At 42.7% G+C, this 144,179-nt stretch overlaps 1 protein-coding gene across 1 annotated transcript; it reads right to left on the bottom strand.

Annotated features, from left to right (window-relative positions):
- Window positions 1-32,967: 32,967 nt before the first annotated feature.
- Window positions 32,968-142,952, bottom strand: LOC124798827 (cytochrome P450 6k1-like). Its single transcript, XM_047262357.1, has 9 exons — window positions 142,733-142,952; window positions 131,685-131,804; window positions 125,304-125,542; window positions 99,797-100,062; window positions 77,005-77,136; window positions 50,765-50,774; window positions 48,381-48,600; window positions 42,118-42,369; window positions 32,968-33,140 (listed from the first exon to the last, which is right to left on the bottom strand). The coding sequence occupies exons 1-9, from the start codon at window positions 142,950-142,952 to the stop codon at window positions 32,968-32,970; spliced, it is 1,632 nt and encodes a 543-aa protein (XP_047118313.1).
- Window positions 142,953-144,179: the final 1,227 nt, after the last annotated feature.

Below are 144,179 nucleotides of genomic sequence, written 5' to 3'. Positions count from 1 at the left end.
AACTAATTTACCTTTTTTCATATATTTCAGCAAAATTGCCGCCCTGTACCACACTCATTTGCAGTCGCGCGTGGCAGCGCTAAGGCGAAAGTGAAATATCCACAACATTCCTAATAGTTCATAACGGTTCGAGATATCCAAATGAGGTTTTCGCGACTGATAACACACAAGGAGAAGAGTATTTTGCCATATGGTTAGTATGCAGTACTTTATTATCTACCGTGTTATTCCACTAACTACAGAGTTTTTCGATGAAAGAATGTAATTGTTAAGAGCCACCGATAGCTGATGAAAACAGAAATATTATGACTTTTAGAACAACAGAAGTGAAGACATTACACGTTTATTTTTGTACTACGGGTGAGCATCTCTTATAAGCTACTACTTTACTTTTCCTTAGTTCCTCACTTAATAAACTTCATAAACCACTGTTTCAGAATTCTCTTGCAGTTGTATCTGCACAACATGTTATTGAGGTTCAAGTGTGTAAAAACTGTTGTGTTTTGGCAAATTTTAACATGGCAACAAGAGAAAGTTACTTACTTATGTGTTCCATTGATCAGTCACACAGTAACCGTTGTGATATGGAATGTGTCAACTGAATAAGAAATGCACACATGAATGAAGGTTCTTTTTTTTTTTAAGCTCAACATTTCTGTTACCTACCCCATTCCCATAAATGATGCAAAATGCATTTATTATAACTATAGATAAATTTATTCCTGTTCAAGAATTCATCTATGTTAGAGAAGGAGTTTTCAAGGAGATATGATTTCACTGTACTTTTGAAACTATTACTGCTGTCAGTCAGACACTTTATTTCGTCTGATAACTTAATGAAAAGTTTTACAGCAGCATATTTTACCCCTTTCTGTGCCAAAGATTGGTTAAGTAGAGGATAGTGTAAGTCTCTTTTTCTTCTGGTATTATAATCACGAATGTCACTGTTGTTTTTAAAGTGGTCCATGTTGTCAAGAACAAATGTCATTACTGATTAAATGTACTGTGAGGCTGTTGTAACAATTCGTAACTTTTAAACAGGTGCTTACAAGATGTGCGACTATGAGCAACACACATTTTCAAACCACTTTCTTTTGAGCATTGAATACTTTTTGCCTAAGTTTTGAGCTACCCCGAAATATTATTCCTTTTGGCATCAGAGAGTGGAAGTATGCAAAGTATGTTATCTTGCTAATTTCTATATCCTCAAAATTATTGATTATTATGATTGCAAAAGTTCCTGAACCTAATCACTTTAGAAAATTCAAAATATGAATTTTGCAATTAAGATACTCATCTATATGTACAACCAAAAACTTAATATGCTCTACCTGGCTACTGACTTCTGTTAATGTGTTATATTTATTGAAAGAACTCTATTCCTTGCAGTAGAAATTTGGATGTACTTTGTTTTTTCAAAGTTCGGAGCAAGCCCATTCGCAGAAAACCAATCAATAACTTTTCCAAGGGCATTATTTTTATAATTTTCTACTGGAGTTTCGTTTCCTAGATTAATAATGATGCTTGTATCATCATCAAACAGTGTCAGTTTAGCTTCTTGTTTCAGATAAGAAGGGAGGTCATTCACATATACTAAGAACACAAGGAGACCCTTGATTGAACCCTGTGGAACACTTAATTTAATTTCACCCCTGTTAGATGAAGTGGGAAACTTCCTTAAATCACTTAAACCATATAAATAAAATTTCTACTTTCTGTACTGTAGATATGACTTAGACCACTCATATGCTGTTCCATTTATACTGTAGAATTGTAATTTCTGTAACATAATGCCGTGGTTCAAATAATCAAATGCTTTGGATAAGTCACAGAAAATTCCTATTGGTGAAAGACTATTTAAAAGCTCTATTATGTGAGCAGTGAAATTGTATATTGCTGTTTCAGTAGGACAGCATTTCTGAAATCCAAACTGTGATTTACTAAGTATCCCATTACTGTTGAGATGGCTAGCCATTCTTAAGTACATTACTTTCTCGACGATTTTTGAAATTGCTATTAGCAAGGATACTGGCCAGTAGTTATTGACATCTGTGGTGTCCCCTTTTTTTCTTTTGTAGGTTCGCCACTCATGATCCTTCTCCGAAAGTTACTAATGGTCAAAAAACCAAGCAAAAATAAATTGGTGTGTTTGTTGTGTTTTCAGTGGAATTGTTTTTAGATACTAACCAAAGAGAAGGTGACAGATCATTTTGAATGGTCACTGTTCAAGTGTTGGCGTGGAGCTCTCCACTAAATATTTACAAAAACAAAAACAAAAAAATTGAGCCTAGGTTTCAGTTTAGAATGGCACTTCCCCTCCAGTGCTTGGCATTTTCCCTGCAGCACCTGCCCATGATCCCCACCACTACTGCTCTCCCCATGCATGCTCTGCCAACTGCACATCCACTGGTCACATCACTCTGCATGGACTCTGGCCTTCTGCTGTGAAATGACATTACAGTGCAATGCAGAAAGAATTTAAAGATTTAGTTGACAATGAAAGAACAAAAATTACAACACTCGGCAGACTTGGTTCATAGTTCTGCACATCAAGAAGCACTTTCTGTAGGATTTGTAGGCATGGAGCACTTGAAGTAACTGGTGATAGAAACAGTTATATTTATGGAGATGCACGTATTGTTCCACTGTCAGCTGCAACAGGTTTCGACAGAAATAAACTAGGAGTACGAAAATTTCTTGTATTAGCACAAAGCACATAAGTACTGCCAATTTTACATTTGTTGTCGAGCAGTTTTCGAGATTGTTTACCTTTTCAGTTGAATGTGCCTCTATGCATACGCAGATGTACCTCATTGATCTGCAATCTAAATCCCATTTTGAAGACAAATCCTTTTAAGTTAAAATTGTCCAGGAAATCTCCACTTTTTCCTCAGGTAGAGCTTCCATGTTTCCATAATGAGGTTTCTAGAGTACTACAATATTTCGATCAAAGTGTGTGAACGGTCTTTTCTCAAATATGCAACTAAATAAGTCAATATTACATGGCAACCTAAGTGCGAAAATCTATGAAATTGTGTCTGTTTATTTGTAAGACGACGGTTTGCACCAAATAAAAACTGTGTTAGACGAGGGTTGTCCATAAAGTAAGTCCCAATCGGTTGCTAAATGGAAACCACAGGGAAAATCAGAAACATTTTATTTGCAAGAGTTAGCTACACTATCTAGATACTGCTCTACATAATCGCCACTCCGAATTAGACATTTGCAGGAGCGTTGTACCAAATTTCCAACACTGTCGTCATAGAAGGCAGCCACCTGTGCTTTTCGATAATTCTCTAAGCTGGTCTACAGCGCGTAGCCGGCGCCTAAGTGTAGTCATCATGTCCAGCGTTTCATGTGAACACAGATGATACTCAGGACGAGTCAATTAGGGCTGTGTTGTGGGTGATCAAACACTCCCCCTCGAAAAGGCTGCAGGAGCGTCTTGACTGCCCCTGTAGAGCGCGGCTGAGAATTCCCATGAAGAAGGAAGTGTGTGGCAGTTGTGTTAGGTGTGCTGCATTCATTAAGGCGAAGCCTCTCAGCGGGCCCTCCTATTTGCCGGGAGACATCGTTGTTCTATGCACCTTTACTCGCTCATAGTGCGCTCACAACAGAAAAGAGCGTCTTGATGCGACCGACAGTCATACTAGAGACACAACCCAACACATCTGTGCAAAGCTTCATCGGGTTTTCACTGTGGTGCCCATTTCGAAACCGATCGGAACTTACTTTCTGGACAACCCTCGTATCTTCAGTGCGTCAGAAATAATGAAATAATACTGAAAATTTGTTACATTTGTGATCAATGTTGTTGAGAAATATGAAATATGAAACCAAGTCACAAGCAATGCGACTACATTGCCATCTAAATACGGAAAATTCGCGGTTCCCCTCTCACCCCCCTCCACGGCGTCAAGATGGTGGAACTGTGCAGCCAGACGAAGTGCTACGGGATGTGAGCCAGGGGATGGCTCGTGAGGCGAAACCTTGGCCGCCCCTGGCCTAATGGATTCCACTTTACTTGCCCGGTTTGTCGCAACAAACGTTTACCACCTTCCTCTTTCAAAAGAGTATTGTTAGAATAGAACTGAAAAAATGTTGAAGTGTTATTTGTACACCGCTTTCAGTGTGACAATTGTTGTTGAAACAATGAAATTGTAAACAAACAATCCATCAAGTGAAATGGTACACACAGCAGTCTGGAACCGCGCGACCGTTACGGTCGCAGGTTCGAATCCCGCCTCGGGCATGGATGTGTGTGATGTCCTTAGGTTAGTTAGGTTTAAGTAGTTCTAAGTTCTAGGGGACTGATGACCTCAGCAGTTAAGTCCCATAGTGCTCAGAGCCATTTGAACCATTTGGTACAGACAGCAGTTGTGCAGTAAATACGAAGTTCACCCGTCACCAGGCTGTATTAAGCAGTACGTGTTTTTTAAATTTAGTCTAAGTCTGCCAGTAGCGAGTGTGAATGTTAGTAACCAAATGAGGTTAATCGGTATTGTGTCTTCACGCTTAGTAGACGTGGTATATTTACACCGCTCGTGTAGCACATGGTACGGCGCGCTGTTGCTGTAGGCCCCAAGGCACATCCCAGTTTATTTGGGGAGAAAAATTAAGTGTTAGCAGTTTTAATTGCAGAGAATAGCACTGTTTAGGATTATATGTGCATGATTGCGCAGTATTTCTGAAATACTGGAAATAATAGGAGATTGACATAAAATTGTGTGTATTTTGGAACGCTTGAAGCATGCATTCAGCGTAATTATATTTTACTAAACCACATTTTGCATACAGATCAAGTCCATAGTCGAATAATACGGTAGTTTGGCGTGTTAATTCAGAAACTTTAAAAAAAAATAATAGTATGGCTAATGCCCCCCGTCGGGCAGACCGTTCGCCGGGTGACGGTCTTTCAATCTGACGCCATTTCGGCGACCTGCAGTCGATGAGGATGATAGGATGATGATGAGGACAGCACAACAGCCAGTCCCTGGGAGGAGAAAATTCCCCCAGCCAGCTGGGAATCGAACCCGGACCCAGAGCGTTGACAATCCGTCACGCTGACCATTCAGCTACCAGGGGCGGACATTCGGAAACTAGTCACCATCTGGAATAAAAAATACGGAGTGAAGTTTTAACCAATGGAATTCGAAAAATGCCGTCTGTCACTCGCCTCAAAATTGCTGAAGAAAATCGACGAAGAAATAGACAGAATGAAAGAAGAAAATTTTGATTATTATTACAGCCTTCGGTGCGGAAGGACATGGGTTCAATGCCCGGCATCTCCTCAGATTTTTTTCCGAGAAGGGAAATTCCCCACTGCACTCCCTTCAGCTTTATTTGTGCAATGGCCCAGTGGAGAGCCAATCAAAAGCTGAACACAGATCAAGCACAAAACAGGAAGAAGTTGTACTGAACTGTGGATAAAATAAACAGTGAAAGATCCCAGAAGAAGAGGTGCAATACAATACCGAGGAGTATATAAGAGCAGCGGCTATTTGTTTAAGGGGCACGGTGTTGGAGTGCTAAGAAGGCGAAACATGTTCGAACCTCCCTTACGCCAAACTTTTTTTTTCACTGTATTCAAATTTGTATCCGTGTCATGGTGTAACGTTCGTTTGCAACAAAGAGGTGTAAGCAAGGGACCTATAACGAAAGTTAACTTTGCACAACTATTCTATTAGCAGCAGAAAGGAGGTGGTTTTCGAATGGGAAATGCAAACGTTTGATGACAAGGCGACTAGTCAATCGAATCCTCCACCGGCAATCAAGTCTGGTGTGTCATACACGGCGTTAGTGACAGTACGTGTGTCATATGATATGAGTCCCTTATCGACGCACCCAACTTGTACGCGTGGTGAAAGTGAGAGATGCCTCCTTGCCCGATTTAGGTGCTCGTATGAATGTGAATGTGATCACTCCCAACGAAATAACGAAAACTTAATATGTTAACAGAATCTTCCGTCGTTTCTTGGTAGAACAACATTATAATAAATGAAAAGCACCAGTTTGCATTTGTTCTACAATATATGATCTTTTGTAGAAGAAAAGCAAACTGCTGCTTTTCATTTATTGAAAACTTAATAGTTTGTCACATAAGCTGCAACAAATAAACGCAACAGTTTCACAGTCACACAGTTTCTCTGTGCTCTGTCAGAACATATGTTTTTAACGTTTTTGAAGTTTCGTTCCGTTTTGGAAGTTTTGACTCTTGAATTCCTTTGACTGTTGGTCTATAACCAATGTATAGTGTGACAACTGCCAAGACAACAAAAAGACAATAAACATTTCAATGACCGGACGGACAGTTCATTAAAAAAATAGAAATAAATGGCACGAGAGTGTTCTGTACACGGCTCGTCCGCTTTGTAGTTAGACACCGTGACAATTTAACCATGTTGCCGTCGTTTTTACACTGCACTCGATGTTGCACTTGTTAAGCTTGGACCATTCACTGTTTCTATTTTGCATTTTTTTTTACAGTTCAGTGCATCTTCCTGTTTTCATACCTGAACTGTGTTCCGTTTTTGAGGGGCTATCCACTGGGCCATCTTACCACTAAATCTGAGGGAGCTGCGATGGGGAATTTTTCTTTTGAGTTAGGATGTTCTGGATCGAGGTCCACTCACCCCAGTGAAATAAAGTGGGAAGAAGCAGTGGCATAATCGGACTCAGCTAATGGCAATGACGAACTTGTGCCGCAACATTATCGACACAGTTTATTCTGTCCACACTGTTAACAGAGCTCACTCAAAAATTCATTTGTTGATATATCCTCGTAGCAAATGTCGATGTCGCTCAGCGAAACAGTGTTACAACCAGAATACTCCCAAAGTCTGAAAGCTATTTGTCTGTCTTAAGGTCACTGATGATCTGCAATTCTTTTTTGTGTTCCTTTCACTAACTTTGAGGTCAGGTGCAAGCGTGTCTCCCCTATACAGAGTGTCCCAGCTATCTTGTCCACCCAAAATATCTCTGGAACAATAACAGCTATTGGAAAGAGGCTTTCACCGGTATCAATGTAGGGCTGGGGCCCATGAATGTACATATTTGGAAACATTCTAAAACGAAAGCATATGTGTTTTTTAACACAAACTTATGTTTTTTTAAATGGACCTCCTGTATTTTTTCTTCAGCAATCCATAGCATGACAAAGCACATACACAATGGCGTTGATTGTATCGCAATATTCCTATTACATCCCGAGATATTGAGACGCGAAGTTGACGCTTGAAACACCCGATATGCGCTGCTAGCGCACGTCCTGAAGCTCAGGCGTGAACCCCATGCTGCCCGTAATCGCGATGTGATTGACATTCGTTTCGGACCTCTTGATAAGTACGGAAGTGTGATTACACATGTCAATCACATCGCGCAGCATGGGGTTCACGCCTGAGTCTCAGGGCGTGCGCTAGCAGCGCATGTCGGCTGTTTCAAGCGTCAACTTCGCGTCTCAATATCTCGGGATGTAATGGGATATTGCGATGCAATCAACGGCATTGTGTATGTGCTTTGTCATGCTATGGATTGCTGAAGAAAAAATATAGGAGGTCCATTTAAAAAAACATAAGTTTGTGTTAAAAAACACATATGCTTTCGTTTTAGAATGTTTCCAAATATGTACACTCATGGGCCCCAGCCCTACATTGATACCGGTGAAAGTCGTTTTCCAATAGCTGTTATTGTTTCAGACATATTTTGGGTGGACAAGATAGCTGGGACACCCTGTATATCTGTCTACTTTGTTTCAACTCAATTCTGTAAAGGTTTCATGTGTGTTTTAATATTTAACCCCTTCATATTCACCAGTACTCTCATTATCTCAATCCAAATCTTGTAGTGTTAGGTTCCACCCATATACACAACGTGAACTGGCTTTACTCAGCCTGTGTGTCCCGCCAGTTCATTGAATACCTCAGAGCTGCGGAAGGCGTCGCGATATTCTGTTCTGACGAGAAATTTAAACTGTATAGGTTTATATTATAACACGGCGCATTCTGCTTGCTAACTGAGCTGTAAACGACACCGTTTGCAACGGTTCGCAGGTGTCACCTTGCGATAATTTGAGCGATGGCATGTCTGGAAAAGTGCATACCTTACTCTTCCAGCTTAATGAAAACAGGAGCAACATTCGGTCAGCTTTAGTGTTTACGGAGCCTAAGCATTCTGTGGTACAAAATTTTATTTCAGTTTTGTGATGGAGAGAGGTATAATTTGTAATCTGAAGCGAGAATAGGATTCCTCTGGTGTAGGTGGTGTGGGTTGAGAGGGCGATATCCAGGTTTTAAAAAAAATAATTATTATTTTATTAGGTAGAAACATTATTCCGATGCAAGAATTTACAGAGTGTTTATAAATCAATATCGGAATCTTAACGCTTTAAAATATTTATTACATTAAACTTACAGTTCTAAATGATATGTCAAATGAAAGAGAAACTCAAACAGTTTTGTTTGGCACCAGTACGCATGCGCAGGGCGCAATGTTTCCGCCGCAATCCGCTAGACAGCGGTAGTACCGAAGATGGCGGCTAGTGAACAGAACGCGTTTTGTGTTTTGCAGTTTACAAAGATAGAATGTGTAGTTACTGTGCAACGTGCGTTCCGGCTGAAGTTCGGTTGTAATCCTACAAGTGATAATAACATTCGTAGATGGTATCATCAGTTTGAAGATACCGGCTGCCTTTGTAAAGTTAAGAGCAAAGGACGACCAAGAGTTAGTGAAGAGACTGTAGCCCAAAGAAATCAATTCGGAAGGCTAGTCGTGTATTACAAGTTCCCGTGTCGACTGTTTGGAAAGTTTTCAGAAATTGCGTACAACTACATCCTTACCGTTTACAGTTATTACAGGCTCTAAAGCCGGCAGACCATGGATTACGTGCCAACTTCACAAACGAAATGTTGTTTCATAACGATGCCCTCTATCTCTTCTTCCTTGGCACTAACAGCTTCTACCCTTTAATGAGAGTCGGTCACTCTCCATTCTTTGTAGGTGTTCATCCCATCTGTTCCTTTAATCTAGTATTTTATCATTTAGACTAAAAAGTTTTAGTTTTCCTCTAATATCTTGATTTCTTAGTCTATCTTCTACTGTCCAACCTTTAACTCGTCTCAGGAGTTTAATTTCTTGCACCTGAATACATCTTTTTTCCCTTTTTGCTAATCATACATGTCTTGCTTCCATAGAGGAATGTGGGGACAGCAACTGTTTTGTAGAATTTAATTTGTTAAAGTTTCTGTTAATTGTTCCACCCGACTGAATTTACCTAAGCTTAATTTCTGTATCACTGCTGTAGGTATATGTCACCTCACATTGTAGGTAACTTAAGTGGTACAGTTTGAAACGTCCCCTTTGAACAATTATACATGACTGTGCTTAAACTGACACACAATAATTTTTTTGGCGCAACGCAATCTGACTTTTTACCTTAATATTATCATATATATATATATATATATATATATATATATATATATATATATATATATATATATATATATGTATGTATATATATATATATATATATATATATATATATATATATATATATAGAGCAGTTCATGACAAATTTCAAAACTCTGCCATCTCTCTCCCCACATCCACCACTGCTGGTGGCTCACCTCCAACTGCGCAACGCTACGCGCTGTTCACATCCAGCTGCCGCTGCCCAACACTACAATGGCAGACAACAATGCAAACTAGCCACAGACTGCACACAGCACAGCCAGTGATTTTTATACAAAGGTGGCGTTACCAATAAAAAAACCTAAACAGCCTACTTACACAGCCCCCATGCTCCCCACAAAAAATTTTACAAATTGTTTTGGGCAGTGGCCAATAATGATTTGATAAAATTTTTCATAATTACAATAACAAAGATATCAAATGCACACACTTATTGATACAATGTTGGTTAAAAGCTAAACTTTCTCACAGTCCATAAAGACAGTCCTAGTCGTTCATCACAGTAAAATAGCAGTGTTTTTCTCAAAGTCTGAGCAGTAAAAGAAAATGCACATGGAAGTAGTGGATTTACATGCAGTCTTGAAGAAGTAGTGTTGTCCTTCCAATGGAAAGACAGTGCTGACTCTTGACATGCTGACAGGTAATGGGCCACAACAGAGCAAACCCACAGCAGAGTCATTCGACGTTTTGAAGAATATTGGTACGTAGGTCGTCACAGAGCAGACCCACTGTAGTCCTGGTAGAGATTACGGTATTGGTGGGCCACCAGAGGTGCAGACCCACTGCAGTCCTTGTAGAAATAATGGTATTGCTGGGTCATCAAAGATGCAGACCCACTGCAGTCCTTGTAGAGATTATGGTACTGGTGTGGCATCGGAGGTGCAGACACACTGCAGTCCTTGTAGAAATAATGGTATTGGTGGCCCATCAAAGATGCAGACCCACTGTAGTCCACGTAGAGACGGCCAGCAGCCATCTGTTGCGACTGTGCAGGTGCACATTCACCATCGAAGAGTCTTGCCGAGAATATAGCAAGTCCATAAACCACCACTTGTGCACTCACAAATTTTTTCTTTAATTGTCTTTAGAACCAGCAATGCTGTTATGCAGTCCCTTTCTGAATTATTAACACATGTGCAAACACTAACAGTCTCTACTTCTCAGATATTGTCCATATACTATGACCAACAGAAACGTGTGCAGTGAAATGTAACTTAATTTGAAGAACTGGTGTCTATACAATTATAAATTTACAACATGAAAATACAATTACAAAGGTACAAAATACATCATTAAAGAACATAATAGTACAGATAACATTTGTAGTAATATGGGCTTTACAAAAGAATCGAAATAACATATACATCAGTGTTACAGGAATTATGATATAAGTTCATACATAAAAGATCAGAATAACTTTTGAAACATCAACTTCACACATGAGCATTAAAACAAAACTGAATTAATAATGTCTAACATCTTTACAAAGTAAATAACATATTATTAATACAAATTATATTTGAGGATAACAGTATTCCTCATCATAGTGAATGTACCTTAGTACTAAAAAAATTCCACAACATAAATCGTATTAGCTAAATACATAAAGACAGCAAGAACACAAATATACCAGAGTACACAAACACATAGCGGAATAACAGAAAGGGAAAGGACAGGGTTTGTTTTACTGCAGTATCTTGCAAACAAAACTTTCTTTGTTCTTGGAGATCTCCCTTTGTTCATCATTATTCCCAAAAAGTCCTATCTATACCTCTTTTCTGTATTCTAACCATATTTCTTTCAAAATAATTATGGCTCATTATACAACACTCATTTTGGCCCAAATCTTTTTCATATAACTTCTCAATGCATTTTTTCCCTATTCTCCATAATCAGTTTCTTATATAGTCTACCCCCTCTTAAGCTAACTTAAATCTACTGAGCTTATATGCTAAACTAAGGGACGAGGCAATGCAGCAGCACAAAACAAGTAACACAGACATCAATGACAAAAAGTTCAAACTGGCAAAGCAATTGCAATATTACAACTAATATAGGGCACTGTGCAGCAAACAAGAAAAATAAATGCGTAGTAAACTGGCTTAACAGCGTAATACAAAGTCAAATTCAGTAACACTATGCCTGGCAAACAGCACCAGAAAATGAAATAACTTATACCTAAACATGACAAAGCTCAAGCAGAAAAAATAGTACATTAAAAATGGCCATGTCTAATACCTACGTCACATCTTAACACTAGAGTGATGCATCACGAGAACTTACACTAGCAGATAAGTTACCAAATCGTAAAGAAATTATTTATGCAATTCCTGTGAAGGGAAATGTCTACTTACGTGCCCTCGTTTTTTTGAAAAAATTATTATTTACTCGATCTGTAGACAGAAAATATTTATATTAGTACATCTATAAAATTTTATTTTAACCAATGCTGCAGTGCCGCTAGAAACTAGATATTAAACAAAATGAGCAATCTCTCAACTAGAAAGACAATGGATGTAAAATGTTTCTCATCATTTCATTCGGCATTTTAGTAAATATCATAAATTAAGAGCTCCACAGTGTAATCATATGTTTTCAAGTTCGAGCGTGTCGTATTTGCGATGCTTTCTACAAAGGAATGTCAATAGCGAGGATAATGGCCTGCTTTTTTTTTGCACCTAATGGCTTTGGGCGCCCAAAACGCACTACGCCAAGGTCACTTACCTTTCTTGCTGAAATATTTACGACAGCAGTTTCCGCCACAGTGACAGTCTCATATAAAAATATTTCACAGGTCAAGAATTTGGGTTACAAATCTGTAGAAACAAAATCCTATAAATATAACAGCGTCCAAAAAATTTTCGCCAGCATTGTGATACATTCACGCATATACACACATTTCATAACTCTTAAAGTACGATTCTTGGTTTCCAACAACCTTTTACACAAACCAGAGTCCCTAACCACTACTCATTATTCCTTACCTTATTCGTCGACACTTCTTCAATATTTCATCATTACAGATACGTAGCATAATCAAATAACTCATATAGCATCAGCTTACTGATCATAAACATACCGCAACAGCATAATACACATCATCATCGTAATAATAACATCATAAAACCTCAGCCAAATCTCAAAATCGTCATAGCTTCCTCCAATAGTGTCAAAACCTAAAAAAATTCTCTGCTCATGTCAAAAGTGTCATCTGCCTCAAACACACTTTAAAAATCATGATCCCATACCAAATACATCATTCAAAGCTCTCATAGTATCACAATTGTTCCGAAAAATATGAGCATTTCACAAAGTACAGACAAAATTCAATTTCATAAGTGCGAAGTTATCCAACTGTGTAATTACATAAACATCTGTCGCTGATGTAGTAAAAAAAAATGTTTATCTCTCAGTTAAATGATCAGATAGCTGTGTAATTTGTGTGTTACAGAAATATGGTACCGATGTGTAAAGTTGTATAAGCAATTACCATATTAGCTAGGGCTCCTTGTGCTTGCCAAACACATGGTACACAAAGTAAGCGTGTACCCCCCTGAGGATTAATGAATAATACCCTCAGGTGTTACAGATTACAGCAATGGAATGAAATGTGTCACGGAAAACCTTTGTATCATTGTACTTCAAATATCTTAAAAAAATAAATGTTTTAAGTGCGAAATTAATCACTCAAATACGTGTACTGTAGCGCTAAACTGTGCGTCATGTTGTAAGATAATCTCTGTGGAAGTCTCGTGGTTATCGTCCTCCGAAAGCTAAGTTCTGCAGAAGTCAATGTACTTACCTCATCATAAACGAAAGTGAAATGTTTTGCGTATAGATACCGTCGTTATTACGTACCTTACCGTGATCAAGAAAGTACTATAATATAATGTATTGTTGTGCTACGAAAAAGGCTGTCTCATTGTAGCTATACCACAAAAGTTACTACTAAAACTTGTTTTACTTTCCAGAATAACACAGAAAAACTGTGCAGATATAAAACAGAAACACTGCAAAAGCAACATTGTATATTGTCACTCATTAGTAGCGTCATGATAAAATCGTGTAGCTGTCACATAAACTAACCTCTGTGTCATCTGGTATCTCACAGAAAGTACTTTAAATCCAGAATGTATTTTCAAGTAAACCAAAATGTTGCATTAGAATCTCATTAGCAGTACTGGTAAATGTTCTAAGTATGTGAGTCTTATAGTCGTTACGTAATCGTGCAACTAACAAGCAAGAATGCACACACACAATAACACTGGGTCATCCCTTCACAATAACAATGCATTCGTAATTTCTGTTTAAAAATGTTCCCTAGGTTCTTGATTGGATATTTAACTTCAAACATTGTTGCATGGTAACAGTTTCTAAGTCTGACAATGCATACTAGAAATGTGAAGTTAAGAGTTTTATGGCAAAGACAAAGTTAAAATGCAGATTATCTTTCAATAAACGGTTTTACATGTGAAATGTGGTGTAAACCTTTACTCTTCCTAGTGCACAGAGTTTCAACTTCAAAGCAATTATCATGTTGTATAAATCGGTAAAGAATGCTAAAATGTTTCTCAAGGCTAGCGTCTTATGTTATTTTTCTCGGAGCCAGCGGGCGCACGCGGCTGCCTGCTGTGCGAGTCATTGTCTGTCTCTTTGTTGGCGCGCGCCGTTATTGGGATTAGGAGACCTAACTTCTAGAAATTCACGTTGTCGAAAGTGCCCTGCTCTGTTTGAATCCCGCCAGTTCTGATGAAATTCAGGTCTGTCGTTATGATTATCTCGTCTGTCGTCATGTCGGTAGATTTCATAATTTCTTTCTTGTCGGTCATGTGGTGGAGAATTTCTTCCTGAATCGCAGCTGCGCGCTGAACTGTTGCGTCTGAAAGTATTCTGTCTCCCTTGATAAAAATAGTTCTGGTTACCATATTGTCTGTTTCTATGATTGTCTCTGTCATATTCATTACTACGGAAATGCGATCTTTCTCTGTAACTATTATTACTCTGCCAGTGGTTGTCATATGGGTGGTGTCTGTTTGGGTCACGATTTGCATTGTAAGAATAGCCTTGTCGTGTCCAGTTATTGTTTCTGTCGTCACGGAATTGTGACGTATGTGACCTGTAGTGATTATTTTCCTGTTTTCGCATCCGGCGACTGTCTGTGTCAATTTCTAATTCTTGTAAGAGTCCTTGAAAAGCTTCAATGTCGTCTTTGCAACGTCCTGCCAAAATAATATGTCGTAAATGTTCAGGCAATTTGATTAAGCAAATGCGGATGAGTGCTGAGGGGCTGTATGGGTTTGAAAGATACTGATTCTTATGCAACATGTCTTCAAAATATTTCATAAGACTGGAAAATTCAGATTGTTCGAAACGTTTCATCATTATGATGCTATGTTTTACTCGGTCATGTGTAGCTTGAGACCAATACGCTGAGAGGAAGGCATGATAAAATTCTCCTTCACTGTGACAATCGTGAATGACCGATCGCATTCTTATAGCTGGTTCATTCTCCAAGTAGCCACATATAAATTCTAATCTGTGTTCTAACGACCAGTTGGGAGAAAAACAATGAGAGAATTGATGGATCCACGCTTGTGGATGAATGTCATTGGCAGAATTCTTAAACGTTTTGAATTTACGTGTAGTAATTAAAAGCTTATAGTCAAAATCATCGTGTCGGCGAGTCGCATATCGGTCATTGTTAGGTCGTGTCGGCCGTTCCATCTCAAAATTCGGTGCACATTGCCAATTTCTTTCATAACTTCCGAAATGCCCTGTGTTATTATTTTGCGGCTTTTCCATATTTCTAAGTCCCTCTTCCCGTGTTGGAGCGCGAGTGTCCTCTGAAATACGTAATTCTTGTATTGCCTGTGTCAGCTGATCTTGTACTTCCCGGATTTCTCTTTGGTGTTGCGTATTAATTTGATTCAGATTTTGTTTCAGTTTCCTAATTTGTTCGCTCTCTTCTGTGACATTAAAGACTACCGGTTTTGTGTCATTCAGATTATCATCTACCTTCGTAGATAAATTATTTAGCTGATCCGAAAGTTCAACTACTTTCTCTGATAATGAACTAATTTCCTCCATGTGTCTTTCTGAACCAATTTTCAGAGTATCTACTGTGTCCTTTAAGTTTTCTTGAGTTTTTGCAAGTTGCGTAACCGAATCGGTAGATGCAACTGAGTCAATTTTAGCTTGCAGGGTCTCATGATTTTGATGAACAATAGTTTTCAATTCTTTTGTGGCTGCTTCGTGATTCTGTAATGCATTTTCATGCCGCGAAAAAATAGGTTGAAAATGCTCACAAATTTGTGTTTCTACGTCTTTACAGACTTTTTGACATTTCGAGTCAATGTTATGTAACTCAGTAGTTAAATCTTCATGTGTTTGTTCAAGTGTGGTGTCTAACTTTTGAAGATTTTGTTCCATTGTGTCTAACTTTTTAAGATTTTGTTCCACTGTGTCTAACTTTTTGAGATTTTGTTCCACTGTGTCTAACTGTTGCTGTGTTTGGCTCTGGTGTTGTTCCATTGTGTCTAACTTTTGAAGATTTTGTTCCATTGTGTCTAACTTTTGAAGATTTTGTTCCATTGTGTCTAATTTTTGTAGCCTTTGCCCATTTGTGCATTAACTGTAATAACAATGCACTGGTGTCTGAAACATGTTCCTCAGTGCTTTTCGGCAGTGAAGTTGCACCGGCAACATTCACATTTTGACAAGCAGAAAATGTTTCTTGACTCATTTGAGAAAACGGTGAGAACCCCAAAACCTGAGTCTACAGTATTTGCAATATTGTGTTCTGTCATTCCCGATTCCTGAGGCGAGCTGTTGCCGACCGATCGATCGATAATGCTTCCCTGTTCACTACCTGTTTCACTGTCTACACCATTATTTGACGCCCGCTCCATTTCCCTACGCACAGTTACCAAATTACTACTTTGAATGTCTGTTAATTCATTACACAGCGGTGCTGGTAAGCTACACTCGTCGTCACTATTATTTCTCAGTTTACTTTGGAGCCTAGTGTTACGTTTTTCACACGCCATTATTGTCACAATATTTCACACGATAACACAGAAAAGCACAATTTGAAGAACAAAAATAAGAGAACACATTAACATAGCACTGAAAATAATATCTCATTAATTGCAAGCGCAGCTGCGAAATACTTGGTGCAAATCTACATGCATGCCACAACTGTTTTACTGTACAAGAATGAAAAACTACAACTACAAAGGAGATTCTCTCTACAATTATGCACTAGCAATAAACAATAGCTACACTAATTACACAAGCTACAAGAAAAAAATCAGAAGATTCCAGTGAGGTATCCTGGCAGGGCCGCCATATGAAACGTCCCCTTTGAACAATTATACATGAATGTGCTTAAACTGACACACAATAATTTTTTTGGCGCAACACAATCTGACTTTCAATAATCCCTACAAAAGAATGGCCCCGACTAACATTGACCTATACGTTTCACAAATCACTTACCTCACAAAAATCTTGGTTACTCGAACTACTGCAATACAGCGAGCACCACTACTGCCAGCTAAATAAAAGATTCAAACTACGGAAGGCACTAACTACTGATAGGCATAGTTAGCAAATGAAAGATTTTAATAGAGAACAAACAATGTATTTACCTTAATATCATATATATATATATATATATATATATATTAGTTCATGACAAATTTCAAAACTCTGCCATCTCTCTCCCCACATCCACCACTGCTGGAGGCTCACCTCCAACTGTGCAACGCTACGCGCTGTTCACATCCAGCTGCCGCTGCCCAACACTACAATGGCAGTCAACAATGCAAACTAGCCACTGACTGCACACAGCACAGCCAGTGATTTTTATACAAAGGTGGCGTTACCAGTAAAAAAAACCTAAACAGCCTACTTACAAGTTGCTCTAAAATCTTCTGAAATAGCTCTATTTTGGCTCCAATATGATCTTTCCCATGAATGCCATTGTCTTAGTTTTTTCTGTTGAAGTCTCCGCATCAAATTTCGAACTTAATTGTTTCACTAAATAAATTCCATTCTGAAGATGCTCTTCTTTATCTGCTAGGACTAATGCATCGTCAGCATTTAGTAAGCTATTTAAACGAGTCTTCCTATCTAGGTATATACTTTTTTGAAATTGTTTCCTTTATATCCATTATTTCACGTATGTATATGGTAAACAAAGTTGGGGAGTTGTCGTACCCCGTTGTTGGTTGGTATCTCATTAGTCACTTGTATGTTGAGATCTAGTGTGATAGTCGTCTTCTGATGCAAACGTTTTATCGAATTTATTGGGTGTTTGGATACTACGATTCGTCATTATCCTCCGAAGTTTCTGTCTCTTAACGCAGTCAAAAACCTTTTTTTTTAATCGATAAAAGCAACGTGTCTTTCTTTATTATATTCTTTGCGTTTTTATGTTATTTGTTGTAAAATAAAAGCTGCATCTATCGTAGAGCGTCCTTTCCTAAAACCCATTTCTGCATCTTGCTGTATTACTTCCGTTATGTTTGTAAGTTTCATGTTTAAAATGTTAGCTTGTGTCATGTGCGCTGATTCCAGTAAACTTATTCCTCTGTAGTTACTTCGTATGCTTTTGTCTCCTTTTTTACGAAGTGATATCACTCTAGCCCTCTTCCAGCCTTTGGGAATACTCTTGCTCTTCCAACATTTGTTTAAGAGATGTAGCTGTCGTAGATGTAGCATCATCTAACTATAACAAATAGTCTGACCAAATTGTCAAAGCTATCGCCGGACCTGGCGCATAAGACCACTCTTCAACCGTATGCTGACTGTACCCTAAGCTGACTTCAGATGATGTCCCAATGAAATCTATGGTCCATACTACTAGCATCCAGGCCTGAATTTTGGAGTTAAAATTGCAGCAAAATGGGCCATAACTTTCATACCGTTTATTCTACTAAACCTGTGACTCAATTTTCACTACCCTCTCCCCGGCATTTCAGAGCACCCGTCTTGACGCCACCGCGACCAAGACGCCAGAGACTCCAATCCTCGCTGTCCACGACCGATCTGCAGACGCCATCCAACGCAACGCCCTCCATATTCTGCACATAGGAACGACTCGGGCTACGAAGACGGCCTCCTCTCTGCTGCCGGCCACCGCGGGAAGTTTCAAAATGTTCAAATGTGTGTGAAATCTTATGGGACTTAACTGCTAAGGTCATCAGTCCCTAAGCTTAGACACTACTTAACCTAAATTATCCTAAGGAAAAACACATACACCCATGCCCGAGGGAAGACTCGAACCTCCGCCGGGACCAGCCGCACAGTCCATAACTGCAGCGCCCTAGACCGCGCGGTGGGGGAAGTTTAAGTGCCGGCGCTCTTAGTAACGTTCCTAACGCCACATAAACTCCTTGTGAAGGGAGGATAATAAGTCTGCTTAAGTGAATGTGGGCTGCAGGACCACATGTGTGCAGGGTTCGGTTGTGCCGGTGTATCGTGCAGGCCGATGGCATCTCAGACAAGCAGCAGCAAAAGTGTGACTACACTCCTGCGTCTCGGTGGAGGCAGCGGCTATTTCCCCTCACAACGTGTAGCGAAATCAGCACACGGCGCTGCTGCAGCGGCGAGCTGATTCCCAGCAGGCCATAACGTTTGAACCAAGGAATGCTGGCTCCAGGGGCTAACACACAGCCGCTCGAGACGTTACTGAAGACTGCCGGGGTGCCGGGGATTCCAGGCTCCAGTGATGGATATCGCCCCTTCCAAGTGACAGCACGTGGTACCATGGCGCCCGCACCAGCATGGAAGGTTGAGCAACTGTACTGTCCCAATATCGCTTTGCTGCACTCTAGGGCAGGAGACTGGTCGTTATTGGAGTGAGCCAGGAGGTATCTTGGGGGTGGAGAAGCACCAAGTCGAAGAAGGATGGTATGGCAGTGGAGATCTGAACTTGTGGTGGCTGCGTGCTGTCTCATATCGGCCGGTGGCGTAGCGCAACCCAGTTTCCATAGTAGAAATGATTGGCGAATAAGTTAACAGCATCAAAAAGAAGATTTATTTGTATTTCTCCACGCGAATGAAGACTCATTAGAAATAATGCAGCAGGAATTAGAGCCATTTCATACCATACCACAGAAACTACACTCATGCTCATAAATTAAGGACAATTTCTGAATGTCGTACCACACAACGTGGCACTACACAAAACTGGCGCTAATAGCATAGGCACATAGGGAACACACACGACTCAGATCTGTAAGTCCACGGTATTGGTGATAAGTTGAAAAAACTGTCCCGAAACACATGTGCTACAAAACGCCACTGCTTCCTGCGTATGTATCCCGACATCAATATGGGATATGATCACCATGCACACGTGCACAGGCCGCACAACGGGTTGCCATACTCTGGATCCCACTGCTGGGGTATAGCCTCCCATTCTTGCACCAGTGCCTGTCGGAGCTCCTGAAGTGTCGTAGGGGTTTGAAGACGTGCAGCGATACGTCGACTGAGAGCATCCCAGACGTGCTCGATGGGGTTTAGGTCTGAAGAACAGGCAGGCCGCTCCATTCGCCTGATATCTTCTGTTTCAAGGTACTCCTCCACGATGGGAGCTCGATGGGACCATGCGTTATCATCCATCACAAGGATGGAGGGACCCACTGCACCCCTGAAAAGGCGGACATACTGGTGCAATACACCTGACCTGTTACAGTTCCTCTGTCAACGACATGCAGGGGGGTATGTGCACCGATCTCAATATCACCCCACATCACCAATCCACGGCCTCCATACTGATCGCTTTCAAGGACATTAAGGGGTTGTTATCTAATTCCTGGTTCACGCCAGATGAAAAACCGGCGAGAATCACTGTTCAGACTATACTTGGACTTATCCGTGAACATAACCTGCGACCACTGTTCCAAAGACCATGTACTGTGTTCTTGACACCAGGCTTTACGGGCTCTCCTGTGACCAGGGTTCAGTGGAATGCACCTTGCAGGTCTCAAGGCGAATAAACCATTTCTGTTCAGTCGTCTGTAGACTGTGTGTGTCTGGAGATAACTGTTCCAGTGGCTGCGGTAAGGTCCCGAGCAAGGCTTCCTGCAGTACTCCGTGGCCGTCTGCGGGCATTGATGGTGAGATATCGGTCTTCTTATGATGTACGCTGTGAACGTCCCGTACTGCAGCGTCTGGACACGTTTCCTGTCTGATGGGATCGTTGCCATAATCTTGAGATCGCACTTTGTGGTACATGGCGCGCCCATCCTACGACCTGCTGCATTTGACCAGCCTCCAGTCGCCCATGTATTCTACCCCTCATAACGCCATAAATATGTGTTCTTTGAGCCATTTTCAACACACAGTCACCATTAGCACGTCTGAAAACGCCGCTGTGGTAAGGACGAACGATGATGTCATAGCTATAACGCTCCAAGTGCATGTGGGCTGAGAGGCCGTCCTATGTTGCAGCAGCAGAGGGTGCTCGTAGTCCAGAGGCACTGAAGGTGTCGCTCAGTGGCTGCACACAATTGGGTCCGCCAGATCCCACGCAACTGCTGTTGGTGTCAAACTTACAATTCCACTGCCTACTGTAACGCCTATAGGGTGGTATCAATATGTGTGCCAAAGGTTTTGCTTCTTTGTCTTTAATTTTCGTTGCTCCCAGACTTCCATCATCCTTCGAGAGTGTTGTTCCTTTTCTTTCTGGGTCACTTTCTTCCTTTTGCAGACCTCTTTCTTTCCTCAAATCCTGCCTTTTGTGTTGCTCATCTACAAAGTATTCTGTTATCTATTACGTCCATTCTAAGTCCAGTTTCTTTCATATTGTTTCGGTGAACGATGAGAGTCTGGATCTGTAGCTGTTTAGCAAGTTGAAGATCTGCTTGGTTAGTCTCTTCTTCTCATTCGGTAATACATCCACAAAACTGTAATCTTCTGCTGTTCTTCGTTACATCAGTTACCTTTTCCATTTTCAAACAGAACTTTATGTTTGATCTTAATTTGTATTCAACATTATTATTACTGCTAGGTCCCAAAATTTTCCTCAGAATTGTTTTTCAACTTTTTCCAGCTTTTCTAGATCCCCAGGTCTTGTTTTTTTTCTGTTGCATATAGTGTTTTACGGCCTACAGTTGTCTGATAGTCTATGACATAGACTTTTTGTTATATATTTTTTTGTCATATGTGGAATGCTTTTTACATTTTGTATAGTCTGTTTTCCACGGCTATCTTTTCTTTTGTATTGCTTGTTATCCATTCTCCTATATATTTAAAACAGACTGTTTTGGATATTGTTTTGTTATGAATTTTAGTATTAGTAGTGTCATTGATATTTGGCATGAACTGTGTTCTTTCGAATGATACTTTTAGTCCTATTTTGTCTGCTTGTTCCTGTAATTGTGTGATTTGTTGTTTGACGCTGTCCACAGTATCAGTAATTAATGTCATGTCATCTGCAAAAGCTGCACAATCTAAGATGATTTTTCTGGATTTTTTCCTAGTTGAATACCTTTAGTATTGATGGACTTTTACCATTCTTTCACTACCTTGTCCAGTACTGGTGATAAACCATTTCCCTGTCTTACTCTTGATTTCATTAGAATAAGTTTTCATAGATCCCCATCAATTTTAATTTCGATGGTTGGCTCTGAGCACTCTGCGACTTAACTTCTGAGGTCATCAGTCGCCTAGAACTTAGAACTAATTAAACCTAACTAACCTAAGGACATCACACACGTCCATGCCCGAGGCAGGATTCGAACCTGCGACCGTAGCGGTCGCTCGGCTCCAGACTGTAGCGCCTAGAACCGCACGGCCACACCGGCCGGCTTAATTTCGATGTTGTGTTTATTAAAGTTCCTTTAAATATTTCTCTTGTTTTATTATCGTAGTCAAAAGTCCTTTATAATGCTGATTAGTCCTTCTCTATCCATCTACAATGCTTTACTAACCATCTACAAAAGTTATCATATATTTCAAGTTGCCGACACTCATCATTTCTGTTATGTTCTTTAGTATTGGCTCTCCACAAGACCTTTCCTTCCTAAATCCTTCCTGATACTCTCCTAGTTGAAACTTCCTGGCATATTAAAAATGTGTGCCGGTCCGAGACTCGAACTCGGGACCTATGCCTTTCGCGGGCAAGTGCTCTACCAACTGAGCTACCCAAGCACGACTAACACAGCTTTACTTCTGCCGGTACCTCGTCTCCTACCTTCCAAACTTTACAGAAGCTCTCCTGCGCACCTTGCAGAACTAGCACTCCTGAAAGAAACGATATTGCGGAGATATCGCTTAATCACAGCCTGGGGTATGTTTCCAGAATGAGACTTTCACTCTGCAGCGGAGTGTGCGCTGATATGAAACTTCCTGGCAGATTAAAACTGTGTGCCAGTCCGAGACTCGAACTCGGGACCTTTGCCTTTCGCGGGCAAGTGCTCTACCAACTGAGCTACCCAAGCACGACTCATGCCCCCTCCACACAGCTTTACTTCTCCCAGTACCTCGTCTCCTACCTTCCAAACTTTACAGAAGCTCTCCTGCGAAAAGGTCCCGAGTTCGAGTCTCGGCCCGGCGCACAGTTTTAATCTGCCAGGAAGTTTCATATCAGCGCACACTCCGCTGCAGAGTGAAAATCTCATTCCAGAAACTCTCCTAGTTGTTGGTTGAGTATTCCTTCAGTTCTCAGTAAAACCTCAACACATAATGTGAAAGTACAGTGACACGTTAAAAACTGAGCGCGTATTGGTGACTGTAGCAGGGAAAAGGGCGAGAGGGTTTTCATCACTGCTACAGGTCTCGTAAGACCTTAAATAGGCCTAGGTGGTCACAATGATGAAAACTGGTAAAGCCAGAGAACCTGGGGCCAAAGATCACACCGCTTGTAATGGCACAGAAGGTACACTGACCAGCTTATACCTGATGCTCTCCAGTGTTAACGTGCCATATCAGAATCCGGTCTGATAAGTGTTCGTCTGTCAACCAGCGTGAAGTACGCTATCTTATCTGCCATAAATCTATCAAAAACACACTGCAGCAGAGGAAGTCGAGCAATTAGTGGCCAGCGATAACGGCCCGGCACTCAGAGAAAGAATTGCACAGTCAACATGACTCTGACAAAGCTGCAGCTTCTCCGCATTTGATGTTTTTGTCTGAAACATTCTCCGTTACGTTTCATCTGAAATTATTTAAAATGGACAAATCTGACGATAGGAATGACGTTCGTATCACAAGAAGTGAGGCTGTACTTGATTTTCCTCGAATCCAAATGACGTGTAGTGTAAGACTTGTGCAATGTGCATTCCCAGGCAGATTACCATTCATCACAAACAACAGAAACTTACAGTTTGAAGTGAGCTTAAAAATTGTTTCACTTAGAAATTCAGTCCAAGCATCGTATATAAGAAATTCGAAACGCAACCACCGTCTGGTAAAATCATTTTGAACATCTTATGGAATGCCCATGGTCCGATTTTCTGTGATTGTTCGGAGAAGCAATAAACTATCAACAGCTTATACTACATATGCACGTTTGGAAACGATGTCAAACCTACGCTAAAGAGGAAATACCCGAAATAGCAGAGAAGAGCGTCCTTCTTCTACAAGACGACGCTGGAGCTGGAGGCTGTAGAAAAGTGGATTGGGAGGTCCTATCTCAAAGTCCTTACATCACTAATCTTGCCCCTTCAGATTTTTACGTTTGGTCCTGTGTAAGGACATTTGCATAGTATCAGCGGCAATGAAGAGTTCAAGAGAAGGATAAAACTGATTTCGAGATCAAGGTAAAGAATTGTTCACTGAGGGGATAAGAAAATTCGCAAGAAGATGATCCAAGTTCATAACGTCAGTGGGAATTGTAGCATTTCTTATCCAAAACTGGTGAGGGAGACTGCAGCAAAAATATGCAAACTGGTAGGATATTTCCAATCTGAGGAACGAATGAGTTGCGGATAACGAATCCATTCATGGAAAATAATTAATAAAAATTACTTATCTTTGCACAGTAAGGTCCAAAATAATATCCCCACTAAGTGTTTTGACTCTACGTTAGCTTACATTAAATTTATTAACTATTGACCTCTCGTGCTTCAGCGCTAGAACTCTGATGCCAACTGTTTCACATTATCATATCCATGAACTTTTGAGCTGAGTTGCGTTTATACTAGCTAATGTTTGAGTAATTGATGAACAAATGCTGTACGGTTAATATCCATAAGAACAAGGAAATTTTTTATTTGATATGACGAAGACTGGTAGGATCCATACATCAGTTATTTACAATAATTGGTGCTAGATGGAAGTTTCATAACACTTTACCAAATATCTGAGTTTGTCTTCCCACCACTTTTGTGTCAGCTATTGTTTGTTACCGAGAACTGTATGCATTTTATGAAGAATTGTGTGAATAATGATTCAGTAGGTATCCAGACAGGTTTTATATTTATTCTTGTGCTGTAACAGCATAAATAACAATAACTGTCTGTTTCCATAGTTACTTATACAAATATCTGGTTTTATAGATTACGGGAAAGAGAAAAGCCATTTTTCCTAGGAACCAAGGAATGATTTTGGGGCTCAAAGATGAAGGATTCTCGAATAGGCAAGTTACTAGGAAATTATCAATTGACCGTTGCTAGGAAATTATTAATTGACACCAAAACTATGGGAAATGTATTGAAGAGCCAAGTGGAAATTGGAAAGTCAAGTTCGAGATTCAAGTATGGTCGAAGGAAACATGCAGTCCCAGATTGTGCAGGGCAACCAAAATTATAGCATAGCAAGATATAAAACTGAGTTCAAAGCAGATTGCTTTTAAGATTGAACAGGAGTTCTGGATCTCGACTTCCCATCAAACAGTGTCAAGACGCCTTTCCGAGCTCAGTCTTTTGCGGACAAAACCTGCAGAGAAAGCCCAGCTAACAAAAAAGCATGTTGAAGGAAAAAAAGGTTTCTCGATATGTATCAACGGTGGACATCTGAGAACTGGAAGAGAATGATATTTTTCGATGAGAATAAATTTAGTTTGTATGACAACGACAGTGAACTGAAGCTGTGGATAGATCCAGGAGAGAAACTGAAGAAAGACTGTGCTGCAGAAAAGAAGAAGTTCAATAAAAGTGTAATCGTTTGGGGAGCAAAGTGTTCTAAAGGAGTGGGCAGAAATAGGGTTTGTGTAGGTTCATTTACAGGGCGAAAATACTGTGATATTCTTAAAAAGGAAGTATTAAATACTGCAAGGGACCATTTCAGTGGAGAAAACATTGGGCCATTCATTTTCCAGGACGACAATGCTCGTAGTCGCCGTGCCATAGTTGCCCAGGAGTGTTACGCAGATATTGGTATTGATCAGTTATGGTGGCTCTCAAATTCTATTAGTATGAGCCATACTGAGAATTTGTGGCCCATTGTGTCTAAGAAACTAAGTAATATTGGTACATCAGTAGAATAGAGTTAACTGAGAAAGTTTTTCACGTCTGGTAACACGAAATTGAACCTGATACAAGCGAAACATGATAGTCCGAGTTCAATGGAAGGATTTGAACCGCTGAAACGTAACTCTTGCAAGAACCTATTGAGTTTCTGGGAGTAAGACAAAGGATGAAGCTGTCGAAGAAGAAGTTCCGCTGCCAGAAGAACAAGATGGACAGTAAATGGAGTAAGGGTATGAGATGCGAGACGACCATTGTATCTTGATGATGTTATGACAATGGGCCATGAGAATATGGATAGTTGTGACGAGAGAAGCTAGAGGTACAACAACAGGGAGTATAACATATTGATGGCTAGTGTAACCTAATTAGTGTAATGCTGATTTTTTATATTTTTTATTTATGTGTGTGAGTTAATTTTATAAAAATCTGTTCTGTTCGTGAACAACTTTTGTTTCCTAGAGATAAAGAAGGTTGATATTTTTGTGCCAGAGAAGGATAAAAGATGATAATTACCAGAAGGGTGAATAAATCAGTACGAGAAGAGACAAATCAAGAAGAATAGGAGGAATATGATAGGAGAAGCACTGGCAATGATGAAAAATTGTTTATTTGTGTTTTGTAACATCGACATAATAAATTATAAGTTACTTGAGCCATGGTATTATATTGAAGACTTTACTTCGTGTAAGGTAGAGTACTAACTAGAACAGCATGATTTTATCTGCAGTAGATTCTTTACGAGAACTCAAAACCATTCAGAGTCGACACATTGGTGGTTTCCCTGTCATCGATATCGAAGCCATCAGATTACGTCGACATAGATGTTGAGATAACATTTCTAAACTAAAGTTGAGGCAAGAGTGAAATCAAGAGACAGTGTTGTTCTCATTTATAGTTGAGTAGACTTTGAAGTAATACAATAAGAAAGCAAACAGGATTTTTTTTCTCGATCGTTCAAGTAATAGTCTACTAAACGTTACTGTAAGGGTTAGTGTTTCAATAATATATTCTGACCATGGTAGTGTCATGTTCCCAGAAATTGAAAGTCGGTCGGTAGGGGGACGATAAGCAGCTGCAATAAGGATGAGGAACTCGTATGTTATGAAGTGTGTGAGTATGTGTGTGTGTGTGTGTGTGTGTGTGTGTGTGTGTGAGAGAGAGAGAGAGAGAGAGAGAGAGAGAGAGAGAGAGAGAGAGAGAGAGATAGAGATAGAGAGAGAGAGAGAGAGAGAAGAGCTATATGCCAGAGATGCGCCAAAAATGGAAATGACTGACGCCAAAGTAGCGTCAGAGTTTTTTTGACACGTTTACAATGTTCACCGGATTTGTGCTTTTTCTTCTTGTTCTTGTTGTTGCAGTGTTCGTATGCAGAATGAAGCTGACTTATGTGGTAATGAATTTGAGGGGCCCTGAGAGAGAAAATAACTCAATGTGAAGAATGTCATTACCACCGAAGGAATAATCCAGTTGAGGTACAGAAAGAAAAATGAAACGAGAGAAAATCATTGCACTGAAAACTGGTAGTACCTAACCCTAGGTATTGGCATTAAACTATTATTAGAATGGTAACTGGTGTAAATGTGAAGTAAGAGGACATCTGATAACTGCACTATTTAGATAAATTAATAGATGATAAGTGGTAATTTCATACAAGGTTTTGATGTTTATAGGTAGCAATTTTCTTCATCTGAATATTTGGACAATGTCAGATGGGATGGATTACTAAGAAAAAATTATCGAATTTTGCACATGCAAGTGAGAGGGAGATGGAGATCCACGTATCTCAACTAGTAACTGACCAATGTCTGACTGTATTTGTTCTTTGAGGTGGCACGAAGGAGAACGTTATAATCAGCAGGTAAAATAAGAGAGTATTAATACTTCCTCTCATTATTTACTCTTTCGTACTCAAAGAAGCAAGTGTAAAAATTTGATTTTCATTGTTTTATTTTATTTATTTATTTATTTATTTTTTATTAGTTGCAAGTTGAGTTATTAGACTTAGTCTGTGAGCAGAGTGGAGAGTTAGAGGATTTATTTTTTCTTGTAAGTGGTATGAAGTGTATCAAAGCAATTGATACTGCTGCATGACAGAATGAATATTGTTGCTTTAGGTGTAGATGTGTGTAGGAATGGAGTACGAATTTAAAATTATTTGTGTAGAAGTTCCTTACTTACAAGGCATTTGGTAAACTTTGACCAGAATTAATGGGTGCTGGTTAGTAATGAGAATTTTTTGTGTGGTTGTAAGGAAACTCTTTCGAGACTGAGAATAGCCCGAAATCCAGGATACGTAATTTTCTGTCCTGCTGTTTGTCTTGGTAGCGAATGCGGGGTCCTGGGTTGCGTACTGCTTATGCTGCTGTGTATTTTCCTCCCCATTTGCCCGCGCGTGTCGGCTGGCCGTGTATCTAGTTCGCTCGCGGCTTAATGTATAATTGGCCTTACGCACATAATGTAATAGAGTTGTATTGCTTAGCTGATTGCAAGGGGTTCATCACCATGCTGGAGCAAATTTACTCTCGATGTACTGCTCACTTGCTAGAACGACAATTCACAGGCGCTGCCTGAGACATAAAATATCTTTGCCCTGTTAAAAGAGAGCTGCAATAGAGTCGCAGGTCAGAGCAGTCTCTGCCGCAGTTGCAGTCGCTCGCTGCTACAGTGAAGTTGTAGCCTGTCGCTGGTACAGCGCAGTTTATAGTTAATTGTTGTTAAAAGCCACAGCACAGAACAAATTGTAAAATTATTATTCAGTTGAATAATAATTGTGATCAGCCGCAGAGCTAATACCATGGAATGAGATGATGATGAACAAATGATAATTGTTAACATAATGAAAAATCAACGGTGTAATTAAGTCAACCATCTATTGCAAGGTAAATTTTATTATTTTTATTGGCTTGTGCGTCGTTAAGTCACTTGTCTGAGATGTTAATATGAATTTGTTTCAATCTTTTCTTTTGTGATTCGTCAGCACCAGTTGACCCAGATTTGTAATATATTCAGTTTTGCCGTGTAGTGGATCGTAGATCTTTATAATTAATGCAAAAAAATTTCAGAATATAGTTGTTTTTACCAGTCAACTATAATAGTATAATTTCTCGTTAAGTCATTGCCAGTTCCGATCCAATCATTTATCTAAATTAAAATATTCCAGAATTTTTGTCAGATCGTGGTCACGTGCTCTTTAGTAATCAGACGATCAGCTGTGCAGCTGTGTCACTAGGTAAAGTCCTCAGACAAATGTTATCTTGTATTAGTAGATAGGCCAGCATTGCACTAAGCTGTGCCATGTATAAGCAGATATATAGACATCGTTATCCAGCGACACCATCACGGGGAAAGAATTTCTCACGTTATTTCCCACAGACAGGTTCAGATTGATTTCACAGGTCCATGGCGTAGCGTTGCTTACGTCAAAATTTATCAGTTTTTCATGAGTTGGGATTTATCACTTTTCATATGTCGAAACTTAATTATCCAAATTTCATTATTTTATATTATTTTATCTATAGGGCAACGGCCTTGCCGCTGTGGATACATCGGTTCCCGTGAGATCACCAAAGTTAAGCGCTGTCGGGCGTGGTCGGCACTTGGATGGGTGACCATCCAGGCCGCCATGCGCTGTTGCCATTTTTCGGGGTGCACTCAGCCTCGTGATGCCAATTGAGGAGCTACTTGGCCGAATAGTAGCGGCTCCGGTCAAGTATACCATCTTACGACCGGGAGAGCAGTGTGCTGACACCACGCCCCTCCTATCCGCATCCTCCACCGAGAATGACACGGCGGTCGGATGGTCCCGGTAGGCCACTCGTGGCCTGAAGACAGACTGCTTTTTTTTATTTAGATGAGAAGGTTACATGATGTTCATTAATAGGTTGATTAATTCTACAGGTGATGTGCGGTAATGAATTCTGTGTTTCTAGTTACTTAAGGCAGATGTCAGTGTGTTGTAGATACCCACTAGTTCTGGGGTTTTACTTGCCTGTTCGTGACCGTGGCTGCTCACGTCTGGAGGTCCATGCCGAGCCTGTATTGAAAACAGCTGAGTGGGCGGGCGTCCGCTTCTGGGTGCAGTTTGTTAAATCCCACGAGATTGCTTCGTCACATGAAATTTTATATCCTGCATTGTAGGGTGCCTGCCATTTAAGTAACGTGGTCGTGTGCCATGGTATCTGATTTGTTGTTGGCTGTACTCTGAATCACTTTGGTAATACCAATCACTGCAGTTACGAAAGACTACATTTTCTCGTTAAATTTTAGTAAATTGTTCTTCAGGTTGATCATAGTAAAGAGTAAATAAATTTTAACTCATTTCACTAAATGTGTAATAGGCCATAAGTGCCGTGGTTTATGAATGTTTAAATTTTGAAGTAACTTGCTCTCATCTGAATTGTAATTTTAAAGATGCAACTGTCCTTGGTGATTGCATGATTTGTGACTTGGTCCAGTCCTACCACCCCACAGCCTATTGTGCTGATCTTGTGTCGTTGTGTAAAAGGTTGAATTCCATGCTGTGCTGACACGTCAACTCGATCTTTCTCTTGCGTCATCCGTTACTATGTTTTGCTATGTTAGTCAATTTCTAAATTTTTACTGAGGGTTCACATTGACCAAGGTTGTAAATAAATTATCGGGCTTATTAAATGAACTGTTGAAAGATGAGCTAATGACCATGCGATACACCGCGCCTAAATATTAAGAGTAAATCTGTCAATATGTAAAAATTCGGCGAGATATGAACAGATAAACGAAAATTAAGATACAGGGGTAACCCTATACCCCAAATCTATAAAACCGTCCACATCTCGTCGTTAAACGAGCAAGCGTTCTCGATGAGACTCCATCGATGCCGCCACACTTACATGTGAGCAGTTTTCGTCATTAGTTTACATTGTTGCATACTCCATCTTTTCGACTTTGGTTCGGCCCTTGATAATGAACTCCTTAGAGTGACTGACTGTAATAGAGCAATGTGGTGTTTTTAGGTTTTCCGTGAAATGTGTGTGTGTGTGTGTGTGTGTGTGTGTGTGTGTATCAGTGCGCGCTCCGATGTATCGCTTCATTTAATTTCAATGCACTCTTTGTCCACAAGTTCGCGTTACGTTCAATATAAGCCTATATCAACTATGTTCCCACTGGCAAAGGCAAAAATTAAGTATATTTACTTGTACTTGTTTTTCTCTGATAAACATAAATTTTTCTTGCGTTGAATAAGTGCAGTAAGGAGGAGACATCTTAGGCATTACAAGACACAGTTAATAGGAAGTCCACTATCCGCAAGATTACATGATCCCAACCTCTCCTGCAAGTGTGCAAGGGGTGAATTATGTAGTCATCCTCACTGCATACGAATTATTGTCATATGCACGCCTACATATGCTTCAAAGATTATCCTCCTTTCCTACACCCAGTCATCCAATAGCCTCTTCACTCCCGCCTTAACTTCGGGATTACGTGGAAAAATTACATCGATGTAATAAACATTTTTTGTTGTACAGCTATTTGTCTGTTTAATAAACCATCTCTAATCTTTCACTTATATGTTTTTTATTTACGTTAGGGATTGAAAACCCATGAAGTCAAGATCGTACATGGAATCTTCTTTATTTGGATTGATTACTATTTTCGGCTAATGACCTCGTCGTCTTCAGATATCAAACATTCTTCATTAGTGTTGGTGTCATTACGGCTACACACATCGTTCAAATCTTTCTTAAAACGACAACCTCCATGAATGACATAATCAAAAACATCTTTTCGTCGTTCGTGGACAGTGTAATTGAAGGATGATCATAAAACAGACATTATGCTGTTAAACTTGGCAACTGAAACACTCAGTATTACATCAATTCGTAACAGAGATCACTGTTAGTTCTATTGATGTCCAGCGCGTTTTCGATTTAAAATTGCACACTGTATTAAAGGCATTTCAGGGAATGACCTAATAACCAATTATGAAAAGTTCCTTGTCTCTTTGATTAAGTCAAGCCCTAGAGGCGATAAAGCAGAGAACCGTTCTGGATGTATAAAGCGAATAAAAGATGGAGCTATTCAACACGTAAAGAGGACATGTCAGAATCATGAAGGTGGTAATAATGTGATGAAAACAATATTTTTTTGAACGACTAAAGATTGCAAACTAATTTACTGTTTGACATTCGTTTTCATATCAACATAATGTCAAGATCAATAACCTAACTGCCGGCAGGGATGGCCGAGCGGTTCTAGGCGCTACAGTCTGGAACCGCGCTGCTGCTACGGTCGCAGGCTCGAATCCTGCCTCGGGCATGGATGTGTGTGATGTCCTCAGGTTAGTTAGGTTTAAGTAGTTCTAAGAAATTAAGTCCCATAGTGCTCAGAGCCATTTGAACCAATAACCTAACTGAAAGTTCTTGTTTCTAGTTCAGCTTGTATCATAGATTTATCGAGTGCAAATTTTCGTTGCCTCTGGCGACTTACTACACGCAATCAAAAGATTATGGCTGCCCTTAAGAGACGGAGAAATAGTACGTTCAAACAAAAAGTCAGTCAGCAGCACTTAATATTTTAAACTGAACAAACGACGATGTTTATTACAATTAACTGCAGAAGTAATTGTGCACTCTGAAAGCTATTACAAAAAAGTAAAGGCGCCCTCATCTGAAAATTGGTCTGAACACCCCAGTGCTTTGCCAGGAGTGGTTACATTGGACATAGTTGCCCTTGCCTTTGTCCGACATTTGAACTGGCTTTCCCGTCAGCTATTAGGGAAGCTACTCTTTGACACCGAAGTTGAACCAAGGAAAGCTTTCATACTCTATCAACAATACGAATTAAAACGTACATCGCAAACGAATGTCTTACGTGATCGTTCGAACTCATACATATAAACGATGCAAATTTGAATTCTGAGATTGTTCTGATCCGAGTGTTATGTAAGGCATCACATTTCTTCTCAGAAAACAGAGAATCTTATTTATTGTAAAAGATGTTACAAGAAACACTGAATAACGTAAATATCTATATTATACTATGTTCAGTATTGAAAACGATGAGAAAATTTATATAAGCCACATAATGGTGGTTATAATCGCTACGCTTTGTTTCTCTTGCTCAGCCTCAACTGGATGCCGCCTGTTGGTGTGAGGACAAACGCCCTCGGCTCGAATGACAGATGGCGGACGGTCTTCTCGCACGGTTCGATGTTGTATTTTGAGAGTATATGTATGAGCCCCACTTTCGTCTGCAGTAGCCCAAATCTCATTCCTGAAACAAGAGAAATCTGTCATTTTCTAACAGTAACTTCTCACATTCTGTAACAATAATTGACGAAGTTGTCAATCATGAACTGTCGACTAGCGACGTTGTATAAATTTGAACATTTGCAAATACATGTTCATAGGAGTTTTTGCTTCATACGATTTTTTGCAGCAAAGCTAACTAGGTTAATAAAGTAAGCATTTATTTCAAAATATGCATATTCCTATGAATGTAAATTTTCTCTACATCCATGCCAAGTACGTATACTGCCTAGCAAAAAAAAAGTGAAACATCCAAGTAGATATGGTCGGTTGTCAATATAATATCAGTTTATAGTACAATTGTGGGATTGTTTAAGCACATTTCGATATCGTCATATTTTCTATATGATGACCAGTACTTCGATCAGTAGGAGGGCGTGCGATGGGAAGCCCGTTAGCTCCATCCATAGCCATCTTTTTATGGAGAAATTTGAAGACATGGCTTCGGACACGGCTACCGCTAAGAAAAGATCATTTCGTTGTTGTGTTGACAACACTTTTATTATTTGGCCCCACGGACGTGAGAAATTGGGAGAATTCTTAGAACAGTTATACTGCATTCACGACCTCGTTAGGTTTACAACGGAAGCAGAGATAGAGCAGTATTCGTCAGGCCACACACAGCCCGAATGAAGTATTGATGTGAGAAGTGATTCTGACTGAGCCGTATTTTACGAGGGTCACTCCAAAAGAAATGTACACTATTTTTGTAAAAATACAGTTTTCATTGTGCATCTGTGAAATTCTTACAGTGTGTAGATACGTCCTTCCCGCTTGTTTTCAAACTTAGTTCAACCTGTTCCCGTGAGTGGCGCCATCACAACATGTCTTCAAGATGGCTGCTACACTTGACGTTCGCCAGAGGGAACTTGCTGTCATAGAATTCCTGTGCTGTGAAAACGAGACAGTGGAAAACATCCACAAGAGGTTGAAAAAGGTGTGTGGAGATGCTGCTGTCGATCGCAGTACAGTTAGTCGGTGGGCAAGCAGGTTACGTGATGAAAGCGGGCACGGCAATATTGAGGATTTTGTTCGCAGCGGCAGGCCTCGTACTGCACACACTACAGACGATGTGCAGAGAGTTAACGACTGCTGACAGACGCATCAGATAGAACGAATTGTCACGCTACGTTGGGATAGGTGAAGGAAGTGTTTGCAGAATACTGAAAGGATTGGCGTTAAAAAAGGTCTGTGCCAGGTGGGTTCCCAGGATGTTGACAGTGGCTCACAAAGAAACAAGAAAAACGGTACGCAACGAACTTTTGGAACAGTACGAGAATGGTTGAGATGAATTTCTTGGCAGAATTGTGACAGGTGATGAAACATGGCTCCATCATTTTTCACCAGAGACGAAGAGGCAATCAACGGAGTGGCATCATGCAAATTCACCCAAGAACAAAAATGCAAGACCACACCTTCTGCTGGAAAAGTTATGGCTACGGTGTTTTTCGAAGGACTCTTGCTTGTGGACATCATGCCAAGTGGAACCACCATAAATTCTGATGCATATGTGACGACACTGAAGAAACTTCAAGATCGACTGAGTCGTGTTCGACCACATCGGCAAAAGCAGGATGTTTTGCTGTTGCACGACAATGCACGGCGACATGTCAGTCTAAAAACCATGGAAGCGATCACAAAACTCGGATGGGCAACACTGAAACACCCGCCTTACAGTCCTCACCTGGCTCCACGTGACTGTGATCTCTTTGGGAAACTGAAAGACACTCTTCGTGAAACAAGGTTTGATGATGATGACTCCCTTCTGCACGGTGATCAACAGTGGCTCCAACAGGTTGGTCCAGAATTTTACCGTGCAGGTATGCAGGCGCTGGTTCCAAGATGGGGTAAGGCAGTTGAGAGGAATGGACATTATGTGGAGAAATGAAAATATTGCTCCTATAGGATGTATCTACACACTGTAAAACTTAAAAAAATTAAGAATAAAAGATGGATTAAAAAAAATTGTGTGCATTTCTTTTGGAGTGGCCCTCGTATAATAACACGCTTCTAGCAACTAATGGCAGATTCCAAAAACATCGGTTAACGTTAAGAGCTTCTTAAGAGTGTATTTTTCTTGCTCACGACAAACAAAAATACTTACAGAGGCAGTACCGTTTTAAGAAATGCTTAATTTGAACTGACATTGGAGATTTCGGCCGTGATCTAAGTGAAGTTGCCACTTACGTCAGGGGCAGAGTTGCGCGGCCACTGCAGCGTTAATAGAAGTGAAAGGTGGAATATTTTATTGTTTGTCTTCCAATGGTGACAACTCACGAGCGTGTCCAACTAGCATCTTTCAGCTGCTATCGTATAAATGTCAGACTGTAGTAACATGAATGAGTGAATGCGCGTTGTAGGAACGGTCATCCTAAAATGTGACACATCTTTGTATTAAGTAATACGAAATCAAATAAAGACTCTCGTAATACAATGCAGTGAGTAAGAAAATGACATTCGAAACATTTAGTAAACATTTCTTATCGTGTCTCATAATGCAATTACTGTTATTAATTAATGTAACAGACCAATATATGAAGGGCTTATTTCAACAGTGGTACAAGTCCAGTTTTGTTCATTCTGAGATACAGAGTCCTCAAGTTAAATGAGCGCTGAACAATCTGCAGTTGAGATACCAGAAATATTCAAGTATATATACTATCTCAACTGCATATTTTTCAGAACTTATTTAACTTCAGGACTCTGTATCTCAGAATGAACAAAGATTGACTTGTACCACTATTGAAATAAGCCCTTCATATGTACGTTACCAATTAATTATAAGGTCGGCGCAACAGTCTGGAACCGAGCGACCGCCACGGTCGCAGGTTCGAATCCTGCCTCGGGCATGGATGTGTGTGATGTCCTTAGGTTAGTTAGGTTTAATTAGTTCTAAGTTCTAGGCGACTGATGACCCCAGAAGTTAAGTCGCATAGTGCTCAGAGCCATTTGTAAGGTCGGTTGAAGAAGACGTTTTAAAGCGGCAAGGACGGGAAAAGTGGCCATTGCATATCTTTTGTCCTGTACTGTGATGTTGCTTGCCTGGAAGTGGTGAGACTAGTGCTAATTTACAGTTATAAGCAAAAATATCATGACCTCTGCCTACGGCGACGTTGGAGGCCGTCTGGTGGCGTTCCGGGCAAGTGACGAGGTAACTAAACTATGTAAACGGAGCAGACACGGGGGATCACGCTAGCTAAGATATGGGATGAAAATCCTGAAATCTATTGAGATAAGCGACTTTATCAACGGCAGATTATTATTATGCAGAGGTTGTGAAAGAGTACCTCAACAACTCAGAAGCTGGTCGAATGTTCACGTGCAGCTGTCGTGAGCATCTACGGGAAGAGATAGAACAGTGAACCTACCACTAGGCGCTAAATGGTTGGACGCCCACGACTCATCACAGAATGTGTCCGGAGGCTTGTCTGTTCTGTAAAACAGGATAGATGGCGCTCTGTGGCACCTCTGTCGAAAGAGTACAATGTTGGTGCACGCACAAGTATTTCGGAGAACACTTTCATCGTACACTGTTGAACATGGAGCTCAGCAACAGACCAAGCCTACGTGTTGACATGTTAACCCAACGACATCTAATGCCACATACCTCCACAAAAGCAACCAATACGCTGTCGGATCCCTGATACGCACAATCCGTGATGGCTGAGTCACACAAGCCTCCCCACCAACGGCAAGGTCCATGGTTCATAGAAGGGAATACAAAAATAATAATAATAATAATAATAATAATACACTACTGGCCATTCAAATTGCTACACCACGAATATGACATGCTACAGACGCGAAATTTAACCGACAGGAAGAAGATGCTGTGATATGCAAATGATTAGCTTTTCAGAGCATTCACACAAGGTTGGCGCCGGTGGCAACACCTACGACGTGCTGACATGACGAAAGTTTCCAACCGATTTCTCATACACAAACAGCAGTTGACCGGCGTTGCCTCGTTCAAATGGTTCAAATGGCTCTGAGCACTATGGGACTTAACTTCTGTGGTCGTCAGTCCCCTAGAACTTAGAACTACTTTAACCTAACTAACCTAAGGACATCACACACATCCATGCCCGAAGCAGGATTCGAACCTTCGACCGTAGCGGTCACGCGGTTCCAGACTGAAGCGCCTTTAACCGCACGGCCACAACGGCCGGCCGTTGCCAGGTGGAACGTTGTTGTGATGCCTCGTGTAAGGAGGAGAAATGCGTACCATCACGTTACCGACTTTGATAAAGGTCGGATTGTAGCCTATCGCGATTGCGGCGTATCGTATCGCGACACTGCTGCTCGCGTTGGTCGAGATCCAATGACTATTAGCAGAATATGGAATCGGTGGGTTCAGGAGGGTAATACGGAACGCCGCTTGGACCCCAACGGGATCGTATCACTACCAGTCGAGATGACAGGCATCTTAGCCGCTTGGCTGTGACGGATCGTGCAGCCACGTCACGATCCCTAAGTCACAGATGGGGACGTTTGCAAGACATAAACCATCTGCACGAACAGTTCGACGACGTTTGCAGCAGCATGGACTATCAGCTCGGAGACTATGGCTGTGGTTACCCTTGACGCTGCATCACAGACAGGAGCGCTTGCGATGGTGTACTCAACGACGAACCTGGGTGCACGAATGGCAAAACGTCATTTTTTCGGATGAATCCAGGTTCTGCTTACAGCATCAAGATGCTCGCATCCGTATTTGGCGACATCGCGGTGAACGCACATTGGAAGCGTGTATTCGTCATCGCCATACTGGCTTATCACCCGTTGTGATGGTATGGGGTGCCATTGGTTACGCGTCTCGGTCACCTCGTGTTCGAATTGACGGCACTTTGAGCAGTGGACGTTGCATTTCAGATGTGTTACGACCCGTGGTTCTACCCTTCATTCGATACCTGCGAAACCGCATGTTGCAGGCACTGTACGGGCCTATCTGGATAAAGAAAATGTTCGACTGCTGCCGTGGCCAGTACATTCTCCAGATCTCTCACTAATTGAAAACGTCTGGTCAATGGTGGCCGAGCAACTGGCTCGTCACAATACGCCAGTCTCTACTCTTGATGAACTGTGGTATCGTGTTGAAGCTCCATGGGCAGGTGTACCTGCACACGCCATCCAAGCTCTGTTTGACTCAATTCCCAGGCGTATCAAGGCCGTTATTACGGCCAGAGGTGGTTGTTCTGGGTACGGAGTTCTCAGGATCTATGCACCTAAATTGCGTGAAAATGTAATCACATGTCAGTTCTAGTATTATATATTCGTCCAATGAATACCCGTTTATCACCTGCATTTCTTCTTGGTGTAGCAATTTTAATGGCCAGTAGTGTATTTCTTTCCAAAGACGAACAAACAAGCTATTAAGCAGATGGTCACAATGTTTTGTCTCCTCAGTGTTCATCACAATTGTTGTCAGTGAGGCGGACAGAGGAGGCTTGTTCTGTTACTTTTTACTAAAAACTTTTTATTTTTGAGTCGTTTCGTGTAGTGTAAGTCATTTATATTATTCTACTTACCTCACTTGTATGGAGAGATATAATTTTTGACAGGATAAATAATTAAACAACGTCTTTTCTGCTACAAATGTAGTACCTTGCTATTTACTTCAATTTGATAGTTTCTTCCGTGGATCACAAATGCCGACATGGCGTCCGATCGGAAAAACTGGCTACACTACTTGTTGGGAAAACTGGCCAAGGTGTTCGTCCCAATAAGTTTTAGTTACTCTCAAGAATAATACAACAGATAAAACTGACTCCTAAACGGTTTTGTTTACGAAGCCGTCATCCGCATTTCTATCCCTTTGTGTCAATTTTGAATTAATTAAGTTATATTATCTAACATCGTCACTGTTCTGTTGTAATTTGTCTAATATAAAAGCCCTTTCGAAAACGGTCCACTGCAGCCCTTGGTACTGTTTCAGATACTAGGAGGTGAAGATGCCTGTGAAAATGTGCCCGGAAATCAGATAAACAAGCATGGTATTGCAATATCATTGACCACGGCACCCGCTCAGCTATGGAAAATTGGTCAGCATTCAAGCTATCATAAAAATGCGTGTAGCTCCAATACATATTTTCTTTTTCATTGAAAAACATTTGAAGTGATACATTATTATTTGTAGATTCAAAATGTGTAAGTGGTAAGTTTCTATCAGTATCCATGGTTTGATGCAAATTTAATTTCTTTTCTAGTGGCCACTTCAATACCTGCCCCCCCCCCCCCCCCTCTCATCCTCATCCTCTTCCTATGCGGTCTAGGTGTCCCGTCGCTACAATGTCAATTTTGGCTCTCAAGCGAAAAAGTTTGAAGACCACTGAGACAGATGGTGTGTTGCCCTTGATTGACCTCCTCGCTCGCTGGAAAAACAATCAGCGCCTCATTCACAATGTCTATGGAAACCAACATGCACGGATCGATATCTGTGCGCTCTCAGCCACCACCAGCACATAAAGGTGGCGTTCTGAACACCCTCATTCATTGTGCTAATAAATTAGGAAGCAAAATTTTATAATTTTACTGTCTACAATAACGGAACGATCTTGAGGAACAAACCAGAGAGCATATTTCCACTTTTTCCATACTCTTTGTTTATTTATTGTCAGAATGGAGCTGAGCGCTTTCAGTTTTAGCCCAGGCCTTTACTTGGGAAATGTGGATAGCGAGAAGCGCTGAGCGCTGGAGATTAAATTATTCTCATTATCACCAAGAGTGTTTTTCTGCCTTTTTCTTATCCGATAAGGTCTGGAAAAAGGAAAAACTGGTTCTTATTTAATAGTTCTCCGAAATTATCTCTTAAAATGGAAAAGAAATATTTAGACGCAGATACTGGAGACTGAACACCTGAACTAATGGAACAGTTTCGGTCTGCTGATCTACGCAGTTCGCACAGATTATCACAAGGAGTTCAGAACTAAGGACACTTAGGGCCTGGGAGTGGAGTGTATTCAGTATCAAGGTACGAGAAATTCGTTTGTGCGCATTCCATCTTCTAATACATACGGGAAACGTGGAGTAAAAGAACTATGGAAATATGGAAATGAAGTCCCGTGCTTCTTGACAGAGCGCATGGGAACGATGCGGGAGACCTTCATCGAAGTATTAGGCAATCGCTTATGGAGGTGGTTTGCCGTTGCCTTCCTCCGACCGTAATGGGGATGAATGATGATGATGAACCTTGTCAACACGAGGAAAGTGAAAATCGAATCCGGGACCCCGTGCTAGGGAAGCGAGAACGCTACCGCGAGACCACGAGCGGAGGACAAAAGAACTACAGTTCACTAAAAGTTCATTTCCTGAAATAGTTGAGCTGAACTAGTTCGTTCATGAACTACACATCCCTAATTTTCAGCCTTCACAAAAAGTATATCATCAGCTGACATCCGCTGGACTATCTGAAGATAGATATGCAAAGAACGGACGTACATCAGAACAAATCCTAATTAAATTATCTACGGGAGTATGGGATTTTTTGATACGTGGTCAAGATAAGAGTCTACGGAAGAGGCCTTCACAGAAAACAAGCCCGCCTGAAAACTTCCAGTTGGCTGCCGCAGCTTGGGGATTGTGGCGCACCTTTTCAGAACTAGCACTTTCTTACGCTTTTTCCGCACTTTTTCCATACTTTTAAAAAATCGCGCTTTTCCAAAATTCGCAATTTTACCAGTTTTTAAGGCTTTTTTGCACCATTTTGGCAAATCACAGTTTTTCCAAATGCCGTAATAAACTAAATGACACGATCAAAAACGATTTTTTCTGTCAAACGTTTTCCAGCACACTTATAACGTAGTTTCTCAGATTTGTAAATGTTATATAAAATATGCATGAAAATCCAGTGGTCGTTAAGCTGACCCCTAAAATAAAACTATTTAGAACAATGTTCAACAGTGCAGAATCATTCTCACAATCTCTGAACTGATTACTGAGTTTGCAGACTCCTCTAAGGACTCACAGCACAGAAACCTACCCTCTCAATTAACAGAAGTGTTCCATTATTTCGTGGTGTTCCTCTATCACTTTATACACACCACAGCATAGAAACGTGACATTATTTCGTGGTGCGAAACCATTTCCCTCATTGTCTGAACTCATCACCGACTTTTCAGACTCCTCTAAGCCTCTATACACACCACAGCACGAAAATCTGCCCTCTGAATTCATACAGGTGTTCCATTGTCTCGAGGTGTTATGAAGTCTAGAGATGAGGGTGAGTTTACCAAATAGGCATGCCATCACCAGTTTACTTAAATAACACCAAAATTGTGAAATAACTAACTAATTCTTGCACCCCTTCATCACTCAAAATCATATTATAAATTAAAAGATACGGAAACCTGTCAGGGCCTAGAAAATGATTAATTGAAGAAATAATGTACAATAAGTGGTTAAAAACTTAAAAAATAGCGAAGTATTGGAAAATATTCTGTACAGACAAAGTTTGCAGACACAAATAATGAAATATTTACAATTAGTTCTCAAGAACGACGGAAATTTGAAAAGATTTCAAAGGGACGTACAGTAACTCTGTTACATCCATTGCACAAGAAAATTAACAAACAAGACGTTAATATCAAGAGATGAATATTTTCTTGTGCCTATAAAACATATTTTAAATTCTAATAACACTCAATCGTTGATGGACAATTTGTTGTGTATTGAGACGGATTCCTGAGCAATAGATCCTGCTCGAGATTGATCCTGAATTTGAAAGAAGAAGAGAAAAGGAGAAAGTGTACTCCTATAATTTACTGTGAACTATAGACACAAATAATGAATAGAATGAGATAGACGGAAATACCACAGCCTGTTGTATGGATAGGGTCCATTTTACACTTTTTCTGTTGGTGTAGAACATCGAAGTAGATTTGTTGTAGATTTAGAGTAAGGATACAAATTCTAACAGCGACGTTGCTGCCAGTTCCGTGACTCACCTATGCAGATGCGAGGCCCCTCTCCGAACGGCAGGTAGACGTAGGGGTGCCTCTGCGCCTTTTGCTCCTCAGAGAACCTCTCGGGGTCGAAGCGCTCCGGGTCCGGGAAGTACTCTGGGTCATGTTGCAGGCCGTACACGGGGATCAGTATTGGAGTCAATTTGTCCAGGACGACATCACTGTCGGGAATCTTGTACTCAACATTACTCTCCCTGTTAAGTGCGGCAACTGGTGGATATTTCCTCAGCGTCTCTGTAACACAAAATAATGGAACAAATTTTGCCCTGTTATTGAGAAGTTAGAGTTATAATTTTATTTCGTACTATCTTTATTAGCTGCAATCCTGTGAACTGTCTCTGATTTGACGTTCATACTATCTTTATTAGCTGCACTCCTGTGAACTGTCTCTGGTTTGACGGGTTGCTTTGAAGGATAGTGTTAACGAGGCCATCGGCTTAATGCTATTACCCTCTTAACTGTCTATCCCAAGATGGGATAGACTGTTTTGCCGAGAAACTGACTGTAAGCTTGTGTCCCCATCATGTGAATGGAGAAACTTTGACACCATTCTACTTCTAAAATTACAAGTAAAAACTAAATACTTGGTCTCATGTGCCACTGAATCATACCTACGTATTATCTCGAGATAACTCGGGCTCCCGATTTCGTCGCGTTCATGCGCCAGCATCCCGATTACACTCTTTGTAGTTCCTTCCGCTGCCGCTAGGTAGCACCAGCGACTAGTTGTAGTCGTTGTTGCTCCTTCTGCTTCCGCTAGTTGGCGTTTTTCGCGTATTGCTTCGGTGTACATCTGCTGGGTGTTGCATTTGAAGCCTTTTAGGAGAATGAAACTCAAGAGAATATACCTGGCTATCCTCGGATTTTGTCACATGCGTGGGACGGACGGCCCTGTATCGCGTGCATATTGTCGATGAGTGTGGAACACAACAACGTTTTTAAATGTCATTGGCTATACTACTGGACCCACTGTGACGATCCATTGCCTATTAAAAGTTTGTGGTAGATTCTGTTGTGTGACACATAGTTAACCCTTAACTACTGTCGATCGTCTCTAAGACCGCTACTAATTCTTGTGTCGAGATATTTCTCACACCCCTGCGAAGCCAAATGGACTCTTCCATGTACCCTCCTATTGGCTGTCAAGCTACACGTGCCAGCGTTCTTGCATTGTTGCTGTTCTTTGTTTCGTAATTATTAGCCTTGAGAGGTCTCACAGACGTACCATAGTGTTTGCGTGCCGCGTTTTTATTGCATGCTACTGTTTCTCCATGGCGGGGAAAGTTGGGCCTTCTGTGCAACGTGTGTTATGTGAGACAGATGTCTTCACTTGCAAGATGAGCCTCAGACACTGAAAGAAGAATTCGAAAATCGAAAAACGTGCACCTTTTGCCCTCCTCGTCTGAAGAGGAAAACAAGGTATCCATGTCAACAGCGTGGTGCTCCGATTTGTTTGGAGTGTTCCAGGAAGGTCTGCGTGAAGTGTTTACAGGTGGAAATTGACTAAAGTATGATTCAGTGGCACATGAGACCAAGTATTTAGTTTTTACTTGTAATTTTAGAAGTAGAACGGTGTCACAGTTTCTCCATTCATAGACTTACGGACTGAAATATTGGCTCTACATTGCAAAGTGAGTCGTAAACTGAAAGCTGACTTCGCACACAATTTATCGTAAGTCATGTGGGATTTTTCTACTTACTTATATTGCCAATTTGTAATATAATGCCTCTGATGAAAATCTATGTGTGAGTAGAGAGCTAACTATTTGCTGTTATTTTCGTAAGTCATAAAATAAAAATATTCTCCAGATTTCGCTTTGTTTTAATTGTCGAAGTGTTTAAAATACCACAGTGTTTAAGAAAAATCAAATTTCTACAAAAGCCACCTCTAAGAAGTGTAATGAATGACTGAAAGTCAAGAAACTATATATATTCATCAAAATTCTGGTTTGATATATAAAATAGAAAAATGCGGTCTGTGAGACCCCTCCATAGTAATTGTGTTCCTGTGAATGACCATAGTAGTTAAGGGTTAACGTGATGGTAACCAACCATGCATGAATAAATCCTTTGTCTTTCTGGAAGTGTAACGTTCTCCAATAGCGCGAGTAGTTCTCTGCCCAGAATTTGGTGATAACCCTCAACTGTTGTCCATACATTGATACTAAAGCGAACTTGGTGATGTGCGTTCATGATAGCTTTAAGATGTGCTTCTGTCCACGAATAGTAATTTTCATCCCATTCTTTGTGGCTCACGTCACAAAGATAAGTAACAAGCAAGCCACGAACTCGTGATTCTTCAGCGCTGTGTCTTGGAATCCGTTGGCATAGCTGTAATTAGGCATGGTGGAATTGTGGGATGAGACCTTTCTCAAGCTATATGTCGAGATGCCTTCTGGCCAGATCACCTACGATTTTCCAGATGTTCTGCGGTTCTTTTTCTTTGATGAGATTCATCACGTCTATTGGAAATCGCTGGAACAACTTGTTGAGTTTTTTTTTATATAAAAAAAAAGGTGGAGTGCGACATTGAGGATTTCGCCCATCATATATGAGATGTGCTTGTCGTTTAATGGCATTGCCTAGCTGTTCAGAATACCATATGTCTAGCATTTCCTTCGTGCAGTGATTGGACTCCATTTCGCTATTTGTATCGTTCACAAACCACGGAATGGCTAAGTCCTTTAGATGCCAGCACCACCTCCAAGCAATACGTGTGGATCCTGTGATGTCAGAGACTACTGTCATTGCTACGTCTCACAACAGCGCCACAATCAGAGGACTAAGTACAAACACAAACATAGCCAATACAGAAAGCCAAGAGGAAGACGACATACGCTGCTGAGTACTGACAGTCTTTTATAGAAGTAGAATGGCCGGTAGCTCAACAAGAATTTGTTGCTGGATATAAGTTTTTTCTTTTCAATTTTTGACCAATATTGTCTCCTGTACAAATACGGGAAAATTTTCATTTGACACGCTATATACTGAGGTCACAAAAGTCATGGGATACCGATACGCACATATGCAGATGGTGGTAGTGTCACGTACTCAGATACAAAAGGCCGGTGCATTGGCGTTGCTGTCACTTGTACTCTAGTGATTCATATGAAAAGGTTTGCGGTGTGATTACGGCCTCGCGACGGCATTAAGAGACTTTGAACGAGGAATGGCAGTTGGAGCTAGACACATGAGACATTCAGTTTCGGAAACAGTTAGGGAATTCAATATTCCGCAATCCACAACGTCAAGAATGTGCTGAGAATACCTTTTTCAGGCATTACCTCTCACCACGGACAACGCAGTGGCCGACGGCATTCACTTAACGACCGAGGGCAGCGGCGTTTCCGTAGACTTTCAGTGCTAACAGACAAGCAACACTGCGGGCAATAATCGCAGAAGTCTATGTGGGACGTACGAGAAACGTACCTGTTGAGACATGGCAACGAAACTTGGTGTTAATGTGCTATGGCAGCAGACGACCGCCACCCAGTGCCTTTACTAAAAGCACGACATCGACCTGCAGCGCCTCTGCTGGGTTTGTGACCATATCGGTTGGGCCCTAGACTGGAAAAAAGTGGGCACGGTCAGATGAGTCCCGACTACAGCTGGCAAGAGCCGATGGTGGCGTTCGTGTGTGGCGCAGATCCCATGCAACCATGGATCAAAGTTGGCAAAAAGGCATGTGCAGACTGGTGGTGGTTCAATAATGGCGTGGGCTGAGTTTAGATGGAATGGACTATGTCCTTTGGAGCAACTAAACCGGTCACTGGCTGGAAATGGTTATTTTAGGTACTTGGAGACCATTTGGAGCCATTCATGGACTTCAATTTTATGGATGACAATGGGCCAGGTCAACGGCCCCCAATTGGTGCCGGCCGCTGTGACAGAGCGGTTCTAGGCGCTTCAATCCGGAACCGCGCTGTTGCTACGGCCGCAGGTTCGAATCCTGCCTCGGACAAGGATAGGTGTGATGTCCTTAGGTTAGTTAGGTTTTGGATTGTTTGGGGGAAGAGACCAAACGGCGAGGTCATCGGTCTCATCGGATTAGGGAAGGATGGGGAAGGAAGTGGGCCGTGCCCTTTCAAAGGAACCATCCCGGCATTTGCCTGGAGCGATTTATGGAAATCACGGGAAACCTAAATCAGGATGGCCGGACGCGGGATTGGACCGTCGTCCTCCTGAATGCGAGTCCAGTGTGCTAACCACTGCGCCACCTCGCTCGGTTTAGTTAGGTTTAAGTAGTTCTAAGTGTAGGGGACTGATGACCTCAGATGTTAAGTCCCATAGTGCTTAGAGCCATTTGAACCATTCTGAACCCAATTGGTGGCGATTGGTTTGAAGAACATTCTGGACATTTTGGGCGAATGATTTGGCCACAAATATCGCCCATGAACACCATAGAACATTTCTGAGATATGACCAAGAGCTCATTTCGTGCACAAAATCCTGCGCCGCAACGCATCCGCAGTTACAGATGGCTGTAGAGGTAACATGACTCAGTATTTCTACAGGGAACTTCCAGCGTCTTGTTTGGTCCATGCCATGTCGAGGTGGTGCACCAGGCGGGCAGAAGGAGGTCCGACACAATATTAACAGGTATCCCATGACTTTTGGCACCTCAGTATATATGGACTAAACAGAACTTAGAGGCTGTAAGACGAAAATTGTGTAACAAATAATGAGTCGCTACGTTCTTAGTTTCTACAGCAAACTGACATGATTAGTTTCAGGTAGAAATGAAAAGGAATGTTCGGACACTGAGAATAGCTGGACATAAAGACAGAAGGTAACACTAAATACGTAATCGCTGCGTTCAATCGCGTGTTCACCTTTTCCTTTCTTTTCCTTCTCGAAACCAAATGAATAACACCCATCACTGTCGTTGTATTTCCTCTAGAGTCTGAAGTAGCAAACAGGAATAATATCCTTTCTAAATTACCAATTGCAACTGAGCACATCACTACTCTTAAAGCCGGCCGGTGTGGCCGAGCGGTTCTAGGCGCTTCAGTCTGGGCCCGTGCGACCGCTATGGTCGCAGGTTCGAATCCTGCCTCGGGCATGGATGTGTGTGATGTCCTTAGGTTAGTTAGGTTTAAATAGTTCTAAGTTCTAGGGGACTGATGACCTCAGATGTTAAGTCCCATAGTGCTCAGAGCCATTTTTGAACCACTCTTAAACTTTACACAATACAGTAAACCTGCTACTTACCACAAAGTGTACCAACAGTAAAAAAAATCCACATCCCAATATAATGTAAATATCCCTTGTGTGTTTACATTCCTAACTGTAACTCAACTGTAACAATGTAATAGTTGATATTTATTAATGTACATTTTTTCTAAAACAAAATGTAACCCCCAAAGAAAACATCGTTGTTGTACAACGAACAATTAGTGTCCAGTGCAACTGTTCACAAAAAATACAAAAAAAATTGTAATTTGGTAATAATGTGTATTCTAAACAATTCTAATTGTTGTCATACATGGTACTGACAAACCATAAAATGTGACTTATTATGTCAAGGAACAGTTTTACAGAACAAAAAGTCAAAAGACCCGTTTGACAATTCCAAAGACAATACCACAACTAGATCGTATGTAAGTGCGTTATCTTAGTTCAGAATGGTTCGTTCGTAAGAGCACAAGCTCCTTGTAAACAACAACCACTAGTTATCTCAAGATAGCCTAACAAGCCGAAAAGTAGTTCATACAAATAAAAATCAATAGAACAAAAAACCGTCTAACTGTTATTCAACCCTCAATATGGAATTGTTCTCTCAAGAGGCGACGGAAGAATCCATAAATAATATCCTTTTAGCAAGAAAGTAACCTGTAAGATCTCTCTCTTTCTTAGTTTTTATTCCGTCATCTGGATTCGTTAACATTTATGATTTGACAAATTTACGTAATTGTGAGCCCTCCCTTTCGCAAAGTCGTGAGCTAACCTAAGGGAGGAGACCTGCGAATCGTAAAGCTGCGTTCGTAACATTTTTTTTTTTCAAATTGTTTGACGTAGGGGATCTGTACAGTATCTGCAGAACGAGCGTGGAAAACAGCCTACAAACCGCAGTCAGGCTGTCCGGTGTAGCAAACCAACGGTTGTTATACCGTCGTGCGGATTGAATCCGGGTGTGAATCAGCGCCCTGTTGTACGAACAAATCAGGAAAGGAATCTGTGAGATGGTTTGCTTTAAAAGTGTTGGTATCAGAGTATTAATTTGCTGCTTACAAATTCGTACATACCTGCAACTACTTTGTCAAGGTACTGCATACTGTTGACCGCATCATAGGTTATTTGTCCATTGTTTTGTATGAGAACCGTATCGATTTCCTCCTGAAGACGTGTCTGGATACCCGGATGGTGGGCCAGTTCGTGCAGGGCGAAGCTCATAGTGGTTGATGACGTCTCGAATCCCGCGGCGAAGAACACAAACGCCTGGGCAGCGACGTCGTCGATCGATAACTCTGAAAAGAGTTGTCAAGTTTTACATTTTCACCATCACTGCTACAATTATTCTGTACCAAAATACGAAACGAGTTCAGTAAGTAGTGAATAATTTTTTGATCGGCCAATTCTGATTGAAAAATATACACTGCCGGAAAAAAGTAGTACACACTTTTAGAGGTTTCCAGTACACTCACGATTTATTGTTGCGACAGTTGATTACGTTTACTGGTGCATAGGACAAGAGGTTCTGAGGTAGCAGTTATCGACCTATGCTGAAATGCCCGTATTAGTATAAAGGTACCAGGAAAGCTTTGCAATATAACGTAACAAGTCGCATGAGGCTGATTGTTGCTGTGTTCTGAGGATACAGGGTGTCGCAAAAAGAATGACCCAATTTTTAATAGAATTATTTATTAGGAAGAAGGGCTTAACACCAACAAATTGCATACTAAATTACTCAGGAAGTGCAGACGTTTTTAAAAATCCATCATAAAAGTTCAATATGTCCTCAAATGGCTGCACGGACGACATCTAGCCAATAGCCAAATTCAGCCCAAACTGATCAGAAGGTGTCTTTTGTCACTGAAGCTACAGCAGCTGATATTCTGGTTTTTAGTTCATAAATGTCACGAGGTAAGGGCGTAACATGAACACATCGTTTAACATATCCCCACAGGAAAAAATCACATGGTGTTAAGTCAGGGGACCTAGGAGGCCAAGAGTGTAAAGCCTGGTCTCGCAGGTCCTATACGCCCCATCCAATGTTGAGGCCCGTTGGCATTGAGGAAACTGTGCACGTTGTTGTGCCAGTGCAGTGGTGCTCCATCTTGCCGATGGATGAAATTATCAGAGTCAGGTTGTGGGAAAACCAGTTCCGTAGCGGTTTCTTCCTCAAAAAAGTAGGGTCCATAAACCTTGCTTTACAAAACAGCATAAAACACATTCACTTTTGGTGAATCGCGTTCGTGTTCAATTGTTTCATGAGGATTTTAGAGCACCCATATATGCACATTATGACGGTGAACCTTACTGCTAATGTGGAAAGTTACCTCATCGCCGAATATCAAGTGTGATATAAAAGTGTCATCTTCCTTGTCCTCTAGAATAGCATGGCTAAAGTCCACTCGCTTCACTTAGTCAGTATCTCGAAGTGATTTTACCAGTTGTAACCGGTATGATTTTAGGGCTAAACGACGCCGTAACACACGCCACACTGCCATGCACGGTAACACAAGTTTTCAGCTAGCATGACGCGTAGACTTGAGGGGGCTCGTCAGATTTGTTCCATTGATTGTTCACGAACGCGTAGCTGGCCAGGACTTTTGCCTTTACAGAGGTACCCCGTTTCATCAAACTGTTTATACCACAGACGAATGTTCTTTGGAGATGGTGGTTTAGCACGAAATCGAATATGAAACGCCCGCTGAACTGCGATCACTGATTGAGTACGACTAAATTCAATAACACAATACGCCTTCTTTTGCGCGGACGCCATATTGCGCGAGACTGGCTGCACGCTTCAGGTCAGCGTTCGTAGCGACATCTAGCGGATTTTTTCTGAAACTGTAGACCATTCCGATTACATCTACCACTGTTTCAGTCACCTAGTGACATTTGTCTCAATTTTGTTGTTGTTATGGTCTTCAGTCCAGAGACTGGTTTGATGCAGCTCTCCATGCTACTCTATCCTGTGCAAGCTTCATCATCTCCCAGTACCACTGCAACCTACATCCTTCCGAATCTGTTTAGTGTATTCATCTCTTGGTCCTCCTCTACGATTTTTACCCTCCACACTGCCCTCCAATACCAAATTGGTGATCCCTTGATGCCTCAGAATATGCCCTACCAAACGATCCCTTCTTCTAGTCAAGTTGTGCCACAAATTTCTCTTCTCTGCAATTCTATTCAATACTTCCTCATTAGTTATGTGATCTACCCATCTAACCTTCAGCATTCTTCTGTAGCACCACATTTCGAAAGCTTCTACTCTCTTCTTGTCTAAACTATTTATCGTCCACATTTCACTTCCATACATGGCTACACTCCATACAAATACTTTCAGAAACGACTTCCTGACACTTAAATCTATACTCGATGTTAACGAATTTTTCTTCTTCAGAAACGCTTTCCTTTCCATTGCCAGTCTACATTTTATATCCTGTCTACTTCGACCATCATCAGTTATTTTGCTCCCCAAATAGTAAAACTCATTTACTACTTTAAGCAACTCATTTCCTAATCTAATTCCTGTAGCATCACCCGATTTAATTCGACTACATTCCATTATCCTTGTTTTGTTTTTGTTGATGTTCTTCTTATATCCTCCTTTCAAGGCACTGTCTATTCCGTTCAGCTGCACTTCCAGGTAGTCTGCTGTCTCTGCAAGAATTACGTCATTGGCGAACCTCAAACTTTTCATTTCTTCTTCATGGATCTTAATTCCTACTCTTAATTTATCTTTTGTTTCCTTTACTGTTCGCTCAATATACAGATTGAATAACATCGGGGATAGGCTACAACCATGTCTCACTCCCTTCCCAACCACTGCTGTAAAAATTTTAAATAGCCTTTCGCTCTCTGTATTTTACCCCAGCCACCTTCAGAATTTGAAAGAGAGTATTTCAGTCAACATTATCAAAAGTTTTCTCTAAGTCTACAAATGCTAGAAACGTAGGTTTGCCTTTCCGCAATATTATTACAGGTTAAAATCGGGTCATTCTTTTTGGGATACCCTGTACTTCATACTTGGATTGTAGCTGCTGCGCCAATTCTGTTGGCGCAGTCGTTCACTAGCAGGATTAGTTAGAAGCGCTTGTTATGACATCGTGCTCACGAAGAGAGATTCGGGCAGTTTTACGGTACAACTTAGCGCTTGGTTTAAACATAGACCACTGCTTTGAAGAAATAACTCTTGGACTTAGTTATGTGTGTCCATACCGTACTACTATATTCAGGCGGTACAGAGATTTCCAGAGAGGAAATTTCACTCTGGAGGACGCTGAGAGGACAGGACGGCTACGATCATCAGTTACAGAGGGAAACATTCATGCTCTGAGGCAATGCTAGACGAAGGCAGGCGAGTGACCTATAAGCAGATAGAGGATACCTTAGTGCTAAGTGCACCACAATTCGTTCGATTCTGCCTGAACATTTGCAAGTAAAGAAACCTGGTTTGTCTGTGGCTGCCACATAGACTGCCGGAAAAACAGATGACACAGCGTGTGACCTCGTGCCAGGAGGTGTTAAAGAAGTTTCCTAAGGGACAATCTTAGTATGTGAATAACATCGTGGCAGGTGACGAGAGTTGACTGTGCTATTATGACGTGCCGACTAAGACTCAATACAAAGTTTGGGTCTTTGAAGATGATGACACACCCCTGGCTCTCAGAAAATCCCGATCAGAAAAGAAGAAAATGATAGCTGGTTTTTTCTTCTTATTTTTTTTCTTTTTTTTCAAGTCGAGTGGAATAGTGGAGCGTGTTGTTTTGGACAAACAGAAGACAGTCACAGCTAAGTGGTACACTGAACAGTGCCTGCCAAAAGTCATCCATTCTTTGAAGAGCTTTCGACCGAAGTCAAGAATAAAGACTTGGTTCTTTCGTCATGACAACGCTCCAGTTCACTGCACCAAAGCTTGCACCGAATATATACGGGGTACGTGACCGAAACTTCTTGAGCACCCTCCTTACAATCCAGACTTTGCTCTATGTGACTTTGGACTGTTCCCACATGTGAAAATGAAGGTGAAAGGAGAGCAGTTTTCAAGTGATGAGGACCTCCTGAGAGCTTAGGAAACGAGTGTGCGATACTTCCTACAGAAACTTGGGAGAACTGGTTAAGGGCTGGTTTTAGAGTATCGAGAGGTGTATTCAATGTGCCGAAAATTACTTCGAAAAAATTAAATAAATAAAGCTGTACTCAAAACTTTCCTAGTACCGTACCCTTCGTACGTAGTGTAGCCACCACAGGCGGCAAGCAGAAGCTGACTCTGGCATCGAGTCCATCGTACAGATGGCGAATACTGTCCTGGGATACGTTATCCCACGTCTGCCCAACCTGTTCACATAGTTCTGTAAGAGTTGCTGGCTGACGAGTTGCACGAGTCACTTCTCGTACCATCATATTCCGCACTTGCTCGATTGGAATGATGCTGGCCAGGGAAGTTGGTGCATGTCTTGCAGAGCACATTGATTTTCACGGACAGAGTGTGAGTGAGCATTATCCTGCAGGAAGAACACATCACCTTCCTGCTGCAAGAATGGCGAAAGAATAGGTCCAACATTATGCACATACCCTCCAGAAACACCAAAGGTGAACGACAGTTGTAACGTATTGCACCCTAGACCATAAGGCCCGGGGTGGAGCCAGGGTGTCTTGATCAAACGTACTCTACAAGACAGTGCACACCAGGTGTATGTTGTATGCTCAGACGGCCAATGTTGTGTGCTCAGACGACCATCTCTTGCGAGCAGGTAGAATTTACATTCGTTGCTGGAGACCATGGTGCACAATTTAATCTTCCAAGCGATCCTCTGAAGGCACCACTCGAGCTGTGCATTCGATGCTGTGGCGTGACTGGAATACAGACAAGAGGTGTGTGTGCCAGTAGTCCCACTAGTAATAATCGGTTAGCGATAGTTCGTAGATACGTCTGGAATCACTAGCCCTCTTATCTGTGCTGTGGTAGCTGTACGATCGGCACTCGTGGAAAAAAGGAGAGCTTCTGTCAAGTTTGGAAGGCAGGAGATGAGGTGCTGCCGGAAGTAAAGGAAGAGCAGGGTTCTGAGTCATGCTGGGGTAGCTCAGATGGTACAGCAGTTGCCTGCGAAAGGCAAAGGTCGCGAGTTCGAGTCTCGGTCCAGCAAACAGTTTTAATCTTCCAGGAAGTTTCACGTCATACACAATAGCTGGGCTGTGATTCGCTAGCTAATTTTTTGATGGGGTTTGGACCATGAAGCTATACTTTGACATTTGGACTTTGTCCCCTGGTGACATGACGTATTGTATTTGAGTGTGGGTGATTAACTTTGGTCGCAAGCGGCGTTTGTTTTGCACACACTGTGTCACGGAGCCTGGACATGCACGTTTCCAGCGAGGGTTGGCGGGTGGGTGTGTCACCGGCACTCAAAAGCGGTATGGGTGACGGGCGGAGCGGCTGGTCGAGTCATGTGCTCCAGTGAAGTTCGAACAAAATGGACGTGACGTCAATTCCACCGTCCACGCGCAAACTATGGTACTTACAGAGGAGTACACTGCATCAGATTAAAGAGCTAGGATGGTTGTGATCGAAGCAGACAAAATGAATTAAAATTTGTGCTGCAGCGGGGACTCGAACCCAGGTCTTCTTGCTTGCTAGGCAGAAATACTAAGCATTACACTGCCGCAGCACGGTGGTCAACATTCCTCACGAGCTACATAAGCTGAGTGTCCTCCGCAACACAAACTTCAATTGACTATTGCAGGGCTCTCCGATATTGGCAAGCACCCCAGCACTGGACGAAATGGGTCGTCCTTGTACCATGGGTGAGCTTATAGATCTTATAATTAAATGTTTCCCCGAGACATTTAAGTCTCTTTTTTACTATCTACGATTGGGGAGGGCACTTGGCTTAGGTAGTTTAAGTACCGAAGTAGACAATTGTGCTGTGGTAGTGTAATGGTTAGCATTTCTGCCTCGCAACAAATCCGACGCGGGTTTGAGTCCCGGCTGCTGCACAAATTTTAATTCATTTCGTCTGCTTCGATCATTATCATAGATAATAAAAAGAAACTTAAATGCCTCAGGCAAACATTTAATTATAGGGTGGTTGTAGTGTATTACATACCCCTACTATGCAAGATTATAGTGCCACGATCGGAAAACGGAGTAAAGCTTCCTATGCAATCATACGAATTTACTTTTAAAAGGTAATGAAGCAAGTTGCTCAATGGATAATGTCTTATTAGATCTAAATTTATCAGATATAGGCTCACCTTTAAAAGTTAAGTCACGCAGGAAAACACCACCTTAAGACAGCACATTTTAGATAAGGGACACATCTAACTATTAAATTAAAATGTACGCTTATAAAAGATACTATTTATTTCCCTTAGTGGGCATTCGAGTGGGGAAACCTCTCAAAAGATAGTGATGGACCCAAAGGTAGAGAACAATTATATTTAATTCCTATCCCAGTACCAATTTTACGATCGCGTAATAAATATTGCTAGTGGTCAAGCGAAGATCATCAAAAAGCGCTAATGAAAACTTGCGAAGTTCATTTTGCAAATCAAACAACTAAGTGTGGTTATCATTTACCAAAACGACTAATTCCACAAAGTTAAAAAATACTGCGCTCCCTAAACTATTCCACGGAACAGCATTGTTGGTCGAATCACGCGAAATAAACTTCCCAGCATTCGGCTGCGTGCGCGCTGACCGTGAACGGCGATCGACAGCATACTGGCCCCATCTTTGCGTGTGCAGCCTGCGAAGACGTCAGCAGGGCCATCGTTCCTGGATGCAGGAAGCAGTGTGTGTCTCTCTCAAAGTTTGGAAAAAAAGCTCCAAGTCATCTACCAACGACAGTAAAGATTCCGAGATACGTCGAATTTCTAGCCAAATTTTGCTGAGATTGCGACCTACACCGCAATGAAATTTCCAGATTTCGAAGAGCGGCAGAGGAGAGAGACGGGGACAAGAGCAGAAGTTAATCATCTTTCTAGCCACATTCCAGAGCAGCCGCTGAGACTCTGTGTCTTGCGGTTCCTGTGGGAAACTTCCAACCACCACTTTCATTGAGTAAAGGAAACAATTTTCCACATACGCTTAGCGTCTCTGCACGAACACTTTCAAGCCGCCCAGCGCGTTACCTCTCATCACGTCAACATGGCAAGCCCCAAGTCGCGGGCAGCGCGGGGGTGGAGGCTGCGTCACCCCTGAAGATCACTTAAAGCTACACGTTTATCGCTGTGGAAAAGGCCGAATGTTTGCGCCCCTCAACCGTCTCTCTCTGCTAGGCTGCTGTGCCGAACAAACGGAGAAATGCGGCTTGTAACTGACGAAGTGAACAGCTAATTCAGTTTCAGGCCTGATATACGGAATATGCGAAATTACATAAATATTTAGCAAACAGTAATATGAATTACAGAAAGAACATATCAGTTGCCCATTCATCATGTTAGCTGACCAGGGGAGTACTATTAGAGCATAAAAATATGAATAAAATATGTAGAGTGTCACCTTACACTCAGTGCACCAGATACATCATCATGATTTATCCAACTAAATCTCAAAACTTTTATAACATTTATCGAACAAAAGAAATCAAAGTGTAGTGCTCATTAATACACATCGACTGAACTACTCATACGCAATGTAACATTAATAATTAACCTGTGAGTTACTTTTTTATTGAAAAATCAGCATATAATTTAATACAAGACACATACACAATTAGCAAGGCAATATGCATTGCAAAGTTGGCACGTAATGCATGGTCTGCGGCTTTAGAGCCCGTAATAACTGTAAAAGTTAAGGGATTAGTTGAGCGCGTTTTCTTAAAACTTTCCAAACAGTCGACACGGGAACTTATAGTTCACCACTAGCTTTCCGGACTGATTTCTTTGGGCTACGAGTGAATAGCTCTCTCACTCGCTCAACAGTCTCTCTTGGTCGTCCTGTGCTCTTCCCTTTACAGCCGGTATCTTCAAATTGGTGATACCAACTACGAATGTTACCACTTGGACGATCACAACCGAACTTCAGCCGGAACGCACGTTGCGCAGTAACTGCAGATTCGGTATTTGCAAACTACAAACTAGTCGCCATCTTCGCTACTACCGCTGTCTAGCGGATTGCGGCGGAAACATTCCGCGCTGCACGTGCACACTGGTGCCAAACGAAACTGTTTGAGTTGCTCTTTCATTTGACATACACCGTGTTTAGTTTGTAATATTCATAAATTTCATTATGGTTCTTAGTAGTTTATTAATTTGCGTAGTTTCGCCAATAACTTAAAAAGTATTAAAGTGACATGTAATATTAGTAATTTTCGCCTCACAAACATTGATATACGCTCAATAGTAAACGCCTGATGGCCTAAAGTTATCGAACAATTGTAAAGTAAAAGAAATGAACCATCGCATAGCATCGACAGAAACTATTATTCTTTATCTTTACCGTTCTTGCGCGGTGCCAGTAAATCTCTATGTACATGTATCGATTAATGGTGTAAAAAAGAATTCTGTTGTTTCAAGACAAATGAGGCTTTTGGCGCCTCACCTTTTACTGTTTGTATTCCATGAGAGGCGGACGCGGACTTGCTGTGTTCCACAACTGTATTTTATATTTGATGTGAAAATATTGAGTGAATATGCTAATTGTTATTTTTTCCAATCACAAAAGATGTAGTTTCTTGTAACTGATATCGAACAGACAGAATCAAGAGGACATTTTGACTGTTATGTATAAAGTATTTAACCGCAATGGTCATCTATTGTAATTTAATATGAAAAGGTACGTAGCATTAAAAAAACGTGTGTTAAAGATAAGTGTGCTTATTTTCGTAAATTAACCTTGATGAGTCCATCTCCTTATTTACTTAACTGTTAATTATTTTGTGTTACTTCATCATCAGAAATTACGATCACGCTGATGGGCCGAACGCAGCATGAGGCAGAAGGAACATTATCGTTTTCCTATTATTTCTGAACCAACTTTTTTTTTAATTGTGTAGTGTTGCATTTCTTTTAAAGTCTATAAATCTTCTGGTCCCTTAGTGTTGATCCGGGTATGACTACATCGCGACTATAAAAATGCACAGAAATGATAATGTTTCTTCCGAGCGATCTCAAATATATATATATCAATATGCTGCTCTTATTCAGGTATTTAATGATCAACGTATGTTATTATAATAGCGTAATAAATCCCTGATTCTGTTGCCAAGTGGCCCACCAAAATATTCACTTTTTCGACATTAAAAAAAAAAGTAACAATTCTTTTTATATTTTGTCCCCCAAGAGCAACGCTACACTTGGCGCCCGAACAGGGACTTGATCAAAAAATCATTTCATGTATGTGTTTAAAAAATTTTCTTTGCTTGTTCTAATAACTGTTTCATTTTTTCATGTGGATGCAATTCAACCGAGAAAGAGAAGTGGGAAAACCTTTTAATTAATTCAGAAGAACGATTGATGAAATTACCAAAAAACGCGAGTATCCAGCTGTATCATTATCAAGACAGCCATAGTAAGTCAAATTTTTATACGCAGTAGCCAAGCTTTCGTAGTGACGTAGCATCTTTCGAGTTGATCAGAACGTAAACCTGTCTTTCCTTGCCTTGAAACAGCTTTATTTCAATTTGTCCATAGTCCATTCCTATGTAGTTAAATTCAGTGAAAGTGTACCATTGTTGTCAGTGCATAAAAAAAATTACGATATGGCGGATAACTACGCTCAAAACTGGTAAAACGTGTGATATTTCATTTGTTTGTAATTAGTAGGAACCATCTTGTCTTCTTGGCGTAAATGAACGTCAGTTGTTACCCAGAGTTAAAATTTTATCTTAGGTCCCAGTAAGCCATAGCACTACGTCACAGACAAACGACTGACGGCAGTGACAAACAATATCTGTAGCATTTTGACGTTTGACAAATAATTCATGAACATGGCTGACGGTAAACAGCGGACACAAACAAAACCAGACGACAGCGGTGATGCGAATGGACCTCACTATCCATTACGATCACGCGCGATAGGTACACGAGCGGAGGCAGAAGCAGCCTCGACCGAAGTTTTAGAAGCTGGTCCTAGTGTGCAAACTATTCCCGCTTTTGAAAAAAATGACTTGGCTGCAATGATCGAAGCAATAATGGAACGCAAGTTTGAAAGTCAAAGACAGAGAGAGGCGCAAAGACAGGAACGTGAAAAGCAGGAAAAATTAGATGAAAAGGCCCGCGAAGAAAAAGAGAAGGCCGAAAGACGGCATAATAAAAATCAGGTCCTTCCAAATCTGTGCAACTCAGTAAAAGAAGACATAAATTCAGTAAAAACAGAAATAAATTCGGTAAAAACAGACATAAATTCAGTAAAAACAGATCTGCAAACGGAGATAAATGACCTAAATACACGGTTAAATTCGGTAAAGGCCGAACTAAAGGCAGACATAACAGCTGATTTAAATACCCTGTTGGGTAATGTCCAAAGCCAAATCAGCAGTCAGATCACGATCATGAGGCTAGAAATTGACACACAAGTAGAGTCAAAAATAGAGGATATTTCAAAACGGTTAGATGAAAAAATCGAAGCAGCCAAGGGGGAGATAAATTCAAAAGTGATAGAATATCAAAAACAAGCTGCGACCTTAAAAGAAGATTATACTGCAATCTCTGATGAGGTCAAAGGAGTTAAAACCGCAGTAGACACGATCGAGAATGTTGTTGATGATCTTTCGAAACAGATTGAGACTCTTAATGTAGAGGACCAAATAAAGAATACTGTTAAGGCACATGCTGAAGCATTGTCTGATCACTACCAAGAGTGGATTAAAAACAAAGACGGATTCATAGAAAACAAGGTCAAGAACGAACTCAGGGAAACTGTCAAAAACATGACCTTCGAAATATTGGCAGCCCCTGGAAAAACAGGAGACACGGTGATGTCAGAATTAGGCCAGATAAGACGAACGTTAGCTCAAGATTTACCTGAATGGCGTCAACAGATAGTTGATGAAATTCGTACACTAAAATGTCAAGTTGAAAATTCCCCACCTCCCGTGTCAGGAAACTGGAATAATTCACCACGAAGTAATGAACAACAGCAGGTACATTACCGTTCACTATTTGATAACGCTCAAACTCATAGTTCTATAGAAGCACAAGTTAACCAGACTACCAGCCCATCCATTTTTGTCAGTTTGATGCAGGAGGAAAGCGTGATCAAACATCGTATTTTTCCGACCTTTCACCCACAGAAAAGAGAAATTCATCCTATAGTGTTCCTCCGAAATTTTTCAGGAATTTTCCCGAGTAGCTGGAGTGACCGCCAGCGAATTCAATTTGTTAGTGGATTTATCGTAGGCGATGCTGCCTTATGGGGAACCGAAATGGTCGACTCTTGTAAAAGTTACAAAGAGTTTGAACAGATGTTTTTAGCTAAGTTCTGGAGTTCTGGTGTGCAGCAGCGCCTGAGAAAAGAGGTTTACAACGCCGAAGTGTTTAACAGTAGGCGCGGTAGTTTGAGAAGATATTTTGAAAAGTATTTAGCGAAAATCAAGTTCTGGGATTCGCCGATCACTGCCAAAGACGTTATTATGATTCTAAAAACTAAGCTACCGATTGCGATCAGAGAAAAGTTAGTAAACGTGTCTGAGGACGATACGGACACTTTCCTATCTGTGTTAGACTCGTTAGATCTGATTTACGAGGACGCTAGAGTTGATGTTGGCAACGCCCACTTCAGTGCAGGCGGCCAGCACAATACAGAATACGTAGGCAACAATGGTGGCCGAGCGAAAGCGCGTCACAGCGACAACCAGTACCAACCCCACAACGGTTTCAAAAATAAACACACTACGTACTCCAACAGCAAATACAAAAATAAGTACAATAACGGCCAGAGATACAATCCAATATATAATTCGTCACCACCTCAGTACGAAAATGCACATTATAACACACAGCCCCAGCAATATGGAAACACGCAACCGATCAACGGTAATTATCAAAACGATCAGTCTTACGATTCAAATCGTCAGTGGAAAAGAAATAAATGGCATAATCAAGGTGGAGACCAATGTACACCTTTCAGTAACGGTTACAATCAACACAAGCCACAGCAAAATACCTTTCAGCCACAAAATATACACTTCACGCAACAAGCGAACGGACCTTCGGGAACTCTGAAGCCTAAACGCCCGCATAATACGCAAATTTATTATGCGCAAGCGAATACGCCAGGACAACAAGATCCGTTTCCAACCGAGTTCATACTACAAAACCAACACCAGTTCCAGACGGAAGAAACATTAAGAAATATAAATCAGCAGGAAAGTAAGCGTCGAGCGGAAAATTAAAAGCAGCACCTTTGAGCCTCCTAGAGGATGCTGCAGGTTTGAATGGGGGCACCCTGTCCCTTAGTCCACACGAAATTAAAGCAATTAGGTATGACAAAGAGACAAACTTACGGGATGATCTAGTAGCAGACACTGAGACGAAAGACAATGATGACGTATGGGACGAACAAGTTCAAGCTTCCATAAGAGTATCAATTGCCAACATACCTGTAACAGCTATTGTAGATACAGGAGCTAATATAAATGTCTTATCTTTATGTTTATTTAAGCAAATATCCTCTGTATGCAAAGTTTTATCACTTCCAATTCAAGGTTGCACCATATCGGGAGCAATTGGTCCACTAACACAACGTGTAAATCTTCAGACTCAGCTTCAAATCCAGATAGAGTCTATTTCAGTAACGTGCATTTTTCTTATTGTTAAAAACCTATCAGTGCCATGTATCCTGAGTATGGAATTCTTGAGGCAGACGAAAGCTAAAATTGACATCGAGTGTGGAATCTGTACTCTAGTAGCGAGCCAGCAACAAGTAACTGTAAATTTGTTAAGAAGTAAGGTGAAGACAAACATTGGGGTGCTTCAAACAGCAGTACGGCCATGGACTAAAAGACAACAGTACAGTCAGACAGAAGACATGACAGATCTTGAAAGTGTTAATGACGATGAGTATAAAGACCTAATTCCCGGTCAGAATGAATTATACGGTAAAGCTAGTGAGTCCATTGAATTATCCAAACAACAGAAGAATGAGCTTTACAATTTGTTAACAGATTACGTTCAAGTATTTTCTAAGAAACCTGGACTAATAAAAGGCTTTGAATATCGAATGGATGTCCTGCCCCATTCAACCTACTGTAGAACAAGCTATTCCATTCCATATGCGAGACGCGAAGCTGTCAAGTGTGAGATCAAGAAAATGTTACGCTGGAATGTGATAGAAGTATCTCATTCACCTTATTCGAGTCCTTTATTGTCTGTGCTAAAATCAGATGGTAGCGTAAGGCTAGTCCTAGATGCAAGATTAATCAATAAAATTATAGTACCCATAAGAACGAGACCAGAGGCTCTTGAAGAGCATCTGCAGAAGTTTCATGGAGTTAAGTATTTGAGTACCCTTGATTTGAAAAGCAGTTACTGGCAAGTAAAACTTGCGCAGGAGTCTAGGAAGTACACTGCGCTTATATTTGCAGGTAGATCTTACCATTTCAAAGTTGTACCGTTTGGACTAAATGTGAGTTCCGGAATTTTTATTTCTGCCCTTGACTATGTACTAGGTCCTGAACTTTTAGATGAGGTAACAGTCTATGTGGATGACGTTCTTGTAGCATCGAAAAATTGGGAAGATCATGTGGCCCTTCTGCAAAAGATATTTCAACGATTCAGAGAGTATGGTGTTACAGCAAATCTTAAGAAATCCAAGTTTGGAAAAAGTGAAATTAAATTTTTAGGGCACATCATCACCCCTGAAGGAATTAAACCCGGCCCGGAAAAATTATCTGCTATAAAAAACTTTCCAACCCCTGTTACAAAAAGGCAACTGAGAGGATTTATCGGTCTTACGTCATTTTTCAGACGTTTTGTTCCCAATCAGGTATTGAACAATCCCGCTCTTCACAACCTTTTAAAAAAGAATTCACATTGGAATTGGACGCCGGAATGCCAAGACGGATTTAAGAAAATTAAAGACAGTCTGGTTAACAGTAACATTCTCCATCATCCTCAGATGGATAAGGAATTTTGTATTACTGCAGACGCTTCCTTTGTGGGTATCGGCGCTTGTCTTTTCCAGATTCAATTAGTAAATGGACACGAGCAAATCCAAGTGATTAGCTTTGCGAGTCGAGTGTTATCAGAGTGTGAGAAGTCTTATTCGGTTACGGAGTTGGAGGCACTTGCCGTAATATGGGCTTTTAGGCGATTTAACTATTATATCTATGGAAGAAAAATTAAAGTCTATTCAGACCATCAAGCCTTATCATTCCTCCTTACATGCAAGTTGCAACACCCTCGTCTTACTCGATGGTGCTTATTCCTGCAGGAATATGACTTTGACATTGTATACATAAAAGGTAAAGATAATGTTATAGCAGACGCACTTTCTCGCTCACCTGAGGGCTTACTAGAAACCAGCGAACTGGTGGAACAAATGTCTAATTATAAAGTCTTGTTAATGAAAGATCCAATTCACAGAAAGTATTTTCTTCAGTTATGTAGGCAGATTCAGATTCTTCAAAATACAGATCCAAAATGGAAAAAGGTTATACAAATTCTTCACGAAAATCCAGCCCACAAGTTGTCCGAGTTTTATAAAGTTCATAACCAAGTGCTATTTCATAAGACGTCTGAGTCATCTGAGAGGTGGTGTGTTTGCATCCCTCGAAATTTCATTGAACATCTTCTGTGGTACACTCACATTTCATGGGGTCACTACGGACCAGAAAAATGTAAAAGGAAAATCTCGACTTACTGTTATGTTCCGAATCTACACCAGAGAATTCATAAATTATTGAGAAACTGTGTCATCTGTCAAAAGGCAAAATCCTTAAACATTTCCACTTCAATTCCACTAAATCCAATAGTTGCTGAAAGGCCAAACCAGCTTCTTAGTATTGATTTAGCAGGTCCACTACCCACCGGTAGGGGAGGCGCTAAATACTTAGTAGCAATCCTGGACAATTTTTCTAAGCACATAAGACTGTACGCAGTAAAATCTTCTTATGCAAATCCAATAATTCGTCGCATTGAAAATGATTATTTCCCACGATTCGGGGTTCCAGAATCAATTTTGTCTGATAATGCTTCAAATTTCACATCACGCCCGTGGCGTGCATTTCTTGCTCGCCATGGAATCAAACAAATTTTGATATCCCTGTTTCGACCGCAATCGAATCCGACAGAAAGAATCTTCAAAGAATTTAACAGATTTATAAGGACGTACATTTCGAATAAGCAATCTAAGTGGGTAGACTTCGTAACACCATTCGAACAGATTGTAAACCACCTTCCTCATCTGTCGACCGGATTCACGCCACATGAGTTAATGTCAAGATCAAAAGAGAGGAATGAATGGATAGACCCCCTTCCAAAGTTACAAGACAACGAATTGGACCTAGACGCAAAAATCAGGCAAGCTCTCATATCATTGACAACGTATGCTAACCTCCGATAAAAGGCATTTGATAAGAAGATAAACAGAGTTATAGATTTCAAAGAAGGAGAAAAGGTATTAGTCAGGACTCACTTTAAACCATCCCTGTTGTTAAAGAAGAATCGTAAGTGGCAACACATTTATGAAGGTCCCTTTGTGATAATGAGGAAACCACACATTGGTAGCTATTTGTTATCTGACCCTGCCACGAATAAAATCAAAGGATTGTTCCACCATCAAGATTTAAGAAAATTTTATAACGCCAGGAATTAAGTTAATTTAAGCTGTAAGAAAATTCTAAGGTATTGGAGATCAGGATTAACCAATGAGTAACAAGAACGGAACTGAACTGACTACGGACGTTAACCGGTGCTGAAAGGAAACCTTGTGTATTAAAACAACGCGTCTGGAAAATAAAATACAGAATAAGTTGCAGACAAGTATTTACATGAATAATCTTTATGTAAACAGGAGGACATGTCCTAGAGGCGATTTTCAATTTTAGTTATAAGTTAGTATGTAAGGAAAATGATGTACTCGAGAGGTATTAATTAGCCCCGAGGTACTAAAATGAGGAAAGAGGAAGGAGTGAATAATGCACTTCCCTCGCTAAATAGTAATTTGAGAATGAGCAGGAAGGAGCGAATAATGCACTTCTCTCACTAAATAGTAATATGAAAATGATGATTATATGTGCTTAGTATTAGTAAGTGAAATTTAATCGAGGACAAATTAATTACCTGTTTTAAAAGGAAATACTTAAACGTCCAGACAAAAGAGGAAAGTTGTGAGAAAGATTCGATTCCATGAGGTTATTCCCTATTTTCAAATGTGACGTAAATAAGGCACCACCTGTTAGCGTAAAACAGTCGGTAGATTTAACTTGTAAATTCCAGCACAGTGCTGTGCCAGCGATAAAATAACATCTCTTTGAAGTGAACAGATACCTAGGATTAAGCATGAACAGATTGATGACGCAGTGCAATTGTTCTAAAAAGGCCTGACGTTAACCTTAAGTAAAAGCGTGATGGAATAAAAAGGAAGTTTATTGTATAACGCAAAGTAAGATGAGTCCAGACTATAAACAAGCTGAGTCAAAGAAGATATGAGTAACATGGTTTATTATGCCAACTTCACGGTACTATTGAGCATTAGCGATACTGCAAATTCACAAGCTAGCAGCACATATAATAAGGATCTCGCCCAAGCTTCACAGGTAGCGACAGCAGCAAAAAACAACACTCTAGTGAGAGGCTTATATATACAAATGATAATTAATACCCAAATGCGTAATGCATAAACTTGACTTAGTCTAAGAAATGAGCAAAGAGTAGTAAGCAAGCTGCAGCAAGATACATATTAGATATACATGCTTGAAGTGATAGATTTTATTTTAAGTGTGCACTGCAATATTTATTGTTTTCTCTGTGATTATGTGATTATTGAATCCCTTTCCTAAGTGCAAATCCTTTAAGATCCTTGATCCTATCCACTCCTCAGGATCAACTTGTAAAGATGCACGTGTGCTTAGGAAGTGAGGCACTACATATAAAAATGTGTAGGTTCGCGACGCGCATATTGCTTTTGTAATGCGCAAGGTAAATTAAATTTTCGACCTGGTAGAGGAGTAATTTAAATTCTGTCGACGATCAGCGAGTAGACCCGCTTTTCCCACCTTTCTTTTTTCGACTGTTTGTATTTCTACACGAAACTCAGAGGCGGAATTGCTATTTTCAAATCTGTCCTCGAACTTTCTTTAAGTACAAGCACATACGAGAAAAACTTTTGACATAAATGAAGCTCCCCTCACAAGTCACTAAATAAGACGAGCACTAAAAAAAAATGTATTGGTCCTACAAAATGAATAAGCAAGCGTGATAAAGATTACTATGAATGAAATTAATTTGTAAAGGAGATTGGAATGGATTTGGTCAAAGAAAAAGTACTTATATAAAAAAAAGACTAATTAAGAAACAATTGCTTTGATTCAAAGTGGTCAATTAGATTATTTATCGATTTAAATGAACTCTTGTAAATATTAGTAAGTAAATCAACTTGTAAACACCGTGTGATGTTATGACGCGAGAATTTCTTTTAATACACCGTTCACGCAGACGCTCACCGCAGTGCAAGTGAAGTTTTAAAGTTCGACGATTGTCAGTGGCAGTATTATACTGCACCATATGTGTGAACAATTTCGTTGATGTGTGCAGTGTGTAATAATCAGTGTCATTCCACACATGCAGTTGCAGCGGTAGCTTACCTGTGAATCCGTAACTGGATAGTGGACAGGAAGTGATGTGAGGCAGTTTCGGTGGCAGAAGCTCCCTCCAGCAATCTAAAAAAGCACAAAGCCACGATCCGCCGAACAAAAGCGACGCATGGCACCTCAAGCGCGAAATCAACGCTCTGCAAGAAAGCTCCGGTCACGTGCGCGCGCACAGACTGAATTTCAAGATTGCTCGCAACAGTGGAGGCGGACAGCCACCACGTGACGAAATAATGTAAACGTTCAACCGACAACACAGTTGCTGTGCGCTACATTCTGTAGAAAAAACATTCACACCCAGTACTGAAAACATTTTGTATGTATCATAAACCTTCCGAGAGACTCTAAGATAGAGAAGTTAACGTAATTATTATAATGACTGATTGTACACAGAGACAAGTCACAAGGTCACCTCTGAACACTGTTGAAATGTAAACTTTAACGAAAGGTCACGATACGAATGAAAATAAGCACACGAAAATACGTCAAAGGATCCGATCCTTCCTATATCCCATCCCACATGTATATAAAATTAGTTTTGTAAGCTATTCTAATATAAGATATTTTATCTGTTTCATATGGGAAATAATTCGGAGAGCCACACTCGAGCCCTGAAGGTGAAAGATATGGACTTCCTTGTCGAAGCCATCACCAGTGGCCGCTCTGCAATCCAAGTCTATCATAAATAGTGTATGTGCGACGAAAATAAATGTATAATTAAGTGCGACGACGGACAAGGCAATCAATCGACAAGACGATGACAATATAATGAATACTGTCAAAACAGAAAGTTGTGTACCAGTTGTGATAGTCAAATTACTTTTGCAACGATGAAAAATGAAGTGTGACTCTATTTCCTTATAAATTTTGTAAATATGTGTACTTATAGCCTTAATTTTAAGAATCATCAAGATAGACTGAATCCATACAAACACTGATAGAAACACAGAACAAATTCACAATGATCCACCGTCAGTAATTACGAATTGAAACGTTAATTCTTTTATTATGGAATGAATATGAAATGAAACTTTTAATAACCTGTATGTTACACTCGAAAATTACAAATATTCCAATGGGCATGAGGATGAAAGTAATACCTTCGGTATTCCTTCCCTCCTCATGGGAGGCAGTGTAATATTAGTAATTTTCGCCTCACAAACATTGATATACGCTCAATAGTAAACGCCTGATGGCCTAAAGTTATCGAACAATTGTAAAGTAAAAGAAATGAACCATCGCATAGCATCGACAGAAACTATTATTCTTTATCTTTACCGTTCTTGCGCGGTGCCAGTAAATCTCTATGTACATGTATTGATTAATGGTGTAAAAAAGAATTCTGTTGTTTCAAGACAAATGAGGCTTTTGGCGCCTCACCTTTTACTGTTTGTATTCCATGAGAGGCGGACGCGGACTTGCTGTGTTCCACAACTGTATTTTATATTTGATGTGAAAATATTGAGTGAATATGCTAATTGTTATTTTTTCCAATCACAAAAGATGTAGTTTCTTGTAACTGATATCGAACAGACAGAATCAAGAGGACATTTTGACTGTTATGTATAAAGTATTTAACCACAATGGTCATCTATTGTAATTTAATATGAAAAGGTACGTAGCATTAAAAAAACGTGTGTTAAAGATAAGTGTGCTTATTTTCGTAAATTAACCTTGATGAGTCCATCTCCTTATTTACTTAACTGTTAATTATTTTGTGTTACTTCATCATCAGAAATTACGATCACGCTGATGGGCCGAACGCAGCATGAGGCAGAAGGAACATTATCGTTTTCCTATTATTTCTGAACCAACTTTTTTTTTAATTGTGTAGTGTTGCATTTCTTTTAAAGTCTATAAATCTTCTGGTCCCTTAGTGTTGATCCGGGTATGACTACATCGCGACTATAAAAATGCACAGAAATGATAATGTTTCTTCCGAGCGATCTCAAATATATATATATCAATATGCTGCTCTTATTCAGGTATTTAATGATCAACGTATGTTATTATAATAGCGTAATAAATCCCTGATTCTGTTGCCAAGTGGCCCACCAAAATATTCACTTTTTCGACATTAAAAAAAAAAGTAACAATTCTTTTTATATTTTGTCCCCCAAGAGCAACGCTACAGACAGAAATTCTAACTTTGGAAATAGGAAGAGCAGGGGATTCTTGTAAGAAAGTTATGTCGTATTCATGTTTATTCTAATAACTGGCTGCACAGAAATCGTGAACTGATTTGTAGTCCAGCAGCAAAACTTTGCATTTGTTTAACATCAAATACTGGATGGACTACTGCATGTAACATTAAATGTGACGCATCATTCCCGTTTATTTTAGCCCTCAGCTACTGACAGATTCAGATTTTTTAATGTCATTTATGTACAAAAAGTTATAAATCAGGCTGGTGATCAGAAGATCTCGTTAAGTGACCTTAACGCAGTGTGTTTCTGTGGAAGTGAGGGCAGAAGCCTTAAAATAGAAGCGACTATCCTCCCCTTTCACGCTGTTTGGATCGAATTTGAAGAGGCAATATCTACCATAGTCTGAGCAGTGGTTCAGCTACACGTTTCCAGTCATGGAAATTTTTTGCGTAGCTGCATGAGTTTATTGGCTCTGAGCACTATGGGACTCAACTTGAATGAGTTTATTGAAAGTTACAATGCGAATATCAAAACGCTGATTTATTTTCGATGGCTATTCGGTAGAACTTGTAATTTTTCCTGTGAAGTTAATCTAGACCCTGAATTATTTGCACTGAGTCTGATTTTAATCCATTTCGCCAGTAAGGACTTAGTGTGTAGTTTAGCTTTTGTTCGCTAACCACTATACTGGGGGCTGGAATTAATTACAGTTCACTTAATCATGGAATAGCTGATCACCAGCCTTCGGATTACTGTGTGAATTTGCAGACAATAAATTTTATTAATTAAACATAAGCAATTATAATTGGGGTACGTTATTTAAGACTGAATGCACCTAGGTTCAACCTAGAAATTATTGGTTTACCTGATTAATACACAAGAAACAAGTTTGTTATTTTATTTTATTGAAAAAGTTTGCTAAGTTCGAGTATGACTCGCGGAGTGAGGGTTCCGAGCAGCTTAATTCAACCAATTTGATAATACCCTCTTCATAAAAACTTGCAGCCTGCTCCGAGAACCAAGAATTCACTGCCGTTTTCACGTCGTTCTCATCATTGTAATGGTTGCCACTGAGGTGTCGTTTGAGGTGGCGGAACAGGTGGTAATCGCTCGGCGCAAGATCAGGACTGTAGGGTGGATGGTCTAAAACTTCCCACCCAAAACTGCCCAGTAAATCGCAGGTCTCACCTCCAGTGTGAGACCTTGCATTGTCATGGAGAAGGACAATTCTCTTTGTCAGCATGCCACGTCTTTTGTTTTGAATCGCTCAGCATAGCTTTCTCAGGGTTTGGCAGCATGCAGTGCATTGATAGTGGTTCCTCGTTGCATGAAGTTGACCAACAAAACCATGCCTATTCCAAAACACTGATGCCATGATTTTGCGCTGGGACAGAGTCTCCAGTTACAATCTGACTCAAAAATCAATCACCTTCTTCGTGATAACGTGTCAAGAAATTCATCGCAAACTCAAATCTTTGGTTTCTGTGGCCCTCTGTTTGGAGTTTTGGGACCCACTGGGAGCACACTTTCCTAAACTTACGTTGTTCAGAAACAGTGTTGTAAAACACTGATCCCGACACGTCAGGAAATTCGTTTGAGAGACCTGTTATTGTGATCCGCCTCTTCTCACGAATCCTCGCTTCATCTGAAGCCACCAAATCGTCTGTAATCAAAGAAGAGCGACCGGAGCGGTCGTCATCATAGACGTTGTCACGGCCATCTTTGAATTCACGTACCCACGTCCGCACTTTGCATCCACTCATGACAGTATCATCGTACACTTCGCAAATCTGTCGATGAATTTCTGCAGCAGACAGGTTCGTTGCTGACAAAAACCGTATCACTGAGCGAACCTCACATGCGGCGGCGAGTTGATAGTCTTAAACATTTTGAAAGCACAGAACAGATCCATACAGGTTAGCTACAGAACTGAATCTGAGCACAGTTGATCCCGAGGCATGCCGGTACACGTCGGCCGGAGTGGCCGAGCGGTTCTGGGCGCTACAGTCTGGAACCGCGCGACCATTACGGTCGCAGGTTCGAATCCTGCCTCGGGCATGGATGTATGTGATGTCCCTAGGTTAGTTAGGTTTAAGTAGTTCTAAGTTCTAGGGGACTGATTACCTCAGAAGTTAAGTCCCATAGTGCTCAGAGCCATTTGAACCAGACATGCCGGTACATGCCGCACGCACTCATTGCGCTATGAGCACGAACATCAAAAAAACGGGCCTTACTTAAAAAAACGCCTCGTACTTACTAAAACATGACTACAACTTACATTTCATATTTGCGTGCAGTAATGTTCGTCTATTGCGCATTTGACGGATGATGAGTGCAATGTATACTCTGGTGGCAAATATACACTCCTGGAAATTGAAATAAGAACACCGTGAATTCATTGTCCCAGGAAGGGGAAACTTTATTGACACATTCCTGGGGTCAGATACATCACATGATCACACTGACAGAACCACAGGCACATAGACACAGGCAACAGAGCATGCACAATGTCGGCACTAGTACGGTGTATATCCACCTTTCGCAGCAATGCAGGCTGCTATTCTCCCATGGAGACGATCGTAGAGATGCTGGATGTAGTCCTGTGGAACGGCTTGCCATGCCATTTCCACCTGGCGCCTCAGTTGGACCAGCGTTCGTGCTGGACGTGCAGACCGTGTGAGACGACGCTTCATCCAGTCCCAAACATGCTCAATGGGGGACAGATCCGGAGATCTTGCTGGCCAGGGTAGTTGACTTACACCTTCTAGAACACGTTGGGTGGCACGGGATACATGCGGACGTGCATTGTCCTGTTGGAACAGCAAGTTCCCTTGCCGGTCTAGGAATGGTAGAACGATGGGTTCGATGACGGTTTGGATGTACCGTGCACTATTCAGTGTCCACTCGACGATCACCAGTGGTGTACGGCCAGTGTAGGAGATCGCTCCCCACACCATGATGCCGGGTGTTGGCCCTGTGTGCCTCGGTCGTATGCAGTCCTGATTGTGGCGCTCACCTGCACGGCGCCAAACACGCATACGACCATCATTGGCACCAAGGCAGAAGCGACTCTCATCGCTGAAGACGACACGTCTCCATTCGTCCCTCCATTCACGCCTGTCGCGACACCACTGGAGGCGGGCTGCACGATGTTGGGGCGTGGGCGGAAGACGGCCTAACGGTGTGCGGGACCGTAGCCCAGCTTCATGGAGACGGTTGCGAATGGTCCTCGCCGATACCCCAGGAGCAACAGTGTCCCTAATTTGCTGGGAAGTGGCGGTGCGGTCCCCTACGGCACTGCGTAGGATCCTACGGTCTTGGCGTGCATCCGTGCGTCGCTGCGGTCCGGTCCCAGGTCGACGGGCACGTGCACCTTCCGCCGACCACTGGCGACAACATCGATGTACTGTGGAGACCTCACGCCCCACGTGTTGAGCAATTCGGCGGTACGTCCACCCTGCCTCCCGCATGCCCACTATACGCCCTCGCTCAAAGTCCGTCAACTGCACATACGGTTCACGTCCACGCTGTCGCGGCATGCTACCAGTGTTAAAGACTGCGATGGAGCTCCGTATGCCACGGCAAACTGGCTGACACTGACGGCGGCGGTGCACAAATGCTGCGCAGCTAGCGCCATTCGACGGCCAACACCGCGGTTCCTGGTGTGTCCGCTGTGCCGTGCGTGTGATCATTGCTTGTACAGCCCTCTCGCAGTGTCCGGAGCAAGTATGGTGGGTCTGACACACCGGTGTCAATGTGTTCTTTTTTCCATTTCCAGGAGTGTATTTTTGATCTGATGTAATTGCAAATTAACAATTTTCAGATTATTCCCTTTACATGTTCTGTGAAACCTCGGTTTTCGCCAAATTTCATGATACTACGTCAATGGCAATTACTCTACAGGAATTAATGAGATAGTTTGCAGGTATCAGAATATGTGTCATAAATGGCCGTAACTTTTGTTTGCGTCGACTTAGAAGTTCAACTTGTACTTCCAAGCGACCATAGACCATAGACAGACAGACGAACAGACAGAGAGTAGAATACGATTTTCACTCTGCAGCGGAGTGTGCACTGATATGAAACTTCCTGGCAGATTAAAACCGTGTGCCATACGGAGACCCGAACTCGGGGCCTTTGCCTTTCGCGGGCAAGTGCTCTGATAATCTGAGCTACGCAAGCACCTCACAGCTTCACTTCTACCGGTACCTCGTCTCCTACCTTCCAAACTTTACAGAAGCTCTCGGGGCGTGAGTCGTGCTTGAGTAGCTTAGATGGTAGAGCACTTGAACGCAAAAGGCAAAGGTCCCGATTTCGAGTCTCGGTCCGGCACACAATCTTAATCTGCCAGGAAGTTTCAGATGGAGAGCAAGTTGAGAAATGACATACATAATTACAAATTTACAGTTTTCGTGTTTTTCCCATGGTTGTAAAGTGAAACTTTGTTTTTTTGCCATATTTTATGATTCTAGGCCAATGGGAAGTACAGGTTTTGATGGGTGAGTTAGCGTGTATTAAAATCTGTGACATGAATGGCCGCTTCTTTTAACTGCATTGACTTAGAAGGTTGAACTTTTTGCTCTGGCAAGAGACCATAGACTCCAGTTTGTGACATAAATTTCATCTTCAAACATCTATACGCTCCTGAGAACGGAAGACAGATGGACAACAAAGCGATCCTATAATGGTTCCGTTTTTACAGATTGAGGCATGGGATCCTAAAAAGCGCTCAATATCAGGCGAAGACTATCATCCCCATAATAGGCAATGAGGAGGAACTTGACTAACTTCTGTCACAGGCCTTGCCTTCCTTTCTCCCCCTCCCCCCCCTCCCCCACCCTCCGCCCTCCGCCCGACCCCCCCTTCTGTAGCAGGTGTTACGGATTCTTGTCGACCCAGCCCTTCAGAAGACACTCTTCTTTGCCTTTTCCAGTGGTATTTGACAACCCAGTTATCGGCTCTCACTAAAACACACACATCAAAAAAGTTTTACGTCACCCCGGTTTCCACAACTCCTGACGATAGACGTTGACTGTGGATATTGTATGACACAGTCCCTTTAACTGTTCAGAGATGTCACTAAACCTGCCAAAGATGTAAACAACCCTGTAAGAGTAGCGACTTTTACACGGAGCGGGTCCGACAGCCGATCTGTTCCAGTCATTCCACCAGGGGGAAGGTACACGGATCGTGTTGCCTGAAGTTCAAACATGCCTAGACGGCCAATGCCGCGGTTCGATCGCATCCGCGTTGTTACTTTGTGCCAGGAAGGGCTCTCAACAAGGGAAGTGTCCCGGTTTCTCGGAGTGAACCAAAGCGGACATGGAGGAGATACAGAGAGACAGGAACTGTCGCTGACATGCCTCGCTCACGCCGCCCAAGGGCTACTACTGCAGTGGATGACCGCTATCTACGGATTATGGTTCGGAGGAACCCTGACAGCAACGCCACCATGATGAATAATGTTTTCATGCAGCAACAGGACGTCGTGTTACTTCAAAGGCTGCATAATGAGCAACTTCACTCCCGAAGTCCATGGCGGAGTCCATCTTTGCAACCACGACACCATGCAGCGTGGTACAGATGGGTCCAACAACATGCCGAATGGCCTGCTCAGGATTGGCATCACGTTCTCTTCACCGATGAGTGTCGCATATTCCTTCAACCAGACAATCGTCGGAGACATGTTTGGAGGCAACCTGGTCATGCTGAACGCCTCAGACACACTGTCCAGCGAGTGCAGCAAGGTGGACACTTCCTGCTGTTTTGGGGTGGCATTATGTAGGGCCAACGTACGCCGCTGGTGATCATGGAAGGCGCCGTAATGGCTGTACCATACATGTATGCCGTCCTTCCACCGATAGTGCAACCGTATCGGCAGCATATTGGCGGGGCATTCGTCCTCATGGACTACAATTCGCGACCCCATCGTGCACATCTTGTGAATGACTCCCTTCAGGATAAAGACATCGCTCGACTAGAGTGGCCAGAATGTTCTCCAGATGTGAACCCTATCGAACATGCCTAGGATAGACTGAAAAGGGCTGTTTTTGAACGATGTGACTCACCAACCACTCTGAAGGATGTACGCCGAATCGCCGTTGAGGAGCGTGACAATCTGGACCAACAGTGCCTTGATGAACTTGTGGATAGTATGCCACGAGGAATACAGGCATGCATCAGTGCAAGAGGACGTGCTACTGGGTATTAGAGGTACCGTTGTGTACAGCAATCTGGACCACCATTTCTGAAGGTCTGACTGTATGATGGTACTACATGCAATGTGTTGTTATCATGAGCAATAAAAATTGGCGGAAATGATGTTTATGTTGATATCTATTCCAATTTTCTGTACAGGTTTCGGAACCGAGGTGTCGCAAAACTTCTTTTGATGTGTGTATATCCTTGGCTCACCAGTTCTTCAAGGCTATAGCCGGTTCATAAACCATTGACATTCTCACTATTATGATAGCAGCCAAAGCACTCCGTATTAACACTTGGTATATTCTTTGCATATTTCCCGTTTTCTTACATTGAATATTTAGCAATCTCCATCAATATATTCTTACGATGGTGGTTGAACGTCAATGAAAATTATTTCAGTGTTATAGAAAACTTTCCGATTGTCCTTAGGGTTGATTCATTTTTTATTCTCCTGGTCTCACGTGAAAATGAGCCGTAAACTCAGCACATGACATTTATCAAGAGTGCAAAAGTTGGCTACGTTATTATACCAATTCACTGGAGAAAGCTGTATTACCGACAGGAAATTACAGTTACCAAAAGATAATGCCCCCATTCACATCCCTGACGTTCTAGGTTAATTTAAGGAGGACAAGGATGAGCTAATGAGCCTTCCTGTTCACCTGATCTGGATGTTATTTAACCACCAGTGTCTGTATTCGAAAAAAAAAGTTGTTGGGGCCTCTTACCATCCTCCAGTATCAAACGAGGAGTTCTTTCTTGACAAGGAATACAATAAAACTACATGGACCAACATTAAGGATTTATGCACGTCAACCCTCATCAGAATTCAGCCTGTTTTCGGTAGCTCAGATACTCTTAAACGTGTTAGGGGTGCGTTCACGATATTGAACGTGACTACTCCAGACGTGAAGTACACTCCTGGAAATTGAAATAAGAACACCGTGAATTCATTGTCCCAGGAAAGGGAAACTTTATTGACACATTCCTGGGGTCAGATACATCACATGATCACACTGACAGAACCACAGGCACATAGACACAGGCAACAGAGCATGCACAATGTCGGCACTAGTACAGTGTATATCCACCTTTCGCAGCAATGCAGGCTGCTATTCTCCCATGGAGACGATCGTAGAGATGCTGGATGTAGTCTTGTGGAACGGCTTGCCATGCCATTTCCACCTGGCGCCTCAGTTGGACCAGCGTTCGTGCTGGACGTGCAGACCGCGTGAGACGATGCTTCATCCAGTCCCAAACATGCTCAATGGGGGACAGATCCGGAGATCTTGCTGGCTAGGGTAGTTGACTTACACCTTCTAGAGCACGTTGGGTGGCACGGGATACATGCGGACGTGCGTTGTCCTGTTGGAACAGCAAGTTCCCTTGCCGGTCTAGGAATGGTAGAACGATGGGTTCGATGACGGTTTGGATGTACCGTGCACTATTCAGTGTCCCCTCGACGATCACCAGTGGTGTACGGCCAGTGTAGGAGATCGCTCCCCACACCATGATGCCGGGTGTTGGCCCTGTGTGCCTCGGTCGTATGCAGTCCTGATTGTGGCGCTCACCTGCACGGCGCCAAACACGCATACGACCATCATTGGCACCAAGGCAGAAACGACTCTCATCGCTGAAGACGACACGTCTCCATTCGTCCCTCCATTCACGCCTGTCGCGACACCACTGGAGGCGGGCTGCACGATGTTGGGGCGTGGGCGGAAGACGGCCTAACGGTGTGCGGGACCGTAGCCCAGCTTCATAGAGACGGTTGCGAATGGTCCTCGCCGATACCCCAGGAGCAACAGTGTCCCTAATTTGCTGGGAAGTGGCGGTGCGGTCCCCTACGGCACTGCGTAGGATCCTACGGTCTTGGCGTGCATCCGTGCGTCGCTGCGGTCCGGTCCCAGGTCGACGGGCACGTGCACCTTCCGCCGACCACTGGCGACAACATCGATGTACTGTGGAGACCTCACGCCCCACGTGTTGAGCAATTCGGCGGTACGTCCACCCTGCCTCCCGCATGCCCACTATACACCCTCGCTCAAAGTCCGTCAACTGCACATACGGTTCACGTCCACGCTGTCGCGGCATGCTATCAGTGTTAAAGACTGCGATGGAGCTCCGTATGCCACGGCAAACTGGCTGACACTGACGGCGGCGGTGCACAAATGCTGCGCAGCTAGCGCCATTCGACGGCCAACACCGCGGTTCCTGGTGTGTCCGCTGTGCCGTGCGTGTGATCATTGCTTGTACAGCCCTCTCGCAGTGTCCGGAGCAAGTATGGTGGGTCTGACACACCGGTGTCAATGTGTTCTTTTTTCCATTTCCAGGAGTGTATTTGCGTTGAAAATTGTTGTGTTGAACAGATTATCTATGTTACTTCTGTGCTCATTTTACCTTACATCCACCGCCTCCAGTCACCACTTCGTCGTCTAGACGTTAAACGGTGATTTTTATTTTTTTTCTTATATTACACCCGTACAGAGTAACGGTTCAGTATTGACATTAAAGAGAGCAGCCTGGAAAACTCACTCCACGTGTCGTCCTCGTCCCCCTCCCTGCGCTCCCTCTGCTTGTCACTGTCTACACACCCCTTGTTCTTCAGCTGGATCAGCAGGTGCATGAAGTCGTTCCGCGTCACGTTGTTCTCCTCCCTGTACGCAACTGTGTCGCTCACCATCTTGCGGAAGTACTTCGAGACTTCACTTTCACCCATGAATACCCTGTACGAAAAATAAACAAATACTTGTTACATCTTACCATTTACCTCAGTACGTAGTAGAAAGGTAAGCAAAAAAAAGTAAACAGGAAACGACGAATAAGCAATGCTTTGATTTTTTTTTGTCAAGAAGTCTCTTTTTCACCGTAAATTGTATAAGTCATATTGAAACATAAACGACAAGAGGTCTATGAAGCTGAAATTTTTCATTTGCTTTTCTGCCACTACGCTGTTATTGCCAATGTTAGCAAGTTGCACATGATTTTCTGTAATCCTTTATTTGAGGAATCTTGGAAGATCCCTTCCATTCGTTGAAGCGACTAGTTATAATAAATGAAAAAAATAAAAAAGCTTTTTACTTACACAAGTGCTTAGTACTAACTTTTCCTCAAGACATTTAAGCCTCATCTTTATCTACGATAATGCTGGAAGCTGAAGAAATGAATTAAAATCTGTGCCACAGCCGGGACTGGAACGTAGGCCTCCACGCTTATTAGGCAGAAAAGCTGACAATTACACCATGCAGCTTCCAGCATTAGCGTACAGAAAGATGAGACTTAAATGCCTCGGGGAAAATTTAATTATAAGATCTAGTCGATCATCTGTGGTACAGAACTTCGCCATTACGTCAAACGCTGGGGTACTATTTCAATGCCGGAGAGCCTTGGCAATAGTGACAATTTAGGGGGAAAATAAGCCGAAGATATGAATTGAGGTTTGTGTTGGGGAGGACATTTGACTTGGGTACCTAACGTGATATCATGATTTTAGTAACTGTAGTCATCATAGACAGTGTTCCTCTAGCTAATACACTAGCAAAATACACTAGCTATGGTGTAGCGATAGCGTTACAGTTTGTGATAATATGCATCAGAGAGGTCCTGGGTTCGATTCCATGTTCTCCTTATTCCAACATTCCACATAACACCGTCACACTATGTTTTTTTTTTTCATTTTTTCCTTCCCTCGAAAAACTTACCCCCAAGCTATGCACTGCACAATACTAATACCTGTTCCTCTTTCTGAGCTCATTATCTCTTTATAGAGGGATGCTGATTCAGTTTTTCAGGATAGCAAATTGGAAGTTGCGGTACAGAAAATGGCCTAGAGATCACCAGTGTATGAGTGTTTGTGTGTGTAGTGAGTGAAGTGTTATGAAACAATGTGAGTGCAGCGTGTGCAGTGACTGATAGTGACATATGAGTGGACAGCGTGGCATTACATTATTTAATAAGTTATTTGTAAAAAAAGTATTGTATACTAGGAGTAAATCTAATGATTGTCTCTAACTAGAAGTCTGTAAATGGATGTGAATACGAATTAGCTTATTTTAAATTGGCCGCGCGGGATTAGCCGAGCGGTCTCAGTCGCTGCAGTCATGGGCTGTGCAGCTGGTCCCGGCGGAGGTTCGAGTCCTCCCTCGGGCATGTGTGTGTGTGTGTGTGTGTGTGTTTGTCCTTAAGATAATTTAGGTTATGTAGTGTGTAGGCTAAGGGGCTGATGACCTCAGCAGTTAAGTCCCATACGATTTCATACACATTTGAACATTTTTTTAAATTGGTCTAAACTTGTAAATATTTTGGCATGTCCTACATACTTGTAAAAATAGATCTATGGATGAATAAAGCTACTACTACTAATGTACTTACTTGCAGCGTTTGCTATAGTCGACACACGCCACACCATACAGAAGGTCACATGACTAAGTGTCCGATACCACATGTCTGGGAACCAGACAGACATTACGCTTAAGAGCAAGGAAACCAGTATAATAGTGACCCTCGTCTGTGTCGCATCATCTTCGTCAGTTACTCAGTCCGTCTGTGATTTTACCGATTTTGTAGCGTGTCACGTTACTCTCACCGTCAAAGTAATCGTGTCATTTACAAACACAAAAGAAAGTCCAGATAAATTACAGTCAAGGAGAGGAATATAATATTTGAAGCAGTGGCAGCCAATGGTAATAATATACACCATGAAAATACAATAGACTATATTGAAGAGCCGGCCGCGGTGGTCTGGCAGTTCTAGGCGCGCAGTCCGGAACCGCGCGACTGCTACGGTCGCAGGTTCGAATCCTGCCTCGGGCATGGATGTGTGTGATGTCCTTAGGTTTGTTAGGTTTAAGTTGTTCTAAGTTCTAGGGGACTGATGACCACAGATGTTAAGTCCCATAGTGCTCAGAACCATTTGATCCATTTATATTGAAGAATACGAATACGCTGAAGAAGACTTGTCTCATTGTGAGAAACTTATGGATGACCAAGAATCTGATAGTGACGAAGAGTTGTTACGAAGAGCGGAAGTCAGTCATCTGCTTATCTGCGAAGCCCGTCGAAGAGGAATGAGTGGGGTGATATACGAAGGATTCTCTTCTTCTGATGGTTCGCTGGAGACATATCGTGACGGGATTCATATCGATTATATCCGACCGCAAATCATGATGTATACAGTCAAGACCTTACCTCCTGCGTACACATTTTACATTCAATCGACTTGATGTGCTATTGAAACTTCCTGGCAGATTAAAACTGTGTGCCCGACCGAGACTCCAAGTCGGGACCTTTGCCTTTCGCGGGCAAGCGCTCTACCATCTGAGCTACCGAAGCACGACTCACGCCCGGTACTCACAGCTTTACTTCTGCCAGTATCTCGTCTCCTACCTTCCAAACTTTACAGAAGCTCTCCTGCGAACCGTGCAGAACTAGCACTCCTGAAAGAAAGGATATTGCGGAGACATGGCTTAGCCACAGCCTGGGGGATATTTCATTCTGGATTCTGATGTGCTATTCTTCCGACAGTTCATGGCGGTGCTGAAGATCACAGTGTCCTTAACGACTATCAGTTCACACCATCGTCGATGGATTTAATTTCGTTGCTGATGTGCATCCGAAACAATCAGCTCTGTTCTCCAGTCTTCGCAGGTTTTGCTCGGTACTGCTGGACGTACCTGGATATGATGACTTCATGCCAGAGAGCTTTCAAACACCGCCCGCACGTACTTTTGATGTTCAAACGCAGTGTGACTCGGAGACCTGGTTCATGCAGGCATTCGTGGAGGGCTCCTACTGTGATGGGCAACTTTATGGTCACGTTCATCCTGGTAATCTTTTGTTAAGAGCTACCAACAACCCATTTTTGAACCCGCTGACTGAACATGCTCATGACTGTCAAGTGCAGCGTAAATGTCGATGGCAAATATTGTACGCATATTTTTAATGTACAAGTAAAGTTCTTACATGCAGAGCAAAACTTTGCTGCAACTGCGATCGAAATCTGCGCTAGTTCCATTTTGACCACAGCCTGCCAGCCCCATTGCAACTTAGAAGCTGTAAGGTGCCACTGGTACCTAGCCGCCGCATTGACTGAAGAAGATGTGTAGAGGCGTGGTTGACGACATACAGAAGTTTGGATCTGGCTGTGAGTCGTCCATGGATAGCCAGATCAGTTCTGCAGCTGATGGTTGTCCTTATTCGCAACTGCTAATTCATTCCGTGTATGAAGAAGATGTGGGTTAGTTTGGGTCTTCCCTTGATGAGGGACCATGCCGAGTGAATGCAGACTTCCTCTTACAATCTGTCGGGCGAGACACCGGATTACCGCTTCCACGGTTGTACACAGTACCACCTTCCTGACTGTACCCTCTGTTGCCGATCTAGGCCCTTTGGTTTCGCCTTTACAACACCCACCGCCATTTTTTTTTTTTGAGTCATCAGTCTTCTGACTGGTTTGATACGGCCCTCCACGAGCTGCTCTCCTGCGCCAACCTCTCCATTTCAGAGTAGTACTTGCAACCCGCATCCTCAATTATTTTATGTATGTATTCCAATCTCTGTCTTCCTCTACAGCTCCTTCTAGTACCATTGGAAGTTATTCGGCGAAGTCTTAACAGACGTCCTACCCATCTTTTTGCAAGTGTTTCGCATATATTCCTTTCCTCGCCGATTTTCCGGAGAACCTCCTCATTCCTTAGCTTATCAGTCCAACTATATATCAATATTCTTCTATAGCATCACATCTTAAATGCCCCGATTCCCTTCTTTTCCGGTTTTACCACAGTCCATGTTTCACTACCATACAATGCTGTGCACCAGAAAACATACTCAAAAACTTCTTTCTTAAATTAAGGCGAATGCTTGGTTCAAATGGCTCTAAGCACTATGGGACTTAACATCTGAGGTCATCAGTCCCCTGGACTTGGAACTACTTAAACCTAACTAACCTAAGGACATCACACACAGCCATACCCGAGGCAGGATTTGAACCTGCGACCGTAGCAGCAGCGCTATTTCGGACTCAAGCACCTAGAACCGCTCGGCCACAGCGGCCGGCCGAATATGCTTGATACTAGCAGAATTCTCTTGGCCAGGAATGCCCTGTTTGCCAGTGCTAGTCTGGTTTTTATGTCCTCCTTGCTCTGCCTGTCATGGGTTATTTTGCTATCTAGGTAGCAAAATGCCGTAACTTCGTCTACTTCGCCATCACCAATCTTGACGTTAAGTTCCTCGCTGTTATCATTTCTGCTACTTCTCATTACTTTCAGGTTTCTTCGACTTACTCTCAATCCATATCCTGTACCCATTGCACTCTCCATTCCATTCGCCAGATCCTGTAATACTTCATTACTTTCACTGAGGATATCAATATAACCAGCGAAGATTATCATTGATATCCTTTCACCTTGAATTTTAGTTCTACTCTTGAATCTTTCTTGTATTTCCACCACTGCTTCTTCGATGTATAGTTTGAACAGCAGGGGCGAAGAAAGACTACATTCCTGGTTTACAGCCTTTTTAGTTGGATATTATCCGTCTTTTCCCATAGATTACCTCTGTCTTTCTCAGAATTTCGAACGTCTTGCACTATTTGATACTGGCGAACTTTTTCCCCAAGTCGACAGATCCTGTGAACGTCGCTACATTTTTGTTTAGTCTTGCTTCCATTATTAACTGCAACATCAGAACTGCCTCTCTAGTGCCTTTACCTTTCCTACAGAATTTCGAACGTCTTGCACTATTTGATACTGGCGAACTTTTTCCCCAAGTCGACAGATCCTGTGAACGTCGCTACATTTTTGTTTAGTCTTGCTTCCATTATTAACTGCAACATCAGAACTGCCTCTCTAGTGCCTTTACCTTTCCTACAGGTAAACTAATAGTCATCTATGACGCGCTGTCGACACTCGCCTAAGGGTACGTCCCTCTTCGAGAATGCTCAGGTGGATACTAGACTAGGCGATCAAGGAACATCTGGAGAGGCACCGCCTTCCTTTCAAGCTCAGCTCGGGCAGTGACAGACACAGGGCAGTGCCCGGCTGTCGACTGCAGTTCTGAAGACACTCGTAATTTTCAACACTTTACGTAGTAAACAAATGTTATTCCAGGTACTGCCGTTTCACTGACACTGTGAGTCGTAAGACAGTCAATGCTCCCCTGCTCCTGATCTCGGTCTCTTACAGCAGTAGCGTCAGCACCTCACCTGCTCAACTTCCACACCCACCAAAGACCTAACCCGACCGGTGAACTCTACAGTTCTATTCGATCAAGTTCCATATATGTTGTGTCGTTCAGGTACACTTGGGAGGCACTTTCCAGTGCCACATAAAAGACATAGGATCACATTTTTTTAAAGAACGTCAGTGTCGTAATTCGACAATTGTAGAAGTTAAAAAGTATATGCCTGTTTCAAAAAATTCAAAACATAATGTAGCTAAAACTACTCCACCATATACATTGATGGCAAAAAATCGCAGCACCAAAAAATAATTACTGCAGAGTAATGAAATTTCTGGAATACCTTTGTCTAGATAAAATGTTTAAGTGATTAACATCGCAAGATAACAGGTCAATGGAAGAGCCAGATAAGCCGTTGCAGATGTGACATGCTGGTACATTAATAACCGGCGTAGCTGACAGAATGTTGAATGCAAGCTTGCGAAAGTGTACAAGTGCCGGATGTCAGTTTGTGGGATGGAGTTCCATGGCTGTTGCACTTGTTCTCTCGATATAGGGACGGTTTATGCTGTTTGTGGATGACACTGGAGTTGTCCAGTGATGGCCCGTATATACTCGACTGCAGACATATGTGGTGATTGTGCAGGCAAAGGCAACATGTCGAAACACTGTAGAGCATGTTAGGTTACAAAAGCAGTATATGGAACAGCGTTAACTTACTGGAAAACAACTCTTGTATGCTGTTTATCAATGGCAACACAACAGGTCGAATCACCAGACTGATGTGCAAATTTGCAGTCAGAAAGCGTGGGGTGACTACGAGAGTGCTCATGCTGTCATATGACATCGTACCCCCGACCATAACTCCAGGCGTAGATCCAGTGTGTCTAGCACGCATACAGGTTGGTTGCAGGCCCTCAGCTTGCACGCTTCTGACCAAGACACGGTTGCCATCACTGGCACCGAGGCAGAACCAGATTTCATCAGAAAACACAATAGACCTTCAGCCTGCCTTCCACTGAGCTCTCGCTTGACACCATTGTAGTCGCAAACGGCGGTGGTTCGGGGTCAGTGTAATGCACGCTCGGCTCGGAGCTGTCCTTGAAGTAAGCGATTTGTAACACTTCGTTGTCTCATTGTGATACCAGCTGCAGCTCAGATTGCCGTTTCAGATGCGGTACGATGCGCCAGAACGACACACCGAACAAGATGATCTCCCTCCTTGGCAGTGCCACGTGGCCGTCCGGAGATCGATCTTCTTGTGATTGTATATTCTCGTGACCACTGCTGCCAGCAATCATGTACAGTGGCTACATTCCTGCCAAGTCTCTCTGCAGTGCCGCAGAAGGAACCTCCAGCTTCTCGTATTACACGACCTCGTTCAAACTCAGTGAGGTGTAGATAGTGGCGTCTTTGTCGCCTTAAAGGCATTCTCCACTATCGTCAGCCCACCGCGTCCACCGTGAAAGGTCCAGCCCCAATGGCAACTCACGACCGTTACAGCGTATATTTACAGGAAATCTGATTTGAATCCTGTTATCCACTCTTATGCGACTGGCCCGAAATCTGAATAGACATCATCATTCAGATGCAGAACCTCGCCTACCTACTTTGGTTCATGCCGTACAACTCCTTGTGCTACGATTTTCTTTTCGGCACTGGATTTACTCATTATACATATATTTTTGGCGGCTGTCTTAGCTGCTTCATTGAATTGCATATTAATATTTTAGACATGTGAACTTTTCTAGACTCAATTTAATGTAAAATAATTACGATCTTCGCTAGCAGACAGGGCGCATGCTGCCATAAACCCTTTCTGGGGCCCGATAATTAGTCCATGGCAGTTGCCATCCAGAGCGCCTTCGGGTTGAAGTTAAATTTATTGCCTCTTGCTGATAATATTAGGGAGTGCCATTTACACAGGTAGTCCCTCACTCAGAGGGAATGTCGAGTTACAAATAAAGCCAGTGGATCTATGGCCGGATGTTTAATGGCGATTGATTTGCTCGGCGCAATGTCTACGAAAAGGGCTGGTCATGTGGACTTGCACCGCCAGCCTCATCCAGTCATGGTGTACAGCTTCTGTTTTCTCCTGACACATATGCCTTGTTGATCTGTAGGCCTGACATGTATAACCGCTACCTCACAGATCCCTTGAAAAAATGTAGCAGATGTAATCTGTGTGCTCTGCACTCATTTTCTGTCCATGAGGAAACAATACTTTTTGTTTCTCAGGAGACAAACCAGTGTCATACGGTTTTCGGATCTTTCCTGTATGATCAGAACTCGACATAATAAATAAATGTTGTGTGGCTAGGGCCCCCCGTTGGGTAGACCGTTCGCCCGGTGCAAGTCTTTCGATTTGACGCCACTTCAGTGACTTGTCCGTCGATGGGTATGAAATGATGATGATTAGGACAACACAACACGCAGTCCCTGAGCGGAGAAGAATCTCCATCCCAGCAGGGAATCGAACGCGGGCCCTTAGGATTGACATTCTGTCGCGCTGACCACTCAGCTACCGGGGCTGGACACTCAACATAATTCCGAGAATCGAAAAAGAAAGCTCACACAACCACACTGTCTTACTATCGTGTGCTATTTCTATTGGAGACCAGATTAAGTTGCGCCGAAAATAATCTGCAATGAACAATGATGTTGTTAAATAAAATTAGTAATGTATTCAGAGGCTCATTATAGGAAGAGCTTGCTCCTAATGCAAGAGCTCTGATTATAATGTCAAACAGATACTAAATTCAGAGATTATTGTAGCACCATAGAATATGTCTGGGTGTTCAGATATACACAGCATGAGAAAAAAATGAAGCGCCCAAAAGACATGGACGGATGTCAGTATAACTTCGTACATGCACACACCAGCAGTGCCAGGTGGAATGGCTACCGGTGTGCATTAGTGTCGTTCGTGCATAGCTTTGCTGCCAGGCCTTGTAGGGTATGTGAGGGCGTGACGGCGTCAGAAGTCGCGTGATCACAATGAAGGGCACGGATATGTCGCACATTCATGTGAGACAACGTTATCATCACCAGACAGAGTTTTAAAGAGGAATAATTGCGAATCTCTGTTTAGCTGGCAGGTCGAATCGTGCAAAATCCTTGTTTGTACGGTTTCGGATGTAACAAATGCCTCATGTTGGACTGTATGGCATCTGAGGTCGTTCTTACTCGTCGATAAGCTTCAGGTCGACCACTTCTGACCATCACAATGAAGGACTGTGTACCCAGCACGCCGTTATCCCTATACATCTGCGCCTATGTTCTGAGAACGAGTAATGGACTCCCTACGACGTTCTGTATCATCCTGAAACATTGGACAGATACTAGCGGCAGCCGTACTAGGGAGATACCGTTCCACGTGCAAGCTGCTACAACATCGCAACACAAACGGCTATGTTTCGAGTGGTGCGTTGATTGGGAAGGATGGGCTGCTGATGAGTGGCATCGCATTGAGTTCAGCGACGATTAGCGGTTCTGCGCTACCGCACCTGATAAATAGCGAGTATGGCGGAAAAGGTATTGGAGAGGCACAGCGGTGTTAATTCTGGCGTCATAATAAGGGGAGCCATCGAGTAACACTTCGGGTCACGGACAGTAATGACGAAGGCACTGTGGCGGCATAACGGTACCTCACGGACATCCTGCATTTTCATGTGGTATCTACACTCATGCTCATAAATTAAGGATAATTGCAGAATGTGGTGCCACACAACGTGGCACTACACAAAACTGGCGCTAATAGCATAGGCACATAGGGAACACACACGACACAGATCTGTAAGTCCACGGTATTGGTGATAAGTTGAGAAAACCGTCCCGTGTGCTATAAAACGCCACTGTTTGCTGCGTATGTATCCCGACATCAATATGGGATATGATCACGATGCACACGTACACAGGCCGCACAACGGGGTGGCATACTCTGGATCAGGTGGTCGAGCAGCACCAGTGGCTGACGGAGCTCCTGAAGTGTCCTAGGGGTTTGAAGACGTGCAGCGATACGTCGACCGAGAGCATCCCAGAGGTGCTCGATGGGGTTTAGGTCTGGAGAACAGGCAGGTCACTACATTCGCCTAATATCTTCTGTTTCAAGGTACTTCTTCACGATGGGAGCTCGGTAGGGCCGTGCGTTATCATCCATCAGGAGGAGGGTGGGGTCCATTGCATCTCCGAGAAGGCGAACATATTGGTGCAAAATGACGTCCCGATACACCTGACCTGTTACAGTTCCTCCGTCAAAGACACGCAGGGGTGTACGTGCACCAATCATAATCCCACCCCACACCATCAAACCATGACCTCCATACAGGTTCCTTTCAAGGACATTAAGGAGTTGGTATCTGGTTCCTGGTTCACGCCAGATGAAAACCCGACGAGAATCACTGTTCAGACTTTACCTGGACTCGTCTGTGAGCATAACCAGAGACCACTGTTCCAATGACCATGTACTGTGTTCTTGACACCAAGCTTTACGGGCTCTCCTGTGATCAGGGGTCAGTGGAATGCACCTTGCAAATCTCCGGGCGAATAAACCATGTCTCCTCAGTCGTCTGTAGACTATGTGTCTGGAGACAACTGTTCCAGTGGCTGCGATAAGGCCCCGAGCAAGGCTACCTGCAGTACTCGGTGGCCGTCTGCAGACATTGATGGTTAGATATCGGTCTTCTTATGGTGTTGTATACTGTGGACGTCCCGTACTGTAGCGCCTGGACACGCTTCCTGTTGCTGGAATTGTTGCCATAATCTTGAGATCACACTTTGTGGTACACGGAGGGCCCTTGCTACGACCTGCTGTGTTTGACCGCCATCCAGTCGCCCTAATATTGTACCCCTCATAACGTCATCAATATGTGTTCTTTGAGCCATTTTCAACACACAGTCATCATTAGCACGCCTGAAAACGTCTGCACACTTACTCGCTGCACCGTACTCTGACAGGCAACAACACACCTCTTCGTATGTGGGCTGCTGCCAGAGCCACCGTGCGACGAACGCACGGTCATACCCCGAGGTGATTTAAACCCACAAACCGCACACCAGAGCGTTGTTGCACCATGTATGATTATCCTTAATTTGTGAGCATGAGTGTATAATGCGACAGAATCGTGGCGCCATTTTTCAGCAGGACAATGCTTGTCCACACATGGCACCTATCTCCCTGAACAGTGTGCGTGATGTTGAGGCACTCCCGTAGACAGCAAGATTCCGAGGTCTGTCTCCAACAGAACGTATGTGGTACAATCTCGGACGTCAACTCCATGCCAATGCCAGTATCCAGGATGTGAAAGACGGGTCAGAACATTTGTGGGTTCATTTTACATCAGGAGAAAATACAACACTTTACGACACCATTCCCAATCGAATCAGAGTGTGCATTCAGGTCAGAGGGGGGTTCAACGTTATGCCGATAAGTGGGCTCATACCGCCAAGTTCTTTGTATGTTTGACTCGCTTTTGTAATCGCTGAGATAACATCAGATAACCTCTCAACCCACGACGGACTTAGGGAAAGCAGGAAAAGGTGTGGACGGGGCCTAATCAGTTACCGTTGGTTGCACAGTAAACACATACACTTTATTTAAGAAAATACTTTTTTAAAAACAATCATTTTAGAATAAAATGACTGTAACACAAGCTACACTGACGGCTGAAGACCTTAATTAAGAAAGAATTCAAATTATTTGTCGGCTGAAGGCCACGAGCAATATTTCAGAACAATTAACAAAATGGCTCTGAGCACTATGGGACTCAACTGCTGTGGTCATAAGTCCCCTAGAACTTAGAACTACTTAAACCTAACTAACCTAAGGATATCACACACATCCATGGCCGAGGCAGGATTCGAACCTGCGACCGTAGCGGTCGTGCGGTTCCAGACTGTAGCGCCTTTAACCGCTCGGCCACTCCGGCCGGCAGAACAGTTAACAGCTGAAGGCCTGAATTACAAATGAGGAAGGCAATTACACGTTCAAAATACCAAAATAATTTTTAAAACAACCAAATAAAAAAAATTAACTGTAACACGAGCTACACCGACGGCTGAAGGCCTTATTTACAAGAATTCAAATTGTTTGTCGGCTGAAGGCCGCAAGAAATAGGAATAATTTAAACAAAATATTATTTTTTAAACAATTGACACAATCAGACCAAAGAAAGAAGGGAGTGATCCACAGACAGTGCTCCAAGGATCGACCTGGGAAAGTCCCTCAAACGTAAGTAAGCTGAGACAGGCAGCCCAGGATGGTAACTCAAACCAGTTACAGTTTAAACGCAAGACCAACACTCTCGCAAAATCTACCTAACGTCCGATGTCCAATACAACGATGGAATCACCCGTGCCAGGCAGACGGTCGGGGTACACTCTCGACATCGTAAAACGACGAACATTATACAAGAGAACATGTTCAGACACAAGAGTAATCCGAGGTAATCACAACAAGCTGCTTCCGCGAATCCAGTACGCAGACAGCGTTAAAATGACTGCTAATTCAAAACCACACTAGATACACACGGATCCGTGAAAACAGTACCACAAACAACTCAAACAATATTAAAATCAGTCACTGAGGAGCAACAGGACGAATTACAAACACAGAGGGGCCAGAAACGGTCGAAAAAAAAACGGTCGGAAAACCAAATACACGTCGTCCGCTGAGATGAACGACCGAACGACCACCCAACGGTCGTTCCCGCTCAAGTCAGCCACGGAAAGGTCCCAGTATGAATCATCGACTGACAACTTATAGCCATGAGGTCACTTCAACGGACGGGCACACACACACAAGTGAAAGTTTCACTACTCGAATGTAACAATCCATTCAACTTAAACTCGCTGAATCCGGACCTCGACGTGGTCGTGTGCTCTCGCGACCACATCCTTCCATCGGGCAGTGCATATACCGCCAGCTCGCTCGGCGAGTACTGGCGCTGTCGGACCTCACTGCTGCTCCGTCCCCACTGAACTGCCGACACACTCCGGCCCGGAAATACTAGAGGTCGCTCCAAAGATAGTACCACAGTACTCGCTACCGATAAACGCCGCTGCTGCCACTCACGGACAGACAAAGCGAGCAAACGTAGTGGCGCCAGTGAACACACTAAGAAAACGAGAGGTCACAATCCGAATACACGACGCCAACCTGTCAACAGCACAAACGTGAGCTGGAGCACGGCTCAATTTCCTCTTTCCGTTCTGGATGCTTCACATTTTCCGTCGGGCAGTTCATGCACCGACGGAACAAATATCGCAGTGATGAAATATAATTAAGTGGAGTAATGAAATTTCGGGAACACAGTTTTCTAGGTAATATATTTAATTGGTAACATTGCAAGATCACAGCTTAATGTCAGTGGGAATTTGAAATGTTAAATCATGGTACATTAAGGGGAGGTTTACTACCTTTGACCCGAAGAAAGCATGTTCTTTTAAGAATTGTTTTGTCGGGATGTTTTATAGATATCAATTTCAAATTTTGTCGGAATGTTTATTCACATTTCCTCTAGAAACTGGAATTTTTTCGACCGGAAATGTCGAAGGACAAAGGCGGAAGTACCGTCGGAACGAAACAAAATTTCGATGTAGACCTCCACGCGTGGTATGTAACAGGACAGCCGGCTGGTCTGAAATCAAAATTGAGTTGACGTCAGCGAAGTGTGTAAGATTCTTTAGGAGCTGTACCTCGCTTAAGTTATTTGGACTATAGGAAACAAATTGGCAGCCATTTGAAAAAAAAGGGTTTTTTCATCGATTTTGCGACTTCGTCGGCCAAGTAAAAGTATTTATAGCTGATGGATCGGAATAAAAGTGGTACAACTCCTAGACAATTTAGTTAGTTTCGCTGGAAACAAAGAATCATGCCAATCGGTTCAGTAGATTTGTAGTTACCATACCGTGCGATAAAAAAAAGTCATTTCGAGAAAAACGCGTTTGAAGTTTTGACTACATATAAATGCAATATTATGCAACGTACGTTCAATCTGCTATTACGGGTCCATAAACTAGTCCTTCCTCTTCCTTATAGAGGGCGTTCTGCTCGATGTGATCCACCCTGCGCTGCTCCAGAGCCGCTCGTACGGCCGGTGTCAAGCGGTTTTCGGCCGCTTGAATACGGTGGTAGTCCGAATGCTTGGCGAACTGCGTCGAATAGAGACCCAGGTTGCCGTCCATCGTTGTCATGGTCTTCAGAATTGCTGAATACCGTTCGTTGACGCTGCTCACTGCCAGAAAAGTCGCAATCTCCACAGTCTTCGCACCAGAACGCAAATGCTTGGGCGCTAACTTCCAAACACACGCGTACAAACTTTCATTTGAATTTTGTTTGTTTCCTCCCAAGCACTGGTACAATAACTCGTCATCCGAAAGAAAAAAAAAACTGGCGCGTGAAAATGGCCGATTTCAGGCAGGTGCATTTTTTTGTTCAACCGCGAATAACAAACATTTCCGTTCCATATTCGGAAAAACCGTTTCAGGGGTGGTTTCTAAACACTGTTACGGATCCAAAAATGAAATTTAAAAAAAATCGAGTTTTCGAACCAAAAGATAGTAAACCGCTCTTTAATAACCGGCGTAACCACCATAATGTTGAAAGTAAGCATGCAAATGTGCATGCATTGTGTTGTACAGGTGCCGAATGGTAGTTTGTGGAGTTCCATGCCTGTAGCACTTGATTGGTCAATAAATGGAGGTTTAATGCTTTTTGCGAATGACGCTGTTCATTCGATGATGTCGCATACATGTTCGGCTGGCGACAGATCTGGTAATTGGGCAGGCCAAGGCAACGTGTCGACACTCTGTAGAGCATGTTGTGTTACAACAGCGGTAGCAAGCATTATCCCACTGGAAATCACCCTCTGGAATGCTGTTCATGAATGGCAGCACAGCTGGTCGAAATCACCATGCTGACGTACAACTCTGCAGTCAGGGTGCGTGGTATAACCACGACAGTGCTTCTGCTGTCATACGAAATCACACCCCAGACCGTTATCCTAGTGTAGGTCAGGAGTGCCTAGCACCCAGACAGGTTGGTTGGAGGCCCTCAACTGGCCTCCTTCTAACCAACACACGACCATCATTGAAACCGAGGCAGAACCAGTCTTCCACAGAAAACAAAGCAGACCTCGACCCCGCCCTGCTCTCGCTTGACACCACTGAAGTCGCCAATGGCGGCGGTATGCGGTCATTGGAACACACGCTACAGGTGGCCGGCTCGGAACTCTCCTTGAAGTAACCGATATGCAAACATTTAGTTGTGTTACTGTGGAGCCAATTACTTCTCTGCTGCATAAGCAGTACGGTGCGCTAGAGACATACGCCGAACACGACGGGCTTCCCTCTCGGCAGCACCACGCATCCGTCTGGAGCCCGATCTTATGGCGACCGTATATTCTCGTGATCACCGCTGTCAGATGTCATGCAAAGTGGCTGCGTTCCTCCCAAGCCTTCCTGCAGTGTCGCAGGAGGAACATCCAGCTTTTCACAGCCCCACTGCATGACCTCTTTCGAACTCAGTGAGGTGTTCATAATGGCGTCTTTGTCACTTCATCAACATCACTTCCCCCACCCTCAGCTCAAACTCAAAGGTAACTAACGCTCGCGACAGTTGCAGCATGTACACTACTGGCCATTAAAATTGCTACACCACGAAGACGACGTGCTACAGACGCGAAATTTAACCGACATGAGGAAGATGCTGTGATATGCAAATGAATAGCTTTTCTGAGCATTCACACAAGGTTGGCGCCGGTGGCGACACCTACAACGTGCTGACACGAGGAAAGTTTCCAACCAATTTCTCATACACAAACAGCAATTGACCGGCGTTGCCTGGTGAAACGTTGTTGTGATGCCTTGTGTAAGGAGGAGAAATGCGTAACATCACGTTTCCGACTTTCATAAAGGTCGGATTGTAGCCTATCGCGATTGCGGTTTATCGTATCGCGACATTGCTGCTCGCGGTGGTCGAGATCCAATGACTGTTAGCAGAATATGGAATCGGTGGGTTCAGGAGGGTAATACGGAACGCCGTGCTGGATCCCAACGGGTTCGTAGCAGTCGAGATGGCAGCCATCTTATACGCTTGGCTGTAGGATCGTGCAGTCACGTCTCGATCCCTGTGTCAACAGATGGGGACGTTTGCAAGACACCAACCACCTGCACGAACAGTTCGACGACGTTTGCAGCAGCATGGAGTATCAGCTCGGAGACCATGACTGCGGCTACCCTTGACGCTGCATCACAGACAGGAGCGCCTGCGATGGTGTACTCAACGACGAACCCGTGTGCACCAATGGCAAAACGCTATTTTTTCGGATGAATCCAGGTTCTGTTTACAGCATCATGATGGTCGCATCCGTGTTTGGCGTCATTGCGGTGAATGCACATTGGTATAGTATTCGTCATCGCCATACTGGCGTATCACCCGGCGCGATGGTATGGGGTGCCATTGGTTACACGTCTCGGTCACCTCTTGTTCACACTGACGGCACTTTGAACAGTGGACGTTACATTTCAGATGTGTTACGACCCGTGGCTCTACCCTTCATTCGGTCCCTGCGAAACCCTACATTTCAGCAGGATAATGCACGACCGCATATTGCAGGTCCTGTACGGGCCTTTCTGGTTACAGAAAATGTTCGACTGCTGCCCTGGCCAGCACATTCTCCAGATCTCTCACCAATTGAAGACGTCTGGTCAATGGTGGCCGAGCAACTGGCTCGTCACAATACGCCAGTCACTCTTGATGAACTGTGGTATCGTGTTGAAGCTACATGGGCAGCGGTACCTGTACACGCCATCCAAGCTCTGTTTGACTCAATGCCCAGGGGTATCAAGGCCGTTATTACGGCCGGAGGCTGTTGTTCTGGGTACTGAGTTCTCAGGATATATGCACCCAAATTGCGTGAAAATGTAATCACATGTCAGTTCTAGTATAATATATTTGTCCAATGAATACCCGTGTATCACCTACATTTCTTCTTTGTGTAGCAATTTTAATGGCCAGTAGTGTACTTAAAGCAAATCTGATTTGCTCGCTAACGGTGGCGTTACTAGCGCCACTCCCTTGCGGCAGGCCCGAAATCTAAATAGTCATAATGGTCCAGATGTAGAACTTTCGTTAATGTCACACGACTTCTTCTTGGGGTTCCAATTTTTTTCCGTCAGTGTATTTTACCAGGCGAAGTCGTTGCCTTTCATATTTTTATTTATTGCCATATTTTCGTCATCCAGCATGGAGGGGCAAGTCGACAGGGAGAAAGGGCCACCTTGGCGAGCATAGTGCCCTGCAGCCTTGACCTGAAGCTTCGAGGAGGCTTGATAAAAGCTGCGAAGAGAAATAGTGACTAGTTTCTCGGCCACTACGTCGCTTCGGAAGAACGAGTAATCCATGTGTCCGGAAATTAGTGCCACCTTTCTCTGCGTCATCCGAAAGTTCGCTCCTATTAGTACCATATTTTCAGATTTAGTTTTAATTACTTTGAAAAAAACATAGAACAGAAACTATTGTGGACGGTCAAAAGGTACAGGGAGGCTACTGACAGTGGGAGAATGAATCATAATGGTCACGTGTCCAGGAATTGCGCGTGTAAGTCGATGTACTCATACCAAGTCAGTATGCTACATTTCTATTTCCTGATGGAATCCACTAAATCCGCGTGGCGTGGAGTCGGTAAGTGTAATTCGGTATTTTATAGCCACAGCCAGTTTGTCTGCTCACGACTCCATCCAAGTGCAGGTGTACTTCATCTGTGAGCCACATGCAGTTGACATCAAATCCTTCATTACCGATCATTGTGAGAATCCGATTCGCTATGTCAGCCCTCTGACGTACAGCTCCTCCTGGTACGGCCTGGTGGTTTTGTATTCTGGATCAGTAGTTTCTGCGAACCGGAACGCTTGAAACCAATCCCTGCTGCTGTTCTTCTGACGGATTTCATTGGATTTTGCTTAATAATTACAGAAACCGTGGCGACATTTTAAAGAGTAACAACAGTTTGCATGGGGCCAACATTCCTCTCTAGATCATCAGCCACTCTGCCTGTCCGTTGGAACATGGCGAATAGCTTGCGAATTGTTTTCGCATCGGGTTCTTTTGAAACATTATATCGTATTCGAAGACTGTACCTTGTTCTCGTTGGATGTAATGCATCATCTTTATTCCACAATATGGGTTTTATTCTTTTAAATTTTTTCATGAAAGTAAAAAATGTCATCGAAGAGGGAATACATTATGTTACCCGTAAGGAAAAAAGAACATGCAATAATAAAACTAACAAGAAGGTGTTGATTTTCTTAGTCTTTGGTTACGGCTTAAACTAATTCTTGCTCCCAGGAATTTACTTTCAATCGTATGCTAGAACTGGCTCCAAGTCATGCAGTCGTAGTTGGAAAGCAGAGAACTTCTCGACTCGAAACCGTGTTATTGCTAAACGTTAATGCAAAAGTGTTAGTTCGCATGATAATTATAATAATCACAATCGGACTTCGTTAAAAACATAGGCTAGAAGTTCGACTTAAGAATATTGAAATGGGAAGACGATAGCAAACTTGTGGCGCATGAACATCACGTAATCGAACTGACTACTTGCAACCAATTTACAGGCCAAAAGTTTTACGAGAAGCTTCATTAATACTGGAATGCAGGGTTATCCATTGTACTACAAAATAAAGATGAAATAACCCGAATAACGTTATTGTTTCACAACAGAATTCAAGATACAGGAATAACTTAACTTTAGAGCAGCAAGGCTCAACAAGGAAGGAATATCAGTGTAACAATTAACTATTAGTGTAACCAAAAGGAAAGGATCGAAAATGCCTCGCACAGACAACTGAGATACAAAGCCGAAGTTCACCTTCAGAGACGTAATCTTATATCAAAATATCAAGTTCAGTCCGGGTGGCTGCCTGAAATAGAATGTTTTGCTACAAGGACTGTTTTCTAACCTGTGGTATTCCAGTACAAAAATCTCTTTGTTCAATGACAAACATGATTTAAACCGCTTCCATCGGTACACTAAGTTCCCTTCACATTTCAGGTGTGGAACTGGTCGTTCTGAGTTGCGACGCACTGTTCATAGGCACTACGTATTGCAATTAGAGAGTCACCTGTTACAAGCTTCTCGAATTACTTCGAAACTTCTGTTAAGTTACTTACAGCTTTCGCCATAAACATACCGATTGCTGCCTATTTGATTTGGAAATCAGGGACTCATTCGCTGGGCACCCTATAAATAGTATCGGTTGTTACTACGGCGAAGAACCAAAGAAACTGTTACACCTACCTAACATCATGTAGGGACCCGCGAGCACGCAGAAGTGCCGCAAGACGACGTGGCATGGACTCGAATAATGTCGTGAAGTAGTGCTGGAGGGAACTGACACCATGAATCCTGAGAGGCTGTCCATAAGTCCGTAAGAGTACGAGGGGGTGGAGATCTCTTCCAAGCAGAACGTTAGAGAGCATATCCCAGATATGCTCTGTAATGTTTACGTCTGGGGATTTTGGTGGTCAGCGGAATACTCAGAACAGTGTTTCTGAAGCCACTCTGTAACAATAATGGACGTGTGGGTTGTTGCGTTGTCTTGCTAGAATTGCCCAAGTCCGTCGGAATGGACAATGGACATGAATAGATGCAAGTGATCAGACAGGATGCTTACGTACGCAACACCTGTCAGAGTCGTATCTAGACCTATCAGGCGTCCCATACCACTCCAACTGCACACGAACCACACCATTACTGAGCCTCCACCAGTCTGAACAGTCCCCTGCTGACATTCAGGGTCCATGGATTAGTGAGGTTGTCTCCATACCCATGCGTGTCCGTCCTGTCGATACAATTTGAAACTAGTCTCATCCGACCAGGCAACATGTTTCCAGTCATCAACAGTCCAATGTCGATGTTGACGGTCCCAGGCGAGGCGTAAAGCTTTGTGTCGTGTAGTCATCGAGGGTACAAGAATGGGCCTTCGGCTCCGAAAGCCCATATCGATGATGTTTCGTTGAACGGTTCGCACGCTGACACTTGTTGATGGCTGAGCATTGAAATCTGCAGCAATTTGCGGAAGGGTTGCACTTCTGTCACACTGAACGATTCTCTCCAATCGTCGTTGGTCCCGTTCTTGCAGGATCTTTTTCCGACCGCAGCGGTGTCGGAGATTTGATGTTTTGCCGGATTCCTGATACGGTTCACTCGTGAAATGGTCGTACGGGAACATCCCCACTTCATCGCTACCTCGGAGATGCTGAGTCCCATCGCTGGTGCGACGAGTATAACACCACGTCCAGACTCATTTAAATGTTGATAACCTGCCATTGTAGGAGCAGTAATTGATATAACTTGTTGTCTTTTATAGGCGTTGCTGACTGCAGCGTTGTCCGTTTACACATCTCTGGATCGGAAAACGCATGCCTGTATCAGTTTCTATGGCGCTTCAGTGTAATTAAAGTGCAGTTGGAGGTCCAGAATGGGCTGTAACTATTATCATATGACAGCGAAACTTGGTAGGTACGCTAATGCGTTAATGTGGAAAAAATTAGTTCCGATTTTGGTCAACATCTCGCACTGTACGTTGTTTGTATGACGGTTCTACACCCACGCTGTCGTTTAACAAGCCGTATCGTGGCTGAACTGTATGGCTATTGGTAACAGATACCGTGATCTGTCGGTGAAACTGTTTTATGTGGACAGCAGCAATTATAGTGGAAATGAGAGTTTGGCGTCATTGGCCGGGAGGCCCAGTACGGGCCGGTCCGGCCGCCTTGGTGCAGGTCTCATTACATTCGACGCTACATTGGGTGGGGAGATGAAATGGTGATGAAGACAACACAACACCCAGTCCGTGAGCGGATAAAATCTCCGACCCAGCCGGGAATCGAACACGGGCCCCTTAGGACGGCAGTTCGTCACCCCGACCATTCAGCTGTCGGGGCGGACAGTAATTATAGTGCTGGATTGAGAAAGTATTGCCGACTGAAAGGTGTGGGGAGCCGATTCTATTAAATGGTTTAAGGAAGATGATACTGATATTTGAAAACACAGGTGAGCTTCGTGTTACACTTGGGAGAGGAAGTCGTCCTATCCCAGTGGAAGATGCTGACCAAGTTGCTGTTACTGTAACTGATCACGCAGTACGTGCGCTGGGTAGTGCTTCTGCTGGGGAAGTCTCACGAGAGATGTTCATCCCCCGGTCAGCAGTACGGAAAGTTTTGTGGTCTATTTTGAACCGGTAGCCGCAAAGGATCAGACGGTGCAGCAACTGAAACATCATGATCCGGAGCAACATTCTAAATTTGCTCTTCGGTTTCTGGCACGGATCGAAGATGATAACACGTGGCCGGGCAATATTCTATGGAGTGGCGAGGCACATTTTACACTACGTGGCGAAGTGCACGCAGAGGACTGCCTGATTTGGGGTACTGCTAAACCGCGCGTTCCCCGCGAAGAGGCACTGCACTCGCCATGTGTGACTGTGTAGTATGGATTCACAAGAACTTTTACTGCCGGTGCGTTCTTCTTTTAGGCGAACACACCCAGACGGCCTGTCAGGTGTACAGTGACGTCTGCACGTTATCGAGACGTCCTTGTACAGCATGCGATTCCTGCTTCGGAAGAGCCCAACTGTGTAGGAAATCACTGTTTTCATGAGATGGGACAACACCTCATGTCGTTCTACCAGTGTAAGATCTGCTTAATGCAACCTTTCACGAACGTGTTATCTCCAGAAGTTTTCTAGATGCATGACGTGCAAGGTCGCCTGATGAGAAATCCAGTATTCGGAACACGTTGCTCAGATCCACCAGAACTGTTGGAAACATGTCATTTTATGTATGTGACATTTCGTCGACGTCTGCAGTTCTAATATTGAACAAATTATGTAAGCGATGGTTAATAATGAAATAACAACGTTATGCCTTTCTCACAAGGGAACCTCCCCATCGCACCCCCCTCAGATTTATTTATAAGTTGGCACAGTTGATAGGCCTTGAAAAACTGAACACAGATCAATCGAGAAAACAGGAAGAAGTTGTGTGGAACTATGAAAAAAATAAGCAAAATATACAAACTGAGTAGTCCATGCGCAAGATAAGCAACACCAAGAATATAAGACCTCAGGAGCGCCGTGGTCCCGTGGTTAGCGTGAGCAGCTGCGGAGCGAGAGGTCCTTGGTTCAAGTCTTCCCTCGAGTGAAAAGTTCAATTTTTTATTTTCAGACATTTATTATCCGTCCGTCCGTCCGATGCGAGGTAACTGCCTCGTAGTATGGAGACGCTACACCTAAACAAACATCGAAACACACGACGTCAGTCGACTACAGCGCACGGAACAGAGAGTATTCCTGCTAACGAGGCTCCCTGGCTGGCAGTTGACTGTTCGCTACTTTGGACGAGAGTGCATTAAATACGTGAGATGTATTCCGTGGGCAATATGGTATAAACTTATTACAGTGAACAGATACGTCAATGAACGAACGGATAGATCATAACTTTGTGAAAATAAAGAAAGTAAACTTTTCACTCGAGGGAAGACTTGAACCAAGGACCTCTCGGTGCGCAGCTGCTCATGCTAACCACGGAACTACGGCGCTGCTGAGCTCAGACTCTCCTTGATGTTGCCTATCTTGCGCATGGACTACTCAGTTTGTATATTTTGCTTATTTTTTTTCATAGTTCCACACAACTTCTTCCTGTTTTCTCGATTGATCTGTGTTCAGTTTTTCAAGGGCTATCCACTGTACCAACTGATAACTAAATCTGAGGGGGGGTGCGATGGGGAGGTTCCCTTGTCAGTGTTTGACCTTTTCTGCCTGCACCTTGTTCCCAGTCCATTACATATGGAAAAATTTATATTCATCTTTCTTGCATCCACAGCGCCATATTTGCACCTGATGGCCAAAATTGGAACTTTTTTTTTTCAGCGTAAATCAGTTCTGCAGTGGAATACCTACCAAGGTTCGCTTCCGTACAATAATTGCAGCCGACACTAGACCTCTGTGAATAGCTGCACTTTAATTATAATCACCCAGTACCTTTAGTAGTGGCTGGTTGCTGTTTTTACTTTATTGGAAGAATTACCTCGTATTTTTGCACAATCGCGCTCTCATAGTATCGATTTTCGACACAGTAACACTGTTATTCTGTGTGCCTGTAAACGGCACAAGGAAAAGAGACTGCACCTGAACGTGCACTTTACATACCACCGTAACGGCTTCACCAGTTCGGGATTAATAGTGCGTAAGACTTCGTAGATCGTCCGCGTCATGTTGTTCTCGAAGATCCTCCGTCCCCACTGGCGGAAGTCGGCGTCTGGGTTGCGCTGGCAGTTGACCTCAATGCCGAAGACTACGGATGCGATGATGTCCGTGGTGTAGCGGGCCCCCACCTCGCGCATCTCCATCACCTCCCCTCGTGAAGCCGGCTCCTCCAGCACGTCTGACAGCTCTCGACCGCAGTCCAAGATAGTCTGGAACGACAGTGGACAAATTCCGTGCAGAATACGGTGCCTGGTGCGCACTGACCAATTTTCGTCCGAAGCGCTGGGCGAGTTCATTCGTTTGTTTGGAAGGTTCAAAATGGTTCAAATGGCTCTGATCACAATGAGACTCAACATTTGAGGTCACCAGTCCCCTAGAACTTAGAACTACTTAAACCTAGCTAACCTAAGGACACCACACACATCCATGCCCGAGGCAGGATTCGAATCTCCGACCGTACCAGTCACGCGGTTCCGGACTGAAGCGCCTAGAACCGCTTGGCCACACTGGCCGGCTGTTTGGAAGGGGCGACCGACATTTACTGTCCGCTTTCAGCTGGTTGGGATGGTAGAATGAAGGTGCCCGTACTACAGTCCTTCTCAAAGGATTTTCCGGAAACTATCCAGTAAATAAATTCATTTCTGCATTACTTATAGCTTTATACGTCAGCTTCATGGTAACGTGCCTATCATTTCGTTTGTAATCATCGTTACTGTGATATCTGCATTTAAGTAAGACACTCCACAAAATTCGAAAAAGTTTGTAATGAAAAATGGGCAATTTTGCTAACATATTGGATTTTTCTTTAGACTTGGGTAGAGGTCTGTACTTGTTCTCAAAACGGTTTGAGATATCGAAACGAGATTTTGGTAAATGATACCATGCAAAGAGGGGAGTATTTTGTCATAAGGTTACTATGTGAACCTTCATTATCTACCTGCAGACGTTTTCAGTGAAAGAATGTAATTTTCAAGGGCCATCGATAACTGATCAATCAACAAATAGTGTGGATTTTGGAATAATATAAGTGAGACATTAGACCTTTATTTTTGTTCCAAGGATGTATTTTTTCATAATCTATTGGTCTTACATGTCTTCAGTTTCTCACTTAATAAATCGCTTTTTCAGAAATCTCTCGCAACTGCGATTGCACAACGTATTAATGAGGTGATGTTGTGTGAACTCCACTGTGTTTTGGTAAAAGAAGCAAACTGTAACATGGCAACAACAGAAATGTAGGTTGTACACAAAATTCGACACCCATAACGCTTCTTTGAATTTTACAAATGGTTAACAAGTCTGATGCAAATAAATCGATGCTTTTGTTTCATTTTCTGTGCAATTCGTTCTGGAGAGGAATTACAGTAGAGGTGATAGCAGATTTTTTGGGTGGTCACCACCCAAATATGGACGTGAAAATGCTCCACTGAATGTTTACGAAAACTGTGAGCATAGGCCTCAGTTTAGACGGCATTTCCCCTCCAACGCTCAGCATCTCCCCTACAGCACTTGCCCTCAACCTCCACCACTACTGCTCTCCGCACACTTGCCCTGTCGACTGTGCATCTACTGGCCATATTATTATGCATGCACTCTACCTAAGGAATTCACTGTGTTCAATACAAAATTATATGGGGTCTTGAGGGCACTGGAGTAGATGAGCTGTGCTAAGGCTGTTAAATTTCTCGTGTGCTTTGAGTTCCTGAGAGCCTATCACTTTCTGCAACTCTTCCACACAAATGATATTCACAGAAACATGCTATTGTACTGAGACCGTGCAATGTAGGAGTACTTTTTCCTGCCACAATAAATCATATAATAGGCTACCACACAAGATTAAGGGGGGACGTTGATGAAATTGACCAAAAATGTCAATTTTCGATTTAAATTTTATTTGTTAGTACAGCTCATGGACAATAAGTTCCCAAAGTTTCAATGTTGAAATAGCATACGAAGTGCCTCAAAATTAATTAAAAGTGTGACGCGGCCTCCCTGCCACTCCAAGCTCAGAGGGATAACAACCACAACATTCATGAGGAGAGACTTCCAAATTGTATCCTGGATCTTGTCAAGCCCGATCCTGCACTTCTCAAAAAGTGTGTTCATGGCAAAACCCAAAATCCAAATGAGTCTCTAAATACACTCATATGGAAACGATGCCTTAAAAACACTTTTGCATCTGCTACAGTTGTCAGAATTGCAACTTATGATGCAGTTATTGTATTTAATGATGGGAATGTTGGGAGGATGAAGGTATTAGAATCAATGGGCTTCAAGATAGGAAATTTTAGTCAAGACATCCTGAGAAAAATAGATTTACAGTGCGTCTCTGCAGCTGAAAAGTCAGTTGAAGACCTGGTAAAGGAAAGAAGACAGACAACAACAAACCAGAAAAGAAGCTTTGAAGGGAAAGACGACCCATAGTACAGATGTGGTGCCTTCTGAAGAAGTGAAATAAGGAAAAAAGTTAGGTTGAGTTTTAAATTGCGTTTCCTGGAAAGTTTCCTTAGATTCTATGAATGCTAGAATTCTGAAATTTTGTACACATATTTCTGTAAACCTAATAAACGTTGTCTCAAGAGAAAATTTTGAAATTCTTATTGTAAGCTGAGATATGGGGCAAAGTGCTTGGAATTTTGCATGAATTTAAATTTGTACTTGTGGAATCATAATTAAAAAATTATGAAAATTATCCTATTTGACCTATCCCAAAAACCTCATGAGTGAAGCTTACAACATATAAAGAGATGAAACAGAGAAATTTTTGTAGAAATCTCTTGAATGCTTTCTGAGAAAAAGGAACATACATTGTTTTTTTGAAAATAAAACTTCAAATTTCATTCAAAAATGTTGAATATATATAATCAAAGGATTTTATATGTAAATGTGTTACTTTCATGTAAAGCGTGGTACAAACGTTCATTGACATATCTCCAAAACTGTGGATCTGGTGCGTTTCTGAAATAGTGTGTGTTTTCATCAACGTCCCCCCTTAAAGCCAAAAAGACAAATATTCCAACCTGAGCAGTTCCAATATAAAGTCCAGTCCGCGCCCAGTACAATATGTGGATCAGACTGGAGGAAGCTTCAAAAACAGATCTAAGGAATGTTTAGGTACAGCACCCCACAGAAATCTCACATTAAGGACACAGGGTATGTTGTTGACAACATAGATGATAATAAAGTAATACTTCATAAACTAAACAAAGGCCACAAAATGATCTGTTTTCAAGAACTGGAAATTATTACTAATGGAATAATCCTAATGGGACAGAAATCGGTTGATGTGATGCACATGTACAAACTAATGATTATAATTTCAGAATAAAAAATCAAATGGCTCTAAGCACAATGGGACTTAATATCTGAGGCCATCAGTCCCGTAGACTCAGAACTACTTACACCTAACTAACCTAAGGACATCACACACATCTATGCCCAAGGCAGGATTCGAACCTGCGACCGCAGCAGCAGCGCGGTTCCGGACTGAAGCGCTTAGAACCGCACAGCCACAGCTGCCGGCTATAATTTCAGAATAATTGGATGATTTGTTCTAGAGGAAAAGCTTTAAAAATTGATCAAGTCAATAACGTGTTGATCCGCCTCTGAGTCCTGAGCAAGCAGTTATTCGGCTTAGCACTGACTGGCAGTGTTTCTGCATGTCTTCCTGAGGGACATCGTACCAAACCCTGTCCACCTCCCTCTCAACTGCGGAGAGATTCGGTGACCTTGCTGGCCAAGGTAGGGTTTGTCAAGCACTATGGCAAGCAGTAGACACTCTCACTGTTGCGGGTAGGCATTATCTAATTGAAATGTAAGCCCAGGATGGGTCGCCATGGAGGTAAACAAAACGAGCCGTAGAGTCGGCCTGGAATCTCATTGACTGGAGTAGAATTGTCTTGTGATGAGTCCCGCTTCGAATTTAGCCCCGATAACCAGCGAACACCTATCTGGAGACGCGCCGGACAAGGTGGAATATCAACCCTACAGCCGCCCGCCATACGGTTCGAGAGGCAGGCGTCATGGTCTTTTCGTGGCAGGATTCCTTTAGTTATCATCCGCGGCGTCCTTATAGTATAGCGGTACGTCGACGATATTCAACGGCTCATTTTGTTGCCCTGCATGGCAAGCAACCCTGGACTTGTATTTCAGCAATGTAATGACCGGTTGCATCCGACGAGAGTTTAAACTGATTGTCTTCGTTGTTGCCAAACCCTAAATTGCCCAGCAAAGTCGCCAGATATTTTCGTGATTGAGAACTTTCATTGCGTTATGGTCAGCGCTGTCCAATCAGCTCGGGATTTTGACGGTATAACGCGCTAATTGGACACAATTTGGCACGATGTCCCTGAGGAGGTCATACAACAACTCTATCAATCAATGTTAAGCCAAAAAACTGCTTGTATAAGGGCCAGAGGTGGACCAACACGTTGTTGACTTGCTCAGATTGTGAATTTCACTTGAATGAATCATCCAATTATTCTGAAATTTTAATCATTTGTTTGTCTGTACATGTACATCACCAGTCGACTTCCGTCGCATTCGAGTAATTCCTTCGTGGTACGTTATTAATATATCAGCGTTAGGTTTTCGCTACGTTATAATGGATAATTCGACGAACATCTCGACTTTCGCAAGTTCAAAATGGTTCAAATGGCTCTGAGCACTATGGGACTTAACATCTGAGATCATCAGTCCCCTAGAACTTAGAACTTCTTAAACCTAACTAACCTAAGGACATCACACACATCTATGCCCGAGGCAGGATTCGAACCTGCGACCGTAGCGGTCGCGCGGTTCCTGACTGAAGCGCCTAGATCCGCTCGGCCACGTTCGCAAGTAATTTATATGGTTTATAGTTGCCGAATTACGACAACGAACTGTTTCTTCTAGTAGAATTATATATTTTTTCTGAGGTATTTGAAAGAGGTTTCTAAGAGAACTTCAACGACATAACATGTACGGCACTTGACTAAATAGTATCTAGATAACAGCACTGTAAACCACTGTCCCGCCGTTAGGAAAAGATGTTCTACAAATGCCTGTCTTGTTATCTCTGATGTAAGCAAACACGTGACTCACGTATGGATAGTGTGTTTATTCTCACAGCTGTCTTACCAAGTGCTGAAAACGTTGGCCATCAGCACTGCCACACGCTGTAAAGTGATTCTGGAGGAACAATACTGCACGCTAAATTTCGTCTAGAGTTAACGGCAGCACAAGCCCGTGTTATGAACCATTTCAAGCCTTCTGGAGACTTAGGTGTTTTAATGTTCGCTTTCATAAAAGTATAGAAGTGTTAAGTTTGTTAATGGTGCAGACCATTTTGCGTTTCTTGAACTACCGTCCTTGCAAAGCTCTCGAAATGTTCTCTTACGAGAGTCTGTCATTACGAGTGCGGAATCGCAGGGACATCCAGTGTTGGTATCACACTGATTGCATTATGTCCAGTGGGATGTCTTACAATAACCGCAGCGGCAGCAGCATATCTTCGGAACTCGAAATAGTGTTCTTAGATTCCCTTCAATAAAACAGGGACCAACGATGCGGGTCTTGAAAAACACGCACCAAACTATACGCAAAGCGCATACTAAGAATGTCATTTTTATCCACTTCTTTGAGTCAGCGTGTATTTTCGCCTGACGATGAGTCAGTCAATCAAGTCAATCTTTGCAAGAGCAAAGATTGACTTGACTGTGCTTTATCCATGCTTCTTCCTCAAGCAAACTTTTGCATATTTTTGACGTATCATTTTTCTTTTGTTATAGATAACATTAGGTGAACTGTAACTAATGTGGAAGCCACTGCCATGAAGCTGTAGATGCAGAAAAATGTGAAGAGGATGAAATGCGGTGGAGTATAGTTTTCGCAGACCACTAGTCAGGCAGATCTCTCTCGTGCTTCGGAGATGCCTGTGAGTGACATGTGCATTGTGTGTCACTGGTGCTACAATGTTAGCTTCATTTCTTTCATCATTTGCTCTTCTTCTTTCTCTGCGTACTTTATTGTCCATACTTTCAGTTTCTGGAATATTTTTTTTATAAAGTCTGCAAAGACTGATCGTCAGTGCTTGGCACGATCAGGAAAGTCTTCCGTATGCAATCGCACAGCTGCTCCGACGCTTTGGCGATATTCGCCATATACGATGTTCACTTTATTGACTGCCGTACGCATTGTTGATGACTCAGTGGCTTTACTAGCAAGTTATCTGATTACTACACCAGCAGAACACAGACTGATGGGCTTCAAGCGCACAGATAAACAGAACAGTACCTACATTACGTATTTTCTTACAGTCGGTATAATAGGACAGTCGTTTGTGTAACGGCTTCGGTCCGTTATCTCAATGCTATTTGATTCAGACCCATGCAGATTATGTCGTCGAAATTCACTTAGAAGCTTCTTTCAAATGCCAAAGAAAAAGTATATAGTTCCACTAGAAAAAAAACAAAGTCGGCATCGTAATTCGGCGTCTAGAAACGATAAAATGTACTTGCGAACGTCGGGAAACAAAAATAAAATCCGCTATAACTTGGCGAAAACCTCATTCCGATATATTTATTCATTCTGGATATATTTCGGGTGGTCTGTGTGAACTGCCTCACACTGTATAATGATATAAATCATGAAAACATTGCTTCAACTCTGAAATCACCAAACTGATCCATTAACTAATAAATGTGTTGGAATTCATGTTTATGACTTATTTGTAATCATGATACATTTAAAGCAAAAATGTAGAGGCTTAAGCATTTTTATAGGCCTTCATGTTATTTGTACTTGATTCGCAGTGTAAATTGGTGATGCTCGTCGATGTACAGGTCACTGTATTTCTGCATGTGTACAATCCCTAAGCTAACTGCGTTGTTGTTTCCTGTTTATTTGTCACTCAATAATGGAAATGAATATTTATAGCTACCCTTAGGATTCTTTTTGTTGGATTGTCTTCCAAATAACACAATTGTATAAAATTTATTACTTCAGTGCAATTTCTCGATAACACGTGACAAATGGTACTTTATTTGTAGCGAAATAAAGTTCAAAACCCAACTGTAGTTTATTCCACTGATAAAGCATAAAGAGATGCTGAGTACTCGAAACGTGTCGTGGAAGAAAGTAAAAATGGCTGATTCAGGTAAATGTTTAGAATTGTCTTTTAAGGCAGTATGAATTTCGTCAAAACTGCGCGCTATTCACGTCTACATCACTGGCGTTTCATATTGTTGTTGTTAGTCAGTTACTCTCTGACTAACTCGCTACTTTCCTCGTTAAACGTCACAAAATTGTCTGTTGGTGCCGGCCGGTGTGGCCGAGCGGTTCTAGGCGCTACAGTCTGGAACCGCACGACCGCTACGGTCGCAGGTTCGAATCCTGCCTCGGGCATGGATGTGTGTGATGTCCTTAGGTTAGTTAGGTTTAAGTAGTTCTAAGTTCCAGGGGACTGATGACCTCAGAAGTTAAGTCCCATAGAGCTCAGAGTCATTTGAAGCATTTGTCTGTGGGTGGGTGTTAGTGTTTTAGTATTTTCCTGGTAAGTTTCCTTTGTTACTCTGCCTACTAACATATTTCCCCCGGTAGCCACATGTTCATGGCTCGCCAGAAACGCTGCTGTCTTTGTCATCCATAGCCATAACATTAAGTCTTTGTCTACCGTCGGGATGTATGTGTCCCACGACAGATTATCAGAGACCAATCAGAATTTGTTGCATGTTATTGTTATGTATCAGCGTCCCACTGGTAAAGGGAAGTCTAGTAATGGTTACCAGAGTTCTTATAATTACAGATTACAACTTGTGGGTTGTGCTGTCCTCAGGTTTCATTGTTAATCTTCGTCTCCGTATTGTCACATCGAATTATTAGATAGATAATTTCGTAGCCTTTTCGTTTTGAATGTTGGTATTCGGTTGCTGTGGGTTGGTATATCGATTCTCATTTTTTATTTATAGTTCACTGATGCTATTTGAGTTTACATATTGTCATTTGAAGACAAGCAGTAGAGCAGCACACGCTAGAAAATCGAGTGCCAAGTGGAGAAATCGGAACATTTCCGACGTACTCTTCCGTCTGAGTTCAATGAGGGATTGGGGGGGGGGGGGGCGGGGGGGGATGACAGCAGCAGGGACACCCAGGAACATTTGCCCCGTGTATGCGGATGCGGATAGTGCCACTGGACAGAGCATGGCAAAAAAAATGGTTTTCTCGTTTTAAAGACGATTGTTTTGATACTAATGAAGTATTTACTCACTACATTCAGGAAGAATTTCAGAGTTTGATGAAGATCGTTTAAATGCATTAGTCCATAATGATCCACATGTCAGTGTATCCGAGAACTGGCATATGTGACGAATTGTGATCCTTCCAGCGTCGTGCGATAATTACACACAATGGGGGAAAATTCAAAAATCGGGTGCATGGTAACCGCATGCTCTAATCCAGAACCACAAACATCAGTGGGTAGCCATATCTGCATCTCTGCTTGCTAGTCATCAATTAGCTCGCAACAACCCCCATTGTTCCTATCCTGTATTGTTACTGGCGACCACAAATTGTGTCTTTAAGCTAATATGTTGTTGTTGCTGTGGTCTTCAGTCCAGAGACTTGTTTGATGCTGCTCTCCACGCTACTCTATCCTGTGCAAGCTTCTTCATCTCCCAGTACCTACTGCAACCTACATCCTTCTGAATCTGCTTAGTGTATTCATCTCTTGGTCTCCCTCTATGACTTTTACCCTCTACGCTGCCCTCCAATACTAAATTCGTGATCCCTTGATCCCTCAGAACATGTCCTACCAACCGATCCCTTCTTCTAGTCAAGGTGTGTCACAAATTTCTCTTCACCCTAATTCTATTCAATACCTCCTCATTAGTTATGTGATCTACCCATCTAATCTTCAACATTCTTCTGTAGCACGACATTTCGAAAGCTTCTATTCTCTTGCTGTCCAAACTATTTATCGTCCATGTTTCACTTCCATACATGGCCACACTCCATACAAATACTTCTAGAAACGACTTCCTCACCTTTAAATCTATACTTGATGTTAAAAAATTTCTCTTCTTCAGAAACGCTTTTTTTGCCATTGCCAGTCTACATTTTATATCCTCTCTGCTTTGACCATCATCAGTTATTTTGCTCCTCAAATAGGAAAACTCATTTACTACTTTAAGCGTCTCATTTCCTAATCTAATACTCTCAGCATCACCCGATTTAATTCGACTACATTCCATTATCCTCGTTTTGCTTTTGTTGATGTTCATCTTATATCCTCCTTTCAAGACACTGTCCATTACGTTCAGCTGCTCTTCCAGGTCCTTTGCTGTCTCTGACAGAATTACAATGTCATCGGCGAACCTCAGAGTTTTAATTTCTTCTCCATGGATTTCAATTCCTACTCCGAATTTTCCGGTTGTTTCCTTTACTGCTTGCTCAATATACAGATTGAATAACATCGGGGAGAGACTACAACCCTGTCTCACTCCCTTCCCAACCACTGCTTCCCTTTCATGCTCCTCTTATAACTGCCATTTGGTTTCTATACAAATTGTAAATAGCCTTTCGCTCCCTGTATTTTACCCCTGCCACCTTCAGAATTTGAAAGAGAGTATTCCAGTCAACATTGTCAAAAGCTTTCTCTAAGTCTACAAATGCTAGAAACGTAGGTTTGCCTTTCCTTAATCTAGCTTCTAAGATAAGTCGTAGGGTCAGTATTGCCTCACGTGTTCCAATATTTCTACGGAATCCAAACTGATCTTCCCCTAGGCCGGCTTCTACTAGTTTTTCCATTCGTCTGTAAAGAATTCGCGTTAGTATTTTGCAGCTGTGAGTTATTAAACTGATAGTTCGGTAATTTTCACATCTGTCAACACCTGCTTTCTTTGGGATTGGAATTATTATATTCTTCTTGAAGTCTGAGGGTATTTAGCCTGTCTCATACATCTTGCTCACCATATGGTAGAGTTTTGTCAGGACTGGCTCTCCCAAGGCCGTCAGCAGTTCCAATGGAATGTTGTCTACTCCCGGTGCCTTGTTTCGACTTAGGTCTTTCAGTGCTCTGTCAAACTCTTCACGCAGTATCATATCTCCCATTTCATCTTTATCTGCACCCTCTTCCCTTTCCGTAATAATGTCCTCAAGTACATCGCCCTTGTATAGACCCTCTATATACTCCTTCCACCTTCCCGCTTTCCTTTCTTTGCTTAGAACTGGGTTTCCATCTGAGCTCTTAATATTCATACAAGCGGTTCTCTTTTCTCCAAAGGTCTCTTTAATTTTCCTGTAGGCAGTATCTATCTTACCCCTAGTGAGATAATCCTCTACATCCTTACATTTATCCTCTAGCCATCCCTGCTTAGCCATTTGGCACATCCTGTCGATCTCATTTTTGAGACGTTTGTATTCCTTTTTGCCTGCTTCATTTACTGCATTTTTATATTTTCTCCTTTCATCAATTAAATTCAATATTTCTTCTGTTACCATGGATTTCTACTAGCCCTCGTCTTTTTACCTACTTGATCCTCTGCTGCCTTCACTACTTCATCCCTCAAAGCAACCCATTCTTCTTCTACTGTATTTCTTTCCCCCATTCCTGCCATTTGTTCCCTTACGCTCTCCCTGAAACTCTGTACAACCTCTGGTTTAGTCAGTTTATCCAGGTCCCATCTCCTTAAATTCCCACCTTTTTGCTGTTTCTTCAGTTTTAATCTACAGTTCATAACCAATAGATTGTGGTCAGAGTCCACATCTGCCCCTGGAAATGTCCTACAATTTAAAACCTGGTTCCTAAATCTCTGTCTTACCATTATATAATCTATCTGAAATCTGTCAGTATCTCCAGACTTCTTCCATGTATACAACCTTCTTTTATGATTCTTGAACCAAGTGTTAGCTATGATTAAGTTGTGCTCTGCGCAAAGTTCTACCAGGCGGCTTCCTCTTTCATTTCTTAAGGCCAATCGATATTCACCTACTACTTCTCCTTCTCTCCCTTTTCCTACTACTGAATTCCAGTCACCCATGACTATTAAATTTTCGGCTCCCTTTACTATCTGAATAATTTCTTTTATTTCGTCACGCATTTCTTCAATTTCTTCATCATCTGCAGAGCTAGTTGGCATATAAACTTGTACTACTGCAGTAGGCGTGGGCTTCGTGTCTATCTTGGCCACAATAATGCGTTCACTGTGCTGTTGGTAGTAGCTTACCCGCATTCCTATTTTTTTATTCATTATTTAACCTACTCCTACATTATCCCTATTTGACTTTGTATTTATAACTCTGTATTTTCCTGACCAAAAGTCTTGTTCCTCCTGCCTCCGAACTTCACTAATTCCCACTATATCTAACTTTAACCTATCCATTTCCCTTTTTAAATTTTCTAACCTACCTGCCCGATTAAGGGATCTGACATTCCACGCTCCGATCCGTGGAACGCCAGTTTTCTTTCTCCTGATAACGACGTCCTCTTGAGTAGTCCCCTCCCGGAGATCCCAATGGGGGACTATTTTACCTCCGGAATATTTACCCAAGAGACGCCATCATCATTAACCATACAGTATAGCTTCATGCCCTCGGGAAAAATAACGGCTGTAGTTTCCCCTTGCTTTCAACCGTTCGCAGTACCAGCACAGCGAGGCTGCTTTGGTTAGTGTTACAAGGCCAGATCAGTCAATCATCCAGACTGTTGCCCCTGCAACTACTGAAAAGGCTGCTGCCCCTCTTCAGGAACCACACGTTTGTCTGGCCTCTCAACAGATACCCCTCCGTTGTGGTTGCACCTATGGTACGGCTATCTGTATCGCTGAGGAACGCAAGCCTCCTCACCAACGGCGAGGTCCATGGTTCATGGGGGGAGGTCTTTATGTTAATACAAGGAAAAGAAAAGACTGATTGGACCCAACCAAAGTGACAACTCCCCATACAAAGACCTGCGCGCATTCACAAAAGATATTACGCATCTGATGGAATAGCGACGGTATAGTGTACTAAGAATTACTTCCCCGAGGTGTATCCACCACTGCTGACATTTATTGTCAACAACTGAGACATCCAAGAGGAACAACCAGAAAGACTGCGTGAAGTGATGCTACTGCACGGTAACGACTGCCCGCATTCTACTAGACTGACAGAAAACACTATACAGCGGTGGGATTGCGATGTCATTCCGTACCCACCTTATTCACATGATCTTGAGTCCCCAGATTCTTAGCTTTCCCGTTCTCTATCGACAACCTTCAAGGGCCTTTCTTTTCAGATGAAAATGCGCTACGACATCTTGCCTCAAAACCACGTCATTCCGCGGAATCGAAAAGTTATCCCAGCGTTGGCAGACTGTTGTAAATAGTGATGGGGGGTATATTGTTGACGAGTAAAGTCTCTCTCATGTGTATCTGTTTGTGTTTGTTAAACGTACGGAAAAACAAATTTATGCACCAACCTAACAGTTCGCACCTGCATGTAAGTAACCCAATTAACAGGCTCGTAAAGCGGGTTGCCTTCGCGCCTTCCCGGACACTACGCATCAACGACTATGAACTGACGCTAGCCACATCACAAACGAAGCCCTTATTGAGTACCTGTAGTGTAAGTTAAGCTCTGTCAACTGAAGTGCGTCTGTTTTTGCTATGTCTTGCATTTTTACCGCAGTCGTCTTCTGATATCCTCGAGATACTTATGAATAATCCTGAACGTTCTACCACCTACACTGCCTCCTTCCGGAACCCTTTCGAAAACGCAACGGTGGGGATTATTCTTTTCATATTCTTGCTTCTGACCAATACATTAATTAAAATAATCATACATTAATGTTTTTGAAATAAAATTGGTAGTCAAAGGGTTAAGAAAGCACGCTGATCGGTTTGGAGCTCTATAGTTGGTGTATAACAGGTACTCGGCGCTCATGAGACCCTCCATCACTGACAAAAATCATGGCAGTGAAGTAGTGTATGGTGACTAGTGCACCCTACTGGTTTATGTGTCAACGTAGACTGTCCAACGTGTGTACAATGTATTATTCGCAGCCATTTAATAACAATTTGCGCTCTACCAAAACTATGCTTCGGTAGTTTTGGTACAGGACAAAAATACTACAACATTAACAATCAACCACAGACAATTGCGTGACTTTTAACTTGGAAAGTAGCGAGGTAGTGCGAGAGTAAGTGACTAAGAATAGCAGTATGCAATGCCAGTAGTGTAGACGTGACTAGCGCCCAATTTTGACAAAATGGATTATGCCTTAAAAGACAACTTTAAACAACTAACTTTGTCAGTCACCTTTACTTTCTTCCACAGCACGTTTCGAGGTCTCACTATCTCTTCTGCTTGATCAGCGGATTACATTACAATTACATTTGCTGGATGTTGATAGTTGTGTTTTGAACTTTATTTCACTTGTTCTCGTAATATGGCACTGAAACTGTAAATTTTATACAGTGGTAAAGTTACCGGTAATATTGGTAGCATTGGCAGTAGCTTTGGTACAGTAAATATATGACGAAGCACATGTTAGGATTATAAGTAGTACTGGTAGTAGTAGTAGGGAAATAAACATAAGTGAATGTGTGTGAGAGAAATTGGGAGCCGATGACTTCTCTTTATTTTAGTTATTCATTTATTTCTTTTGCGCATAATTAGAACCGCTCATCGTTCAGTGTTAGTCCATTGTGTATTTTATATCCTTACAATACATGAATTGCATTTTGCAAGTAATAACAATTAGTTGGTCGCATATCTCCTTTATCTTTATGAAACTGAAACAATTACTTTTGATGCAAGTACAATTTAAATGCATAAAAATTTATATAATTATTGTCGTTATTTTGTACCCAACACAACGTTCTTCATCACGACGAAAGACAAGAGTTTCCCGTTATTATTAACAAGTGCCAAAGTTGTTTGTGCATAACAGAAACATTTTTTATATGAGCTCGACGAAGCATTGAAGCGATGTTGGGCATGTTTTTCTTGCGCTTCTTAAATTTTACCTGTTCTTTGAGAAAATTAGGTTTTCTAGCGCATTGTGATTAATATGTATTGTTTTTCTTATTTTTACCCCATCATCCCTCTGTTTCGCGTTACAAATCAACAATTTTCCAATAAAACCCGAATTAAACATTGGCAGTTTTAATTTTGCTATAAATAATGTTTATTTTTAAGTAACAGGCAGAAGGATAGCCATGTAGAACAAAAATGTTCTGTAGGTTACCCTGCCCTTTACATATCCTCATTTAATTTCCAGATAGTTCACGGCTTCTGGTTTCTACGGGAATTTTGTAAGACACTGATCGCATACGCAGACAAAGTGATCAAATGAGCAACGCCCACTAGATATGCAACATACCTAACGTACAGGTAATGCAGTTAGGATTTTAACTGACCAAGGCTACTAAGAAAGCTACCGTAGTCTACACTTACTTACGATAGTTACGGTAGCCTATGGTAGTTTTGTAGCTCTAATCCAAACCTATAGGGACCAAATGACTCGCGTCACGCCTTGTTGATGACAGTCGGCTTCAACACCCGACAGAAGTTGCTGCTTTAAGTGATTCAGCTCCATGACGAACAGTTTTCAGGCGAAAAATTGTGAATGGTGATGCATGCAGCGGACGTTTGTAATCTGACACCTTGAAAATAGCCTGTGCTATGTTGGTGTGCTAAGTAATACAGAAACTGGACAGTATATGTCTAGAGAGTCTGTTGTGGTCCGAAGAAAGGAGGTTTCGCCTCTGTTAAAATGATACAAGGCGCCGAGTGCACAGACATCTCAATGAGCCCACAGTCTGCGGAGGGTATAGTTCAAGTCAAAGGTTGTTCTGTGATGTTTTAGGGATGGTTTCGTACTATGACTTGGGCACATTGATTCAAACTGCCGTGGACATAAATCTGGATGTACATTCCAACATTCTCAGTGATCACTTATCGCCCTGTTTTATACGTTTTCACAGTCAGTATGCTGCGGACATCTTCGTCCTTCTAGCCGACAACAGGTGTGTTCACGTGACTGCACGTATACGTTTCTGCTCTGACGAACGCTCAGTCACTCTACCTCACCTCAACTAGCTCGCTAAATCACTCGTTTGATCCTATTGACTAAGTCTGAGGCTCTTTGGAACTATGGTTGAAACATGTGCAGCAATCAACGTCCCCGCAATTCGGAAGCTGTACGTGATCTGATCGTCAAAGAGTGGCTTTACCTGGATATGGCTAACTGAATAAAGTCATGGTTTCCCTACATCCCCGCATTGAGCCCTTTATTAAGGACAGAAGATGTACAAAATTGTTAAGGCTTTCGTGGCCACTTTTTAACAAATTGCCTGTTGGTTTCTGTCTCGGGTTCTTCAGTCGACGTTAGCCTGATGATTTTTCTGACTTCTCGCCAGCACGAGTGGCTGGCATTACCAAAGCTGCAACCTTTATTGCTGGTGTTGGACTGCAATTCAGCTCGAGGCCGCAGGTTATATGAATCTGGCGCGCCAACGTCCGAGGGCTTTTCCATGGTCATTATCACTGTAGTTTGCCCTTGTTACCTGCAACGGTCGTTCGCTGCAGCATGGGTAATCAATAGCTGTTCACGTTGAGGCCTTTCTCTTTCTTGTTGAAGCTACTGTCATTTTTCGTGGATTTTTGTAGCTTCCTTAAACAAGAGGGTGCGGTAGTTCTTCTCCACAGCAAAACCTTCTGTATCGGCGAATTTTATTATGTCGTTAGTCTCACACAATGCATGCGCTGCCAAGGCCGACAGGTCGGAAAAGGATGAGAAATGTATCGTGGCTGAGGACGCACTGTGTGAGATCGACTACATTATAAAATTCGCCGACACGGCAGATCTTCCTGCGGAGAAGAGCTGCCGTTGTTGCTTGTTCAGGGAAGCTATAGAAATAGAGACAAATGAGAATAGCTTCAACAGGAAAGAGGGGAGTCTCAGGGTGATCTTATCCCGGATTCCTGTGCTACAGCGAATGACCAGTAAGTGGCAATTGCAACCTACATCCTCAATTATTTGTTGGATGTATTCCAAACTCTGTCTTCCTCTACAATTTTTACCCTCTGCAGCTCCGTCTACTACTGTGGAAGTTGTACTCTGATGTCTTAACAGACATCCTGTCTCCTCTTCTTGTCAGTGTTTTCCATATATTCCTTTCCTCGCCGATTCTTCGGAGAACGTCCTCATTCCTTTCCTTATCAATCCACCTAATTTTCAACATTCTTCTGTAGCATCACATCTCAGATGCTTCGATTCATTTCTGTTCCGGTTTTCTCACAGTCCGTATTTCATTACCATACAATTGTCACGTACAACCAAACGTACATTCTCTGAAATTTCTTCCTCAAATTAAGGCCTATGTTCGATACTGGTAGACTTCTCTTTGCCACGAATGCCCTTTTCGCCAGTGCTAGTCTGATTTTCTGTCGCCCTTCCTCCATCCGTCATGGGTTATTTTGCAGCCTAGATAGCAGAGTTCCTTGTCTTACCTAATTCGTGATCAGAACTGTGCTGTCCCGTTCCTCGCTGCCCTCATTTCTGCTACTTCTCATTACTTTCGTCTTCCTTCGATTTACTCTCAATTCATATTTTGTATTCATTAAACTATCCATTTCATTCAACAAATCTTGTAATTATTCTTCACGTTCACTGAGGATAGCGTGTCATCAGCGAATCTTGTTATTGATATCACCCAGAATTTTAATACCACTCTTGACACTTTCTGTTATTCCAGCATTGCTTCTTCGATGCATAGATAGAACAGTAGGAGTGAAAGACCACATCCCCGCTTTACATACTTTTTTCTCCGAGCAATTCGTTCTTGGTCTTCTAGTGTTATTACTATTCCATCGTGGGTGTTGTAAGTAGTGTATTTTACCTGTCTTTTCTTATAGCTTATCCCTACATTTATCAGAACTTCGAACGTCTTGCACCATATTACACTGTCGAACGCTTTTCCCAGGCCGACAGATTCTACGAAAGTGTTTCGATTTCTCTTCAGTCTTGCTTCCATTATTAACCACAACGTCAAAAAATGGTTCAAATGGCTCTGAGCACTATGGGACTTAACATCTATGGCCATCAGTCCCCTAGAACTTAGAACTACTTAAACCTAACTAACCTAAGGACATCACACAACACCCAGTCATCACGAGGCGGAGAAAATCCCTGACCCCACCGGGAATCGAACCCGGGAACCCGGGCGCGGGAAGCGAGAACGCTACCGCACGACCACGAGCTGCGGACAACCGCAACGTCAGAACCGCGTCTTTCGTGGCTTTATCTCTCCTAAAGCCAAACTGCTTTTCATCTAACAAAGTCTCACTTTTCCATTCTCGTTTATATTATTCTAATGAGCAACTTGGATGCGTGAGCTGCTAAGCTGATTGTGCGATAATTGTCGCACTTGTCAGCTCTTGCAATCTTGTGAAATGTGTGGATGATGTTTTTCCGAAAGTCGCCAGGTATATCGCTAGTCTCAAACATTCTATACACCAACATGAATCTTTGTTATTTTGCCTCTTCCCCAAATGATTTAAAAAATTCCGATAGAATATTATTTATCCCTCCTTCCTTATTTGATCTTAAATCTTCCAAAGCTCATTTAAGTTCTGGTTCTAATACTTGGATCCCCTATGTCTTCCCTATCGCTTCCTGTTTCTTCTTCGATTACATAATGAGAAATGTCCTCCCTCTGAGCACTTCAATGTACTCTCTCCATCTATCCGCTCTCTCCTCTGCATTGACAGCAGGGAGAGAACCTCACCGGAAACGACCACAGGAAAACACTCGGACGTTGGCGCATCAGGTGTATATAATCTGCGGCCTCAAGTTCGACTCCAATCCGCCACCAGCAGTGGATGGTGAAGCTTCGACAATGCCACCCATTCGTGTTCACTAAATGTCAGAAAAATTATCAATGCAGCCGGCCGAACAACCCGAGATAGAAGCCAACTGGAGATAGAAGCTGATTATACTGTGTTCCCGTGGTGTCTCCTGCCGCGTAACAACCTTCCTGTCTGGTGAGATTACTTTCAGAAGTAGCCTGTGAGCCATCGTGGAAGGAAGTCAGTATTCCACTCTGGAAAGATAAGAACATCGTAATGAAAAATTCTGAAGGATGAATACATTTTCCGACACTAGGACTAGAGCCCATATTATTGCCTTTCAGGTCAATTCTCTTCCTAAATGGGCTACCTAGACAGTCAGATCTGCCATCTATCGGTACTTATCTACACTATATCCTGTGTAACGTCGGGAATGTAGGGAACAGTTACTGACAATAAAACTCAAGAGTCCAGGCGTCAAATGAGTCTGGAGACCACATCTAGTGGTTGTAGCACTGCCCACCATAGTCAAGCATTCCAAGGTCTGCAACTAAATGCACACAGCGTGTGAGGATGACGGAGGAGCTACTGGATCGAGCAGTAGCATATTCCGTTACGAAAAATCCACATTTACAGCCATGAGAGCGATGTGCCACCGTATATTTTCTCATACTGAATTCAAAATTCCCATAGACAGATTAATGGCACAGTGACTGATCAGCATCGCATAATCCGCATGGCCTGGCTTGGTTCGTAAAGACTTTAGTTCAATTGATTTTTAATTTACTCTATTAGCCTTTAGCTCAAACAATAAACCCAGCTCTTACTTATATAAGGTACGTCAGTACTGACAGAAACGGCAAAAACGAGCACATGGTCTTTCTGGGCGACCTCCGATTTCCTTTATTTTATGATGATCATCTCTCCGTATGTAGGTATGTGCCAACAGAATATATTCGCAATCGGAGGGTAAAGTTGGTGACTGAAATTTCATGAGCAGCAGCGAAAAATACCTTCGTTTCATTGATTGCCATCCAAAATCACGTATCATGTCCGTGGCACTCTCTTCCCTATTTCGCGCTACTAAAAAAGTAGCTCTACCAAACTCTACCAAGTTTCGCTGTCATACGATAATTACAGCCAACAATGGGACTCTGTGAGTAGCTGCTCTTTGATTATAACCACCCAGTATATAGTTACAGACCAATACCATGTAACCTTTCTAAAATCATATGTTATAAAACATTTTTGTGCAGTCCATTGTCAGTAATAATGGAAATGTCGTGTGGCTAGGGCCTCCCGTCGGGTAGACCGTTCGCCTGGTGCAGGTTTTTCGATTTGACGCCACTTCGGCGACCTGCGCGTCGATGAGGATGAAATGACGATGATTAGGACAACACAACACCCAGTCGCTGAGTGAAGAAAATTTCCGACCCAGCCGGGAATCGAACCCGGGCCCTTAGGACTAACAGTCTGTCACGCTGACCACTTTTTTTTTTTTTTTTTTGTATTGGGTCTCCTTCCTCCCCTTCAACCCATCCTTTACGCTCGCCAAGTGTTGCCTTCTCGGCCCGGCTTCTCCGCCTTTAAGAATGAATGTAACTTGATGATGTGGAAACGCGCTTCTTCTGAACGACGAACGAAGTATGCCCCTTCTGTTGCCTTTGTTTGCAACATGGCTTGAATAAAAATAAATGTAAATTCCATTGAGAAGGCAGTCTCATAATTGTTGTGGAAATGTAACTGCATCTGTAGATTTCGTTCTCCGTGCGTGGAAAAACGGAAAGAAGCCAACTCATTATTGCTGATAAGTATAATTTCCTTTTTCAGAAGGTAATGAAGTAAAATAGGCTTCTTCTGCTTTATTTTACACTTAATTAACATAAATGTGTCTTCTTGTGAAAATAAAAGGAAAGAAAAACAGAAACTAAATAAATGGCGTACACCAGTTTCATCACTGTGTTTCTCCGAAACCAAAGTAATAGATACACATAGGCTTAATTGGTCTATACTGATGATCTTCTCTGACTACTTTCTGTTGGAAATCCTCCTCCTGCTACGTGAAGAACAAACTTTAACCAAAAATCATTCGTCTAATATACGAAATGCTTGAATGTGCAATGTAAATTACGCATTTCTAATGGTTACAGGATTGTTTTAGTTAAAAAGTTTGCGTAATTTTCTTTGTATTTTTTAGTACACATCAACTTGTGGTGCTCAGTTGTAAGGTATACCCAGAAGTCCTCCCTATTGCTTGATTCTTTTGTTAGGACGTAATGCATCGTTTGGCCTTTCAACCAGTTAATTGCATTTCGTTTTGTTTTAGGGTAAGGTATACCGTCAGGGTTTAAAAATTCAGCAGTCGTAACGGCATTGGGCGTAGTTCTGCTGATGCTCGCTATCTTTTGTCTTATGCAGAGCCATATTTCTTTTACCCTGTCACACAGCAATCTATGCTCTTCGGTATCTGGTATTTTACATAATGGACACAGCGGTGACTCGGCCAATCGAATAGAGTGAAGTTTAGAGTTCGTCGTAATTTTTCTGTTTACAGCAAAGTACCAGGTCGATTTGACATACGTTGGCAAGTTCCGGCAGTGAATATTTTCCCATATTGTTTCCCAGTTATAACAAGGATACTTTTGTTCTATGTCGTTTCTGGGTTTGTCTTTCATCAAGTTATTATAAAGTTCTTTTACTTTCATGATGTCTTTTCCAGGAATCCTTGCCTGTATATAGCTGTATTCTACGAAAAAGTATTTCAAGTGGTATAGTCCGTTGGGTATGTGTTGGACATTTATAGGTGCACTGACGTCAGCAGGAACTATTTCGTTTAACAAATGTGCAGCAAGGGTACCACTTGGCTCTTTCCATTGTTTGTATGTGGTAGCAAGGTATAAGGCTTGCGCTTTTTTGCTGACATCGGTAAGATTTAACCCACCACATTTCGTAGGGAGCATCAGAATGTCATATTTGACTTTGAAAATACGTCCGCGGCTCACAAAGTGTCCTAGTGCAGATGCGATGCTTTTCAACAAAGTCGCAGGTGGTGGCAGAACTTGTGCTACATAATTAACTTTGGATGTGATGTATACATTTGCCACTGTTACTTTTTGAAGTTCATCGAGTTTCCTAATACTATATGCTTGTACAGAGGCGCGTATGCTGTTAAGTAATTTTCGATAATTCCCAGCAATAGTGTGCTTGATATTTCTTTTAAAATCTATGCCGAGACATTTCATGGTTACAAGCTCACGTAACAGATCCTGCGTTTGCGTCCCAATTCCACGGCCGATGTTGAAAATCCCCGACTTTGTTCTATTAAGTTTTGCACCAGATGCCTGTTCATATTTTGTTACTATTCGTAGTGCGCTCTGTACTTCAGCGCAATTCACGACTAGGAAGCCAACATCATCAGCGTATGCCTTGCACACGATCTTTTCTCCATGTATTTGTAGTCCTTGTAGATGTTTCATAAGGGAGGCAAGCAGGGGCTCGATGGCGATGGCGAAGAGTGCCATTGACATTGGACACCCTTGCCTAATGGAGCTGGTGACGGCAATCGGGCGGCTAATGTGTCCATTGATGACAAATCTGGCTGAGTTGTTTGTTACTGTATTTCTTACTACCGCAATGAATAGAGGTGGGAAGCCCATTGCGCCCATGGTGCGAAGGAGAAAACTATGATTAACTCTGTCGAAGGCTTTGTCAAAATCGAGTGAGATGAGTGCACATTTTATTTTGCAGACGTCGGCCGTTGAGATTAGGTCCCTGTAATCACAGAGGGTCTGGAGAATTCTTCTGTCTTTGCCCACACTTGTTTGATAAGGGCCAGTGACGCTGGTCATTGTGGTTTTCAGCCTGCGAGCGAGGATGCGGCCAAAGATTTAATAATCGCTGTTTAAAAGCGTAATTGGCCTCAGAGCGCTTACAGATTTCGTATTGGTAGTTTTTGGCACTAGCACTACGAGTCCCTCACGAAATTCCTTCGGGATGTCATTCTCAGGGTTTAGCAGTTCGTTGCAGATGAGAGTAAACTTGCCTTTTACGAGGCCACTGAATCTGCGATAAAATTCTGCCGGAATTCCATCTGCCCCTGGAGCCTTATTTTTCGTGCTTCCATATATAGCTTCTTCGACGTCTTCTTCAGTCACTTCCGAGATGAGAGTTTGTGCTTCCGCGTGGCATACTTTGCCCTGGAGGTTAATCATTAACTCGTCTTGAAGCTGTTCGTCAACCGGCTGACTAGACCTTAAGGATTCAAAATGCTGTACGATTGCCTCTTTAATCTCTCTTTGCTTCGTCAGCTTCCTTCCATCATCAGTTGTTATTTCATATAATATCTTGCGAGCCGCCCTTTTGCTTTCACGAATGACATGATAAATGGAAGTGATCTCGTGCTGGGCTAAGTTCTGGGCACGCGACCTTATTTGGTAGCCTTCCAGTTGTTTACGCCGTAGTGCTAAGATTTTTGCTTTAATTTTGTTAATTCTTTCGTAGTTGTCCACAACTGTTGCATCGCACTTGTACAAATCCCTTAGACACTGAAAGTAAAATTCTATAGTTGATTTGTACCAAAAGTTTTTATCTTTGGAGTAGTTTATGAAAAACCTCCGTATTTTAGGTTTGGCATGTTTCAGCCACCAGTCAGTGCCAGAGTTGTACGAGCTAAATTTGCTTTCACACTCTCTCCATACCTTGTGAAATGCCTCCTGACAAGCATGGTCTTCCAGATGTGACACATTGAGCTTCCATGTGCCTCGACCTCTGAATGTCCCTTGTTTTATCAGATTGATTGTGCATATGTAAGCAGCATGATCTGAAAAAACGGTAGGCCATACTTCGGACTGCAAAATGAGGTGTTTCAAATTGTGTGTTACATATATCCTGTCGAGACGGCTCGCCGAGTGACTTGTGGCGTGGGTGAAGCCAGGGGCTGCACCGTGCATATGTTCCCATGAGTCTATTAGTCTTAAGTCATTAACTATACGTTCCAGTTCAGTACACTTGTTAAAATTGGGAGTTTGGTCTTTGGCATGCAAAACACAATTAAAATCTCGTCCTAGGATAAGGTGATCATATCAAGTTCCAAATAGTGGGACAATTTCTTCTTTAAAGAACTCCGTTCTGCGGTGCCTGTTACTGGATCCTGAAGGGGTATACACGTTAATGAGCCGTATGTTGTTTATTGTGGCCGCTATGCCTTTGACCACTCAGCTAGGTCTTAGATGCGGATTTTTGTCGCAACGATTAATGTGTACATTTTAAAGAAAAATGGGTGCTCCTGTGTTGCCAAAAAAACCCGTCACGCAGGCAGGTAACAGATGACAAAGCTCCATAAGTTAATATAAAAGGCTTGCAATGATTACATGTACTCTCAGACGCACAAAGAATAGGTGATCTGTGTGCTCTCTTCTCCGCTAAAGCAGAATGGTGTCTCTACAATGTGCAGCCTGTGAAGATGTTCCCAGAAACGCCTGTAGTTAAATTTGAGTCTGACTCTAAGAGAAGTGAGGTGCCTAGGCACTGAAGTTGTACGATATTTCGTAGAGTAGGTGACGGACACCTGAACTGTTGCATAATTCTTGCCTTTGTGTCTTGTTGTTTCCTCCCAGTCCTGTGGCTAGTCCTCTATCATGCGCCTGTCTAGAACATATCGGTAAACTGTAGTTGGGAATGCAGCACAGGTGGTATATCCTACCACCCAACAACCCAGTGATTTCCTTCATTCGACAAGCACCTTGGCTGTCGAGATGGTTATTTGGAAAAAGGACACAGGCGATTTCTTTCGCCCATCCTTTTCCTGCCTAAGTTTAAGCATCAGTTCTAATGACCTCGTTGGCCAAGAGACGTTAATTAGTAATCCTCCTTCAAGTAACATGTGTTATGACGTCAACACTATCTTAAGTAATGATAAACAGCTACCGGTTAATTTGCCAAAACACCAACTGAAATTACTAAAACTGGTGTGGAGCTTCAAAGCCTTCTTCATCTCGAAAGATTTCCTTGAACCTTATATTACTGGAATGTTTCCAAGTTATGTGCCATGTTAATACACTACTGGCCATTAAAACTGCTGCACCACGAAGATGACGTGCTACAGACGCGAATTTAACCGACAACAAGGAGATGCTGTGATATGCAAATGATTAGCTTTTCAAAGCATTCACACAAGGTTGGCGCCGGTGGCGACAACGACAACGTGCTGACATGAGGAAAGTTTCCAACCGATTTCTCATACACAAACAGCAGATGACAGGCGTTGCCTGGTGAAACGTTGTTGTGATGCCTTGTGTAAGGAGGAGAAATGCGTACCGTCACGTTTCCGACTTTGATAAAGGTCGGATTGTAGCTTATCGCGATTGCGGTTTATCGTATCGCGACGTTGCTGCTCGCGTTGGTCGAGATCCAATGACTATTACCAGAATATGGAATCGGTGAGTTCAGGAGGGTAACACGGAACGCCGTGCTGGATCCCAACGGCCTCGTATCACTAGCAGTCGAGATCACAGGCATCTTATCCGCAAGGCTGTAACGGATCGTGCAGCCACGTCTCGATCCCTGAGTCAACAGATGGCGACGTTTGCAAGACAACAACCATCTCACGAACAGTTCGACGACGTTTGCAGCAGCATGGACTATCAGCTTGGAGACCCCGGCTGCGGTTACCCTTGACGCTGCATCACAGACAGGAGCGCCTGCGATGGTGTACTCAACGACGAACCTGGATGCACGAATGGCAAAACGTCATTTTTTTCGGATGAATCCAGGCTCTGTTTACAGCATCATGATGGTCGCATCCGTGTTTGGCGACATCGCGGTGAACGCACATAGGAAGCGTTGTTTCGTCATCGCCATACTGGCATATCACCCGGTGTGGTGGTATGGGGTGCCATTGGTTACACGTCTCGGTCACCTCTTGTTCGCATTGACGGCACTTTGAACAGTGGACGTTACATTTCAGATGTCTTACGGCCAGTGGCTCTAACCTTCATTCGATGCCTGCGAAACCCTACATTTCAGCAGGATAATGCACGACCGCATGTTGCAGGTCCTGTACGGGCCTTTCTGGATACAGAAAATGTTCGACTGCTGTCCTCATCAGCACATTCTCCAGATCTCTCACCAATTGAAAACGTCTGGTCAATGGTGGCCGAGCAACTGGCTCGTCACAATACGCCAGTCACTACTCTTGATGAACTGTGGTATCGTGTTAAAGGTGCATGGGCAGCTGTACCTGTACACGCCATCCAAGCTCTGTTTGACTCAATGCCCAGGCGTATCAAGGCCGTTATTACGGTCAGAGGTGGTTGTTCTGGGTACTGATTTCTCAGGATCTATGCGCCCAAATTGCATGAAAATGTAATCACATGTCAGTTCTAGTATAATATATTTGTCTAATGAATACCCGTTTATCATCTGCATTTCGTCTTGGTGTAGCAGTTTTAATGGCCAGTATTCTGTCAACACAGAAATCGTACCCGAAGGTTCTTAGAGAATACTTGAAACATCAATAATACAATAGCATGTTGAGACCAGAGTAAAGTGGGCTTCCTTCTGGCAACGAAAATGTACCATGGTAAACTTAACGTTCAGTGAATAGGTGTAGGTGCCAAACTGATGATAAACTTAGCTTGCTCACCTGGAACATCATCTTCATTTTCCCCGACGTGAACGTTGGCGACAGCTTCACGCGCAACCTTCGCCACTTGTTGCCACCCAGCAGGAAAAGGTGTTTGGTCAGAGGATCAGCGTCATCGAACTTGAACCCCCTGTCCTGGAAGGACCAGAAATCCTTGACGAGGATAGTGCGGATCAGATCGGGATCCAGTATCACCAGACTCGGTCGGTTGAAGAAGTAAATCCCGCCGAAACGTTTGCCTAGAAGAAATAAGAAAATTAATTTTTCTCAGGTATGTATTTCTTATACGATTCATGTATCTTATGAGACATTCATACATATTACAAAAATGTACCACTGCACAAATTTCAACCAGACCTGGTACACATATTATTTGCTACCTGGAAAGAATCACTTTGGGGATATGAGCCACCTACCCATCAAAGGGGTGTGGGATGGGGGAGAAAAAGGAGTGTAGCCCATGACGCTCCAGTACCCTAACTTTACTCACCCAGTATTTAAGAATGAGAGCTTTTAGTGACTTACAACACAAATTACACATAATAATTTCAAACGTTTACGAAATTTTTTCTCGTTGACAACCCCCATAAAATGATGAAAGCAAACAAGTTTATCGCTTAAACATAGTCGCTGTTCGTGCAGCTTCGTGAGCTTTCCCTCCACGTGTTTAGGCCAAGTATCACGCACATTTATCTGATCAAGAATGCTCAGTAGCAGCTAGGCTACATGTTCATGTGACAGTTATGCGTCAGCAAGGAGCATTAATGATAATATCACAGGAGGCAATGTTGTGCAACCTTAGTAGGGACAAGATCCGCCTATTCTGGAGTCGGATCTTACAATCTGAGACAGTGTTACGAGACAAACTTCCGTCACAATGTCCGCAAACGTGACGTCAGATCCACCTAGCAACGGCGATCTGAACGCCCATTGTCTGAAAGTTTGAATATATATATAGAAAACGAGCGAAGTGTCTATATTGGCTGAGAGAGGAAGGTGGTGTCTCTCTTGTCCTTCGGGGAGACAGGGCCAGTTAGTAGCGAGGCGCCACTCAAAACGTATGGTCCAGTAACCGGGGGGCGGCTCCAAAAGAACGGTCGCGAGTAAATATTCCAGCTGTTAAACATGAGACAAAGTGAAGGTTAGTTTTCAGTGAACGCCACGTGTCGTGGGCAATGTATATCACGAGTATGGAAAGTGAGAAAATGTGTTGTAAAGGGTTGAATAACGGCGTAGCCAAGAACCGCCATATTGGATATTCGGTGAAGTATGTTTCAAAGTATTCTTTATTAAAATGAGTATAGTACAAAACGAGTATAGTACAAAACGTTGTTAACATTTAACAACTGGCATCCCGACCCATTCCACTTCAGCATGATCACAACCTACATGGAACCTGGCGCCTGAGCGCTACTACTGTGCGACGAGGGACTACCGCCGGCCGTTGTGGCCGAGCGGTTCTAGGCGCTTCAATCTGGAAACGCGAGACACCTACGGTCGCAGGTTCGAATCCTGCCGCCGGCATTGACGTGTGTAATGTTCTTAGGTTAATTAGGTTTAAGTAGTTCTAAGTTCTAGGGGACTGATGACAGATGTTAAGCCCCATAGGGCTCAGAGCCATTTTCGAGGGACTACAGAAGCAGCAAGACACCAGGTTAGTGATACAGAAACCGGAGAAGTAAGGCAAAGTCGCTTCCTTCTCGCCACAATGCCACAGAGGGCATTGTAACATCCTCCTTGAAGTTTAAATTTCTTCCCTAGTAAATATATTCTCAACACATTTCGCAGACAGTATTCGCATATGCTGCTGAATGCTTCTACAATCAATGTGCGACGTATATGCAGGAGGTGTGACGTCATAATCATTGAGCTGCGTGAAAACTAAACTACAGGACAAAATTTGCTAGTGATATACGTGATCTGTGTGCACAAATATCATCATCATCATCACCATCATCAGCCAATTCAATCATTAAATGATGTGGCCTCTTCGAGTCGTGGATTCAGGTAGGCTTTCAGCAGTCTTCTCCAAGTGGGACGGTATTGGGCAGCTCTCTGCCTGGTGTTACCAGCGATCTTCTTGATGTCTTTGTCCCATCTTCTGGTGGTCTTCCTCTAGGCCTCCGGTGCTCTCTCGGACACCACTTCAGTACTAGCTTCGTCCATCTGTTGTCTTTTCTTCTTGCGACGTGGCCAGCCCACTGCCATTTCAATGAACCTACTGTCTCTAAGATGTCATTAACCTTCGTCACAGACCGGATGTCATCTGCCCTTTTCCTGTCCTTTCTTGTATAGCCCAGCATTGATCTCTCCATGGCTCTCTGTGCTGTCCTAAGTTTCCCTTTTGTAAATGAGTTCAGTGTCCATGTCTCGCAGCCATACGTCATCACAGGAAGAATGCATTGATCAAATACTGCTTTCTTCAAATTTACTGGCATTTTTGATCTGAATACTTTTGAATTCTTCCCAAATGCTTGCCAGCCAAGCTTGATGCGTCGATAGATTTCTGGCCTTATGTCTCCCTTCATATTTATAATCTGGCCAAGGTAGACATATTCACTGACCTCTTCTAGTAGACTGTCCTTGACTTTCACATCTCCAGCAGGGAGCCATTTGTTGGACATTACTTTTGTTTTGGAAAGGTTCATGTTCAGGCCAACCAGCTGACATTCCGATGCAAGATCTGTAACTAAGTTTTGGAGCTCTGCGAAGTCTTTGGCCAGTAAGGGAAATATATCAAGCATGTGCAAAATATATGAGACATGTGCGTACGTGGGCAAAGCAACAGATCAAAAAGCTCCTCCTAAATCCCTGGATCCATTTCAACCTTACTTTCTGGAAAACCAGCAAATTTCTGCTGGAATGCAGTGATATCATGGAGAGAGAGCGGGGTAGGAGTAGGAGGTGATGGATAGACAGAGAATGGGAAGGAGATGGACACATACTGCAGGGATGAAGAGATGGACAGAGAAAGGGAGGGGGAAGTAGTGGACTGGTAGAGGGAGCAGAAGGACATGTACAGAGAGGGGGGGAAGCAGGAAATGGACGCAGAGAACGAAGAGAAGGGGATGGAGAGAGAAGGGGCAGATGAGTCGATGAACAGAGATGAAAGACGAGGAGATGGACAGTGAGAGGGGAGAGGACGAGATGCACGAGGAGGGAGGAGGCAATAGACAGAGAGAGGGGAAGGAGGAGATGGACTTAGAAGAGGGGAGGAAGAGATGAACAGATGGGAAAGAGGCAAATGGACAGAAAGGGGAGGAGCACATGGCCAGATAAAGAAAAGAGGAGGAGACGGATAGAAGGAGGAGGAGGATAAAATGGACAGACAGAAGGGGGAGAGGGCATAGAGAGAGCAAGGATGAGTTAGGTAGAGAGGGGGCAGGAGGAAAATGACAGAGAGAGAGGGAAGGAGATGGAGTAATAGAACACTGGAGTAAGTACAAGCCTGAGCAGTGCTGGGTACTCAGATAGTTTAAAACATAACAACAAGAAATTAAAATGAGAGCGAAAACAGTAGGTAGAATAGAATGAGATTTTCACTCTGCAGTGGAGGGTGCGCTGATATGAAACTTCCTGGCAGATTAAAACTGTGTCCCGGACCGAGACTCGAAATCGGGACCTTTGCCATTCGCGAGCAAGTGCTCTACCAACTGAGCTACCCAAGCACGACTCACGCCCCGTCCTCACAACTTTACTTCTGCGAGTACCTCGTCTCCTACCTTCCACACTTTACAGAAGCTCTGCTGCGAAACCTTGCAGGACTAGCACTCCTGAAAGAAAGGATATTGCGGAGACATAGCTTAGCCACAGCCTGTGGGATGTTTCCAGAATGAGATTTTCACTCTGCAGCGGAGTGTGCGCTGATATGAAACTTCCTGGCAGATTAAAACTGTGTCCCGGACCGAGACTCGAAATCGGGACCTTTGCCTTTCGCGGGCAAGTGCTCTACCAACTGAGCTACCCTAGCACGACTCACGCCCCGTCCTCACAACTTTACTTCTGCGAGTACCTCGTCTCCTACCTTCCAAACGTTACAGAAGCTCTCCTGCGATACCTTGCAGGACTAGCACTCCTGAAAGAAAGGATATTGGGGAGACATGGCTTAGACACAGCCTGGGGGATGTTACCAGAATGAGATTTTCACTCTGCAGGAGAGCTTCTGTAAAGTTTGGAAGGTAGGAGACGAGGCACTCGCAGAAGTAAAGTTGTGAGGACGGGGCGTGAGTCGTGTTTGGGTAGCTCAGTTGGTAGCCGGCACGGTAGCTCAGCGTGTTCGGCCAGAGGGTTAGATGGCCCTCTGCTATAAAAAAACTGAGTTAATGGATCAACGACGAACTGAAACGGGTGTATTGTGACGTCCGCACCGAGCAGATGCAACGAACAAAAACGAACAAAATGAGATTAAAAAAAATAAAAAAATAAAAAAGTTGGTAGAGCACTTGCCCGCGAAAGGCAAAGGTCCCGAGTTCGTGTCTCGGTCCGGCACACACTTTTAATCTCCTAGGAAGTTTCAGTAGGTAGAATACATTGAAACTCACATCTGGTCTTAACTCCGAAAAACGGGCGATATTTAATTTTCCTCACGTCACTGGGAGCCACCAGGGATATCTGACTTACCGTATCGGTACTTTTTAGGTTACTATGCTGCAATATTAATTAGCCATATGTGTCGTAGGTCACATTTTTTTTAGACGTAATTCTTCTAATTTGCTTTGATGCGACCCGCCCTGAATTCCTCTCTTGCATCAACCTCTTTATCTCATGTCCTCAACTATTTGTTGGAAGCATTAGAATCTCTACCTTCTCCGACAGTTCTTGCTCTCTACAGCTCCCTCTAGTTCCATGGAGGTAATTCGCTGATATCTTAATACATTTCCTATCATCTTGTCCCTGATTTTGCGTCTCCAGTTATACTTTCTGTATTTATTTTGAATTTCTATGCCCATCTTGAAGAAAGCGTCTCATGGATAGAAAGAACAACAATATTTTAACACATACTAAAAAGAACGTCAGTAACTAAATCATCTATGTTTCCTCGTGGACGAAACTTAATTTACTGCCGCTGTTTAGAAACACGTAAGACACTTGTGATGAGGAAGATTTACTCCGAAGTTTAATACCGCTTTGCATTAATAACACGTGCAAGTTACCTGCCATTCATATGAGTTGGTATGTAAACTGTTTCGTGTTTAGCATTAATGGAACTAACACCACGTCGTATCTCATTTTCATTTCTTGATTGTCTTGTGATGTTTTAGTGAGTGAAATTGGCTACGAAACGTCAGGAGGAAAAATTTCTACTGTTCGACCACGGCCTCTTTGTTCGGAAGTTTTCATTAATTAAGACACCGGTCGTGAACGTCTACACGTTATTAATGTACAGGGCGAACCAGAATACCACTGCAAACTTCCCGAGGTTGTCCAGCGTACATTCTGAGTATTTGTAAGGATCCACGGTCTCTTGTAGCTCATTTCAGAGTAATAAAATTATCATGATTTATACATGTTGTTAACCCAATGACCTATGTTTGTGAGAAAATACCTTTACAACACTGAAAAAACCTGTAATATGTAATCGCCAAAATGAACAACATGAAATGCATGATTTGGATTCATGTAGTAGGCACCGAAATGTCACGCAAAATATTTCATAATTTGTCCGCCCCTGGTAGCCGAGTGGTCAGCGCGGTGGAATGTCATGCCTAACGGCCCGGGTTCGATTCCCGGCTGGGTCGGAGATTTTCACCGCTCGGGGACTGAGCGTTGTGTTGTCCTTATCATCATCATTTCATCCCCATCGACAAGCAAGTCGCCGAAATGGCGTCAACTCGAAAGACTTGACCCAGGCAAACGGTCTACCCGTTGGAGTCCCTAGCCACACGGCATTTCCATTTTCATAATTTTGTAGGCACATCCCCATGACCAACGTAGGCTACCTCTTACGCTGCAGACAGTATTCAGTACTATCACTGAATGTCTATCTAATTACTTCTTCTGTTCCCTTCTTTCTGTGACAGCGAGGAACTCGTTACTTTTCTGCAGAGCAGAAAGCTTCGTAGCTGGCTTGGGCGACATAGAAGTTTGCTTAAAAGGACCAGGAGGAGCATGTTCAGAGCTGAGCGCTTGTAGAAAGTGCAGAATTTGCTGTGGGTGATCTCTGCACTCCGGTCAGTGCAAGTGTTGGTCTACCTGTCGCAATAACTTCTATGTACCTTGCCTGCAGAAATCCTTTTGGAAAGCTAACAGACTGAGAAAAGCATGGGATCTATACACACTGACCAGTCGTCCAACCCCAATCTCCCCCCCCCCTCCCCACCCTACTGAACGAGTCGCCTACCTGCGACCTGTCTGAGTGTGTGTAGGCATGGCAGGCCATACCTGCGCCCTGCCACATGGCAGCATTCACCTTGTCGATACAGAAGGAAAAAGAGCAGAGTGTGGGGTGATGGGCAGCGGTCAGGGCTAGCAGGTAGCGGTGCGTCAGTGGACCCAAACCACCTGGACCAAGAAACTGAGTGATTGGCTCCAACTAATTATTTCTGCAGAAAGCGCAATATCCTGTGTGTGTCTAAGTGCAAGCCCTTTGATTTTTCAGCTACAGGATCCTGGCAGAGCGTGGGCGAGATTTTCTGCCTTGCTCCCTACGTTAGGTCATCACGGGAGAAAAAGTTTTTTTAACGTACTTGCAAAATTTTTACTAGAAGGTAATTTGCAGGGTCTGTTACAATTGCTCAGCGAGATTCCTACACCGACAGAATTAGCAGAATTACAAAAAGTTGTCAGCGGACACTTGCTGTTAAACTTTTGATGAGGTAACCCATAATGCTAGGAATTTGAAGAGTAGACTTGCTGCTTAGACAAGGAAGAGTAATAAACTCACTGCCAGGCGACGGATGAGACAGAGTATGAAGGACAGGATGCACTCAGAATCTCCAGTCATTACTGCAGCCGTCTTCCAGATTCAGACTGTGTGAGAATGGTAAAATGTTTTGGTGATGTAATCACCGAATCGAGGAGGATGCAATGCTTTCATCAGGGGCTATTTGCACAGTGGTAATATTCACAGTTGCTTCCATCGTGTACTCTGGCGATTCTACTGGTGTTTGTACTTATTTTTCCTTGTTACTTCTTTAACCACTTACGATTCTTGCAGTCGTTGGCCATATCCGCATTTTAGTTTTGTTATTATGACTTTATTGTGTTCGCTCACTTGTGTCATGGTTATATGCCATAATTACTAACCCTTATCCATTTATTAAATGTTTACATACATATCTGAGACTGTAATTCACATGTTGATGCTTTATGGTAATTAACCAAATTATCACAGTGACCGGCTGTTTTTGCTCCAGATAGGTGAGCTCCTTCATTAACATGAGTATGTACATGTGTGGTGCGGTACCTATATTTTCGTGCTTGATTGGGCGCACCTATTAATTTTCCTTTAATAAGGTGCTCCTACTTGTGTGACGTTGTTTTCTTTCTTAAATTTTGCGTGACATTATGGGAGAGCTTCCCTTCTCTATAGGTCACCGGGGACTGGGTTTATAGCATTTTAGGGACATGCTAACAGTTCAATCGGCACCTCACACAGTGTAAAGCTTAAGGGGTTTGGTGTCGCTGTGGAGACAGATCAACTTTGCGTAGTTGTGCCACTTTTTCATCGCATTCATTGAACCCATAAGCCAGGAGCATATCGGCCAACTCGCCATCAGTAAATCCATCGATAGTACTGCTCTGTATCACTATTAACACACTACTAACACTGCCGGGAAATAAACACTAGGCAAAACCGAACAATACTGAATATAAACTTGAGGGCAACCAGTTAAAAAGGGAATTACTGTTGCGATTATCATGTACCGTGACTAAACGGAAGTAAGACACACGGTGTGTACCCTCGGCATTTGCATTATTGTCCACTATTTTCAGTGCAATACACACACAGAGCTAACTTGGACAAGTTACCATATGAAACACTCTGTAACGAGCTGGCAGAGGCCATGCGTCATTTATACCAAAATACTCAGAAGGAATCGGTGAACAATGTCTGAAAGTTAGTGGTTACCTGAAATGAACAGTCGGTACAGGAGGTGATGTACAAATTTTGAAACTACTGAGTGTGAACTGAAAGTACTGAGTGAAACCGCTGCTGCTGTCTCTTTACTTATTTTTTTCATCTTTTCAACACTGATCTACAGAATTTTCCCTGACAAAGGCAACTCAGACTTGACCTACTCCTTTATTACCCACAATATACAAGCCCAAAGCAATCTGACTGCTATACAGTAACATGGCTTCAAATAATTAACATAAAAGAATGGTCCTGAATTGCAAGAAATCCTAACAATAACCGATACTTTTTCATAAGTCACTTACCGCACGGAAAATATTCATAACACGAACTACAGCAATTACAGCAAGCAGTAACTACATCCAGCCAAATAAAAAGATTTTAACTGTTATAGACTCTAACTACTAGGAGGCATATGGTTAGCAAAAAAATGGTTCAAATGGCTCTGAGCACTATGGGACTTAACATCTATGGTCATCAGTCCGCTAGAACGTAGAACTACGTAAACCTAACTAACCTAAGGACATCACACAACACCCAGCCGTCACTATGGTTAGCAAAAGAAAGATTTTGTTGAAGAGCAAACAATGTATTTAGAAGATTTTACCTTATTCATGTGACATCCAGTTCCAAAAGTTATATAGTTGTCAATAATTCAACTACCCAAACATTACCAACTACATCCATCCTCATTTTACAATGCATTTCCTACCAACACTGAGTCTCCACGAAGAACACATGTCCAAGCCATCCGCTCGCTAACTGCTAGTCCGTCCAACCACAGAGTCTCTTACCGAGCGCGCAGAGTGCTGTCAGCGATATTAATACAGTCTATAGGGCTGCCAACATATAAAAATATAAACAGGCTACTTGCAATTTGTACTGCAATCTTTATGCGAAAATTTTCTGTTTACTTGTCAAGATCGCTATGTTGACACGTTATTGGGAAATTACGACGGCAACATAAGTTGCTATCTTGAAACCCATAAAAGAGAATTCGTTGAGATTACAATCTTACAGTAGCATAAAAATATAGTCAGGGATGTACACTACAACTCAGTGACAAAAATTATGTACCCTTAAAACTGGGCAATGGTACTTCGGTCATACAATGCTTTAGGCCACTCTATCGCAAGAGTAACATACAACGTGCTGTACGATAATGAGTCACATAAAATTGATGGGCGAGAGTCCCAATCGGGTCGAGTTCAGCCGCCGAAGTGCAAGTCTTATATCAGGTGACGCCACATTGGGCGAGTTGTGTCACGATGATGATGCTGATGATGAGGGGAACACAACACTCAGACCATGGGCGGAGAAAACCTCCAACCCGGCTGGGACTCGAACCTGTGCCCACTGCACGGAAGGCAAATACGTTACCATTCATCTAAGCAGGCGGACATAAGTCACATAAGAGTCTCTTCATATTAACGGATGCAATCCAAAGTCCAAATACAATAATAAATACACCTAACAAGTAAAATCAAATAAAAACTTATCACAAGAAAGCCGACACATTAAATAACATGCTACATGAGCAACCATATTATAGGTAAAACTTACAATTTATATGGAATGAACAAAACAGACACCCACTGCACATAATGCCATGTTGGCCGTGGCATAATGGGGCACACGAGAAATACGTGCACCACAACGAACCTGTGATGTCACACTAGTTGCCTTGCCCAACATACATAGGGAACACTCACCTCCAGCAGGGCCTACAGGCAGTCAATACGTCAGTGAAAAGATGCCCACTAAAGGCCTTAACTGTGTCATGTGATTTCGAAAGCTTGCATATTTAAATGCAAAGATAAGAATGACTGAAATAGTAGCTCACTCCCTGTCGGAGATGGCGGACGGCACTCATAAGACCTTTAGTGACACGGCTGTGACACACGCCACAGGACCTCTATATCTCGATGGCACCGCATCATAGTAACTGATGACAAGATTTGAAACACAACAAAATGCTAGCACTAAGAGGTACCACCACATGGCGGTCCACGCTGCGTGACGTCAAATAGATGTAATACAACTAGGTCCCACGTTATATAACATTGAAATTAACATAGACAGTGTAACATCAAAGTAGTACGCGCTGTAAGTGGGCTGCTTCTGTGTTGGCAGCGCTGTGTAGCGCTTTGCATTGGATCTCTGACTGCGCTTTCTTTGTAAGAGACTCTGTGGCTGGTTGGACTCGTTGTTGGAAGTTAACCGCCAGTAGTGTTGTTGCAGTTGGAAGTTAGTCGCCAGCAGTGATGGAAGTACTGTTGCGCAGTTGGAGGTGAACAGCCAGCAGTGATGGATGTTAGATGTGAGAAGTTAGCATTGATGGAGGGTAGAGGTCTGAAGTGTTAGCGTAGGTTAACGATCTGTACATGTTCGACCTGGAGATTGAATATTATTCATGGTTATATACCTTTGTATTAGATGTCAATGACGATTTATATTCGTGTTTGAATTGGATGTCACGTTATTAAGGTAAAAAAAATACATTATTTGGTTTGCAACAAAATCTTTCTTTTGCTAACCACATGGTTATTAGTAGTTAGTGGCTTTAGTAGTTAGAATCTTTTATTTAGCTGACAGTACTGACGCTCGCTGTGTTGCAGTAGTTCGCGTAATGAAGATTTTTGTGAGGTAAGTGCTTAGTGAAATGTATAGGTTATTGTTAAGATTTATTTTTAGTCAGAGCCATTCTTTTGAATTAATAATTTGAAGTCAGGTTGTAATTTTCTGAACAGGTAGGTTGCGTTCCGCTAGAATATTATGGGTCAGTGTTGACATGATTAAAAAAAAAAAGTAAAGAGAAAGTGGGCTCAGTATGTTCAGTTTTACTCAGCTGTCTCAGAATCAAATAGCGTAGAAGTTTCATCTTCTCAGTCGTTCTGCCGCGCGGGTTTAGCCGAGCGGTCTGGGGCGCTGCAGTCATGGACTGTGCGGCTGGTCCCGGCGGAGGTTCGAATCCTCCCTCGGGCGTGTGTGTGTGTGTGTGTTTGTCCTTAGGATAATTTAAGTAGTGTGTAAGCTTAGGGACTGATGACCTTAGCAGTTATGTCCCATAAGATTTCACACACATTTGAACATTTTTTTTCAGTCGTTCTGCAATTTAACTATAGACACACACATTTAAATAAAGAAGTTTCAGCACAAAGTACTCTTAAGGGAGACAATATCAATAAAATTCGACCAGGGGACCTCACAACCATGGCACAAAACATCAGTGTATTTAACGTATGAGAGGATATCGGCTAGAGGCCTGAGATACAGCCCTTAAACCCCTTCTTCCTAGCGCCATAGATGATGCAATGAGAAACTTCTTGTTAAACGAATGTTAGCAAATTATTCTTCACGGAACTCTCGAAGCAAACGGTAAGCATGATATCTGGTGGCTTTCGTAGCTTTCTTGATGTATTTTATGTTAAAATATATACGAGAGCATTGTCAGGCCGGACTGTGAGATGAGCGGCTGTAGAGTCTCTGTTATGAATGGACTTGCTCCCAGAAGCCATTATCCTTCACCAAGTTATGCACTAACGTTTCCCTACCTTTTCATATGTGTTTCGTGACGTATCTGATAGCCATAACCGTATTCCAGTAACCAATGAGGCCGTGCGCGTTGAATATATTAACGAAAGCGGGACACAGTATACAACACATCGACATAAATCGTCGAAAGGACCACTAACAGCAGCACCCGTGAACGCTCCAACAACGGGACTGAACCTACGGTACAAAGAAAAGACGTCCTCACTGATCAAAGAGTTCTTAACCAAAGCCCTGGGTTAGCGTTTAGTGCGCTTTTCGTTCTTCGTACAAGGAGACTAACGATGTACGACGCTTTGAGAGCCACAGATGCTTAATTATAAATCCATGTACACCAGGACCATTGCCATGATTAGACACGCTACATTTCCAGTGTGGGTATTATGGATTTTATCAGACGCAAGATAATACATGAAGTGCGAGGTAAACTGTGCTTTTGCCCTCCATAGAGTACTATCAGTATCAGGAGACACATGCTCTCTTCCTCGCTGATACCCACAACCAGTATCACAACTTTTTGATAGTAAAACTCGTGTGACGTTGTCGAGCTTGATACCTGTCTTCAGTCCAGGGAGCAGCCCTTGCATGTGTTCAACCACTGAAGTCCGCCTATATTATTCGAAGCATTATCTTCCATTCCTACTTTTCTAGCAGTCATCAGTCTTTATTTTTTTAATTTATTTGTAAAAAATTTGGAAACTACTATGACTTCATTTTGGGCACTTTAGCATGGAAAGTATATCCTGTCAACCTCCTTCAGCATCTTTTAGCGTGGTAACTGATTATAATGTCTGAAGATGAAGCTATAGTAGTTTCCAAAATGTTCGCAAGTACATTAAAACATTAAACACATCCAAGTCGAAGAAAAGTAGTGAGAGAATAGCCAGTGTTCTCCATAAAAAAATAGGTACATGATAGTTGGAATAATTATCATTTGTATAACTGGAATGCGGATGGTGAAGGGCGAGACCTGCTAATTTAATTTTTCGTCATTATTAATAACTATGATTATTATGTCATGAAAAATAGGGTAACGTAAATGGTAAGTTTGAAACGGAATTAATAATATTTTGCACTGATCATCTTACCTTCCCTAAGAGGCTACTAAAAATTGACTGTTGTCATTGTCATAAAGAAAGACACGAGGGGCGTGCAACAAGTAATGCAACACATTTATTTTCCCGGCCAGTTTCGATTGAAAATCTGCGGAATTTGTTGTGGAACATCGCTGAATATTCCCGCTTCAGCCCCAATAGTTTATAAAGTTCCGACAAGTGGTGGCGCTTTACGTAGCCTTCAAAATGCCTGCAATGGAGGTGCATTTCAAGCAGAGAGCTGTCATCGAGTTCCTTTTTGCGGAAAACCACGGCATCGCAGATGTTCATAGACGCTTGCAGAATGTCTACGAGGACCTGATAGTGAACGAAAGCACGGTGAGTCGTTGTGCAAGACAGCTGTCACCGCAACAAGGTCGCGCAGACCTGTCCGATCTTCCGCATGTCGGCCGACCGCACACAGCTGTGACTCCTGCAACGTTGGGATGTGCAGACGCTCTCATTCGAGGTGATCGATGGAACCCAAACAACTCGCTGCACAACTAGATGTCTCCGTTGGTAGTGCTGACACACTCCTCCAGCAGTTGGGGAACTCAAAGGCGTGTGCCCGATCGGTTCCTGGCCGTCTAACAGAAGACCGTGAAGAGAAACGAAGGAGCATCTGTGCGCAATTTCTTGCGCGTTACGAGGCTGTTCGCGACAATTTTTTTGTCTAACATCGTCGCAGGCGACGATACATGGGTTCATTATTTTGAACCGGAAACAAAACGACAATCCATGGAGTAACGCCAAACACCTCTTCGCTGACTTTGAGCTGGTTACCCTGTTTGATGTCCTCCCTCGTGGTGCAACGATCAACTTTGAAGTGTATTGTGCTACCCTCAAGAAATTGAAAAAACGACTTCTGTCTGTTCCTCGCCGAAAAAATACAAATGAACTTCTCCTTCTGAGCCGTGCGTGGCTCGTGTTCCCGCCATCATGTATTTTACACCCTGTTTTTTATGTACTTCCAACTCATTACGTTAATTTAAATTATTACTGTCACTAAGTTGCTGCTTTGCCTGACCGTGAGCGGCGTTAGCAGCGCGTCTCGATATATCCCCTCTCGTAGTATCTTTGCTCGACTGTCCGCCCCGATAGCTGAATGGTCAGCCTGACGGACTGCCGTCCTAAGGGGCCCGGGCTCGATTCCCGGCTTGGTCGGGGATTTTCTCCGCTCAGGGACAGGGTGTTGTGTTGTCTTCATCATCATCTCATCCCCATCCAGCGCACAAGTCGCCCAATGTGGCGTCGAATGAATACCTGCACCAAGGCGGCCGGACCTGCCCCATAAGGGTCCTCCCGGACATTGACGCCAAACGCTCATTTCATTTCATTTCCTCGACTACTATTACTTACCGGTCGTTGTCTGTCTTGATGGAGTTCGGGTAGCGAGTTCGGGTCTGCCAGTCAGTTGGAACGCGTCTGGAGCGCAGTTCGGACTTGCCTGTTGGGGAGTTGCAATGCGGCACTAGTGCAGTTGGTTTGAAGCTGTAAGGTCTGCGTCGACATGGCTCGCCCGACCATTGCCGCCCGCATCACTTGAGTCGGGCCACGGTCTTGGTGGATCGTCGGTCGGTCGTCCGATCCGACGAAGCGTTTTGGCTCGCCGATCGTTCTTGAGTCGGCTGTGTGTGTGCATCGACTCCCGATTTGTCTTCGTGCGTGCTTAGTTACTGTTGGGTATCGTTCAGGTCTTCATGCAAGTGTTTGTCAGGTTGTGTGTGTAGTTTGTGTTATTTCCACTGACGATTATTTTAGATGTTGCCGGCATTCTGAGAGGAGTCGGTTGGTTAGTGCGGACCAGGGAGGATCTCCGTATGGTACAGTCAGCTGGGTCCGCTGGCGGTCCCTGCACAGTGACGGAGCGTGTATGGAGCTGTCCGATCGCTACGAGCTTTGTGGCTCACCGACCCAATACGTCAAACTTGAGTGGTGTCTTAAAGTACTCAAGCCACTTCAGCTCACGTTGTGTCGTTCGTTTCTTTGGTTCGCTCTTGGGGAGCTTTTCCTGTGAGCAACACCGAGTTTGCAGTGGTGAGATCGAGCCACCGTGTGGTGGAGTCAACTATATTGGTTCACTACAATTCAAGTGCTCCAGCGGAATTTTCTGCCTTGTGGCCATTAGTGTTCTGGTTACCTGCCCTGGCCACTGACATAAATTCAGGCAGTGTTCCTTTTTGGTGAAGTTAACTATATTACCTTATTTCAAATTCAAGTGTACCGACGGAATTTTCTGCCTTGTTGCCGTTAGTGTTCCGGTTACCTGCCCTCACCACTAACGCAATTTCAGGCAGCGTCCTTACCTCACCTGTTGTCGCTGTCCAACATGGTGTGTAATTTTGTCAGCTTAATACATATTTTATTGTGGATAATTACGTCCGTAAGAGTTTGGTCTTTGAGTTTTATGTACCGATTGGTGGCGAGCAAGTCGTTTGGTCGGTTGGTCTGTGACTGTCTCTTGGTTGGATTACCGACGGATCAAGTGTAGTTGAGCCCACTACCTGTCTACCTGTCTCACATGTTGATGTTTCGAGGGCAGCCCCCCCCCCCCCCCCCCCCCCCCCCCCCTGGAGGCGTCTGAGTGCCGTTGTCTGTACTGTCGTTTTCATGTGTGTTTAATGGTCTGTTGGTAATCTATTATAGCCAATGTTTTAAAAGAAATTTTTTTATTGTGTTTTATGCAAATCAATTTATGTAAATCAATTTTGGGCCTTCAGCCGCTTAAAACCATATTCTTAAATTTAGTTATTGTCGTTGCGTTGCTTTTTCATTTAGTGTGTGTTCTGCAATTGAAAATTTAAAGGTTAAGGTATTTTTGAATTTTTGGAAAATCAGCTGTGGGTCTTCAGCCGCTTAAAGCCTTATTCTCAAAATTTCCCCTTAAGCGAAAACATTGCTGCCTTCTGCCTTAAAAGATTATGGTAATATATTTTAGAATTTTGAAATTTAAGTGTGGCCTTCAGCCGTTTGTATTGCACCATGCATATACTTGTTCTATCTACTTTTGCCTTGAGGCAAAATTTTTTTGCTATTTTAACTGCATTTTTATCTTGTTGATTTTTAACATTTCTTGTTTGGAGGCCCTCAGCCGTGAAAGAATTGTATTTTGAAACTCGTAGTTGTAAAGATTCGGCTATGTGCCGTTTTGGTTTAAAGGTGTTATTAAATTACAACAAATTACAATTTTGAGTGAAACTGACCGACACCTTATTTGGCCCTTTCCACAATCCTAATCACCTGTTCTGCCCAACGGGTTTAGCGGGCGCTTCACCTTCTCCATGACAATGCAAGGTCTTACGCCAGTCTTCGCACCCGAGAGGAGCTTACAAAACTTCATTGGACTGTCCTTCCTCATTCACAGTACAGCCCGGATCTCGCATGTTTCGAGTTCCGTCTGTTTGGCCCAATGAGGGATGCACTCCGAAGGAAACAACACGTGGATGATGGATCCGACGTCGACCAGTGGAGTGGTACCACGTTGGCACACATTCCCTCCCAGTGACATGGCTTAAGGGCGTCGCGCTCAGCGGAGATTGCGTTGAAATATAGGATATTTTAGCCAAAATAGTGAGAATAATATGGAGTACTGAAATCCCGAATAAGAACAAACTGTTTTGACAAAAAAAATGTGTTGCATTACTTATTGAACACCGCTCATACTTCGTACGAGTATGCGAGACACAGCTGTTACTGAAAGTAAAATGGAAAGTCAGCAGTGCACTAAAGGTTCTTCTTTCTCCACATGGATCATCAAACTTCTTGTAGCTTTTGTCTTACGTCGTTATTTCATTTCGGAGAACACACAGCATAACTACCCAGTCACCATTTCTACAGATGTATCGGTATCAAAAGATAGGATGACTCCCTCTCTGCCGGCCGCGATGGTCTAGCGGTTCTAGGCGCGCAGTCCGGAACCGCGCGACTGCTACGGTCGCAGGTTCGAATCCTGCCTCGGGCATGGGTGTGTGTGATGTCCTCAGGTTAGTTAGGTTTAACTAGTTCTAAGTTCTAGGGGACTGATGACCACAGATGTTAAGTCCCATAGTGCTCAGAACCATTTGAACCATTTGAACTCCCTCTCTCTTATGTGTCGGGATTCATCAAAAAATGTTGCTAGTTAAACGGGATCACGCTCAGAGATTTGCCTTGTCGTTTCGTAAACCAAATCTTCCATGGCCAGGCGGCGTATGTCATGCGTAGTTCTCCTTCCCTTCAGTCGTCCGTAACAGAATCAAGTTTTTCGTCGTCTGGGAGAGGAACGTTTTTGTTTTATATCATCGAAATCATGAGAACTTTCAACCATAATTTTTTAACAGAAAGGGTAACGTCAAGGTTGATGGTAAGAGTACAGGTTGGGGAAGGGGAAATGTCAGTTTACAGGGAGAAGCTGCAGACGCCCATTAGGAAACAATTGGGAAAAACTGTAAGTTTAAGGGACAGATAATTAATAATAATCAATCTATTTCTAATAAGCTGCACTGAAGCTACAACTTCTGAAGCAATTCTACGTCTCGTAAATAAACGTGAAACTCAAATTACAGAGTATTAAGTTCAGTCAATATTTCGTAAAAAATAAATGATCACATTCTTATGAGGCAAATGTTATTTTACAACAAAAACTGTTGTATATTTACAGCCTTTGAGTTGTAGCTTCAGATAGCTCCGATTCTTCCGTTATTTAATGTTTGTATGAGTTGTCTTACCTTTGAGCTGCCGGTATGCGTCAGTGACATCCATGGGCATGGGCTGCTTGCCCACAAAACTCTTGTAGATATTGCCAAAAGGAAACTGTGGTTCCAGGTAGGGCGCTCCCTTTTTCTGCCAGTACTTGTACGAATTGGAGAACCACGCGTACACAGCCACTGTCACCAGCGACAGGGCTACCAACAGCTCCGTGAGCCACGACTCCGCATACAAGCCCATGTTGCCGAGTCTGAAACATGAGAAACGGATGCTGTTATCAGCCCTGTGAACTACTGACAATCATGTATCAAATGTTGTGCCTAACATATGGCCACATTCATTTCTTTTTCGTCAATCGTTTTTCTCTCTTCTTAGAGCCATAGATCAACAACTGCGCATTTATTTATTTTTTCGTTTTTTATATATACATGAAGAACCAAACGGGAAGACCTGTGATACGCTGTGCTAAGTCGGAGGGTGAGACCTAAATGGACATTGAGGAGAAGAACTAAAAACAAAGCAGTAACGGACACGGTGGAAGTGACGCCAGGTCGCCCGGCGTATCTTCTTGTTTCAGTCCGTCTTGCACCATGTTCGTTCGTTAAAGCACATAATCAGTCATATCAACTTCTCTGGCTGGGGGCGTTCCAACTACTCGGTAGATGGTGCAAGACACTCCATACGTAATTTTCAAAATGATGACTGTATTGTGGTAGTGGCGAGTGCCGCTCATGGAGATAACACCAGAAATCAAGAACGTGTTTGGGGTCGTCACGGTACACTGCCTGGCCGCGGATCCACAAGACTGCATTCATCTGAGCCCTGGGGTAGAACGTTTCGTCTGGTAGAAGAATCATATGTGCTCCGATATGGAATGGCATTGCACCTAGAATATAGGCTAAAACCTGGTGCACAAGGTACCACACCTGCCCTGCATCTCCACAGTTGAGACAGTGTTCGTCGGTATCCACCTAATGAGATGACCAGTAAGTGGTGAATCCGCCAGGTGGGTGCTATAAAGAGTTTGTGTGCCACATACTTCCAGTTGACAACCACATACCACGCTGCTTTTGCGTCAGAGTCAAATAATGGGTGGTGTACCTTTCTCCAGACCACTCTTCACCTCGTAATTGGATGTTTAGATTCGATCATGTTAGGCAGATGATATCACTGTAGTTCACCATAGAGTCGCTTCGCCACCGCCAAAAGTGGGGTCGGGGTCGCTTGGCATCGATAAGCGTGGTCCAAACAGTATCACTGGTTAGAAACAGCCTTGGTTGCAATTTTATTTTTTTATTTTTCAACGACGCGTTTCGCCTTATTTAGGCATCTTCATGTTATCTACATCGAAAAAAGAGAACAAATACATCTCTTTAAGAATCGCGATAGCGTTGTGCAGACTTGGATAACCTATAAGCATATAAAAACAGATCAATTATTGAAAGAGCAAATACCTTATTTGGTATT

The sequence above is a fragment of the Schistocerca piceifrons genome, chromosome 5, assembly GCF_021461385.2.
Source record: "Schistocerca piceifrons isolate TAMUIC-IGC-003096 chromosome 5, iqSchPice1.1, whole genome shotgun sequence".
In the NCBI taxonomy this organism is placed as follows: Eukaryota; Metazoa; Arthropoda; class Insecta; order Orthoptera; family Acrididae; genus Schistocerca; species Schistocerca piceifrons.
The sequence above is the reverse complement of the archived record's forward strand: the minus strand, read 5'-3'. Positions and strand labels throughout refer to the sequence as shown.

Bases quoted from the DNA above. Each gene is read 5' to 3' on its own strand.
- LOC124798827 (XM_047262357.1), bottom strand. From the start codon at position 142,952: ATGGGCTTGTATGCGGAGTCGTGGCTCACGGAGCTGTTGGTAGCCCTG. The intron at 100,063-125,303 runs GTGAGCAAGCTA...CTGTCGTTCCAG, and splicing joins AAATGAAGATGATGTTCCAG to ACTATCTTGGACTGCGGTCG. The intron at 77,137-99,796 runs GTATGTAAAGTG...TTTTTCGTACAG, and splicing joins CTGGTGAAGCCGTTACGGTG to GGTATTCATGGGTGAAAGTG.